Here is a 118,017-nt window from a genome sequence, read left to right as displayed (position 1 = left end):
TTTAGTCAAGAGCAGTTAAGCCAGGGACTTCCCTAGTGGTGCAGTGGTTAAGAATCCGCCTGCCAATGCAGGGGACATGGGTTCAAGTCCTGGTCCGGGAAGATCCCACATGCCACGGAGCAACTAAGCCATGTGCGCCGCAACTACCGAGCCTGCGCCCTAGAGCCCATGAGCCACAACTACTGAGCCCGCGTGGTGCAACTACTGAAGCCCGCGCGCCTAGAGCCCATGCTCCGCAACGAGAAGCCACCGCAATGAGAAGCCTGCGCACTGCAACGAAGAGTAGCCCCTGCTCGCCACAACTAGAGAAAGCGCACACGCAGCAACGAAGACCCAACACAGCCATAAATAAGTAAATAAATAAATATTAAGAGCAGCTAAGCCTCAAGGCCCTCCCAGAGGTCTGAATGTCACAGGCTTCTGGAAAACGTAATTTTAAAACAAGAAAAAGCATGACAGAAATGAAAAGCTGGTTTGATAGTTCCCTGGAATCCTCACTGGCCACAGGTAGTAGGTCAAACTGACATTTTGCAAAGTGAATGCAAAAGAAAGGTCTGCCGTTCAAGCCCCCTTGGGATAAGGTCCCAAATCACTGCTCCAGTCTCACCTGCCATTCCTCTTCTTCCTCCTCATTCTCGAGTCAAACTTGCCTATTTGAAGCCAAGCGTACACAACTCCCTGTGACCTCTGTCCATCATGTTCCTCCCTTTCTCCATTTCTATTTCTAAACTCTACTCACATCCGCATGTGCGTCTCAAATACTTTCCTTTCTAGGAAACTTCCCTAATCCTCCCAGTTGAAAGCTACCTTTCCTACCTCTAAATTACTCTAACGCTTACTGGACCACTTGTTCTAGGTCTTGGTAAATATCATTCCCATGTGTCTTCTCTTCCCTACTAGTTCCTATGCGCACCCAAGGGCTGGTTTGTCTTTTTTGCTGTTTGCAAAAAGCAAGCTCCACTCTAAAGCCTAGAGGGGACTTTAATGTAAAGTACATGATTTGGGGGCTCCACTGACACTAAAATGACATAAATTCAGATTAGTTTCCAATCTTTAACATTGCTTTTACATGTGTAAAAACACACTCACTCCAGTAGCTTATAGCTAAGAGTTACCAAAACAATCCTCAAGTCTTCCACTACAAAAATTGACAGTGTAGTCACACATGTATTAAATTGTTGAGCCACTGTATAAAGACTGCAGAATCTTACCCCTCCCCCAAATCCCTTTAAGATCTGTAAGAATAGAGCAAATTTCCATCTTCCGCAAAAAAAGCTAAGCTGACCTCAGGCAGTGTGTACCCACGCCCCTCCCCCACCAGCCAAGCTTTTCACACGTCATTCCTCCTTAGCTCACCTGTCTTGATAACAAACCATACCCTGTTCACCTGTCAGTCGAACCCTACATGTTTCAGCCTTCGTGCAAAGCCCATTTTTTTCTTCAGACCTTCCTGTCCGAAGCCATTTGGTCACACTCCCTGAACTTTATAGACTGGGAGGTAGTCCAGAGGGCAACACAAGGTCACACAGGAAACCAGTGGCAGAGCCAGAACTAGAATTCAGATCTCCTGGGACTCAGAGTAAGGCCTTCTCCTTTATACTACCCTCCTTTACTTAATTCATCTATTATTTGAATCTAACATTATTTTTACTGGCTTTCAGGGGTTCCAGAGCATTGAATTTCAAACATTATTTTTCAAAAGTCTACCTCATTACTCTCAGTCATCAAGAATGAGGATTAGAGTTAAATGCTCAAAGATCCTACATACTTGTGTATTTCCCCTCAATAACCACTAATATAAAAACACCAAAGAAACCAGTTCTTTAGTGTGTTTCAACACAGGCTTACAATCAAAGTCTTAAATTACAAATGTAAGCATACAACTAGGCTTTACCAAAGAGGAATGTGTTTATTTCACTTAAATTCTTAAAAATACTTTTTTGGCAGTTGTCACATAAAATGTCCTAATGTAAAAAAAATTTCATTAAAAAGAAAAGAAAAGCATGAAAAAACAGACCCAAAATGTTAAGATTTTATTTACAAAGCTTCTTTGTTGTACAGAAAGTAAAAATGCTGTTACAATCTCAGTGTAACTGGCAGCCACGGACCGTTGACTCACCAATCACAGCTATCCACGCTACAGCAAGAGTCTTACACGAAAACCTAACAATGCTTACAATTTTGTTGGGGTGAAGTCCCCAAGCTTGGTGGTGGATTTCCAAGAGGGACTAAATGGAGGAAGGCGGAATGTCACAGGAACTATTCTTTGGCTCTTTGGGTGGGTGGGTGTCCTGGGGTTTGTATCACAGCTACTTTTTTTTTTTTTTAAACAGCTACCAAATCCATGTGAGCAGTCCAACCAATACTGAACAGTTCTTTTTTTGCAGGTTATTTGGGGTCTTAATCGTCTTCTCCTTCATCATCTGTTTCTCTCTTCCTCTTTTCACCTTTCCCGCTTTCTTCCTCTTCTGTACAATAATAAAAATTCATTTTGAGACAACTGGAAAGGCATTTACTTTGCCTAATTATTGCTAACAGAGGTAACAACAATTAATTTTTTAACGGTTGGGAGATAAAAAATGATGTAAGCTTGGTCAAATCGACAGGTTGTTAATTAAGAAGTTTTAATTCTAAGAAGCATAAATAGTAGGCATGGAACCAAGAAGGGTAAAATGCACAGCAACACCTCAAATCACAGCAAAGTTAACTCAGTTTTCTCAAGTTAAGTTGCTGTCTAACCAAATGTTTCGTATTTTTCTTACACTTGTTGGTCCCCCAAATGACATTAGCAGTTATTAAAATAAATAGCAAGGACTCTGGAGCTCCTTAAGCCTATTTCCTCATTTGTAAAATGGGGACAATGGCACTGACTCCATAGGGTTATTCTGAGGATTAAATGAAATAGCACGAAGTATTTAGCCTAGAACATGGCAAGACTCAAACTGTTGCAAGTTTATATTAACTAAAAAGAGATTTCTTAGACTCCTTAACTATTTGAGACACAGAGACCTACACATCGTTCTGTTTTTTTCAACTAGTAAAAACTCATTGCTACTTTAACGAAATTAGCTAAATCTGCACTAAATTGTGTTCCAAAAAGCTCCCTGAAGGCAGAGACCAGGTCCTAATCATTGCTGTATCCAAAGTAATTTTAGTCCTGTGACTTGCACAGAGAGAAGATGCTGCTGAGAAAGTATGAACCAACAGAAAGCACAGCAAACAACCCAGTACTCTGAAACTTATACAAGCGTTAGAATCTACTTTCTAATAAATAAACAGATGTTTCACTGGTTTTGGTTGTGGTGGGGAAAGGAATAACACCAATAAAACTAGAAAAGTGCTATTTATCTACCCTGCAAAGATTAAAACCCAATTAAGATTTTTTTTAATGAAAAATTCCAAACACAGAAATCTCATGCCTAACAGTAACACAAACGATGGGGTCTAAAAACACAACATGTGGGGACTGAGGCCGGGGCCGCCTATCCTCATACAGGCACTACTAACTGCTGTAGAGCAGGTGGGTGAACCAGTACACACACACTAATGGGGCTTTACAAGTGCTTCTGAAGACCACCAGGGCCAAACGCATTTTATTTTCTTCTCAGTGATTTCAAATTCTAAATTAATGGACATTCCCCTTGATCTTTAACTGATAGGGACCAAAGTGCATGCATTAACCCACCTTCATCCTCATCCTCATCTTCCTCCTCATCGTCTTCATCTTCATCAACTTCTCCATCATGTCCAAATTCTTCTTCCTAAAGAATGGTAAATAGCATATCATTATTAGATTAATTCTGCCAAGTTAAGTACGAAGAAAAACAAGAATTGTCAATTAAATTTAACAGTTCATTCAAAGAGAAAACTGTAACGTTACTTTTATCTACTTTAATATACTGAGAACTGCTGGTTTTTCTTAAATTAATAAGCTTAATTAAAAATTTTCTGGGGCTTCCCTGGTGGCGCAGTGGTTGAGAATCTGCCTGCCAATGCAGGGGACACGGGTTCGAGACCTGGTCTGGGAAGATCCCACATGCCGCGGAGCAACTAGGCCCGTGAGCCGCAACTACTGAGCCTGCACGTCTGGAGCCTGTGCTCCGCAACAAGAGAGGCCGCGACAGTGAGAGGCCTGCGCACCGCGATGAAGAGTGGCCCCCGCTTGCCGCAACTACAGAAAGCCCTCGCACAGAAACGAAGACCCAACACAGCCAAAAATAAATAAATAAAGGAGTTCCTTTAAAAAAAAAATTTTTTTAAAAATCGCTTTTCAGAAGTAAGCGTTAATTAAAGACTAATTAAAGACATCTTTAATTAGTATACAACTTACAATGGATAACTCCAGAAATAATTTTAAAAACTTCAAAGCAGGTTTGGACAAAGATTTCCATATTCCCTTTCTTATAAAAAGCTTCTTGCAGAAACTTAATTTCATTAGATACCTATGAGATTATACAAATGCTCAGCCTTACGTTTGTACTACAAAAGAACTTTTTTTTTTTTGATGATGTCTCATTTTCTTGGCCTGTATTCACAAGTCCCCTTTAGGGTCAAAGTCACTCCTTTCTCCTATCCTTCTATGGTATTCAGCTCCTCAGAGATAACTGTTATTACTGCCTGTCCCATAAATTAGACTACCTGCCTCTTTCAGAGCAGGACCACATTTTTCTTCAACTTTTCATCCTCAACTCTTTAACACAGCAAGTACATAATGCATTTACTGCATTAAGCTGGATATACAAGAAGTTCAGACTTGGTAAACATACCCTTCACTTCAATACAACAAAGGGGAGGACATCCCATCAGTTCTCAATGTTTCCAGTTTTCTCACCCTACTGAATGAATACTCAACTTGTTGCTGCCTCCCAAAGTTAAAGGGTCAAAACTTACTCTGCAGAGCCAAGCACTGTCTAGTTAGCATTCAGTAAGTATTCTATTTAGTATTTACTAAAAGGGGGACAAGAGCTAAATTAATCAGACTGCTATTAGTCTATTTACAAGTATACTAATTTCTTCAGAAGACTTTTCTTTTTTAAACAATCCACACTTTTATTTTAATTACAAATGGGAAGCAGGGCAGCAAGAGGTGCACTGACCTCCCCACTGACTTCATCTTCATCCTCCTCCCCTTCTACATCTTCGTCTTCATCTTCATCCTCTTCATCATCAAACTCTTCTTCCTCACCATCCTCCTCCTCCTCCTTGTCCTCATCTTCTCCTTCTGAAAACAGTCCAAAAGGAATACATCAAATACCCTGTGTGTCTCACAAGGTACACCTACTCAGGTGGTGGGGAGCTTTGGGTTGGTCCACAGGACAAATGCTGGGCCACACCAATGTCAAGGAAAACCACGAACTACAGTCACCTTCTTTCTTGCAAGTTGCTGAGGTTCAGTCCCTGTGACCTGAGCCCCATAAAATCCAGAGGCCAGGAGTCCTGGCGGACCAAGTGTACACTACAATACTTACCGATGAAATGATACAATGCCTAGGATTTGCTTCAAAATAAGGAAGGGGAGAAGTGGGTAGGAGTGTGTGTGTGTGTGTAAAATAATATCAGGTGTGAACAGATCATGGCTGAAACTCAGTAATGGGAACATGAAAGTTAAAGTTAGTTTTACTGTTATTTCTACCTTTGTCTATGTCTGAAATTCTCCATAGTAAAAAGTCACACACACACACAAAAAAAACAAAAAAGACCCACCAACCTCCTTCTCTGGGGTAAGGGTACCACCACAAGCCAGCTGTGCAAATCAGGAGCCTGGGAAACACCCATAATAACCCCATGATGGGGATGGGGGTGGGGGCAGTGGTGGTAGCCAGGCAGGCTGAAAGGCACCTGAGTCCTGTGTCTCTACTCCATTTGGTGCAGGCCTCTCGTCAACTAGTTCTTACCTCTCCAGGTCCTGGAGCTCGCTGTGCTCTCTCCTGCCTCTGGACCCCACATGCTCTTCCCTTTCTTTTCTGTGTGGCTAACACTGGCTCAGCCTTTGAGTCTCAGTTAAACATCACTTCCTCAGGCCAACTTCCCAGACCCCCAGTCTCAGCTCCTATGCTCTCACACACCTGGTGCTTCTCCATTACCACACACTTTGCTCACTTGTGATTATTTAGTTATGGTTACTTAACATTTCTCTTCTTAGTAGACAGTAAGCTCCAAGGGACAGGAACCATGTTTGTTTTTTTTTTAAAACTATTTTTAGATAGTTTTAAAAGCCTGGCACATAGGAAATTCTCAAATACTTGTTGCCTGACTGATCTTGCTCTCAAGAACTGCCTTCCACTCTCCAAGGAATTTTCTTTACAGGCTCCTGCCCATGGGTGGCTGCTCAACCCATTTAAGGTGGACTTAAATATGGACAACCAGACTGGTTTTTAAGAAAAACTGAGAACCAGCAATGAAGGGACTAAGTGATGTAAACATTTGGAACAAGATGAAACATCCTATTCAGCGTCCACTTTACCATCTAACATCCCATCTCTTTTTGCCTTGTCTCAAACCTGCTGCAAAACAAAACTGTAAAATGCTTCCAAAGTACTACCCCACTAATTGCAACCGAGGTGCCTGATGATGTTCTCTACTTTTCTTAACCATTTCTGTCTTAGAAACTTTCATCTTTAAAGAGATATCAAAAATAATGCTTCAAATACAGTAATGCTGCAAATTCCAGCAACATCAGGAATTCTAGGAGAGTAAGTTTTCTTCATGCTGATTGATGTGATCACACTAATAGCTCTGCTTCCTCTAAGCCACTCAGGTGAGAAACCATTTATCCTAAGAGTGACTCAGAGTAAACAAGTCACTGTGCAAGGAAAGCACAAGCTAATCAGGAGGGATAGTTTGGGTAGAAAATATACAAAGATTCTTAAAGATAACAGGATGTAAAAAACCTTGATCAAATGTCGAAAATAAAAAGTATATTCTAATTCCATGTTATAGCTAGAAATTATTTCCTTTATTAATGAAAAATGGAATCCAACTCATAGTGCTTTCAAATCATTACCTTTTAAAACTCTATAGTCATATATCGAAGCAGGAAAGATATTTATATTTGAATGTAAAAAACATGTACCAAGTACCTACCAAGTGCTAGGCCCTGTGAATAAAGAGATAAGAAGATAATCATAGGGACTTCCCTGGTGGTCCAGTGGTTAAGAACCCGCCTTCCAATGTGGGGGACGAGGGTTCGATCCCTGGTCAGGGAACTAAGATCCCATGTGCCGCGGGACAACTAAGCCACAGCTAGAGAGCCGGCATGCTGCAACGAAAGATCCTGCATGTCGCAACTAAGACCCGGCGCACCCAAATAATTAATTAAAAAAAAAAAAAAAAAAAAAGAAGGTAATCATAGCATAGTTGGAAGGGAAAAGAATAGCAGAGTGACAACTGTTACGAAAGAGGTAAACAAGGGGATGCTCTGGCACATACAAGGACCTAGGTCTCCAGCATCATAAAATGCTTCCCAGAAGTGTTGACAAAGCTGAGTTGATAAGGATAAGTAGGCAGTAGCCAAGAAAGGGAAACAGCTAGGAGAAAGGCAGGAGACCTGAGGCAATGGTCCTTTTAGTAAACCATAAACCACAAGTACTTCAAAAAACGGATTGAAGCAGTCTATGATCTCTAGGCTCCAAAACAAGACTAATTAGCTAACAAACCATTTTCTATTTTGATCATTTGAAGACTTCAATGCCCTAAGAGGTCCAAATTTAACAGAACACCTACATGCATGGATATAAATTATTTTTCTCAATAGCAAGAGCATTCAGTGGTCTAATCAGGACCTTTGGAAAGCAGAAATTAAGTTCACTGCACATTGCTTTGTGCCCACTCACCTTCATCGTCCTCTTCTTCATCCACACCATCCACCTCGGCATCTGAGTCAGGGGCTTCACGATCCTCTCGGTCATAGCCATCCAGGTAGGTCAGCTGGGGAAGGAGCTTGAAGACGCTCTCTCGGTAGTCATTCAGGTTAGTAACCTCACAGTTAAACAGATCCAGGCTTTTCAGACATTCCAACTTTTTCTGAGGAAAAGGATCAAGAAACATACCTACTAAACCAAAGGAACATAAGCAACAAAACCCATCTCCTAAAGAGGTAAAATTCTAGGCTCTGAATTCAATTAGCTGCTACCTACTCAGCCTTGTACATAGGAAAACATTTCACGGCCTTTGCAACCTTTATATTAGGTCACTAGATTTTTAACTAGTCCTTCCCTTCTACCTCTATCCTCTCAGAGAACTGTTTTCTTTTGGCAGTATGAATAGTCTTAAGAAATATGAATTTGAAATATTTATTAAAACTGGATCTTTTTACAATATGAGACAAAACAGAGACTTTAACAAATCTGGTTCAAAACTAGGTTTTAATGTTTGAGTAATCAAATGACCAATAAGAACTTGCTGGGTTATCAAGCAGTAAGTCTTCAGTGCTCCGGGGTGGTAGAATAGGAAGGGAAAAAAAATTTTCAATCAAATCAATCAACATCAAGATCCTTGACGTTTCTACTTGGGGACATAGATGGGAAACACTCGAGAACAGAACCTAGTAAAGCACAAAGTGTGGTGATGTAGATATTTTCTGGGAAGACAGGACTCAGTGCAAGCTGGGGGAAAAGAAGGGGGACTCAGAGTTGAAACGTCAAAAGGAGAGAAACTTTACACTCTTTTCTTCTTTTTTAATTTTGGGGGAAAAGATTGACACTATTCCCAGAACTTTCTGATGTAAACTTCTTCTGATTTTACCATACCTTGAGGTTTTGTTGTAATACCTCTTTGTTTGAAACCTCAGTTTCATCCATCTAAAACAGTTAAGATCTAAAAACTTGGCCCAAGAAGTTTTCTGAGCAGCCAAAGCGAATAGGAAAATGTCCACGTATTCTACTCAGATCTTCATTTGTTATTACATCAGTGTACTAGTATTTCAATACAAGGTCTATTAAGTTTTGATTAAGGGTGAATTAAGAGATTGAGAGGGCAGAGTTAGTATTACAGGCAAGTAAGGAGACAGCAACAGAAAGTGACAATAGACCCTCAAAGGGAGCAGAAGAGGGGGCAAACCGATAAAGAGTAAACACAAAATGTGAAGTACTGTGAGGCCTGGTGCCTTTTAAAATAGGGGCTTGGGGGGCATATGGATATACAGCTTCATAAATTTAACTTTTAATGGTTCTGAGTCAAGAGAAAAGTTTGCCATTCTCTAAAAAATTACTGAGAGGATCTCTGTATGAAGCAAGTTGCAAAAAAATAAATGTTTATGTTTAAAGACTTCGATGCTTTATTGGGAAATCTATTTCAACATTCACAAGGACCTGGGAAGAAACAAAGATGAAACAAAACCTTGTCTGCAGGACTTGAGGTATCTGTGTAGTTCTTGGGAGTTACAAAATCATCTGAAAATCTCTGCTCTAAAGCAGACCTTGGCAAATGACAGCTGGCTGGCCCACTCCGGCCTGCCTCCCGTAGTTGTAAACCAAGTTTTACTGGAACACAGCCACACTCACTTGTTTATGTATTATGTATGGCTTCTTTTATGCTACAATGGCAAAGTGGAGTAGTTGTGACAGAGACTGCATGGCCTACAAAGCCTAGAAGATCTATTATCTGGCCCTTTAGAGGAAGGGGTTCCTGATCCCTGCACTCACAAATCTTCGTCTTCCTGATCAAAGAGGTTCCCACACTGGTTTTATTCTCACTGAACAGCCCTTGGGAACATGGAGCCAAGCATGGAACACAGACAGTGTTACAGCAACAGGCAAATGTACTCCTCAAAACACCAATGTACAGTGATCCAAGAGTTCTGTGGATCCAATAATGTGCTTATGTAAGTCAGTACACTGAGGTCTTAAGAAAGCTGTCTCCAGCCCTTCTGATCATAGGGAGGACTGCTTTTCTGTCATGTAGCTTTCAGATGAGGTTCCCTACTGGACAGCCCCTGACCCCTAGAAGCCCAGGTATGACTTCTTGACAAAGAGGGAAAAAAATGCTGAAATACCACCCCAGACAACTGTAGAACTCTTTTCTCTTCACAGAAAGGTTGACTCTATACCAGCTAAGATAGAACCACGAGTATATTTAGGCAGCTTTCCCAGAGGCTCAGTATAAATTCTTCACTCAAAGGAATGAGCCATTTACTGTTCAACATTATTTCCTAGGAATGGATGTGCAAAAATACATATAACTCCAGATCTTTAATGCTCAACAGTGCTCCAAGCCCGTTTTCTAATTCTATCAACTAGCCTAGTACACAGGGCCTCCAAGGCTTTCCTGTTTCTGCAACTCTGAATCTGTGACATTTTTTGCTACTTCTTCAGAAAGGACCCGTTATGAATAATTCGGACATGCCAAACAGTATGCTAGAAAACGAAGTGAAAGCAAATAAACAACAAAACCCCCAATAATTGTAGGACTCTAGAATTGTTTAAAGCAGTAAATTTGTGCTTTAAGGCCCAAAATACACTACACACAGATTATTCAGGATCCCAATGTAATGTGTAAATACTGCTTAAAAAACAACAACAACAAAAAACCACAACTCTATCATTTCAGAAATTTGGCCTAAAACTAATAGGCTAGCCATAATAAACATTAAACATTTTATTAACAATAATTTTGCTTGCCTTCTTAGAATTTAGAAGGGCTTTGGGGGATGGTTTGGATGGCCCAGGTCTCTTAAAAAAGGTGTCCAAGGAAGTTTGAATTGATGCCTTCTTTGTCTCTCGATTAATGTCCCTGTAGTAAGCAGAGGCATTCACAATCATTGCATTGACTGTAAGAACTGGGCTCAACGTAGATGGTGTTCAAAATGTATGTGGTTGATGAGGATGAGGATGGTGTTTTTCCCCACTGAAGTATACTTTCAGAAGTCAAAATGGACCCAACATTTCCCCCCTTCACCTTCTCTTACAGTTTTATTTATCCTGAAGTTATAATGTCAGGAGACCCACCTAGCGCCCCCAGGAATCTGAATAGAAAGTTCAGGAGAATGGCAGGAGCTCAGCCTTTCCCAGACAGCCCTGGGTGTGTGGCACTGTGGCTCTGTCACTCCCTAGCCAAGTGTGTGACTCTGGACAAGGGATTCAGCCTCTCCTAAGCCTCAGCTTCCTCATGTGTAAAATGAGGGCCATGCTATTTCTATCTATTTTATAGAAATGTTGAGGATTACTAATGAGATAACATACATAAAGCATCCACTACAGTGTATGGTACATAGAAGATCCTCCAAAAATGGTAAATATTATAATGATTATTTTTCTTATACTTCATTGCCCCAGGGGATTGAGACTTTCATAGCCACCAAAGGGCCCTAATAAACCACTGAGCAGGTCAGGAACAACTCCCACACAATGTTTGCTTCTGCTCTGCCTCTGAATGCTAGGACACTGACAAAAGCTTCTGATGAAACATCAAAGAAGACTAAGGCTGCCAGGAGAATTAGGCAATGGCCAGTGATTTAGCATGGAAAGGTACTGCCTGGTGCTCTGTTCTAAAGAGAAGGGGTTCCTGTGCTTACAATGACCCTAAATTGATAGCCTGTCATTAACACAAACAATAAAGGCTTAGAGTACCCCATGGGACTGGGAGACCATCAGCACTTAATTTAGTGCTCCTGTTGGAACTCCCAGCTTAGGTCAATTTGGGTATGGAATAAATTTATAGGTTAAAAAGAGAAGAACAGGTCCCAAGGGTAGTGGAAAGAATGATGGACTTGGATTTGAATCCCTACTCCCCATTTATTCTGCAGCTGCTGAGTAATTAAACTTGGTTTCCTCATTTCTAAAAGGAGGACATTCTCTCTTCTCTGCATTACATGAGGATACAATGGGCAAATGTTAACATCCTTGAATAAAGCAAACTGCAATAAATGTTTGCTTAAACATTGGAAACAGGGATTGATTTGGAGGAAAACAGAACTAGTGAAAAAGGAGGGAGCCCAAGTATCTGAGTGAACTGGTAACAGAAAAAAGGGGACAAAATTCATGGAGCAAAGGTGAACAACAGGCTCCCAACATTTATGAGAAATGAGCTAAATGTGGTCTACTTAATGAAACAGAAAAACAAAGGGACTCGGTAAACAGTGACTAAATCTACATTGGAGCAGAGCCTCAATTACTATTAGGAGGGAAAAGACCCTATAGTTTTAGCAGGAAATCCTCTTTATTAAAAGTCATAATTTAACTCTATCTTCTCTTGAAATATCAACAGCACATTTTGTACAAATGATATGAAGTGCAAATATTTTAATATATTGTGATATCAGAAAAGATAGAAATAGCAGAAGGATGCCTTATCCTCTCGGGTTCTGCTCTGCTGGATCCTGAAAGACAGCTCCTATCTGCTATATAGCCCCTCTCCCAATTAATGTTTGCAAGTTAAGTCAGATGGAAATACTGACTTTATGTATAACAGAAAAAAAAAAAAAAAAAAAAAAACCCAGAAAGCTGCCACAAACTTCTTTGGGTGATATGAAACAAGTTTGAGTTTCATTAGCCTTATTAAAATAGAATTCTACTTCTATGAAGAGAATGTCATATTTAGGGGAAAAAGTCATTTAACAATCTTGAAATCATAGGAATTTCCAGGTGGCAGCCAAAGAGAACAGGCTGTGGGGCTACCCCCTACCCTGCATTAACCCCTGCCTCCAGAAGCTCTTTTCTGGTCACTACAAGTTCCACTAGACTGGACCCCCATAAACACAGCTTCCCAACTTACAAAGCAAAGTAAGTGCATTACCTTATTTTATTCTCAGAACTCCTAAGTGAGGTAAATTAGGCAGGGATTATTATCCTTCCTGCTTCATAAGTGAGGAAACTGAGGCCCAGAGAGAAGAAGCAATTTGCCCAAGGTCACACAGCAAGTCTATAACCCAACTGGCACTTAACTTTCCATAGCTTGTCCCAGTATGTAAGACTGAGGAGAATTTGGGGGTTCCCATGCAAAACTTTAGGCAACAGTGATCCAGCTACAGCACAAGATCATCAATTAGAAGACCTAAAACTCACTGGAGCTGCCCTTGGCCTGTTCCATCTACAGATCAGATATGTCACCCAATATAAACAGCCTTTTCTGTAAAAGTATAATATAGAACAGTCTGGCCAGTCTGGGGAAACAATTTTAAGATAAATATTTAAGGCTATAGTTAATATATGACATTCAAAAAGGACAAAAAAGAAAAGAATTCCCCTTTGAAGGAAGCTACCACAATAATAAGGGAGGGGGAGCAAAGTCACAGGAACATGTATAACTAAAGAGGCCCTGATTCTTTAAAACTGGACTCTTTCTATAAGAAGTACTATAAAAAACCACCACTTTCTCAGTCAATTATTATTTCCAATTATTTCCCTCACAATAAAGAAATATGAAAATGAAAATGACCAATAAGTCCTGGTTTTCAAATTCTTGATTACTTACCAAAGGTTCCAGGGTGCTGATATCTTTCAGTTTATTTCCACTTAAGTTTAGATGTGTAAGATTTGGAAGTTTTTCTGCTAACATATCCAGACCTCCAAAGATTCTATTGTCACTGAGCTCAAGCTGTTAAGAGAAAATGCACACAGCACACAAATACACACAGAGAAACACATATCATTAAAGTGTCATAAATAACGAATAAAGTTCTCAAACACCAAGATCAAATGATCTCTATTTTTTATTAGGGCATGTGTGTTCATTTTGTTTGATTAAACCCAAATAAGTAGTTTACAGATCCCAGGAACACTTCTGGGAAGGAGAGACATGTTAGGATTAGAAGAGTTGTATTTTCTTAACCAGCTGCTAATTATAACAGTTTGCTGGCCCCTAACATCAGCAAATACATTTTCTAACCTAAAAAGTGGGTCAAAGCAAATTAGAATTCTTTGAGAAGTTGTAATACTCTATACCTGCCAGGAAGGGTAAATGGTCTGTGCATTCTAAGCAGCTATTCTGTGTGCCAAGCAAAGCTCACAATGCCCACTTGAAACCTAATCTGGTTCTGTTCAGTGCTGGCTCGCCATAGGGTTCTACATCTGGAAGCCACCAGGGAATGTTGCTCTGAAGGCTACAGGAATGGTACAAGCCCTTAAAGAAGCTCCATGACTTTGGAAAAAGGGACTGGGGCAACAGCTTCAGAGTTGACGAAACCAACTCCCCAGAGGACACTTCTTGCACAAACCTGGCACTAGCCCTTTTAAGAACCCACTCTAATTTCTTAGCTGCAGGTCAAGTAGCACAGCAAGTGGTATGCCAATGAAGGAATGAGCCTTCACCAAGGAATACTGGACTCTTAGAGTGAAAGAAATTGGAGCCTGGAAAAATAAGATGGTTGAGAGCATCTAATTCAAACTCTTCATTTTGCAGATGAAGAAAACTAAGGCCAGACAGCTAGTTTCAATTCTCTTTTAACTGCCAACAACAACAATGGTAACTGTATCTAACCCTTACATAGTACTTCAGGCACTGTTCAAAGCACTAGAAATCCATGAACTCATTTGATCTCACAATCACCCTATGGGGTAGGTAGAATTATTACCCCCATTTACAGATGACAAAAATGAACTATGAAGAGACTATATAAGTGCCCATAGATCACACAGCTGTTACATCGGTGAACCTATGATTTGAAGCCAGTCAGGCTAGCTTCAATGTGCTCCCCCCTATGCTATGTACCTAGAACAGCATGACAACTTATGTAATTTAGTCTGGCATGCAATGAAATGAAGTACATGATGCAGAATAGAGGAACTTTTAAAAATTTAAATATTCGTTGAAAGAATGAGTTTAAAAAACAGTAAGTCTGCTGCTTTGGTGTTATTAAGCATTTCGGAAGAGAAAAATGCAACATTTCAATACATTTTTTTCCTTCTGATGGGACAGTCCAGTAAAATATCTAAAATTTCTCTTGGCCGGTTAGAATATCGACATATGTAGTATTCACATCCTTTCAACATGAGTATCTTAGGGAGAAGAGATAACAAGGCAATCTGCCAAACATTTAGTGGCATATTTATTTTGAAATGAAATCAATGTATAAATTTAGCAAACCTGCAACATTTATACACCAAAATTTCTTTCAGAACCTGTTTCTTGTTAAAAAAAAAACAATCTGTGCTCTAGGGTAGGAAGAAAATCAGCTGTGAGAACACCCAATCTGTCTTTAAGTTTGGTTTACAGATATCTCTATTCCTCCCTCTCTGACCCTACAAGGTAAGTGATTAACAAGACTTCAGAAGGATTTGATACACTGATACACTGACTTTTTGAATAAGTGTGATGGTACACAGACCATAGTAATTCAGGAAAATGTACCAGGATGCTAGGAAAGTAGAACAGAACACAAAACACATAGTAGGGACCTGCTAGCATCAAGTTTATGTAGATACAGGCTAAAAAGCCATCAGTTTTTTATGGGCTTATCAGAGCTTCCAATGTCACAATAACCTATGCAAACATAAAAGGATTACACTTGAACCTCTAAAGGAAATGCCTGTCAGAAAAAAAGAAAAAAAATTTACAAATTTAAACATAACAGAATTCTTTCTGATAGGAGGGTCGCCCTGAAACTCATGAGGACTTCCTGTGCATTTATTACCTAAAAAAGGCAAATAAGTAAAAAGCACTTCTGGATTTTAATTCACGTACTTAACCAAAAAACAAGTCCCTCTCAGAATTCAAGCAAGCAAGCTACAGGAACAGCCTATCTGTCCTTTGCCTCAATTTGATTTCAGTTTTCTATGTGTATCTTTTTTAGATGAAGGTTCAACTTAAACTCCCTAATAAAGAGATTAGGTAAACAGTGGAGAATTCTGCAACACTGCCATGACCACAAACATTTTTGTATGTAATGGAAAAGATACTGGGTTAGCAAATAGGAAGATAAGGGTTCTAGCTTTGGTTCCAGTACTAACCACTTCTGTGGGTGGCTTTAGGCAAATTACTGTACCTTTCTGGGTCTACTGCTGTGCCTGTAAAACAAGGCTAGAAGATCTAAGTTTCTTCCAGTTCTGACATTCTGGGGCTTTGTGACAGGGCAACGTGCAAGGACATGAAAAAAACATTTTTCTTGAGGTTTTTTGTTTGTTGTTTTTTTTTTTGGGGGGTGGGAGTTGTTAGAGGGGACAGCGATTGGTTTATAATTAGACCAATAAAGCCCTAATAATGGGCCGTCAACTAGGATAGGGAAGTACAGCAGTTTTGTTAAAATGAACTCTTGCAGTCAATCACAACACATTTTAAACTTCCTAGTCATTAAGAATTACATAATGTGTTTGAAATAACAGACTACAAATTTGGAAGGTCTATACTTCAATTCTCCCTTAATCAACATAAAACACGAAGAGTGGGAGGCACCTGTGGTTCCTAAACCAGAGCATACTAAGAACAATACGAGTTAACATCATAGCAACAGATTCGTAAAAAGAAGTAATATTCACAAAATAATTATTCTTCATAACTACTATTTATTGAGCACCCAACATGTATTATTTCCAAACATCATAGCAATTCTGCAAGGTCAGGTGGTATTACAAGTTTACAGATGAGGAAACTGAGTCTTAGAGAGATTAAGTAACCTGAGTAAGATTTACCCATCAGGAAAATGTTAGAGCTGGAATTCAATCCCAGATCTGCCCAGTTCCAAAGGCCATATGCTTTCTGCTACACTAAATGCTTCCTTACAGATAGAATCATATATTTTTCCTTTCCGCAGAATGGTTTTCCCTTCTACTGTTAAAGAAAAAGCACTTACCTTTTTCAATTTAGGTAGTTTGGGGAGATTTGAAACTGAAATCAAGCCTACATTTATTAAACTGAGGAACTCTAAGTTCACAAATTCAGCTGTTAGGCCCTCAATTTTCCCATCATTTGATTTGCAATTGTCCAGGACAAGTTCTCGAACCTGTGGGTGACAAAGTGGGGAAGAAAAGCTTTAAAAAACATGCAGAAAACAAAACACAATGCAAAAACTCTAACCATAAATACCCACCAAACCACCCACATATAGTGGCAGCCTCAACTTAGACCTAGGTCACAGTTATAAATAAATGAAAAATGATTAAGCCTTTAGTAACAATATTCTAATAGATATCAAAGGTGGAATGTCACACCATGGTACAAATAAAGATTTAAACTCTTTACTTTCCAGAGACAGAAACTACAGTTCTTACAAGATAAGTGAAGAAACGATATCCCCCTTATTCCTTTTCCCAAGTCTGTTCCGCAAGGGGCAGCTTTAACTACAAATGCGGAGTGAAGATACCCCCCTCAACCCCTGCAACCCCTTTAGGCCGAGTCTTCCTCAAGGCCCAGGAGACTGACACAAGGAAAAGAGGAAAGCTTCACTTTTCCCATCAAGGTCACTAAGAGATTGTGGCTACAGGTTTCTGGACTATACATTTCTACTTTTGGTCTTATTAATCTTTACTAAGATTATCTTGACACTAGGAAAAGATCAAGATGCAAGAGGCCTTAATTCAAAACAAAGATCATTTTGTGTTACATGTAAGAAAGTATTTCTAGGGGAGAGAACTGTTAGACATTAGGTTCCTTTTTCAGGCCACAAAATCTCCTTATTTGGAGGTCCTGAAATTCAGGATTCAAATCCATCCAAAGGTATCACATCTGAAGATTGTGAATACTGATTATTTAATAAAGTCTACTGTGTGAATATCTACCATGATAATCCCTACTGCCATTCTTGCTCTGTGGTTGACTCTGAAACTTGCAAGTTTTAAACACGTTTTGATAAATTTACACTGATGCAAATTAGTTTTAACTGCCAAAGGCATTCTTGCAGTGAATCTAACACGTTTATTAGCATTAATCAAGCATGTATGAGAAGGAGATGCTAATAGTTCTAAAATGAAAATAGGGGCTAGTAGTTTCTTCATTCTCTTATACAAAATCCAAGGATACTACTCTAGCAATTGCTAACATTTATGGAGAATTTACTCATTTTTCTTTGTACCACCATACCCTCCCCTCAGTTACAGAGAAGGAAACTGATTTAGAGACACCCACACTGATTATGACACCCACAACACCACAACTTCTTGCTCGCTTCTTCACTACTTCTCACTACTCTACTTCCTCTTCAGAAGCCTTGCTTTCAGGATGCATACAAGCCCATTATATCTTTTGCTTCTTTCTTCCCTTCCTTCCACTTTTCTCTAGCTACCTCGGACATTCTTTCCTCTTCTGATGAAAATTAGCACATCTGAAAACTTAAGGTAGACTGAGGAGAGCTGGGCTCCAGAGACAGATGCTTAGGCTTGAATTCTGGCATTGCCACTCACAACCTGTGTGACCTTAGACAAGTCACTTAACCTATCTGTGTCTCAGTTTCCTCATCCGTGAAGTAGAACTGTTATAGAAAGTAGTGCTTGGGGCATAGTGAATACTGAGAAAGTAACCTCTGGGAAAGGGTGTAGGAGAATGACAAAGACCTTTACTATTTACTTTATTCCTATCTGTACTAAGTTTTCTACAAGCATGTATTTCTTTTGTATTAAAAAAAAAAAAGTAGGACTTCCCTTGGTGGCACAGTGGTTGGGAATCCGCCTGCCAATGCAGGGGACATGGGTTCGATCCCTGGTCCGGGAAGATCCCACATGCCACGGAGCAACTAAGCCCATGCGCCACAACTGCTGAGCCTGTGCTCTAAAGCCCGCGAGCCACAACTACTGAGCTTGCGTGCCACAACTACTGAAGCTCGTGCGCCTAGAGCCCGTGCCCCGCAACCAAAGAAGCCACTGCGGTGGGAAGCCCGCACACTGCAACAAAGAGTAGCCCCCCTTGCCGCAACTAGAGAAAGCCCACGCACAGCAACAAAACCCAATGCAGCCAAAAATAAATAAATAAAAGATAAATACATTTATTAAAAAAAGAGTAAAACCAGCAAATCATTTAAAAAAAAGGTCAAGTGTAATCACCCACCAACCTAAGTAGTATACTGCAATATAACTAAATGTTTCTATTTGATTTGGGGGGTTTTTATGACTGTATCTGACAGAGAATCCAAAAACGTTATACAGAATGACACCAATATGCCAAAAGCCAAGTAAGGAGGAATTTAGATAGCCATTCTGCCTCCCAGCCCATGGGTGTACCTCTTGGACATTTCTCTCAACTGGTAAAATTCCGCTTTAACTAGAGTCATCGAAGAGTTAGAACAAGTCTGCTGAACCAAATAGCCGAATAGGAAGCAAGGAGAAATTGGGAGGGAAAAAAAGATGTTAAAGTGGTCCAAATCTGCAAATCTAACTGTTGAGTATGAAAGATGATGGAGAGGAATTGAGGTTCTGATTTAAAGAAATGGGAACTATGTAGCTGGATGGAAATAGGAAGGAACAGCTTTGGGGATGGGGTGGGGGGGAGAGCAGGTATATAATGAATACCACGAAGAATAACAAGTTTAAAGTTCTCATGAGAAGTCCAGGTGAAAGTATCCCCAGGCAGCTGGACATGAGGGCCTGGAGTTCACGGGAGTTCTAGGTTTAAGTTCTGTATTTGGAAGTCATCAGGGCAGAGACAGTAGTGAAAAGATGGAATTCCTAGGAAGAGAACCAAGGATGGAACCCGGGGGATCCTGCAAAGGTGACTTGAGAAGAATCAGTAGTACCCAAAGGTGAAGCATTAGTTTCAAACACCTAGAAAGGTTTATGAAATAAGGCATAAGAAGTTACTGAGGGGGGAAAAAAAAAGGACTGAAAAAAATTAGATAACAATGTAACTGTCCATCAACAAAGGACTCATTTCCAGGATACAATGTATGATGAAAAAGGTACAAAATGTATAAAATGTTTTCATTTATGTCACATATCACACATTCACTTTCTTATATTCTTCTCAGGGAGAGAAAGTGACTGGCTGGGGGACTTTTCCATAACCTTATTTAACATTTCTATGATGAGATTAATTTATTAAAAAAAATAAAGGTTAAAAAAAAGGTCACTGCTAGGGACTTCCCTGGTGGTCCAGTGACTAAGGCTCCACACTCCCAATGCAGGGAGCCCAGGTTCCATCCCTGGTCAGGGAACTAGATCCCCCATGACACAACTAAGACCTAGCGGGGCCAAATAAAGAAATAAATATTAAAAATAAAATAAAATAATTTTTAAAAAAGGTCACTGCTAGCCTTGAAATTTCATCAAGCTTCATGATGGCAGGGTCATGTCTATTTTAGTTACCACCATACCCCAGTATGAGAAGGAGCCTTCACAACTGTTAAATGCAGAAAAAATGGCATTGGGGTTTGTGTCAGGATTGTAGGGGAATGAGCAGATGATGAAACAGAGGAAACCTGGGTATGAAGAGAACCTACTTTCTGATCATAAGCATAATCACATTAATGCAAAGCATATTGCTGTTTGTCACTTAATACTTTGGTATTTTTTTTTCAGTCTTTGTATATTTTAAATACAGCAAGATGAAACAATATTACTTAGCATATTTTAACAATTATAAATATTTTTAATGGCTAAAGAAATTAAAGTGTATGGATGCACCATAAATTACAATCCTCCCTATTGAACACGTTTCCAAGTTTATTATATATAATGCCATGCTATCTTTTTATGTGAAATTTCTTTTGTAATAAGGATTGTTTCCTCACAATCTATGGCTAGGTGAAAAAAAATATAAACGTTAAGAGTCTCTGAGTTTTGAGTTCTTTATTTAAAATGGCAACCAATCCCTCTCAACACTTTTTTGTGACCTTTCTTGACATATGGAAATTCTAGGTATTTGCATATAGTTATTAAAAATGAGATGTTATTCTACTCTTATTGAGGATGGGGCAGCTCTTTTATGGAGAAGAGATGGCTAGGATGGGTATAGGTGCAGGTAAGTTTATAAGTGGGAGAGTGAGAAGTCAGGGAACGCACACCTGAGACCTTTAATTTTCTCCATGAGTAGGAGGCAACAGAATTTATTGGGGTGAGTACAGGCAAGGGCTGGGCTGTATGGCACAGCAGTGAAATCATGTCCCTAGACTTTTCCAGGAAGGTTAAGCACGTAGTAAAGAAATGGGCTAACCCCAGAACAAAGTTCCAGAGGCACAGTAAGAAGACGAGCCACAAACAAGCACAGAGCACTGTGGGAAATTACTGCAGAAAGCAGAGACCAAAGGAGGGTCCACTTAGGGCTGTGCCCAAGGATGACAGGTCTGGAAAGCCTGCCATAAGCAGCCTTCTAGCCAGTCTAAAGTTCTAAACAGGACCCTGGTGAAAAGGTGTCTGCTCTCAGGCATTGTGTCAGCAGCATTTGAGATAACTAAGCCTCCCCTCTCCCCCAATTCCTTCTTGAGGGTGAAGGGATCCAGACTGCCTTACAAGGGAAGGTACATGGGGTGGGGGACATATAATGCCATGGCATCCCAATCTAGACCCAGAATAAATGGGAGGTTCTAATCAAGAAAAAGCAGCCCTATAATCATCAATTATAATTGTTATAAGAGGGGAAAAGAAGATAAGAGGATTAAAAATCATTGAGTTATCAATTTTTTTTAGTTAGAAAATACATGATTATTATAGTAAGCAAAATATGTGGAAATATGTCCAAAAATGTAGAAAGTAACTCCTGCCACCCTTGATAATTTCCATCTTTCTGAGTTAACCAGTCTTCAAACCTTCCACCCTACTATTATTTTAAAATAATGTTTGCAAAATGACGGTAGAATAGAACATTAGCAGTTCTCAAATGTGTTTGGATGGCAGAACTGTTGGTATGAAGGAAGGAAACACTCATACCCTACTGGTGGGGAGAACCATTCTAGAAAGCAATTTGACAGAGATTCACATTACAAAATGTTCATTTCAATACTACTTAAAACAGTAAAAAACCTTCTAACCACCTAATGGGGATGGTTAAATTATGACCTATGCGGATGTTAACAATGAGGCTGTAAAATAATAAATTGTGCCAGAGAAAGATAAAGATGTTTACTATATTTTAACAGATATTAGATGCATTAATAGCATGATCTGAGTTTAGAAAAAAAAATTCTCATGGACTATACACCATAATGTCTAGATGGTAGGATGGGTGTGTATGAGATTTCTGGGTTTTTAAATTTTTCCTTCTCTGTATCTACTATTTTTTTAGCTTATCTGTATCAAATTTTTCTTCAATGAAGACTGTATTCCTTATACAAGGAAAATAACCCAATTAGCTGCTATGCAACCAATTAGAATATCCCACGGAGCTCAAAATCACATCATAACAGACACAACAATAAATGCCAAAAGTTGAGGGGAAGGTTCTTCTCACATTATGTTGTCTTTTTTTTCCTTTTTTTTTTTTTTTTAAGGCCGCACCATGCGGCATGTGGGATCTTAGTTCCCCAGTCAGGGATCAAACCCGCGCCCCATGCATTGGGAGCGTGAAGTGTTAACCACTGGAATGCCAGGGAAGTCCCCTCACGTTAGTTATTTTAAAAATTAAATTTTTTTTTAGTAAATTGGGACTAAGGAAAAACTACTCTTATTTGTGGGATATGAAATGTCTCAGTCTAGCATACAGCCCACCAGTGTTCCACAGGGGCATTGATTGTAAACCACAAGAACTGCATGACTTTCTAACTTTGAACACAAGACTGGAACAGAGCTAACATCAAAGCTAGATACCCCTACATTCATAGTTAATGAGGTGCTCGTATCATTGGCATGTTTGGCATAATAGAAAGATTAGGGCCTCACATAAAGAACAGGTATTTTCTCCAATTCTGGAATATATCTAAATTACAAATTTAGATATAGATAACATCTATATCTCGCTACTGCATGTCTCTCCTCACATCTGACAACACTACCAATTTCTGTGGTATACATGGTACGTTCTAGTACTATACAATTTGCTCTCAGTGAAATAACTGACAACACAATATTTTGTATAAAATATTTCCTATCCTTGCCTATTATTTAAAAACAGTGATCACTGTTCTTTTTGAAGATTATTTTAAAATGCCATCTTAAGCCATTTTTTCCACTATGAGAACAAACCTCTTATATAAAGAGGTGTTTTGGACTTAGAAAAAACTGAATTATTATATTTCTTTACGAGTCGCCCCCTTAGGGAAATGAGCATACCGGTTTATAACAGGTGAAATGGAACCTATTATCTTGGTCTGTCTCACGTACTTCGGCTAAAGAACACAAGAAGTAAAGTGTTACCAGAGTCTTCTTCAAATCCCCAAATAAAATAAAAACAAAAAAGCCACACTCACAATAAAAGCCCATCTGGGAATTTCCCTGGTGGCTCAGTGTTTAAGAATCCACCTGCCAATGCAGGGGACACGGGTTCGAGCCCTGGTCCAGGAAGATCCCACATGCCACGGAGCAACTAAGCCCGTGTGCCACAACTACTGAGCCCGTGTGCCACAACTACTGAAGCCCGTGTGCCTAGAGCCCGTGCTCCACAGCAAGAGAAGCCACCGCAATGAGAAGCCCGCTACCGCAACAAAGAGTAGCCCTCGCTCGCAGCAACTAGAGAAAGCCCACGTGCAGCAACGAAAACCCAACACAGCCAAAAATAAATAAATTTATTAAAAAAATATTCCATTTCAGAAAAAAAAAGCCCATCTGGTCTTAAAACAAAAACACTTATGATCAAGCCTCCACTTACCCTCCTCAGTCTTAGATCTCACTTGATGACATCAAGGTCAACCAAGGAATACACTGTGTTGTGCATTTAAGAGCCTCCTGTCATTATACCAATACATTCAATAGAGACAGTGTTCTTCTTCTTTCCCCAAATGACAAGAGACTGCAGGATTCCAGAGGTCAAGGCTACTCTTTAACAGCTGGCTCCACAACAGACGTATGGAGCCATGTGACTAGCTGACTCAGAATCATCTTGGAACGTCTCATTTACCTTAAAGATGATGCTTTTGTGCAAAACATTTTTAAACTCTTATTTTAAAATTTCCTACAGCTTCCCCCCACCCCCCAAAACCTTCAGTTTAAGATCAGAGCTTTCCTCTCTTAAGAACCTAACTCTTACTCAGTCTCCCTGTCAGAGTCCCTAGGGGAGCCATTCTTTACCCCACTTTCCTGGCTGGCTCCCACGACACTCTCCTAAGGCCCCCTTACTTGCACAGTGCAACAGGCACCACTGGGTTCTGAGCTTCAGGAGGGAAGGGACTGCTCTCTGCCTTGTTCACACTGCTTTTCCAGGCCCTGCCATACTGTTGGTACTCAAATATTTATTTAATAAAACCAGTGGATTACGGACTTCCCTGGTGGCAGAGTGGTTAGGAATCCGCCTGCCAATGCAGGGGACACAGGTGCAAGCCCTGGTCTGGGAAGATCCCACATGCCGCAGAGCAACCAAGCCCGTGCGCCACAACTGCTGAAGCCCGCAGGCCTAGAGCCTGTGCTCCACAACGGGAGAGGGGCCCGCACACCGCAACAAAGAGTAGCCCCCCGCCCCCCACCCCACTGCAACTAGAGAAAACCCGCGTGCAGCAAGAAAGACCCAACACAGCCAAAAATAAATTCATTTTTTAAAAAGTCAAGATATTTTAAAAAAAGGTCATATATTAAAAAACAAAAAACAGTGGATTACAGTAGGAGAGTGCAGTCCAACACAGTAGCCACTAGTCACCTGTGGCTTTTGAGTTCCTGATATGTGAATACTGCAACTGACAAACTGACCTTTCAGTATAAGTTAAATAGCCACACGACTCTAGCCTGTTTTGGGCAAAAGGGCAAGGCTTAAGATGATTTCTTGAAAAATTAACGCTTGCACATATATATATTTTAAAAAAGCAATATATTAGTTATTTCATATACAAATTTCACATACAACTAGCCCAGCTGTATTTCCCAGAAGGAGCAACAGTGCTCTTAGCTGAGTGTTTTAAGAGTACTTTATGCACCCTCAAAGAATTCAAATTCCAGATTTTAAGGCACTTTGAAGACCCATGTGTAATTTTCTCTTGGAAAATTTGGCTAAATCTAATTCCTCCACATTCTCCTCATTTGAAACTACGCAGTAATAATTCAAACGTCTTAAATTAACAACTCCTCAAAATGAGATCACAACTCTACAAGTTTTACAGTATGAAGAAGCTTAACGGTTCAATATACTAGCACGTGGCCGACACAAAATGTCTGACTGATGGACGAAAGGGACCACTGAGGTCAAACCTCAACCTTAAAAACCCAGAGCACGAGTCGAGACGCCCACCCCCCCGAGGTCCTCCAGGGACAAGCGGGGAGGCCACGAGGTGCAGCGACCCGGCACCTCATTTGTGGAGACCTCAGGGATTCAAAACCTCATGCACACAAGGGAAAGCCGGTTGACGAATTCCCACAAGTTGGCAACTTGTTACCCATAGCTCCCTGACTGCACGAAACGCGCCCATCGCCAGCCTGGGGCGAGGTGGAAGGACTTCCCCTCGGCTGCCCCAGGGCCAAAAGACGCCACTCACCCGAAGAAGGGGTCTGGCAGAGGCACGGCCTCCCCGCGCGGGGGCCAGGAAACAGGGCCCCGCACCCGGCCACGGGAAGGCGCTCTAGTTCGCGGGGAGGGCCAGGGGAGAAAAGAAAGCCGATTCTTAAACGTCCACCCGCCGCTCACGCAGCCGCGGCGGGGGAGTGCCGGCCAGGGTCGGCGGCCCTGGAACACGTGCGAGGACAGAGGCCGCCCAGCCCGCGAGCCCAGCCGAGGCCCGCCCGTACCCCCGACGCTCGACCGGGGCGGAGGCGGCCGCCTGGCGTTGCCCTTTTAAGAAGGGGGGAGGGAGACGGCAGCGCGCCCAAGAGATGAGTCGGCGGCGGCCGGAGCGCGCGGCTCCATCCAGAGCGAGCCAAGCCCTGGCGAGGCGGGCACCGTACAAGCCGCAGGCTCGGCCCGGGGAGCAGCGGCCCACAGCCACCGCCGGTGCGGACGGGCAGGGTCCCGCTGCCCGAGCCAGCAGGCCGGCTCACGCGGCGGAGGGAGACGAGCGCTCGCCAACATGGCGCTGTGTCGGCCTGTGGCGCGCCCCGGCTGACGCGAGGAGCCGCCGCCGCCCGCCCACACCGAGGGGCCAGCCTCTCGGGCAGGGGCCCCCGGGCTCTGCCGCGGCGGCACGGGGGGAGGGAGAAGCCGCCTACGCCACACCGGCGGCCCCGGGCCGAGCAAGGCCCGCCCTGGGAGGCCGGGACTGGGGAAGGCCCGGGGGGCAAAAAGGGAGCTAGAGAAATGCGGGAGAAAGTTTTATTTTTAGGCTTGAAAAATGGCGGGAACCGCGTCCTTTTTTCAAACTTGGCCTGGGGAGGGGCGGCGGTTGCGCCACCGACGCCGCCCGAGCTCGCCCCTCCCCCGCTCCGCGCGCGCCAGGCCATGCCCGCCCAAGCCCCCCAGCGCCCGAGGGGACTTCCCGTCCCCCTCAGAGGCAAAGAGCCCCCTACTCGCCCCTCGGCCCCTGACCTAGCCGGGCCGGCGCCAACCGCGAGGCCTGGCCGGAAGAGCCCACCCCCCGCCCCGCCCGAGCCCCTTCCTCGGCCGGCCCGGGTCGCGCGGAGCCCGGCCTGGCCCGCAACGGGCCCAGCCCCGGCTGGCCGCGCGGCTTCTCGGCAGGCCGGGCCTCCGCCCGGCCGCGTATCCCGGGAGGCTGCAAACATGGCTCCCAGCGTTACACAACCCCCTCCTCCCTCCCTTGCCGCCGGCCACACGCACACGCGCTCCTCCGGGAAAGGACCCCGGCGGGCGAGGAGCTCAAAGTTTGCTTTTCCCACCCCACCGCCTTCCCCGGACGGCCGCGGGGGCCCGTGGGCGCCAAAGAGTTAATCCCCGCGCGCTCGCTCCCCCCTCCGCGCCCGCCCGCCTTCCCCGTCCGAGCCCGCGAGCTGCGCTCTTCCTCGCGCCGGGCCGGCGAACCCGCGGTCGGGGCCCCGCAGGTGGCCACCATTACATGCAAGTCATCGGGGGAGAGGGCGCCCGAAGGGGGCTCTGCTTACAGCTGCCGGGGTCCGGTTCCTCAGCTCCAGGTGGATCCTCCTCTTCATGTCCATGTTTCTCTCTTCCCCCCTCTCCAAACTTAACTTTCCGCGGCGGGGGCGGAGGGGGGAGAGGCGTCCCAGCCTGCGCAGCGAGGGCCGTCAGAAGGGGTCTGCTAGCAGCAGAGGCCGGCGGCGCGGTCCCAGGCGGTGGGCGGCGTGCGGGCAGGCGAGCGGAGCCCCCGGAGCCAAGTTACTCACGGGAGCGGAGAGAAACCATGGAGGGAAAAGGGGGCTGGAGCGCAGCGCTTGTCTCACTACCGCCGCCCCCGGCCGCGGCCCCGCACTGCGCTTAAACCGGCGACGCGTCGCGGGTGGCTGCTCGGCTCGACTCGGCCCCGCGCGGCGCCGCTCGGCTCGGCGGCCGCGGTGCACCAAGGACGGGGCGGGAAGAGGCGCGGCGGGAGGGGAGAGGCGCGGCAGGAGGGGCGGAGGCTGGGGGGAAAAAGCGCAGCGGGGTGGACGGGAGTGACTTACTCCCGCCTTCAGATCGCACGTGGGGGTGGCTGATGTAAGACCCGCCTCGGGAGCTTCCCCGCCCGCAGCTAAGCTGAGACCCCGGGGTCCCTCCTCGACGCGCCCGGAGGCGGGTCTCCAGCCCGCGCTTGGACGTTTGCCGGGAGGGCTGAGGGGGGGACTTTACAGCCCGGCTTCGGGGGTCCCTAAGGCCAAGTCCTTCTGCGGAGGCTCGGCCAGGCCAGCCCGACACCCGCGAAGGCGGGAGACTTGTAGAGAACGCGGGACGAGGGCTTTTGGGTGCACCTCCCGCTCCTCCGCACCGTGTGGGGCCAACAGCCCGAAACCCGCGTCTCCTTGACCGGGTGGGGCTGGAAGTGCTGCGAGGATCCTCGTCGGGGGGCAGAATCGCGGCGGGCCCGCGTTCTACCGCGTGGCACCGGGCGGAGTCGGCCTTCGTGGCCGGCGGGGACACGGCAGCCCCGGCCGCTTGCCCAAGCCACAGGGGAGCCGAGCGTCCCCAAGTCCGGGAGAATCTCCCTGGGTTTTCTAACATTTAAATATAGGCTAGCGAAGGCAGCAATTAGCATCTCTAATGGGGCCTCGGAGTTTACAGAGTTTCTTCGAAGACTTTTATCTCGTTTATTTTTAAGGGCACCCCAGTGAGGTGTGTGAATTCTCTATGGTCTCCATTTCGGGGATTGGCAGGTAGCCTTTGTAATGGGCTGGCTCAGAGAGCGCCCTGAGAGACAGGGTTAGAGCACTAAGTCGGCTTTGCAGAGCTCAGGGAAATAATGTAACGTTACATTCAGCTTAAAATAAGTAAATACGTCACGTGTCAAATCCGATACCATCTTAATTCTAGTATGGACAAGAGGCTCCAAGATTGAGAACAATTTATGAATAGAGAAAACCTTACAATTCTATGCATTAACCTAAGGTTTTCTTCAAGTTAAGAAAGACTGCACTCTTCCATTTCACCAAAGTTCATTTAGTGGCAAACAAAACTACCTATATCAATTTTTAAAATATCAGATGCATTAAAATGTCAAAGCAAAAAAGCTTTTAGGAGGATTATGGGAAAAGGCAAAAAAAACTTTCTAGTATGTTGTTTCCTGAGTCTTGTATTTAAAATGTTAGTCTCAGCAGTCATCTCTGTGACAGGGGAAAATGATGAGGGAAGTGCTCTTCAGGATGTCACACTAGGTCTGTAACTGTAAGGTTATGAGAACCACAGGGCCATGAGATGAAGGCTTTTACCAAAAAACTAGCAAATTAGTTCCATGAGCTAACAAGCAATGATTGAGCATCCACTTTTAGGGCTTAATACGTTCTTTCTAATTTAATGCTCAGACTACCCTGTGAAGTAGATTGTATTTTTGTCGTTTTACAGATGAGGAACTGAAGCTGTGTGGCCAACAAGAGGTGGAGCTAGGGTTTAAACCCAGATGGGTCTGACTCCAAGGCCTGTGTCTTTTCTGCTACACTATCAGTCTGTGTGGAATGAAGTCGTAGCATGGGGGTCTGCTTTGGAACAGTAGGTTGGGAACAATTGTAGAGAGGCTTTAATACCAAACAGAGGCTGCAGGCGCCATCTTGTAGGTAAAGGGGAGATGCTGAAGGAGACTGGGACGTGGTAGCTCTGTGCTAGAGAGAGTGGGAACCTGGTGGCTTGTGGGGGAGGTGATATCAATCCTTAGGGAGAAAGGGCAGAAGCTTGGAATCCTGTCCTCTCTTTATGACCAACTCAAGGGTATGAGGACTCACAAGATAAATGTGTGTTTTATAAGATTAAGCTACAAAGTAATTAATAAACATAGCCACAATGTGCAGCAAATAAAAAGAAAGCAAAAGAGCCAGAAGAGGGACTACAGACCCGGCACTGTCCCTTCTGACACAGCCGGTGCTGGCATGCACCTCTGTGAACAAAGAGCATGTGTTCCAGTGACATGCTTCTTTGTCAGGGGCTTCACTGCCAAAGGCATAAATAACACAGGCAGAACAGGGTGTGTCTCACTGCCCTGCCAACATCTTCCACTGGACTGTCGGTCCACAGGCCTGAAGGGGCTGTTGTCACACTGCCCTGGTTTTGAATATTGCTGTACTTAACATCATTCTGTGTATGCATCTGGGTGTGAGAAAGAAGTAGAATATTGAACTGTATCTAAGCTGCAATCATTATCATGATTTTGGATTTATGGATTTGAAGGACTGGAAGGGAATAAGGAAAAGCGAAAACATCTTAGTTTGTGAGGGAGTCTGAACTATGGGTAAATCTCTTTTACTTCCATTGATGTTAATGTTTACCTAATAAGTAATACAGATATCAAACAATGCCTGGTTTTGGCACTCCTTTGAGTCTTAAAACTGCTTGTTGATCAGAATGTGTGTATTCCAATAAGCTCCAAAATGTCTGAGGAGAACACTCGGAGCTAGTTTGTAACTCCTTGGATCTGCTCTCCACCCCACTGCCTCAGCAATGTCATCAGATGATCAGAGCCTTCCACAAACTTTGTGTCTGTGAACAGACTTCAACAAATCTGAAGATGAAACAGGCCCACTCAGGCATTTGCTTAACTGGCCTTGAAACCAGTTTTGCAGAATGGGCACCGTTTCTCTTTAGGAAAGACAGTATATGAAGGTGATGCATAAGATGGGGTGAAGAAATCATTACTCTTTAAATATTAAACACTTACATTCTTTCCCTCCTCTTCCATACACATTTGCATACACTGGTAAATCTGTCCTCTGAGTCTCCACAGTATGGTCTGTGTGCCTGTTATAGCAGCTAGGCAACACGTGGGAGTTGTTGAAGGATCTAAATTCTCAGCAAGACTGTGAGCTCATACAAATATTTCTGGATGATATGAATGGAGAGCAGGAGCCTGGGGCCATCTTTAGAACATAGGTGCCCTGCAAATGTGTTATGTTGAAATAATGTCACGTGTACTCAAAAATACTACCTAGAAACAGCTGAGACACTGAGACAAAGGGAGAGAGGAAGGCAAATAGTTGGGTGAAAATGGGTTAAGGAATAAGATCTTGTTAGTCACCAGATGGTAAAAAAAAAAAAAAAAAAAGAGGAGGGGAAAGTGTCAGGTGTGCAGGCAGCTGCAGGTCCAGTAAGGGGCCCCTGCCAAGACAGACAGATTCCGTTCTGCTCTCTGAAACAGCTGTAGGTGCGTGGCCTTCCTGGGGCAGCAAGGAAGAGCTATGACCACCAAGAGTCGGGTTTAACATTTATTAAACACTATCCTTATGCCAAGTACTATGCTTGGGACATTTGTGTACATTGCATCTCAGTTAATCCTGGCACCAACTCACTGGGACAAGACTATAATTCCCTTTTATTGTTTAGGAAACAGGCTTAGCAAAGCCAAGTGGAACTCACATAGCTAGTAAGAACCTGGATTTCTCTGTCATTAAAATCTCACTGTAATTCATTCTCATTACTTTGATCCACTAGTCTTCACAACTGCTTCTGAAAACTTTGATCCACTAGTCCTCACAACTGCTTCTGAAAAGCCTTTTTGTTTTCTCTGCTTTAAGAAGATTTACATGCTCAAGGAGGGAGTGGAGAGGAAGTTACAAAAAAAAAACCCTAAAGAAAATATTAAATTTTAAAATTAGATTCCTACTATTGAGATATATCCACCATTAAGGTGTATACCCTTGTGGCTTTTTTTTCCTATATTATACATATTTTTAAAAAAAACAATATTGGGGGGACTTGGCTGGCGGTCCAGGGGTTAAGACTCAGCACTTCCACTGCAGGGGGCGCGGGTTCCATCCCTGGTTGGGGAACTAAGACCCGCATGCCACGTGACGCGGCCACAAAATTTAAAAAGAAAACTATGTTTTCACGATTAAAAAAAAAACGATATTGGGATCAGATTGAAGATTTTTGCTTGAAACTTGTTTTTCCAGCTACCACTATGGTAAGTAATGAGTTCATACTCATGACAAATACGAGTGTTAACTTTGCTCAGTGTTTTTCCCTTTTTAGAGATGGACTCTAGTAATGTGGGAATCCACTCCATCACTTACAGGCTGTGTGCTTTGGGACAAACCACATAACCTCTAGGAGCCTCAGGCTGCTTATCTCGGGGCTGTTGTGAGGATTAGACATGATCCTGTGGGTGAAGCTCCTACCTGGCGCCGTGCCTGGCACTCTCTCTGTGCCCCAGTCACAGTCACTGCAAGGCAGAGTCCCTCCCTTCTAAGCAGAGGCCCAGAGCTTGCTAGCCTCCTCAGGGGTTGGCCAAGTTCTGCTGTGGCCATTAGTCTTCCACTTCTGCTCCATGCCCTTCATCTCCTGTAGTTACCTTGCCCTTTTGGCTGAGGGACGGGCTCACCTCAAACCAATGTAAGTTGTTTATTTATTTATTTTTATGTTTTCTTTTTGGCTGCACCGAGTGGCTGGCGGGATCTTAGTTCCCTGACCAGGGATTTCACCACAGTGAAAGCGCTGAGTCCTAACCACTGGACCACCAGGGAATTCTCTAATCAATGTAAGTTTTGACTTTCAAAAGGGGTGGACTCATTTTCTGTTTCATGCAGGCCTTGGTCTCTCTTGAGTAACTGAGAACATACTCCTGGAAAATATCTGTGTGGCCCCGCGGTGTTGGACATCCCTCTCCTCCATAATTAGCCAGCATCCCCACCATCTGGACTCACTCATACCTCACAGGGATTTCCTTGTCCACACAGAACTAAGATTGATCCAAGAGCCCTGCTCCTGCTGACCGAACTCTACCATCTGTTCTCAAGCTTGCTTTGCCAGCTCCTGCCCAGCCAGGGGCCCCTCAGTGGGCATGCAAGGTGGTTTGTGTGCACCCTAATTTGCTAGTCTTTTATTTTGGTAAAGGCCCAAAGTCCCAAATACCCTCACACTCTGCTTCTTCCTTGAAAAGCAGGGCAGCTGGCTTCCTGATTTCTTTATGTTTATTTATGCACGTACTACAGAAAACTTGGAAACTATACTTAACCAGAAAAAAAAAAAGAAAAAGAAGAAGAAGAAAGAAAAAGAAAAGAAAAATCTCAATTCAGAGCTAAACACTGCTCACGTTTTGGTGTCTATTCTTCCAGTCTTTTCTCTACACACATATGGCACTTTCTCAAGTCTCAGATTGCCAGAAGCATCATCTCATTAATAACAGCTTTTCAGGCAGGCAGGCAGGGAGGGGGGAACCACTACATTAAATATTCATATTGATTGTAAGAGACATTTTTACTTCAGAAATAGTAAGTGGTGGAAAAAAAGTATCATAGTACCTAGGAAATACTGTGTATATTACATTAAAAAATTTTTAAGTAGGATACTATAACCTGCTTTTTTCAGTTAACATATTATGAACATATTTCCATACCATTGAATAGTCTTTTACAATATATATTCCTTGAGGACATTCTTCTACAAAATGAAAATAGCTTTTCTTTTTCTGAATATAAAGACAATATATATTCATGTAGCAAATGCATAAAATGCACCAAAAGTATAAAGAAGAAAATACAAGCCAGCTAAAATCCTATTACCTAACAGCAACCACTGTTAACATTTTTGTTAACAGTGAGGTATTTCTATGAATGTAGATGTATAAGTAAAGTATATTATATAAGTGGAATACTACTATAAAGAGCGCTTTGTAACATGCTTTTATTTTTCACTTAGCAGTAGGTCACAGGAATTGCTCCAAGTCAATAAATCATTTCATCATTTTTAAAGTCTGCATCATATTTCATTGTACAGATGAAATTGTAGCACAATTTATTCACCTAGTCTTCTACTGATAGACATTTAGTTTACTTCCAGTTGTTCACCATTATACATAACATCTTTGTACAGTTATCTCCTTGAAATAAATGCCTAGAAGTACAACTCCTGAATCAGAGTACATATTTTTCAAATCGGATATACATGGCAAATTGCCCTTCAGACGCTGTTCCTCTTTTATGCTCCCATTAGCAGTGTGTAAGACTTCCCCTCAGTCTTGCCTAAACTGGGTATTATCTTTTAAAAATCTTTGTCAATCATTTTTCAACTAATGTCAAGGTTGAAAATCTAAGGGTGCCAAGACAATTCAATGTGAAAGAATAGTCTTTTAAACAAAATGTGCTTGGACTCATATAGCCATATGCAAAAGAAAGAAGTTGAACCTCTGCCTCACACCATATATAAAAATTAACTCAAAATGGACCATAGACTTAAATACAAGAGCTGGAACTATAAGACTCAGGAAACCTAGGAGTAAATCTTCATGACCTTGCATTAGGCAAAGCTTTCTTAGATATGACACCAAAAGCACAGCAAGCCAAAGAAGAAAGAGATAAATTGGACTTAATCAAAATTTAAAACTTTCATGCTTCAAATGATACCATCAAGAAAGTGAAAAGACAATGCATGGAATGAGGGAAAATATTTGTGAATCATATATCTAATAAGGGACTTGTATCCAGAATAGATAAAGAACTATTAGAGCTCAACAACAAAAAGACAAATAACCCAATTAAAAATGGGCAGAGAATTTGAATAGACATTTCTCCAAAGAAGATATACAAATGGCCAATAAGCACAAAAAGAAGCTTAATGTTATTAGGCATTCGGGAAATGAAAATCAAAACCACAATGAGATACCACTTCGCACTTACTAGGATGGCTATAATTAAAATGATGGACAACAAGTGTTGGTGAGGATGTGGAAAAATTGGAACGCTTGTGCATTGCTTGTGAGAATGTAAAATGGTGCAGCTGCTGTGGAAAACAGCTTGGCAGTTCCTCAAAAAGTTAAACATAGAGCCAGCAGTTTCACTGTTAGTTATATACCCAAGAGAATAAAAATATATGTCCATACGAAATTTGTACATGAATGTTTACAGCAGCATTATTCATAATTATCATAAACTGGAAACAACCGAAATGTCCATAAACTGGAAGTTTTGGTTGTTTATCCATAACAGAATAGATAAACAAAATGTAGTATATACATACAATGGAATACAGTTAACTGATACTTCAACATGGATGAACCTTAAAAATATTATGTTAGCTGAAAGAAGTCAGGCAAGATGACCACATAGTGTATGATTCCATTTATATGGAATGTCTAAAAAAAGCAAATCCATAGAGACAGAAAATAGATTAGTGGTCGCCAAGGGCTGGGAGTAATAGGGAGTGACTTCTAATGAGTATGGGGTTTCTTTTTGGGATAACAGGAATGCTCTGGAATTTGATAGTAGTGATGGTTGCACAACTCTCTGAACATACTAAAAACTACTGAATTGTACACTTTAGAAGTGAACTTTATGGTAACTGAGTTACATCTCAATAAAACTGTAAAAATTTTTTATCAATTAGGTAAGTTGACAATGATATCTCATTTTTACTTTAATTTGTACTTGTTTATATAACTAATGGGGCTGAATATTTTTTCAGGTATTTATAAAGTATTTGTTTTCCTTTATAAGTTACCTGTTTATGTCCTGTTGGTATTTTAAAATTATTTATTAATAAGTGCTCTGTATATATTAAGAATATTAACCCTTAGTCTGACATTCATGTTCAAACTATTTTCCCCACTTGTTGTTTGCTTTTAAAATTTTATTTATGTATGTATATATACATACACAAACACACATACTGGGGAGGGTGATAAAGAAAAATTTCAAATTTTTATTTAGGATAAAATTGATCTTTATGGTTATTGCTCTCATGTCATGAGAGCCTTCCCCACCCCAAGACTATATCAATATTCACCTATATTTTCATCTGATACTTCTGGTTTCATTTTTATGTGACGTCTGTAATCTATATAGATTAATATTTTAATGTATGCCTTGAAGTAAAGGTCTAATTTTCTTTATTTTTAATGGTTAGCTACTTGTCCCAATACCATGTGTTAAATAATCATCTTTCCCCCAATGAACATGAAATGTGGCCCTTAACACATACTAAGTTCTTACATATTCTTAAGTCTATTTCTGGACCTCCTTCTCTGTTCACTTATTTTTCTATCTCACCAGTACCCCTCTGGGACAGTTTAGTAAATGGAAAGCCAGTGGACAAATGACAGAAGACCAGAAGTTTATTCTCTGGAGACATGGGCTCAGAGCGGCACTGGACTCGGGGACACCAGGCCCAGGTGAGAGTGCATCTCCATTAACCATGTAGAAGTGGAGAACATACCTTTCAGAATGCACAGTGCCACCACTAGTCCTATGCTACCCTCCATATTATCTCCCTCCCTATTTATTATCATTCTTCCCCCGAAGAATGCACAGTTGATCCTTTTTTTTTGGCCTCACTATGCGGTGTGTGGGATCTTAGTTCCCTGACAGGGATTGAACCTGTGCCCCCTGCAGTGGAAGTGTGGAGTCTTAACCACTGGACAGCCAGGGAAATCCCCACACTTGACCCTTGAACAATGCAGGTTCGTACTGTGGGGGACCACTTATACGTGAATTTTTTTTCAATAAATACAAATTACAGTCCTATACAATATAAGGTTCATTGAATCCGTGCATGCAGATTGGATGTGGAGGGCCGACTGTAAAGTTATACATGGATTTTCAACTTCAGGGAGGATTGGCAACCCTGACCCTTGTGTTGTTCAAGAGTCAACTGTACCATCAGCCAAGATGTAAAATGATATCAGAAGGATCTCTGGTTAGTCATGATGGATTTAACTCATATGCTTATCTCCACATCCTCCCAAATCCTTAAAAGGATTTAAAGATAAAGTTGAGGAAATTTTCCCAGAAAGTAGAACAAAAAGATAATGAAATATACTAAAGGACAAATAAAATCAAAGGATCAGTCCAGGAGGTCCAATAACCGACTAATCAGAGTTCAAGAAAGAGAGAAAAAATAAAATGGAGGGAATTCAGTGGAAGTCTACATCCCAAATTGTAAGATACCCCTCCAACTCCCCTTTCCCCACTTAGTTCCAGAATGCTAATAACTAATCTCCAAAGGCAGGAGATTGGAGGGTTCTTTTCTGAGGAAAGTGACTGGTTTATTTTTTTTAAATATTTATTTATTTATTTATTTTTGGCTGCGTTGGGTCTTCGTTGCTGTGCGTGGGCTTTCTCTAGTTGTGGTGAGTGGGGGCTACTTTTCGTTGAGGTGCACGGGCTTCTCATTGCGGTGGCTTGTCTTGCTGCAGAGCACGGGCTCTAGGCGCGCGGGCTTCAGTAGTTGTGGCTCACTGGCTCTAGAGCGCAGGCTTAGTAGTTGTGGTGCATGAGCTTAGTTGCTCCGTGGCATGTGAGGTCTTCCCGGCCCAGGGATTGAACCCATGTCCCCTGCATTGGCAGGCAGATTCTTAACCACTGCGCCACGAGGGAAGTCCAAAGTGACTGGTTTAAGAGTGAACATCTAAGATAACCAAATTTCTTTTATTTTAGCTATAATTTCCAAGGGCTCTGTTTTGTCTTTATAATTATTCATTTTTCATAGCATCCTGTTTTTATTTCATTGATGTAACATCTCTTCTCTTTGAGAAGATAAAGTTTTATTCTGATATCTGAATTGTCTCCATTTTCTCCAAGTTCCTTTTTACTAACTCAGATTTCTGGCTCTAGTGTTAGAGTCTGTTAACCCAAAACAATAAAACAGCTGGTTATTTTACCAGCAAAACGAGTTTATTTGAGAGCAGCAAACAATTGCAACTCAGGACACACAACTATGGTGAACCACATGCAAGTCCAGTTAAGAAAAAGAAAGGAGACTCTTTTATAGAAGAGAAGGGGAAATTGGGAGAGGCTGTTAAAAACAAAAAGTCCATTGGAGGAAACTGGGACTTTGAAGTATAGTGGCCTTTCACTGGCTGAGCTGTTGCCCGGCAAGGAGAAATCTTTCTTCCTCCCAAGGTGGTATAGTAGTGTCACTTCTTGCTAGAGATGCAAGGTAGGTCTCTACCTGTCAGGATCTCTATGAATGTTGTGTGGTATGTACATGAGAGCTCCCCCTCTGGCCTCCCAGCTCCATTTTAGTGAGGTTTCCTTTTGTTAATTTTCACAAGTCTTTCCTGAGTATCTGACCATCCTTGTATGTCCATTCATATTTATGAGAGAGGGGCTAAAGAGATGACTGGAAACTCTGATGTACTGATAGGTCTTAGAGACTTGTGGGTATCACTCCATGGTGATCAGGAAGCAAGCAGGCATTTCCATTGAGAGACCTCCAAATGCCAGTATTTTCAGTACCTACGGCTGTAAAGGATGAAATTATCAAGCAATAATACAACACAATTCCTTTGGATTTCCAGGTTGAAATGGCCCATCAAGGCATATTATAATGAAAATCAGAAAACCAGAGATCCTGAAAGTGTCCTAAGAGAAAAAAGTCATAATGAAAGAATCAAAAATCAAAATGGTATGAGACTTAATAGACCACAGGGAACTAGAAGACAGTGGAGGAATTGATGCCTTCTGAGGAAATTCTGAGGAAAAGGATCCTCCTCTTAGAACGTAACACACAGCCAAACTGTCATTCAGGAGTGAGAGTAGAATAAAAATATTTTCAGACATTCAAGATCTCAAAATATTAACCCTCCACGCACCCTTTCTCAGGAAGCTACTGGAGAATACCCTCCCTTAAGGGCAGCTGTAGTGGGCCTCGAGGACAACCCAATACAGAGGGAAACAGAGGACAGGGGCTCCAGGAGGTATGCCGGAAAATAAACATGAAGATTACCTCCTGTGCAGCCACACTAAGAGGTGAGTGCAGCTTTGACAGAGAAATGAAAACAATAAAAAGAGGTCATTCTTAACTCCAGGAAAAATAAAAGGTTGTACAAGAAATATAATTACAATACGTTATATGGCTCATCTGTAAACATTATGTAGTCACATAACATAAATAACCAACACTGAAAGGAGGTGGGAAGTCATAGCTGCGTGGGAGTGAGGATCTGAGAGCTAAATCCTTATTTTTCATAGTAGGAAGTCAATAGTTAACGTTCAAAAAACATTGGATGTAATATAACCACATTATTTACATAAAAGAAGGCAAACACCAGAGACGACAGCTCAAAGAATTGAAGTTGCTGTCTCTGGAGAAGAGGGAGGAAAGTGGGAGGGGCCAGGCAGGAGAATGCTGTTTTGGTAACAAGCTCTGTAGTAGTCTTTTTTGCGTTTAAAACTCTCTCCTTCTCCAATAAAGATGTTAAAAACAAAAAACAAAAAAACCACACCAACTCTCTCCTTGTATTACTCTGAAACAAATGACATTTAAATTAAAAAGCTTGCAAGCTGGCAGAGCTGGCTCCTGACAGTGGGTGTGGATGCTGGGAAAAGGTGTTCTGCCTGCCTGGGATCTATTCTGAAGGGGCTGGAGGTCCCCAGAGCACAGAGGACAGACGGTGTGGGAGGGGCCAAGGACCTTCCCGCCTTTTCTGGGGCACTCTGCTCCTGGAGTGGAGGTGGGCGTGGTAGGGGCTCAAAATTGGGTTGGATTTTCTTCATACAGCTGCAACATGCACTTTATAAGGGTAGAGATGTTGCCAAGACTCTGGCATTACATTTCTGTCAGATTTTGTACAGTGTTGGGAGATTCCTAATTTCCCAATTTCTTCAAATGTGTTTTATTATTAGTTTTTTAACATCTTTATTGGAGTATAATTGCTTTACAATGGTGTGTTAGTTTCTGCTTTATAACAAAGTGAATCAGCTATACATATACATATATCCCCATATCTCCTCCCTCTTGCGTCTCCCTTCCACCCTCCCTATCCCACCCCTCTGATGTGTTTTAGAGAGAAGTTGAGAGAGGGCAGGGGGCCACTCAGAAGCCACTGTGTTTGGACATCTGGGTTCTTCTTTCTAGAGCAGGCTGAGCAGGTCGGCCTCCCTCTCACTCTCTTTTTCTCCTCTCTCTTTCTCTCTCTCTTAAATTGAGGAATAATTACAGTAAAATGCACAGATGTTAAGCATGTAGTTGGTGAGTTTTAACAAAGGTGTTCACCTGTGTAACCAACACCTCAATCAAGATAGAAAGCACTGCTATCGCATCCCCCTGTATCCCTTCCAGTGCCCCATCAGAGGCAACCCTTGTTCTAAATTATATTCCCAAGAGACGATTTTGCACGTTCTTGGACTTCATATGAATGAAATCATACACCTGTACTCTCGTGTGTCTGACTTCTTTCCCTCAACATATTTTTGAGATTCATCTGGGTTGTTGAATGCATCAGTAGCTTGTTTCTTTTTATTGAAGAGTATGATTCCAGTGTATGAATAACATTGCTATTTATTTATTCATTTTCTTAGCAAGTCTCTTCTTTCTCAAGACCAGCCTTGTTTCTGAGCTGGAGCAAGTCTTCTTTACATGACCCTTTTTACTAACACACTAATGAGGTTGTTTCCACTGAGTGGAGTTGAAAGATTAAAATTTAGGCTTTATGAAGGACCAGCATCATTATCATGTTATAAATGGAAATCGGATGTAATACATGCTCATTTAGGTTGAAGCTATTTGTGCACCAGGAGACCAATTAAAAGCCTGTGACAATAACCCAATGTGAGGTAACTGAAGTTTGCACCAGAGTTTTTGGTGTGAAAGGAGAAAGGGAGGAACAGATGGGATAAATATTTCACAGGAAAACTTGACAGGGCTTTGTGACAGATTAGGTGTATGGGATGAAGGGGCAGGATGAAACAAATGCTATTTCCAGGTGGACATCTGCCTGGTGGGTCCCTCTTCTCTTTCACCTTGGGCCAGTCACTCCCTCTGCAAGCTCTGTCCTGTTGGGAAGTTTAAGGAGCTCTGATTCAGTGGCTCAGCCTGCCTTCCATGCCCACTTGTACCTTTTATACACACCTCGGAGCTATTGAAAGGCATAGTGAAATTGCGGAAAGAACACTGAGTTTGGACTTGGTTAGTTTTTCATCCTTTCACTTGCTTAGGCTCCCTAAGTCTCGGTTTCCTCATAGGTGAAATGAAGGTGAGTAAATATCCCCACCCTATCAGATCGTTTTGAGAATCAGGGGAAGTGACTTCAAATTTCTTATGATGGTTCACAAGAAACTAATACGAGAAATCACCTGTAGGAGGGGGTAGGAGGGATGGGGGAAGAAGTGGGAGTGAAACTTTTAGTGAACACCTTTTTTTTTTTTAACCATGTCAGCATATTACCTTTTAAAAATAAAATCCTAAACAGAATCAAATAAGCTATCTCTACAAATGATTAGGCATTCTAGACTGCTGAAAAAGACAGAGCCTGGCTACCTCCTGTCTGTGAGAACCTTGAGGTCCATTAGCCCAGAAGTCCTATCACTCCAGGATAGCTGACAATAGCAAATTATTTCACCTTAATGACAAAAAGTGGGTTTTGTGTTGCAGTGAGAGGACTCTGCTCCAAGAGTAAAGAGATCTGGATCCTGGTCCTGGCTTTTCTGTGTCATTCAGGTGGGTTCCTCCTCTTCTCTGTGTCTTCTATTGAATGAAAGAGTAAGACTGCATGATTTTTGAGATGCTTCCAGCTCTGACTTGCTAGAATATAATGCTAACTTCTAAGCAACAGAGGGTCTCATGATGTGATATCTGTAAAGGATTTGCTGGTGACATTTTTGTATCTAAGACAGGAGCAGGGCAAAGAATCACGTGCTTCTCTTTTCACCTTTTATTTCCTTTGATACTGAAGTATCCAGAAGCAATGAGTCAAGTGGAGTGTGTTTTCCAGAAAAGAAAATTGAGCTGTGTTTCAGTAGAACCACTGGTGCAATCCCATTGCTGTTTGCTACTGACATTAGCCAAAGGGTGTATCAGTGGTATTTTATGTATACACGGCACTTTATATGGATAAAGTTATATCCACTTTATATGGATAAAGTAGATCCACTTTATATGGATAAAGTGGATCCACTTTATATGGATATCCACTTTATATGGATAAAGTTCCTATTCAATGAATAGGAACTCAAAGATCATATAGTTCAAATTCTAACAAGACTCAAACAATGGCCTTTGGTGCCAAGGAACTCATCTCCTCCTGAGGTGCTTCATTCCGTTTTCATCTTGCTCAAATCATTAGGAAACTGTTCCTTAGGTTGAGCTGAAATCTTGACTTCATGATCACTATTAGTGCCAGCTTAGCTCTCTGGGGCTACAAACTACACCTATGTTCTCTCTGGCCAAGGTTGCAAACTGCTGAAATGCAGGCCAGTATTAGACTATGTCTTGTTGGCTCTTAATAGTGTTTAAAAATATCTCAATTAGTTTTCGACATTAAAACATCATGAGTTTTTGTTTGTTTGTTTGTTTACATAAACTGTTTCTGACTCTTCTGGAAAGATCAAAAGATCTGTGCAGCTGCCTCCCCAATATGATTCTTCCCTTTTTAGTAAACAATTCAAAGCTTTGTTCCAGTCCCTATCCGCTCTGGCTCAGCCTATGTGCTGTTGGGAGAGGCTGATCCCACCCCTGGTTCTAGAACAGGGCATGCAAACTAGTCCTAATTCATCAGCATAGCCCTATGTTTTTGTCACCTTTGTTGATTCAGAAACAAGCACTGTTTCAAGACTGGAATCCTTGGAAACAGAATCCGAGATGGGGAGCTGCATGCAGAAGGCTTACTGAGGAGTGTCCTTAGGACACACACCTATGGGGACCTGAAGAAGACAAGGGTCGGGGTGGAGAGAAGCCGACCAGCAAAGTAGGTGCAATGTAGTTACAACCAAAGCCTCAGCTGATCCCAGGAACTCAGGAATGGGGATGGCCCTTCAGAGTTGTCCCAAACTGAAGTAAGGAGGCCAGACATTTGTATTCCCACATCAGCCAGTCACAGGCCTCAGGCTGCACCCTGGGAGGGGGTGTAAAACCTTGGGGGAAGTGGTTTCCTAAGGCTGAGAGCAAGACTATTCCCAGCAGCTGAGGGATGGATGTGTTCCCCCTGAAGAGGGGACCTGGGCCGAGCCCCATAGTATCTCCTACAGGCATAAGACTCAATCCAGATTAATAGAGATTTGCTAGGACTCCTGAGAAAGAGGCTTCCAGAATTGACCTGTATCTCTCTGGATATGGGCAAGGAGCTCTGGGACTTGTCCTTAGCCATCTCACATCAAGGTCAGCTTTGATAACACTGGTGCTCTGCTGAATCAAACCAACCCTGAAGCTTAAATTACCTGGACTCTTAGTGTGAGCTTCATCGTTAAGTCAGTTTTCTGGTTGTGTTTTAATTACTTACAAATGAACATACTTTGACACATTCTGCATTGCAGAGCTACATTCCCTGGCAATATCCCGCTGAATAGCAGCTGCCTCCCTTTAAGATGGGTCACTCGGTTTCCAGTTTACTAGTGCCCACTTGGCTTTTAGAGGTGGTAGCAGAGAGCTAAATCCTAATCTTCTAATAATATGAAGTCAATAGATAATGTCTAAAGTGGAAAAACCAAGACATAGAACAGAGCATGTGTCTGTAAATATGAGGTAAACATCAGAAGAAATAGCTAAAAGTGTTGGCAGTAGTTGCCTCTGGGGAGCTCTGTCAGGGTGGGATGGGACAAGACACTGCAACTGGTTTTTGTGGGAAGCTTTGAAGTGCTCTTTGATTTGAAACCTTGTGTATCCCCGGTTGATAATGCATGCCCTGGGGCATCTTGCCCTGCTCTGGGACTCTCCCATCTCCTAGTTCTCTTGCCTTCCTCTGGCCTTTCTTCTGGTTAGGGGGTTTCCTAAATGCTGGTTGATAATCATCTTAAGCTACCCTTTCTCTCTTTATTATCTTATGCATTCTATCCGCCCCTGGGAGACTTTGTTCCCTACTCCTGATCTCTCCTCTTTAGCTCCTGATCCATATTTCTTCCACAGGATCACCTTGGAATTCCCCTGCCCTATTTCCAACTTGCATGAGGAGGTAACCAAGGTCTCTCCTAGCTGTAACATGCTATGAGGTCTGAAAAATTATATGGAAACATTTAACAAGTCATAAGAATGGATCTCTTTCATTTACTTAATATTATTAGCCATTTTTTTCTTTTGTCATGTTGACTGAAAAAATGCACAACCTAAAAGTTGAGAATTATGTTTTATTTGGCTAACAAAACTGAGGATGAAAGCCCAGGACGAAACCTCTCAGATAGCTCTGAGAGACTGCTCTGAGGAGGTAAGGGAGGAGCCGGAATATATAGGAGTATTTGCAGCAAAGAGCAGGTAGTCAGAAATCCAAAAGATGACTGTTTTTCTTTTTAATTAATTAATTAATTAATTAATTAATTAATTAATTAATTAATTATTTTTGGACTGTTTTTTACTGTGGTAAAATTTATATAACATAAAGTTCACCATTTTAACCATTTAAAAATATACAATTCAGTAGCATTTAGTTATGAAACCACCACCACTACTTAGTTCCAGAACATTTTCATCACCCCGAGGGAAACCCCGTATCCATTAAGCAGTCACTCCACCTTCTGGCCTCCCCTCACCCTGGGCAGCTCCTTATCTGCCTTCTGTCTCTATAGATTTGCCTATTTTGGACATTTCATATAAGTTGAGTCATATAATTTGAAGTCTTTCAATACTATGAAAAAGCCAAGTAACATCTGAATATTATTATGAAAATAATTTTGATCTTATGGACCTCCTGGAAGAGTATCAGGATCCCCCAGAGGTCTGCAGAGCAGACTTTGAGAACTGCTGGTCTAGGTCATCCAAGGTGTGGGGCACCAGCCAGCTCCCCATTACAGCTTCTCTCCCAGCACAAGGTGATTGTCATGTCCCCACGTCCAACCTGAGGCCTCCACACCTCAGCTTCTCATTTCCCGTGAAAACTCGGTCGGCCACTTCCTGCAAAGTTGAGATTACAATGGATTCACATTCAAACTGCCCAGAGGAACCAAACAACCAAATGGGGACACATTTTTATAAGTTATAAATCTGAATGTGGTAAGAAACTATACCACAAACTGGTTTCCAGTAAAATTCTGATCACTTCCTGGCACTGTCATTACATTTTATAATCACAGTAATTATCTTTTACCTGTGATGAGAGCTGTCATGTACTTTTGAATATCAATCAGCAGCCATGCCATAAATTGCTAGCCCCTTTTTCCTCTGATGATCACAGCTTATTTTATTCTTCAAGTATTCTTCTCAGAGTAATCAGCACGCTTATTATACAGCATATTCAAATGTTAATGCGCACACTGAACTCACACTATTGTGAGACCCATTTGCTCAGGAGCTAAAATTATGTTGCCATTCTGCTTGGTGCTAGAGGTTCTGTGCTCGAAACCGGTTTCCCACATACAAGGAGCCCAGGTTATTTAATGAGAATGTGAGCTAGAATGAGGAGTTAACACTTAATATAGAACCTGGAAGCTAAATGGGGTCAGCACGTATGGGGCCTACACATTTTGAATTAGCTATCCATCACTGCGGAGACAATCAATATTTGAGCAGACTGGCTTTGGGGCATGTTTAACATCGTTTTTCCAGGGTCTCTACCAAACTCTGCCTCTGCAGGTTAAACTGCCCAAATCACTGCTCTGACAACTGGAAACATTTTCCTCATACTGGGCTGAAATCTGCTAGAGTTTTTGCTCGTTTTTTTTTTTTTAATTTCTTTCTATCTTTCACTCGTTTGTTTTTGCTCTGCCCTCTGGAGCCACGTAAAGCATGTCTGCTTTCCGTTCTGTGACTGCCCTTTAGAGATTTAGGACAGTGACCTTGTCCCCATGGTCTGCTCTTGTAAGGCTCAATTGTCCCAGGTCCTTATAGGACAGGTTACCAGTCCCTTTACCACTGTGGTCATTCAGCTTGTCAATGTTCACCCTTTAAAAAAAGAGTGAGGTGCTCAGAATCTGAAACAGTGATCAACGTGTGGTCTGGTCAGGGTGGAAATGAGCAGGTCTCTGCTGGATGTGAATTCTCATGTTGGGTATGATTCTATTAGTGCTTTCCAAGAGGATATTGCCTTTCTCGTTATCCATTACTGATTCCTAATTAGCTAAAACTACCAAGTCTTCTAAGCCATATATTGGTACTTAGGCAATTAGCAGGATCTGAGATTTGTCACCATTACATTGCATCCTGTTAAATTTGGCCCAATGGTTTGGCCTATCAAGACCCTTTTTTGTATCCTGAATCTATCCTTTCCATCCACAGGTGTAGTCAATCTATCAATATTGCTATCTGTATATAAATCAAAGTTAAAAAAGCCTGACAGAAAAGGCCTCAGGATGGAGTCCTTCACCTATTTCCAGAGACCTCAAATCAAAGTATTTGTTCAACCAGTTATAACCCTCCCTTCCCAGCCCCAATACACACACCTCCATCCTCCAACTGTTCCATCCTCTAACTCAAGCTGTCAGGGAGGGAAAACACCAAAGAATATTCCAGGTTACTAACTAGCCGGTTAAAGTGGCCTAGAAAAGAAACTGAGGAAAAGAAGGGAGGGAGAGGATAAGGCCTGGTGGAGAGCCCAACGTGGCAGGAGAGGTTCTTTGAAGTTACTTCCTCTAGGCCCACACTCCAGCACAGGTTGGGGAGGTATTAAGGTATGAGTCAAATGGAAGATAGTCCAGGGTTCTGCTGTGATGAGAGAGAGAGGAAATCAATAACCAGGAAATAGGACCAATGTTGGAAGCTAGAAGATAGTCAATTAGTATATCAACCTGGAGGGACTAGGCAGAAGAGAACAGAGACAGGTGTGGAGAACGAAGAAAAGAATAAGCATGGGAAACAGAATCTAGGCTTGCTAAGTGGGCTTCAGAGCTGTGCTGTTCAACATGGTAGCCACTAGCTACAGGTGGCTATTTTAATTTAAATTCATAAAAATTAAATTAAAAAATCAGTTCCTGGGACTTCCCTGGTGGCGCAGTGGTTAAGAATCCGCCTGCCGATGAAGGGGACATGGGCTCGAGCCTTGGTCTGGGAAGATCCCACATGCTGCAGAGCAACTAAGCCTGTGCGCCACAACTACTGAAGCCCGCGCACCTACAGCCCGTGCTCTGCAACAAGAGAAGCCACCGCAATGAGAAGCCCGTGCACCGCAACGAAGAGTAGCCACCGCTCTCCGAAACTAGAGAAAGCCTGCACAGAGCAACAGAGACCCAACGCAGCCAAAAATAAATAAATAAATAAATAAATAAATAACTTTTAAAATAACATTAAAAAAAATCAGTTCCTCCGTCACATTAGCCACATTTACAGTGTTCCATTGTCACATGTGACTAGTGGCTACCATATTGGATCATACAGAAGAACATTCCCATCATTGTGGAAAGTTCTATTGGACAGCTCTGCTCTAGAACATTCTAGGTGTACTTCTAAAAAAGGGCCAAACCAGGTAGGATATCATTTTAATGTGCTTATTTTTCCTTTGCTTTCTTCAAGACCCAGCTCATATATCAATGCTTCTGGGAATTCGCCACATGTGTGGTCTGTGACGGTATGCTATAGGCAGCCAAGCATTCTGAGCTATGCAGTTCTTTGTGGTAATGTGTGGATCTAGATAGGACTTAGTATGGAGATCCTGGCATAGCTATTTGTCAATCCTCAACCAAAATGTGGCCTTTTTCCATCTGGGGAAGGCATCCTCCTTGACAAAGCAATTAGCTTTGGGGCAGGAGGGAAAGGAGGGAAACACTGGCCTAGCCAGCCAGATCTGCTGAATCCACCTCTGTAGCTGTAAAAATAATTTGTAATAAAAGCTTTTGACCTCCTGTCCATAAACATTACATAGGCCACCTCGGCCAGGCCATCAGGAAATGGAAGTCAGGGTGTGATTTGCTTGATACAAGATATCTTGTCATCTTACCTGTGGACCCTCACTAAATTTTCAGTCTGCTGTCTTTCTCTTTCAATTTTCTGTGCTGGAGCTCTTAGAATTTCTCATAATAAGATCTGTCATTTCTACCTTCTAGATCTCTCTAGAATCTGTCCTTTCCTTTAATACCCTCAGTGAATTTATCTTCTCTCTCCTTTCCCACCCAGCCCCCATATTGTCACCTAAATGCTCTAAGAACATTACCTGATTATGGCATTCTCCTCCCTAAAACCCCTTAGTGGCTCCCCATGACATCATAAAAGCCTCTCCTTGGGCCCCCAGCTACCTCTCTGGTTTCAGGTCTTTCCATTCCCTGGTGTATAGCACACATTCCAGCTTCTCTGTTACTGTGCCCAGAACCAAGATGCCTTTTCACATCCCTGTGCATTTGTATACTCGCACCTCCCTCTATCTGAAATGCATCCCCCACCACCTTTAATCCCCCTGGAGAATTTCTACACCCTTGTTAAGGTAACATTTAAATCTTATCTCTTCTGAGAAGCCCAGCCTGAGCCCTCAGACAGACTTAAGTGATCCGTCAACTGTGCCCAAATGCTGTGTGGGCTTTGGTCATAACCCAGTCTGTATATGACACTCATGAGTCTGTTTCTCCCACTAAACTGTGAGGTCTCAAGGGCAGGCAGCACATCTGACTCATCTCTTACCCACTGTGGCAAGCACAGGACCTGACTCACAACAAACACTTACTAAATGCCTGTTAGAATGAACAATAATCTGTGCCATAATGAGGTTCTGCTATGAGGGTCCTCTGTGTGGAGCTGCCGTGCTCCTTAGGGTTCACCCTTGCTGATAGAGGCCTAGGGCCAAGTGGCACTGGTAGCTGAGGATGTGCAGAAAAGCAAAAGGCCTGCAGCTGCTCCCACTGAAAGCCTCCCTGTATGCGTGCAGCTCATTCCCTCTCAGACTTTGCGACTCGCACAAGCCCATTCCTTGTCTTTCATGAAAAAAACACAGGACCCCTTGGAGAATGTTCCTGTAGGGACCCATCTGTGGGTAATTCTATGGGGGAGAATTATGGGCAAGGGGGAGAAACATCTTAATAGAATGGAGAGGGATGAAACATTGCTACTCTTGCTTAGCATGGGGATGTCGCTGGAGGGGAATGTAGGAGCTGGTAGCAACACTTCTTATGTTTTAGAAAGTACAGCATACCCTGTGGTTACCAAAACCTTCCACTTTTATAATCTTTTTGAGCCTGTTATCCACCTTGAGGGGCAGGCAAGACAGAGCTGGGGTTATTTGTAGATAAGGAAACTAATATCCAGAGAGGTGAAGTGACTTGCCCAAGGTCATGTTTTGAGCAAAGGCCCACAAAAATGAAGTGACTTTCCCAGGGTTGTGAAGTAATAATCAGAACTATAACATATGGGGTTACTTGTAAAAATTTCTGTGGGTTTTAAACTATTTATTTATTTATTTTTGGCTGCGTTGGGTCTTCGTTGCTGCACATAGGCTTTCTCTAGTTGAGGCAAGCGGGGGCTACTCTTCGTTGCGGTGCGCGGGCTTCTCTTGCTGCAGAGCACGGGCTCTAGGAGCGTGGGCTTCAGTAGTTGTGGTACGCAGGCTCAATAGTTGTGGCTCACGGGCTTAGTTGCTCCGCGGCACGTGGGATCTTCCCAGACCAGGAAGAACCTGTGTTCCCCTGCATTGGCAGGTGGATTCTTAACCACTGCGCCACCAGGGAAGTCCCTCTGTGGGGTTTTCTTTAATAAAATTTTTGAAATCAGAAACATTTTCTAGTAAATTGAGTCCACACAGGGCTTTCAGATATCTCTTGGGAAATTTGACTAGATGACATTAAAGATTTCTTCCAGCAGTGAAATTCTATGAAATTTAGTGTTTACTGTGTCCCAGGTTCACTTAACTCCATAAAGTACAATTACCAGTTTGCAAGTAATTTACAAAACAAATAGCTCTCCTGCCCAGTCAAGCATGGCTGTCTGACTTAGTAGAAAGTCTCAAGCCCATTACTTACTTATTGTATCACCTACTCATCAATCTATTCTTTCCACTCCTACTCCCTATACTGTAGCAACTCTATTACTTGATCAATTGTTCACTTCCTCTGTCAGAGATAACTAGGATTTAGAGCTAAAGGCATAATTTCTATATAAGACTAGAAAGCAGAACTGTTGTGTCTTATTGAGATCTTAATTTAATTCCCATTAAAGGGGAATTGAATTGACTGGATTAGTGAAGTTTCATTCTACTCATTCCTCCTCAGAGAGATGACTGAATCCATGTGGGTATCATATTTGGTAGTAGGATATGGGAATGGAGTTTTCCATAGATCAGGGTAGGAGTAGGATTTTCTAGAAAGGAAAATCTATCTTGGTTGGATGGACCAAGTTATTTAAATTCTGCCTGATAATTCTGTTCAGTCTCTTTGCATGAGCACAAAGTATTGTACACCCATCTGAACTGGGTAGAAACAGAAGTTAATAGCAGCTCTGTGGAAATAGATACCCTACTTATCTTCTGATCCAGGAGTCCAGGCTCTATCTGCTGCACCACACACTCTTCAGGGTGATAATTGCTCCTATTAGTGTTTCCTGAGAAGTGAAGCATAGTATCCAATTTTAATAATGAAGGCTATGGCAGTAATAACATGTAACATCCTATTTTATTTTCATCAAGAAGACCAAGCCCATCAGATAGAAGGATTATGGGTAATTCTGGGTATTGCTGGCATCTCTGAAGATGGCAGTTCTGTCTGGGTTTGTTTTAATTTCTCTCTTGATTACCAAGAACATTCTGACACTTAAGAATAGATGTGCTTGTTGCTGACGGGGAGGGGAGGGCTCATTACAAAGCGCTGGGGCAGACCTGCACCCTCTTTTCTTCCAGTGGAACATCAGACTTTGCTACATGACTCCCACACAGGTATCTATCACAGCTGAGCAACTCTGGCTTCCCTAAAATGAGATGAGAATGCTAACAGTAAAGGGTGACAATACAGAACATAAAGAAGCACAAAGGAAGTCTTCATCCTCACATTGAACTTGCCCAGGACATATGCTGATGAAATCAGATCTGATCACATCCTGAGCTCCATCTGTTAAAGGTGCTCACAGACACTTAGGAGAATTCCAGGGAAGAAAGACCTGACAATACATTTTCTGCCTGCTAAAGTAACTCCTTCTCTTCTCTCTGGCTAAAAATACAACCAAAGTGTCACTAAAACACACACACACACACACACACACACACACACCACGCACAAACCCAAAATACAAGAAAGCCTAACATTTGTTGAACAGATTGTGACAGAATATCAATTAGCTAAGTGTTTGGTATGCAAACATCCCCGATGTGAACTCACCCAGAGAAGGACTTGCAGGGAGGAGGAACGGAGAGTGTCAGAGAATTAGGGAGCAAGGCAGGCTGCCTCCAAGGGAAAGTGCTGGAACCAAAGCTCAAGACCTAGTTGACAGGTGAGAATGGTGCAATTGCCTTTTACGTCCACCTAGTGGCAGAGTTCTAGCCAGAGTCATCTCTACCTCAACTGGTTCAGATGACGACCATTTACTTGAACGTATAATATAACATTCAGCACTGGCACGGAACCATTTGGAAGGCTGCAATTCTTCAGCAGTGTTCACTTTTGGGCAGGGACTCATCTAGGTTATGCTAACTCTAAACTTCAAGCCCAGGGGATAGAATCTGCTGGAAGCAGGGAGTTGAAGTTTCCAAATTAATAAGACTAAAGCATCATGTTAGGTTCTAGTACATATTCTATGCCAGAGTAGCTAAAACTCCAAGGAGTGAATAAAGAGCAAAAATAGGAGAGGTTAGCGTTCAAATAGAGACCCTGTGGAGAGTAGCTGATATGAATAACAGTGGGTCAGTGGCAGGCCAGGGAATGAATCGAGTCTTTTGCTCTGTCCCTTTTGAATTATAAAACGGTTCCTGCAAAGGGCAGTTTGGCTTTAGATAATTTGGACATGATCTAGAAATTCTGTGAAATGAAAAGAATCCACTGATTAATTACATAGGCCAGCATTTCCCAAGATGTGATATGCATTCATTCCACTTGGGGCAGTGCAGATAATTTCAGATGAAACATCTTTTACTTTAATAGTTCAGTATTTATTTTAATGTACCTTAGAAGAATTATAATTTGTTATACCACAAACCTGTGATTTCACAGGTGATATTGTTGGTTTTCCACTTACATTGGTGATATAAAATTTCCATTTTAAATACTTTTAGGAAAAATAAGTTTATTTGAAGGAAAACATTAAGTAAATAATAATACAGAAGATGTTATTACAAGAATATGGCAAAAATTATGAAGAGAGAATGTAACAATTGGAAAGTTTGGGAAATACTTCATCAAACCAGGAGATAAGGTAGATTGACTTGTAGACAGAAGAGTTCAGAATAGCAGGCAGGTAAAGGAAAATGATAGAACTCTCAGAGGGTCTGGATTCCGGTTCCAGCTGCCACTAGGCCTGTGTGACATTGGCCCCCTCTGGATCTCCTTATCTATAAAATAACTCTCATGCCTTGCTTATTTTTATTTAGCAGTTCTATTTCACTTATTGTTATTGAGATTATGAACAATCATAATGACAGCCAGAGCAGTAAGGTCTGCTATGTGCCAGATTCTTTCCAATAGTCATCATTCTTAATTCTCATAATAGTCATGAAAGGTAGGTGTTATAATACCCATTCCATATATGAGGGAATTGAGGGTGGAAGATCCTGGCCACACAGAACCTGATTTGAATGAACTTAGATCTGACTCTGGAGCCTGTGTTTGTTCCTCTGAGCCTGGTTGTATCATAGTAGTTAATTCCTATTCACCCTCAAAATTAAGCTCGAGATCACCTATTCCAGTAAGACTGCTTTGACCTCATCTCTTCATCTTGGTTAGATGTCCCTCCTCTGTGTTCCCTTAACTTTCTATGTATGCTGTTTTTCCTATTTGCCTTTATATTCCCAGCACCCTACACACTTTGGGACACAGATTAGATAGTCAACAAATTGCAGAAAGAGGGAGAGGATGAGGGAGAGGGAAATGAGAAAGAAAGGAGGGAGAGAGGATCAAAAAAGAATATATATTGCTGCCTTATTTTATTAAATATGAAAGAAGTAGAATTGAGAGGCAGGAGAGCAAGGTGGTTAAGATATTGCCTCCTAGATCCAAACCACCCAGCTTTGCCACTTACCAGGTGTTTGACTTAGGGCCCAGGTTCAATACCTGTGCTTCAGTTTCTTCATCTACAAAATAGGGATATTAGTAATAGCTACCTTAAAAGCTGTTGTAAAGACTAAATGAACTATCATATATAAAGTACTTAGAAGACCGCCTGGAATATGATAAGCAGGTGCTCAATAAATATTGGCTATTATTATTATTTCTGTGAAATTAATAAAAGGGGAAAAGCTTAACACTATTGTAAAGTGAAAAAAACACATAATACTATTACACACATAGAGCCTCATCATTTTTCCAATTCTACTTGTTGACCAATGCAGAGTCATTCCAAGGCAGTTATGAATAAAGAGGATTATAGCTAGAGGATACACAATATAATATCTTTATCTTTTCACTTCTATGACAGCAGAATTAAACACTCCACCTCTACTCTTAGAACATTTGGAAATATTGATGTTAAAATTATCATACTGTATTATATTCTAAATTCAGATTTACTTATTGTCTATCACCCTCAATTAGACTGAGTTCCTTGGAGGAAATGACTCCTGTTTGATTCTTCTCTATGTCTCCAATTCTTAGTAAAGGGGCTGGCAAGAAATAAATGTTCAGTAAATGTTTGCTGAATGAACATTATAGAAAAGATGTGTACATGTGAACAATAAAATAAATATTATGTGATATTTATCATACAAGAGGCTCAGATCAAGTGACACTATAGCTCAAAAAGGAGAGATCACCTCTATGTAGGAAAAGGTAGTAGAAAAGAATGGTTAAATCTGTGAACCTTAGAGTCAGGCTGCTTTGGTTTTGAGCTCTAACTATGGTGCCTATGAGCTTATGTGACCTTGGGATGTAACCTAACTTCTTTAAACCTTAATTTCCTTATCAGTGAAATGGGGATAATATTAGTTAGAAGAACTAAATGAGATAATGTTTGTAACATGTCAGGTACCTATTATGTGTTTGTAGAGTAGCTAGTATATCATCATCATCATCATCACCAAAGGCTTTGTGATGCGGGCACTCACCATCTGGATGGGCAGACACAAGTGAAGAGTACTGAACAGCAAGGAGGTGTGAATAAAGGTACTGTGGGTGTTAGAAAGAATCAAAGCCAAACAGGGAGGGCAAGTGGCACTATTTAATTGGAACATTGGGTATTTTCAGGAAAGTAATGGGGGATAAGATTGGGAAGTTAGCTTTAAATGCCAGACTGACAAATTTAGTCTTTATTCTACACATAATACTGAGACTTTACGGGATTCTAAACAGGGTAGAGACCAGTTCTGAGCCAGTTTTATGGGGAATGTTCTGGCTGTTTGTGCAGGACAATCTGGGGAAGGTGAGGGGAGACAGAAGCAAATAAACCACTTAGGAAGCTTCTCCAATACTTCCAATGAGAAGTTGAGGTCCCCCTCTGGGATGGTGGTATGGGAAAGGAAAAGAGGGAATGAGCATGTGGGATATTGGGAAGAATAAACTCAGAACTGTGTCCAGCTGGATGTGAGAAGCAAAGAGAGGAGGTGGAGGCAGAGGCAAAGACAATTCTGAATTGGATTGCCAATTAGAACTGGATGGCCAGGAACAAGGTGCTGCTCTTCTATAGTAGAATAGTTAAGAATGGCAGAAATAAAGTGTAGGAGAGACTGGTTTTAGGGGGAAGATATATTTGCTTTTTGCTATGCTAAGTTTAAGGTGCAGTGGGATATTCAGGTAAAGAATGATATTCAAGAGACACTTGCAAATGTGATCTTACAACTCAGACTGGTAATTATTTAGAAGATATCTGCATAAAGGTAATAGCTAAAGGTATAGAGTTGGATTGTCTGTCTAAGTGTGAGAGAGAAAAGACACAGAGGAGTCATCCTTGGGAAGTACTTCTCATAGCTAGAGGAGTAAAAGAGAAGTGTGTGGGGGGCTTCCCTCGTGGTTGAGAATCTGCCTGCCAATGAAGGGGACACGGGTTCGAGCCCTGGTCTGGGAAGATCCCACATGCCGCGGAGCAACTAGGCCCGTGAGCCACAACTACTGAGCCTGCGCGTCTGGAGCCTGTGCTCCGCAACAAGAGAGGCCGCGACAGTGAGAGGCCCGCGCAACGCGATGAAGAGTGGCCCCCGCTCGCCGCAACTAGAGAAAGCCCTCGCACAGAAACAAAGACCCAACACGCCAAAAATAAATAAATAAATAAATAAATTTTTTTAAAAAAGAGAGAGAAGTGTGTGGAGGAGGAAGAGGGGGAGGAAGGAGGGATGAAGAACACATTACCATAGAAGCCAAGAACACAGCAACGTAAGTGCTCAGAGGAATCGTGAGCTACAGTGAAGTCACAGAGAGAGCGAAGTGAGAAGGGACCACTGGACTTGGCCATTAGGAAATCATTGCTGACTTATGAGAGAACAATATGTGGAAGAGAAAACTAGATTGTGGATGCAAAGGAAAGAAGAAGTTATGTGGGGAAAGGAAGCAGTTGACTTGAGAGTACACTGTTAGTTCCGGAAGTTCAGGAATGTGAGGACAGAGATGTGATGGGGGCTCAAGGTGGGAGCAGACTTGTTCTTCCCCAGATAAATGACCACACATCAATGTTTATTCAGAGATGCTTATTGTCTATTCATTAAGAAATAGAAAGCAATATTGGTGGAGGAGGCCGGAGGAGGGACTTTGGAACAAACTAAATTGAAAGTCAGGTTACAGCCGTTCTAAAGTCATAGACCGTGTTATCTGTATGTGTACAGTAGCATCTGTTTCAGCAGAGACAGAACTTATTTATCATGCATCAACAGGCTGTGAGAGAGAGGGAAACCAGAAACTCTCCTTCTCCACTAAGGAAAACAAAGCATGATCAACTCCTTGAAAAGAATTTAAAAGGTTTGAAAAAGTATTTTAGCAAGGAAAGAACACCAAGAAAAAAAAGTGTATGATAGCTTCCCTTTCTTGACTTTTCCACCCAAATGCACTCCAGGACAATGCCCAGGTGCATCATTAGAACACTTCTAATAATACTATTAACACTACCCGAGTTTATGGCATGTCTATCTACACAGTGCTTTTCATTTTATAGAAAGCTCTCATGATCTCTTTTATCCTCCCAGAATCCCTGGGAGCTATTACTTTTTCTCTGTTTTATAAGGGAAGAAACTGAGAATCAGTAAGAATTGAGCGATTTTCCCCCAAATTACACAGCCAGGAAATGGTAGAGTCCCAAATCCCTTGCTCTTTTTTTTTTTTTTTTTTTTTTCCTTGCTCTTTTTTTCTACACGTTTTCAAATTCCATTCACACGGTCTTCACAGCATAACACTCCATGTATGGGATGATAAACCAAAGAGTAGCAAAGTGATCGCCCTCTTTTCTATAATTCTATCAATATGGCCTAAAACTACATCAGTTTTGGGGCACTTTTATTAGGTCAAGTTTCTCACTGAATAGTATCCAGTGCTCCCTTTTCACCCCCATCATAAAGAGCCCCAGGGCAGAAGTTCTTAGCAATGTGTTTCCCTCCCTCCCACATCTGCCCAGTTCAACCAGGCCTCTGAAATGCATGAACAAGGCCTCAATACTCACTTAAATGTGCTCCAGATGGGTCAGGAGGCAGGAAAGCAATTCTCTCCCTCAATATCTAGTTTGGTCTAGTAGGAAGAAGGCCAGAATTGGAGGCTGCAGGCTCAGGTTTCATACTCAAACTACCAGTCTAGCTCTGTGACCCTAGTAAAATCACTTTACACTCTGAGCACCAGTGCCTTGATCTGAAAAATGAGGATACTAATAGCTATTTTATAAGTTTGCTGCAAAGATTCAGGGAAGCACTTGTGAAAGTGGCCCTGTGATGGGTTTGACATTCTGATATTCTGCTGTAACTGTCTTGAAATTCTTAATAGTCTTTGAAGGAGGAGCTCTGTATTTTCATTTTGGACTGGGCCCTGCAAACTATGTTGCTGGTCCTGCCTGTATGTCCTTGGCCAAGTCACTTAACATTTCTGGGCTCCAGTCCATAATTAATTAAATTCTTAGGAAAGAAATTGTTAGGAAAATTCTCAATCCTCCTTCTATCTACCTATTAGCAAAATTTGACACGGTTGATCACTCCCTCCTCCTTGAAACATTTTTTCCTCTTGACTTCCAGAACACTACACTTTCCTCGCTATTCTCTGCCTCACTGGCTGCTCCTTTGCTGTTTTTTCCCTAATCTATTTGCATGTCCAAAACTAAACTCCTGATCATCTCCTGCAAGCCTGCTCCTCCCAGTCTTCTTTGTCTGTTAATGGTACCTCCATCTTTCCAGTTGCTCAGACCAAAACCCTTGTCATAGTCTTTGATTCATTATCACTCACTGCATATCCAGTCTGTAAGCTACTCCAGAGTCTGACCACTTCTTCATCACTCCCATCACAGTTCAAGCCTTAATCATCTGGATTCTGCAGGATCCTTCTAACTGGTCTCCCTGCTTCCACCTCCTCCCCTGTCTCCATGGTCTGTTCCTTATGTAGGATAATCCTTGAAAAATATGCCAGGGACTTCCTTGGAGGTCCAGTGGTTAAGACTTCATGCTTCCACTGCAGCGGGCGCAGGTTTGATCCCTGGTTGGGGAACTAAGATCCCGCATGCCAAGCAGCATGGCCAAAAATTAAAAAAAAAAAAAAAAGTCAGATGGCATCAATCCTCTGTTCAAAACCATCCCATGACTATCCATCTCAATCAGAGTAGACACCCCTACAAGGGGCAATAAGCTACCTCTCTGAACCCACCTCCTACCACTTCCTCACCTCAGGCCATTTGCCAGTGCCTCTCTGCCTACAGTGCCCTCCCAGATGGCAGCCTGACTGGCCCCTCACCTCCTTCAGTCCTGAACAACTGTCACCCTGTTTAAAATAGCAACCACCATCAACTTTCCCCCCTTGTTCCTTATCCTATCATTCCATGCTCACTTTTCTTTCTTCTTTTCGAAAAATTAATTAATTTATTTATTTTTGGCTGCATTGGGTCTTCATTGCTGCGCGGTCTTTCTCTAGTTGCGGTGAGCGGGGGCTACTCTTTGTTGTGGTGTGTGGGCTTCTCATTGCGGTGGCTTCTCTTGTTGCGGAGCACGGGCTGTAGGCACGTGGGTTTCAGTAGTTGTGGCACGTGGGCTCAGTAGTTGTGGCTCGCGGGCTCTAGAGCACAGGCTCAGTAGTTGTGGCGCACGGGCTTAGCTGCTCCGCGGCATGTGGGATCTTCCCGGACCAGGGCTCAAACCCGTGTCTCCTGCATTGGCAGGCGGATTCTTAACCACTGCGCCACCAGGGAAATCCTAACTGCTATATCTTCAGCACAGAGGTCAGTGCCAGTGAATGACAGTAGAAAGAGCTCTGGAACAGATGATGGTATTACTAAGTAACAGCAGCATCAGCCCCTCTGAGTGTATAAAGTACTTTCACAGGCTGCACACCCATGAGGCTGGCCCTGCATACAGGAGTGAGGGCGTTTATGGGGACTGCTCTGGGCTAAGCCTCCTCCTAGATTATACTGTGGGGATAGAAAGGTGAACCAGGAGTGGTAACCACCCTCAAAGGGTTTGTGGCCTAGAGAGAGGTATCATGTATATATGCAAATAACTCTAGAACAAGGCAGCTTTTGTTAAAAATATCCGGCCTTTAATGCCTAACATCTCACATACTGCTAACGACTCTAGACTTCACTACAGAGGGAAAGGATAATGAACTATGGCTTGTAAATTTACTGACTGGCTATTTTTGTCCCAGACAAGTTCCTGCTGTGGCCTGCTTATCACACCAGAGACACCTTGCCTGACTTCCAATCTAGTTTGCCCCAAACTCCCTCCACCTGCCCCCTCCACCCAATATTGCTCCCTAATTACTGTTAACTTGAGATCCCACCCTCATATAGTCCCTCCACATTCTGCTCTTAGATATCAGAACATGGGGTGGAAACAGCTTAGGCAGGCTGCAACAGGGTGTAAAGGGTCTAAATATTATCTCCCTCCAATAAAGATGTGCATATCTCTATGGGCCTACAGTACACAGAACTCAGGGACTAACATCTGTCCACCTTCGTCCACCTTTGTAGTCTGACAGCCTTGCTCAGTACATGGCACAGAGGAGGCATTCAGTAAGGTTTGCTGAATCGTTGAACTGGGTCTTATAAGCTTTAAGGATAATTGTATTTAAGAAGTAATTCTGCATCTTCTGTAAGGTGTCCTAGAAGTATTCTAAAAGGTTATCTTATTTCATTATCATAAGAAATAACCTGATCAGTAAGAATTAAAACATATCAAATAAAGTGACTAATTTAAAATGCCAGTTTAAATTATAAAACACTCTTGTTTTATAATTTTCAAAGCTACTTTAGTTTGTATTTGAGTTTTTAAAACCCTGTATCTGAAAATCCAAAAATTATCATGAGATAAATTGCAAGTTACACTTTCCATTCCCTATAAGACTTCTCGGAATAGGGACTCCCTGGAGTTATCTGAACTTTTAGGTAGAGATTAATTTACGAGAAAGACTGGGAAACCGAGAAACTTAAAGCTAGAGCTTAGGATCTAGTAATTAAATACCACATTAAGTTTTGGTGGTAAGCCCTTGAGTGCTTGTTATATAGTTCTCAATATTTTTCAGTGTGTTTGAAAAACTTTCTTCTCTCATATGTTCACATCACACATACATTTTCATACCCAGGCAAGATCAAGCATAACAAGATGACCCATCTTATAATCAGTAAGATGTGGTGCCACCAGTAAGTAAGAAAATTTGGGGCAGGTAAATCTTTCCCCTCCTTGGTTCTCAATTTCTCTGTGTATAAAATAGGGGGAGGGACTAGATGGTTTAGGAGGAGATGCTAATGCCTTAAGAGTCTATGGAAGTAGAGGGCATCTATTCACATTATAAAAGTTTTCTCTTTATAAAGGATTCCCTTCAGGTTTTCTCTGAGTTTCTTTAGTGCATTTAAACTGTGACTTGACTTACCAAAATCTTGTCACTGTATTTTTATTACTAATAACAGCAGCTAACCCTTACTAAGCAGGTTGAATATGCTAGGCACCATGTATTCAATATGACAGGCACATATGAAATGCATTATTTGATTCAGTCATCCCAATAACCTCATGAGGTACATACCAATATTGTCCCATATTGTAGGTAGGTAAACTGGCTCCAAGACTAAGTGGCCTAAGGTGACTGAATTAGGGAATGTGGCAACACTGGAATTCAAACTCTCTTCACTTCAGTATCTGACTCCAGATACAGTGTTAACCCTGTATCTCACAGACCTTTTGCCTGTAATAGGAGGTGGTCAGTGTCCCTTTCCTTGGTGAACAATCCTGATCCTCTGTGCCTCTTTGCCTTCACAAATCGGGTGACCGATTGAAGATGGGTTATTCCCTTGGTTTCAACTTAATTTCTGTGACATAATGTGCTGATATTTTCATTAAGAAATGCTTTTTGACCTTCCCTGGATGAGTCACAGTGGATATCACTAGTTATCTTGAGTCACTTGTGAATGATCAGGTGAGCAGAAGAGGGTTCAAATTTGCTTTGAATTCCTCATTTAGTTCTTTATGTCTATTATCTACGTCTAACAGCAAGACTTTCCATTACTTTGCATCAGGTTAAGATGAAAAAATGCCACATGCAGGAAAACAATATAAGATTAATTTCGCATCTTCATAATTTTCACATTCATAATATTCACTTTCACGAGAACTGTGTGAGGTGGGCAAGTCAGGAATTATTCACCCACTTTGCAAATGAGGAAGGATAGTCACGAAAAGGGGAAGTGATTTGTTCAAGGACATCGAGCTGGTTAGGTGCTAGACTTGGTGTTCTTCATATACTATGCCACCTCTGTATGTAAAAAGGAACATCGGACTCAGGCACTTCTTAGTAGAGCCAAATGACTGCCATACCGGAGGCTGTGACGTACTAGCCTGTGGCTGCAGGGCTGCTTGTATAACTAGCCACTGTGGTGGAGGAGGACATAGCACCAGCTGTGCCCCCTGCTCACACCTGTGCAGTATGATAAAGAAAGTAGAAGTAGCCAGCAGCTGTGGTCCAGCCAGATAAAACTTTTAGGCAGGAAATCAAGTGTCAAGTGAACTCGGATATGTGTGTGTTTTTAACTGTTAGTTACTTTTGACATTTTAAAAAAGGGTTCTTGTGGAAGTCAGACCAAACAGCAGGAAGGTATTGCAGCAAGATGGATTTGGGAAAGGACCAGTCTCACTTGATGCTCCATCAGACACCTGATCCTCATCAAGAAGAGAACCATGTTCCAGGTAATGAAAGAGACCTTAAGAGGTAGTGGCTGTTGGGAAGGATTGGACTATGATTATTTTCCTCTTTTTATGGCTCTGGCAAAAAAGGTGCATAATTGGATACGTTCATATATTAGAATGGAAGAATTGGGGCTATATAACTTTCTGAGGTGCCTTCTAGCACTAAGATTCTAATAAGCCAGAGAAACACAAGGAAATAATAAATAAATTATTAATAATATATATAAATGAAAGATAACGAAAATACCCAATACCAGATAGTTGTGGTAAAACAAATACAACCATATACTTCTTTGGTAGCATAAATATAGTGAAACTTTTGGAAAGGGATCTGGCAATAAGTAGCAAGAACTATAATAGTGTTTATTCTTTTGACTCACTAATCTTAGTTTTTGGATCTATCCTAAAGCAGCATTTTTGCTGCCTTTGCAGAACCCTAGGCCTTGAGGCAGTGATTTAAAACTTTTTAATGCCATGGATCCCTTTGGCATTCTGATGAACCTCTAGACCCCTTCTTAGACTAAGAAGTCTAAATACATAAAATTCAATACATAGGATTATAAAGGAAGCAATTATATTAAGATAAGTTATCAAAATAAAAAACTATGATATAATAATATGTGTGCTTATTTATAGATGCATTAAATAACAAGATCCAGTGGTGGATCTAATTACCACTGTATCAAATCAAATAAATGATATTTTAAGGTATCTGCAATAACTGTAACGTTATATGAAGAAAATCTGTAATTTCTTTTTGTGACAAAATCACACACTGCTAAAGCTACCGTGGTTTGTTACCTACGTTCATAATTGAAGGAAATGGTCATTTAAATTAAAGATTGGTAAAAATAAAAGTATAATTTTCCCCCGTCCAAGTTCACCATTAAGGACTTCTGTCCTAAAAACAAAAGGTGCCATGGTCCAAGGGGCATTTTCTCTTTTAGGGGGTCCCGGTGCAAATTTGAAATCATTCTATAGTCTCTAAGAAGTTCTACATCAAAGACCCAATGTTAACTTTTCACAAACTTGGATGGCAACAGAACCTTTCTTGATAATAACTTTAATATTCCAAAGAACTTGGAGAAACATCATCCAAAGGAAAAATATACAAAAGAAAAAAAGCTGTGTACATGAAATATTTATTATAATTTGATCTACAATGGCAAAAAAAATAACTGGCAAAAACCTAAATGTTCAATACGAGTGGAATGAGTGGATAAATGAGAATACATCAACTTGATTAAGTGTCATGTAGCTGCTAAAGTTATAATTATGAGGACGAGATGATGGAATATATTTTTGATGTATCAGGTTAATAAATGATAAAACTGTGGTATGCCATCATTACAACTTTAATATAGGGACTAGATGAATGCGAGGAATAAAATGAAAACAGGTTATAGGATGGCAGAACATGGCTGATTTTTTTCTTTTATGTTTGTACAATATGTACACTATTTTGAAAAAATTAATAGGTTGGTAGCACACTTATGTACAAATACTGACCTTTTCATTTAAAAAATGTTGACCGAATGTTTGCTCCCAGGCATTCTTCAGAGGCACAAGAATAAATAAGATATAGTTCTTGTCCTCAAAAGGCTAGGAGAAAAACTTACACACCCAGTAAAGGGATTCTACCATTTTTCTATAGGACTCTTTTCCTGTTAATGCCACAATTCATCACTATCTCCCATAACTTTCATTTTGATCCTACAGAAGTCATTGGAACTCGGAATTTAAGAAACAGAGAGCAACTCAGAAAAAGAAAAGCTGAAGCACAAGAAAAGCAAACTTCACAATGGCAATTTGGGTATGGTATTGCTGCAAGGGGAAAGGAACTGATATTTATCTAGCATATGCTACTTGTCAAGTGGTGCTGAGCACTTTAACACACTATATTTCATCTTTCCAAAAATCCCATAAATTAGGAGCTGTTATCCTTATTTTACAAAAAAAAAGAAAAAAAGAAAAAAAAAAGAAACCAAGTCTCTGAAGGTTAAATCTCTTGCCTAAAGTCACCCATCTAGTAAAGTGATGGGAACAGAATCTTATTTATGGTCTCTTTTAATTACAGTACCAGGCGATCAAATTATGTATATTGTAGAGAGGCCTGGTGTTCAACCACCCTAGTAATATAACCATAGAAGTATCTTTTGGGAGCGGGAGACAGCATTGAGAAGACCCCCAAGCTTGTTCTCCAAGCTTTCTATTAGTGAAATTCTTCTTGAATGAGTGTAGTTAACTCTCCATGGAGTAAACCAAAGCACTGTCTGTAAATGAGTGATGGAAGAGTTTGAGAGTTCCTAACTGTCCAAAGTCAGTTGTATGTAATCTCAGGAAGGGAGTACATGAACATGACTATAAATTAGGCAGCATCTAACTGCACCATTTAGACTATAACTGTGAAAACAGAGGTATTGCCTGCTTGGAAATAGAAAAGGGGAGCCCAAGGAGCCAAAGTACAGCATCCATCGGAGCCAGGGTTTCTCAACGCTGGTGTTGTTAATGCTGTGGGTAGGAGACTTCTTTGTGTGGGAGGCTGTCCTGTGCATTGAAGATGTTTAGCAGCATCACTGGCCTCTAGAAATCCACAGGACTCTCCCCTCCCCATCGTGACAACCAAAAATGTCTCCAGACCTTGTTAAATGTCTCCTGGGGTCAGGGGAGAGGAGGTAAAATGCTCCCAGTTGAGAACCACTGATCTAAGCACTCTTCTTCTTTAAAATTTTTTTGATTAAGATTTAGGTGTGTATTTCTTCTTTTACTGTAAAAATGTTTCCTTCAATGGCAAAAATAACATAGGTATACATTTTTCACAGGGCCGGGCTCTGCTTTGTGGAAAAAACCCCCAAAAAACATAGGTATACATTTTTCTAGGCATCATTTTTTTAAAAAACTTACAGTACAGATGTTTTAAGTACCTATTCCCACTGTGGACTGAGTTATCGTCTGTTCTGCAGCAACACATGTTTCTACAACACCAGTTAGCTCACATATGATTGGTAAATAGGAGAATGATGTCAGTATAATGTGGAAGTTGTGTTAGTTCATAATTTTTCCTACTCAAAAGAAGCCAGAATAGTGGGAATAGAGTTAAAACCTTCACAGGAAAGGAAAAAGCCTTCAGCTTGGCTGCTGTATAGACAGGATCCTTTTCAGCCTGCATCCGGGGCTTCTTCCCCAGAGAAGGACATTGGTAGCTTTGCAAAGATCTCCACATATAGCAGGTTGCACTTCCTCCTGTGCTCAACTTAGCGGCAGCCCTGCTGGCTCAGAGCACCCTTATTTGCATGATCTCAGCACTGAAAGCCTGCATTTACACTGTTGCTTTTGTGCATTTTTACCATCCCCGAGGCAGCCTCCAGCCATAGTAAGCTGCCTGTCTGGACTATCCAAGTTATCTCTCCCCTGTCCCAATTACTGTTTATGCTAGTGTTAAAAAGTTGCATAGGATTTGAATCATTTGCCCCAACTTTATTTTTTCCCCATAAGCACTGTCACTTTTAGTGCATGATTTTGCAGAAAGTGAGGTTTTTCAGGAATGCATATATGTTATAGCAGAAACTTCTGTACTCAAGTCCTCTGGCAGGTGACTCTGTTGAAGAACACCCAATTAGTTCCCCTAATTCCTTACTCACCAAGCAATCTTCTGATCATTACTTGCCTTCCCAAGTACTTGCTACAGAGAGAGTGTATTCGTTTGTTAGCCCAAGCATTGTGACTTTGCATTTCTCACTGTTCATTTAAAAATTGGTCTTGAGGTTTACGTATCAATCTCTTTGAGCTGGTTGATGAGCTCTGACCCTAGAAATGGAGCTGGTTTCAGTATACTCATAGAATTGGGCTTCTGTGCTCATTGGTTTGGGGGGAGGCAAGGCTGAAGAAGTCACTGGAGTAGGTGGAACCTTGGTGAGCCTCTTGGCAGCTGGCCGGCCTTGCTGTTGTGACACATATCTATACTACTGAGGGCTGTCCTCACTACAACATTCTACACAGTGAAACCTTAGTTCCAGAGAGAAGCAGTAGAGTGTAATAGTTAAGAGCCCGGCTGCTAAAGCCAGATGGCTAGATGACTAGATTTGAAGAGTGGCTCCCTCACTTCTTAGCCATTTCACCTTGGACAAGTTATTCAACCTCTCTGTGCTTCAGTTTTCTCATCTGCAAAATGGAGATAATAATAGTATCTACCTCATAAGTTGATGTGAAGACTATATGAGATAACAGAATAAGTAAATTACTTAAAACAGTGCCTGGCATATAGGAAGCACCATATATATATATATATATATATATATATATATATATATATATTTCCGATATTAATATAAGAGTACTAGTTTCTATCTGGATGATTCATTCATATAAGTTATTACATGCAATTCTTAGAACAACCACATGAGGTTGGGCAGATACTATTTACTCCATTTTACCTGTGAAGAAACCAAGGCATAGAGAGTTTAAGTGACTTGCCCATGATCACATAGCTGATAAGTGACAGAGTACAGATTAAATTTTAAGCCACACAGATATATTTGTATCTTTTGGGAAACTACCAGGAAGAACATGGAACATTACTCAGATTTCCCTCATACAGAGATCTACATAACAAATTATTTAGGATTTAATTTCTAGGATAATAATGTTGCCTGAAGAATTCACATACATCATCTTTTTAAAATCTGACAATAAGGACTTTATAATTTATCTTGTTACCTTGGTTACTTGGAATTAAACTTCCAAATGCTGAGGTACCATATCATTTTTACCTTCTATATTATTTTTAATATTTATTTTAAACTGTACTATTACAATATGTACCTTTTTTATATTGATTTCAAACTGGTTTTGATGAGACAACCTTTAAAAAAATTTAATTATGGAAAATTTCAAACACACAAAAGTAGAATAGGGTATACATTTTTTAAGTGTACAAGGAACTGCGAGCACTGCATAGGTGTAAAAAACACTGGTCTTATCTCCAAAGACTGTCTTGTTTACTGAAAGAAATAGGGTTTCTCCAGAAATAACTACAGGATGAGGCAGCCTATGTTCTTTACCTTAAGCATAATCCTCATAATAAATCCTATAGGAGTGGTAAGCAGGGAGAGCATTTCAGCCCTGTGGTCTGTTGGAGAAGGCTCCACGGGGCAGGTAGCATAAAACAGAATTTCAATAGGTTTAGAAAAATGATGAAATGCTTATTTATAGTATCTTTTTCTTCCCCCAAGTCTGTCTATATTAGCCATCTGTATTTGGTTATATTTGCAGTACCTAACAATTTGTCATTGGTTGCAATACCCATGCATATCCTTTCATCTTCTAGATCTTTAGCTATTGGTTCAGAGTAGGTATAATATGGCCACTCATGCCTTTCCACCAAGCTGCTTTACCTCAAGGAAGTGTTTTTGCAGCTTTGGAGCTTTGGACCCAGCTTTGGCCACTTAGCCTGCTTTACACAAGACACTGTATTAGATAAGCAAGCCATATACATCATTCACCTGCAGGCTGCGCAGATGAGGAGCAGGCCTGCATTGCAGATCTAGGAACACAATCATATCAGTTTACCCAAGGTATAGAGAAATGAATTCACATAGACTAAACCCAAAGAGACTAGTATATAAACAAGAATGCCAGTCTATTAATTTATAACATCAACGATACATTTTCCATAACCAAACTTTAAGTATGTGCTCTCAAACGCGTGCACACACACACACACACAAACGCTACACTCACCAAGAAGGTTCCTGTTGAGCAAGGCATCAAAGACAAAAAGTCCTGAGGATCATTTCCTCTCCTGACAATTGAGAGCATCTAGAACTGCTTCTTCATTTTACAAACAAGGAGACTGAGGCCCAGAGAGAGATTAAGTGACTTGTTCAAGGTCGTGCAACAAGGCAATGGGAGTCCTGGGACTGTTATTACCAAATGTATATTTGAATTCTGGAGCCCTGTTGCTGACACTAATTCTGATTTCTCTATAGAGAGAAAAAACACAAGCGGCAGAGAACAGGAAAAAGAAGTGAAAGAGGCAGAAAGAGACAACAAAATACAGAAACGAAGGTGGAGCCTCTGTCACAATTAGAAAAGGAAATGATGGAGAAAGCACCAGCACCTACAGAGAAAGAAACTGAACCACCCAGGAGTGTGACCGAAGCTCTCCTTCCGGTAGCCTCCATGCAAAGAGTTGTGCCCAAGAAACATTTTTCTGAAATAGGTCAAGAAAGCATTATCAATCAGGAAAATTCTTCTGAATACCAAGAAACAGCAGTACAAAACCACCCTTCTGAAATACGCCAAGATATGGCTGAATCTGAAGACCTCTCTCCTAAAATGTGCCAAGAAATAGCTGTATTTCAAGACCATCCTTCCAAAATGTACCATGATATGGCTCAACCTGAAGACCTCTCTCTTAAAATGTGCCAAGAAACTGCTGCAGCCAAAGCCCTTTCTTCTAAAACATCTGAAGATATAGCTGACCTGGAAGGATGCCCTCTTGAAGCATACCCCAAACCAGATGTGCCTAAAGGCTACACTCTTGAAACATACCAAAAAAGAGCTGAACCTGAGGAACACAATTCTGAACTAGGTCATGGAATAGCTGAGACTGAAAACTTTGTTCCTAAAACACAAGAAATAGCTGTGCCTAAAGAGCTTTCTATAAAAACATACCAAGAAACAGTTGAAACTGAACACTTTTCTCATAAAACATATAAAGAAGTTGCTGTGTCTAAAGCCCCCTCTCATAAAACAATCCAAGAAACACCTGCTCCTGAAAAATATTCACCTGAAATACACCAAGAAACACCTGGGTCTGAAGAATATTCACCTGAAATATACCAAGAAACAGCTGGGCCTGAAGACTATGCACCTGAAATATACCAAGAAACACCTGGGCCTGAAGACCTCTCTACTAAGACATATAAAGATAAGGATGTGCCTGAAGAATGCTTTCCAGAACTGTACCAAGAAAGAGGTGGGCCCCAAGGCCAGGATCCTAAAGCACACCAGGAAGATGCTAAGGATGTTTATATTTTTCCTTGAGGTAGGGTCTTTTTTATTGGGGTCAAGCTAGTGACATGCCACTTATTTGTGTTCTCTGTTCATAATCAGAGCACCAGATAGGTTTATCTCCCTTGGAGCGGTGATTTATTGCTTTCTTTGACAATCCTGGGTTATCCCAGTTATCTCAATGGGTATCATCAATGTCTTTGGCTAGTTTCAAGTGAAAAATGTTTTTCATTCAACCAATATCTGTTTGGTATATTACCATATAATTAAAAGAAAATCATTCAAACTATAAGTGTGTATAGTGGGTACTTGTACATACTATCCATTTTGGGAAGCTTTAGCCAGTGAAGAAAAATGAACCCCATATAGAGTGAATTATGTGCAAAATATTTTAAAGGACAATTACATTCAGATTAACAAAAAAACTTGGTGAATAAAGGTTTTTCTAGAAAATTAAAATTTCCTGGCAAACTAAAGGTAAGTAAATTCATGGTACAAGCTACCGAGGGGGATACAAAGACATAAAATATGATCCTGGTAATAGGGAGCTTGTTCTTGTAGGACTTACCAGGCTTACCCCAAACCCTTTCTATTTAAACATTTGCTCCTGAAAAGCTTTCTCCTCTGCATAGCATTTAAGAAATAATGTGACCTTTCTTCAGTTTGACTTGTCTCAGGGACATAACTGAGAGCCTTGATTCTCTTTGTGCACTACTGTACACAGTATAAGAAATGGGCTGTCTAGCAGACAATAGCTATCCCCAGGGAATTGTGTTCTAAAGAAATCCCTTTGGTAGCTTATTTTCTCTTTCTCCTAAAATATGAGTGCAACAAAAACCTGGGGTTACTGTATTCCAAGTAATACAGGTTTTGAGGAAATACCTTTTAAAAAATTACAGTGAAAGCAGACATATGAAGCACTACTTGTACTGACAGGAGTCCCCTGATGGAGAAGCAGCTCTAATCAACACAGTGCCCAATTCTAAGAGTTTCATTTTAAACCCAGCAAGGTTAAGATGGGCAATTAATTAATGCTTATTTTGTTCTGGGCTTTGTCTTACCAAACAAGTGGAAATATCTACCTTTTTGCTGATTGTGAAATTGTCATAGTAATAAATTATAAATGTTTATTATAATAAATTAAAGCAATATATAAGTGACTGTAGAGTAAAAGTCCCCTATAATACCATCTCCTATCTCTGATCCCCAAGGTTAAGTTTTTGTTTTGTTTTAACAAATGAGATGGTATCAATCCAATACATTCCATTTTATAACCTGCTTTTTTTTCACATACAATATATATTGTGGCCATCTTAATGACATCTTTTGTAACAATTGTACAGTATTATACGTACAATAATTTATTCAACCAATCCCTATAATGATGAACACTTAGATTACTGCCAGGTTTTACTGTTACAGCAATGTTCAATGAACATCATTGGAAGTAACATTTATTTAACTAACATTTATTTGGCACTTTCTATCTGCCAGACACTGTATTAAACATTTCATGTGAATCACTTTATTCAGTGTTAAAAACCCTAGTGGATGAATAATATTATCCTCATTTTATAGATAAGGAAACTAAGGAACTGGAAGCTTAAGTTGGTCTGATTACTTCCTTTGGACAAATCCCTAGAAGTTGAATTGCTGGGCCAAAGGGTAGCAGCATTTAAAGTCTGGATACATTCTGTCAGACTAGCCTCCAAAAATGTTGTAGCAATACACAGAAACCAAGAATTTATGTATGTGCCTGTTGCCCATGCCCTTGACAACACTGCATATGATTGTTTTAAAAATCTATGCCTATTATGCTAGGTTAAAAAAAAACCAAACTAATTGTTTTAATTCCCACTTTTTTATGACTAATGCTGCTAGGCATATTTTTATGATTATTATGAATTCAGTATTTTTCTTTTGAGAATTGCCTGTTTGAATCCTTGTTCCATTTTATATTTGGGATATCTACCTTTTTGATTGATTTTAAAAATCTCTTTAAATAATAGTTATTAAATCTTTACCTACATATAAGTTGTAAATATTTTTCTAGTTGTTTGTGATTTGACTTTTTTTGTAGTAGTTTGGCATTCTATATGACAAAATTTTAATGTTAGTTTTTAGTTATTCAAACCTGTCATGATTTTTTTTTAATAAATTTATTTATTTAATTTATTTATTTTTGGCTGCGTTGGGTCTTTGTTGCTGCGTGTGGTCTTTCTCTAGTTATGGTGAGCTGGGGCTACTCTTCGTGGCAGTGCGCGGGCTTCTCACTGCGGTGGCCTCTCCCGTTGCGGAGCACGGGCTCCAGGCGCACGGGCTTCAGCAGTTGTGGCACGTGGGCTTAGCTGCTCCATGGCATGTGGGATCTTCCCGGACCAGGGATCAAACACGTGTCCCCTGCATTGGCAGGCGGATTCCCAACCACTGTGCCACCAGGGAAGCCCACGATTTTAATTCTTAATGATTCAAACCTGTCAGTCTTTTCCCTTATGGCTTCTGGTCTGTGGTCTGCTTAGAAAGGCCTTTATAATCTTAAGATTAAAGGAATATTCTATTGTTTCTACAACATTTACTGTATCTTAATGTTTAAATCTTTAATTCATCTGAGATTTGTTTTTGTGCAAAGTGTGAGGTAGAGTTTTTTTTCTCCAAGTGGATAGCCAATCATCCCAATACCATTTATTAAATGTATTTTCATATTTTATTTTATTTTACAGAAATGAAGGAAAAACCCAAAGCAGAAGAACCAGAGATACCAGCAATTCCAAATGTTCCTCAAGAGATTCACCCAGGAAATGAAATCTGTAGTTCTTTTGTTATAACCATGTTCAACTATCATAGTTGTCCAACAAAATTCACATCTTACTACATTATATGTGTGATTTTTCTCAACATATGGTAGAAATCTCTACAATATTCATTAATATTTTAACAGTGGTTTTTCCCCCATATATAGGCCATATCTGAAAGAGAGAACTGATGTGATTTTTCAGGCTCTACCACATAGACAACATCCTGCTAGTGTGTGTGTGTCTGTGTGCACGCCCATGTGTGTGCACGCATGTGTAAGTGTAGGTATATTAGGGAGAGGATAGTGGTGGGAACAGACTTAATAATTTTTCCTGCCCTTAAGAATTAGTCAAATAAATGTTTGTTTTCAGGGGAAAATTACTGAGCCCTCCCTTTTCCCATTTTTAAGTCTGAACAATTAAAATTTGAGGAAGTATATAGTTTTCTTATAAACTTTGTTCAATTACTAATGTAACAATAGCATCAAAATCTTATTCAGGCTTCAGATGGCTTTTAACAATTTAACAATTTTAACAATTCTTATTCTGGGACTCCTTCAAAGATATTTTGGAGTGATGAATGTAGTTGTGTATTTGAATTTTGATTTTCTACTTTTACTTTTTATACATTGTAATTGTGCAAAATGTACATTAAATCATTATCACGTGTTTGTGTGAACAGCATCATGGTAAGCACTGTGAGGGTTAGAAGACCTATAAGACATAGTCCTTGCCTACTAGGAGTTTAATCTAGTCTCGTGGGGGAATAAAACAGAAAACAAATAATTACAAAAGAAAGTAGTAATGCTAGTGCCATTTGAATTAGAAGATACAACAGAGGGAATGCTCACTTTTTTGCTGGAGTGACCTGAAAAAATTACACATGAGTGGAGCCTTGAAAGATGGAGAGGATTTGTAATATAGGTGAGGATAGCAGCATTATTGTATGTGACACAGAGAAGGGTGAATTAAAGACATGTTCAAGAGAACTGCATGCAATCTACAGTTAATGCAGGGTCCATGTGGAATAGCAGGCTAGCAGGCTGAAAATTATTGTATTATTGGAGTGTATGGAATTTTGCTTGCCTAACTAAGAAGTATATTATTTACTTAGGTAATGGGGAACTAAGTAAGACTTTTGAACAAAGAGATGCAGTTTTAGTATTTCAAGAATATTTATCTGGTGATAATGGTCAGGATTAACTGAAAATGACGAGAGACTGGGGGCAGAAGTAGAAACTATTCTGGGCAGGAAGACGTCTGAAAATCTTCCCCCGTAAGATGTTACGGAAAAAACCGAACGAACTTTTTGGCCAACCCAATATTTTTGAGGGGAAGAGGTTTGTTTTCAGTTTTCCTTCTGTTATTACAGAGGACTCAAAATAAAGGAGATTTCTGCAAATGGTTCAGCAAGGGCACAACTATGCAAGCTCTCCATATAGGCACTGTGCTAGGTACTAGGCTAGAGTGAAGAACAAGACAGGATCCCAGTCTCTCAAGCATTCATGGTGTAGAACAGTGGTTCTCAACCCTCACCACATATTAGAACCACTGGGGAAGATTTCAAAATCACAGTTGCCCAGGCACCTCCCCAGGGATTCTGATTCACCTATCTAGGGTGACATCCAGACATATTTATTTTTTACATTGTTTTTTGCTCTAAATAATTTTTGAGGAATAATTTTAGAATTATATAAAAGTTGTAAAGATAGTACAGAAGTTCCTATATAGCTCTCACCCAGTTTACCCTAATGTTAATATCTCATATAACCACGGTCCATTTATCAAAACTTAAGAAACTAAGATTGTTACATTACCATTAACTAAACTACAGATATTATTTGGATTTCATTAGTTTTTCTGCTAATGTCTTTTTTCTGCTTCTGGATCCAATCTAGGCTACAACATTGCATTTAGAGCAGTGGTCCCCAACCTTTTTGGCACCAGGGATGGGTTTCATGGAAGACAATTTTTCCACGGATGGTGGGGGATGATGGTTCAGGAGGTAATGGGAGCAATGGGGAGCGATGGGGAGCTGCAGATGAAGCTTTGCTTGCTCGCCTTCCCACTGCTCACCTCCTGCTGTGCGGCCTGGTTCCCAACAGGCTGAGGACCAGTACCGGTCCATGGCCTGGGGGTTGGGGACCCCTGATTTAGAGTATTTTAATGGCTCTCCAGATGATTCTAATGTGCAGCTAGGGTTGAGGACCACTGGTATGGTGGGAGGTTACAATGCTATTTCCCTCCTATTTGCCACACCCTCTCCCACAATAAAATTTTCGCCCTCAGCCTATGTTAATTGAACAATGATTACTCATATCCCATTGTATTACTCAAGTAACAGTAAATATTGAGGACAGCACACCATATGATAGTCCCTTACATCTGGATGGCACTTCAGAACTTGTACTTTCAAATACACTTTTTAAAATTTGATCTGCACAAGAATCTTTGAAATAGGCTGGGCAGTGATTATCATTCCTATTTTACAGATGAGGGAATAACTGCAGAGAGGATGGGTACTCACCCAAAGTCTCATCTAACTTCCTCAGTGTTCTTTGTGATGGTTTTCAATCTTTGGAAATCTTGTCTCAATTTTACCTGCCAGGGTGGGTCAAGATTAGAGAAAAAAGAGTAAACTGAAACGTCAAGTTCTAAAAGTGTTTCATTAAGATGAACCTTACGAGATTTGCATATGTACAATGTACAGGGGCACAAAGGTGAAGGAGATAAGGAAGTAGATGATATGAAGAAATATAGTACATTAGAGGAAGAGGGGTCTTCTCTTTCTACCTTTTAGGACCCTTTCTGCTTGCCTTCTTATCCCACTCCCTATATAGACATACAAACTCTGCTTTCTCACTATTCTCATTCAAACACCAGTGTGTATCTAAAAATGTTCCAGTTTTCTTCTTGGCTTAGAGCCTTGATGTCATAGAATTAAAGTTTTGCAAGAATCCATCTAGCCCTACTTTGTGCTACCCTCCACTCGTGGGTAGAATGGTTGTTCTTTAAAATCCATGAATCTTATGATATTAAATCTAATATGATGTGTGAGAAGATCCAAAGCTTTAATTGATATTCAAAGGGATCCTTCACTCAAATGAAAGATTAAGAATCATTACACTGAGAAGTGTTTCTCAAAGTGTAGACAGATGACCACCTGCTTTGAATCATTTGGGTTTTTTTAAGGCAGATTCCTAGGTCCTACCTCCAGAGAAAGGGTTGTCTCATAAACTACAAATAATCGTATATAATGGTTATTTATATAATCATATATCCTCTAGACAGGATAATAGAAACTGCAAATCATATAATGAAAGGGCTACATATTTAAGTTCCTGTTTTCCATAAAGAGAAATTTTTCCTTTAAATGAAGTAGCAATCTACTTCATCAGTGTCTCCAATTCTGCTTTGCATTTCAGAACTTGTCACACTTGGTAATATATTTTTGGTGTGATTATCATTATATACGATATCTAAAGCCAGGAGGGAAAATACCTCATTTTCTACAGGAGTCTGTCCACAAATTAAGCAAGACTATCACTTTTAGCAACACCCCCATCTAATGGCAATTTGCAGCTATTACGGCCTCAGTTTTACAACGTGTATAGAGCTCAGTGGTTCTCAAACTTGTTCTTGTTTCATCAGCGGCCCAGAATTGTTCCCTCCTCGAAAAAGAATAATGGTATTCTTTTCCAAATTTTCACGTGGAAAAAACTATCAGAGAACACGTAGGTATATGAATTTTATCAATTTTTAAAGTTTTTGTTTTAAAACCTACAATCTTCTCTATTTTTGTCATGATTTTAAATACACTGACACGCTACTGTTGGTTAAATTTAAACATGTTTTACCTGCAGAAATTCTCTCACAAATAACCTGCAATAACTTGAAATGCATACCCTTTTGAACACTTCCTTTTCTCATGTATAAATTAAAATGTTTGCTGAATTTCGCAAAATGTCAAAACATAAAACAAAAACCCATAATCTCTTTAAATCTTTGGCTCCTTCTGATGGTTACTTTCTGCTAGTGGTCTATTAGTTCATGACAAATGAACAGGTTTAGGAACAGCTTTTCATGGTTGTTGAAGCTTTTCAATCTGTGGAGTTTTATGGTTTTGAATAATTTATTTTGCAGGCAGTATGTTCCCCCTCCCCCCATGAAGCAACAGGATAAAATGCTCAGAAGTAGAATTATATATTCGGAGAAACTTGATAAATACACAGGAGAGAGATGACGTTACAAGTAAGTGGGTAAAAGGCTAGGCTAGCGGTGCAGGGATAACTGGTCATCGCATGGGATGAAAACTGACTCTTGTTGGCCCTCAACTTTTTAGAGCTGCCCAGAAACGACTACAATCCCCTCAATGTGTATGGCATGTTGACTCAGTTTCATTCTCGCTTCATTTCTCGTGAGGTATGGAGCATAAGCACTTCTTACCCGTTAATTTGGTGTGGGGCTAACCATCCATTAGATTTGAAATAAGGTTTACTTGGGGTTCCTTTCTGAGAAAACATCGTTTTTCTTGTGGAAAAACGGGAGCATACAGAGAAGTATAAATGACCATCTGTGTATTCCCACCATTCAAGAAGAATTAGCATTTAATAACATCCAATCATCTTGCTATGTGATAATTGTATATACATATTCTTTTTATTTAAAAATTAGCGTCATGCACTGGATATGTAGGTTGCTTATTATTTCGAGAGAGACATCTTTATGCATAAATCTTCATCGACGTGCCCCCCTTGAAAAGGGTGGTAACTTGGAGCTTCTGACTGCCCTGAAAGGGCGGGCAACTGCAAGGGGTCCGCGCGACACAGCAGACACACGTCCAGAAGCGGAAGGAGGGATCCAGGTCCTAACCGCCACCTAGCGGCGGCCTCCGGCGCCGCCCGCCGCCCGCCGCACTTCTCCCGCACTGCGCAGGCGCCGTGCATGGAGACCGGAAGCGGAAGGCTTGAACGCGTTGGGTGGGCACCTGTGAGACCACTAGCCATGCGCGACTTGGAGGAGCCCGGCCCTCGACCCACAGCGACCTCGTGCGGGTGCATGAAGCCGGCTCTGGAGACAGGTAACTTCTAAGAGGCTGAAGGTTCCGCACTCCGAAGAGCCCTAAGTGCAGGGAGCCGACTTAACTGCAGGGAGGGACGGCAAATGCGAGACCTAGAATGGACGTGGGTCGCTTTTCCTGATTATTGGAAGGCACGGGTCATGTGCTTAGGAGACCACGTGATGTGTCTTAAGCGGGCGGGATGACGTCATCTCTCCTGTTCTGTTCTTGGTAGCTAAGGTGGCCTGGTCTTGGCAGAACAGCCACGTGCAGTGTAGTGGCCTTTGTCTTGGGGAGTTCTCACCCATAAAGGAGAGATAGGATATATACAGCAGGTGTTATGCCGATTCGGAATTAATGCCACAAGAGAGAAGCAACCTGTGCTGTAGGAAGTGTAGGAAATAGTTTTAAACTGGGCATTGAAAGATGGCATGAGTTTGTTTCTCTTTATTTTCACCCCTATTTTTAGGGCAAAATATATTAACTTTAGAAATCCGATGAAGCAAATGGAAAAAAAAGATTAAAGTAGTCGGCCATTACCCAGAGAAAACCACTGTTAATATCTTGGTGTCTACTTTCCATAATAGTTTCAGTGCCTACACACTAGAAACATGAGGTGATATGCGACACCATTGTCTTATAACTTCAAAAAAAAACTTAAGGACTTCCTTGGTGGTGCAGTGGTTAAGAATCCGCCTGCCAGTGCAGGGGACATGGGTTCGAGCCCTGGTCCTGGAAGATTGCTACGTGTTGCAGAGCAACTAAGCCCATGTTGCGGAGCAACTAAGCCCACCACAACTACTGAGCCTGCGAGCCACAACTACTGAAGCCCTCGCGCCTAGAGCCCGTGCTCTGCAGCGAGAGAAGCCACCTCAATGAGAAGCCTGTGCACTGCAATGAAGAGTAGCCCCCGCTCGCAGCAGCGAAGACCCAGCGTAGCCAGAAGTAAATAAATAAATTAAAAAAAAAAACAAAACTTTGGTTTGAATCCCAGCTCTACATTTATTAAAAACAAAACAAAACTTAAGGTTCATGAAAATCTTTCCATGGCAATTAATAATGTTAATTTTGAGAAGTTGCACACTATTTTGTTTTATAGATGTGCTCTTATTTAACCAGTTCCCTATTGTTGGGCATTTAGGTTATTGCCGGTTTTCATTGTTCTAAATGAAAGTTTTGAAACTAAAATCTTTGTATATGTTCTAAATGTTTAACTTGAATTTCTGAAAAGTATTGTTGGGCTTCCCTGGTGGCGCAGTGGTTAAGAATCTGCCTGCCAATGCAGGGGACATGGGTTCGAGCCCTGGTCTGGGAAGGTCCCACATGACGCGGAGCGACTAGGCCCGTGCGCCACAACTACTGAGCTTGCGCGTCTGGAACCTGTGCTCCGCAATGGGAGAGGCCGCGACAGTGAGAGGCCCGCGCACCGCGATGAAGAGTGGCCCCCGCTTGCCACAACTGGAGAAAGCCCTCGCACAGAAACGAAGACCCAACACAGCCATTAAAAAAAAAAAAAAAAGATATTGTTATGTGGTCAACGGTTGTGCCTGTTAAAAAAAAAAAATTGTTGCATACTGCCAGATTACAGGTCTGATAGGTTTTTATAAAAAAATTAATTATTTATTTTTTTGGCTGCTTTGGGTCTTCGTTGTTGCATGTGGGCTTTCTCTAGTTGTGGCGAGTGGGCTACTCTTTGTTGCGGTGCGTGGACTTCTCATTGCGATGGCTTCTCTTGTTGCAGAGCACAGGCTCTAGGCACGCGGGCTTCAGTAGTTGTGGCACGCAGGCTCAGTAGTTGTGGCACATGGGCTTAGTTGCTCTGCGGCATGTGGGATCTTCCCGGACCAGGGCTGGAGCCCGTGCCCCTGCATTGGCAGGCGGATTCTTAATCACTGAGCCACCAGGGAAGCCCCAGGTCTGATATTTTGACAGGCAGGAGAGAGCAGGGCTCAGAGGTCTACAGAGCATGGGATCCGGGAGCTGTAAGTCAGAAATGTTGGATGGGGGACTTCCCTGGTGGTCCATTGGTTAAGACTCTGTGGTGCCAGTGCAGGGGGCCAGGGTTCGATCCCTGGTCAGGGAACTAGATCCCACATGCATGCCGCGGCTAAGATCCCGCATGTGGCAACAAAGATCCCACATGCCACAAGTAAGACCCGGCACAGCCAAATAATAAATAAATAAATAAACAAATATTTTTTTTAAAGTGTTGGATGGAATAGGGAGGTATTGGAACTGTTGATTGGATTCAGTTTGTAGAGAACCTTGAATAGCAGGCTAAGAAATATGACTTCTGGGCTTCCCTGGCGGCGCAGTGGTTAAGAATCACCTGCCAATGCAGGGGACATGGGTTCGAGCCCTGGTTCGGGAAGATCCCACATGCCGCGGAGCAAGTAAGCCCGTGCGCCACAGCTACTGAAGCCCACACACCTAGAGCCCACGAGCCACAACTACTGAAGCCCACACACCTAGAGCCTGTGCTCCCCAACAAGAGAAGCCACCGCAATGAGAAGCACGCACACCGCAAGGAAGAGTAGCCCCCGCTCGCCGCAACTAGAGAAAAGCCCGTGTGCAGCAACGAAGACCCAACCCAGCCAAAAATAAATAAATAAATAAATTTAAGTAAATAAATAATAAAAATTTTAAAAAAGAAATATGACATCTGTTAATAGTGGGAAACAAAAAGTTTAGAGAGTAGCGAGGCATAAGGAACTCAGAATCCAGAGGACTGGTGTAGTGTGTTTTGAGGAGGGGAGGGACTGGCAGAGGGAAGACAGATTATAACAAGGGTAATTTAATAGTCTGGGCAAGAGGGGAAAAGGACCTGGACATTTCTGTCTGCACAAGACTTGTTGATAAGACTTGTGTACAGAAAGCCTCTGCATTAATAACTTGTTGGGTTTTTAAAATTATATGGTTAGTACAGTTGTAATATTGTTAAATTGAGGGAAAATCCTGTGTAAGGGCTTTAAAAATCTCTCCTTGCTCAGCACCTTCTGTTGTACTAGGTACTTTACATATTTTAGTCATCTTTCCAAGATAGGATGATTATCCTTGTTTTATAGCTGAGAAAACTGGATTTAGAGAGGTAAGCAGTTTTGCCCAAGGGCACACAGCTAGTGTTACGGGCCCTGTGTTGTTTTTGTCCTTTTTCTCTTTTCATATCAGCCATAGGCCCCAGGGAAACTTCTCCCTCTTTCTGTGTGGTTCTCATGCCAGTACTACTCTGGCATACCTGTGCTCTCCCTATTCTGCATGTATGTAAGGCAGTTTGATTTAATTGTTGATTTACTTGTCCACTCTGTCAATGTACTGCACACCTTGATGGTGAGAACTGGTTCTTGTTTATGCCTGTTCCCAGGCACTCAGCACAGTGCTTACCAAATGGTAGGTGCTTAATGTTTTCTTTTTGTTTGTTTTTTGAGATATGAGGCAAGAGGAAGAAGATCAGAATTCCCTTGGGTGGACGTTCTCAGGCCTCCACTTCAAGGAGAGCATTCAAACAGAATTTATATTTGGAAATTTAATATCCCAAGAACCGGGGCACAGAGGATAAATAAGGTCCAGACGTATTAGAATATGGTTAAAAAAGTTCCGACGTTTATTAGATGGATATTTTATATGTTGAGAGTGGTCTCAAACATTTGAGAGTGACATAGCTGAGGGACTCCTTCCAATGTAGCTTGTTCAGTTCATTGCTTACCCAGTATTATCTTGCTTATGTTCTTATAGAGGTGAACAAACAGGGTTGGAATAAATCTAATTGGTTACAACTTATATTTATCATAGCATATGTATAACCTGTGAAAAACAGGTATAGACTGATTCAATGAAGGGATAGCTCAAGTTAGTTATAAACTTGTAGACCCTCAATCAGATAGTCAAAGGCAAAAGTCTTTGATCATTACTGCAGATATGACATTTCCCATGATATTGAAGCATATTGTGAGTTTCTATCAATCAACTGTTAACTCCACTGTGATACGAGTTCTTGTTTTGTATTTTTTCCCCCAAACTTAGCACAATGTCTGGCAATTGTAGACACTTGGAAAGTGTTTGTTAAATAAAACAGAACATAACTGACTAGGGTAGGAGCCCTTTTTGGCCATTTTTCTTCATGATATTTTTATGAACACCAGAGAATTGTTTGACTTTAGTTCCTTCATCTTTAAAATGTTTACTATATCAATTCCACAGAGCATAGGTGAAGGTTTAAAAAAAAGAGTGCCTGTGAACGTAGTTGGAAAAAAACTTAAAGTCATCAAAAACATACGCAGTGTCGATGGATCTTAGAATCATAATATTGAGAGAGAGAAAGCAAGTCTGAGAAGATACCAGTTTTTATAGAACTCAAAGACAAAATAAATGAAACGTTGTTTAAGCATGCATATGCATGTGATAAAATCATATTTAAGAAATGAATGATAAAGACCACATTCAAGCTCTTGTTTATCTCAGGGGAAAGGTAGTGAGAGCGGCAACATAAAAAGATGCAAGTTGTTGGTAAAGCACTAGTTTTTGGGCTGGGTGGTGGTACACAGGATTTCATTTTAACATTATGCTTTATTATATATATGTTGCATGTAATATTTTATATGTATCACGTAATTTAGTTTTTATAAGGGAAGAGTCATGAAAGGTGCTATGAAGGACAGGCCTATAGTCTCACTGCCCACCTGTGCTGATAGGATAGATTTAATGGAAACCGGAAATAAAATGAGGTTCTAGAATGTCTTTATATCATCTCTTAAAAGAAGCTAATACAGCTTTCATGAAATGTGAAAAAATTTATCTATAAATTCAAAATGCTAGTTGCAGATACCTTCTACTTTAAACCTATATTGATGTTGCCTGGCCAGTTTTTTCTTCTTTTGAGTTACTGGTTTAAAACATTTTAAAAATGATTTGTGATTATTGTAAAATTTTCAAATATTATAGAAATTACAGAGTTAAATATAAAAATAATCCAACAATCCCTCCACCAGTTTTTTTTTTTTTTAACTCACAGTTCCATCTTTATTACTTCTAACAAAAGATACTAGAATGATACTTTTGTCTCTTCCTTGGTATTTGTCTACTGTATTAACTTCGACCATCCCAATAGAAGAATGTGCCAATAAATCATTGATGACTTTTTACTGTTGTCTGTATGGTGCAATGATACCAATATCAGAGGGATTACAACCAGCCTAAACAGAAAAGAACACAATTTAAAGTCTCCACCAGTTTTAACCAATGTTAAAATTTTGGTGAATATCCTTCTAGATAGCTTTCTAGACATATGTACATGATTAGTTAGGTAAATACATAAAATTTTCATAAATAGGATTATGTTATACACATTCTTCTTTCACTTTTTCACTTTCCATTTTAATCAGTTTAGACTTACATAATCCTTTTCTCCATGTAGCATGAATTTTTAAAGTACCTATCCTCTTGTAGGCAAGTACTAGACAATGAGAACATAGCAGTCAGTAAGACAGAAAAACTCCTGCCCACATGGAGTTTACATTCTAGTGGGGCAGAGAGCTGCTGGAGCAAGCCTAACCTGAAATCTAGACTGCCTCTAGATATTTTAGTACTGTGATCCCATACACTCCCTTTATTGCTTAATTAAACTAGTTTCGTGTGTTCTGTTGTTTTCAACTGAAAGCATTTTTACCTATATACAGTCTCTGTCTCCTTATCGTTCATTATTCTTTGCCTTGTATTTTCACACTCCAGCCAATCAAAATGGCTTGTTCCCTGCTTATGCTATAAAATTTCTCATTTAACTTTGTGCAGCTTATTCCCTCTGTTTGAAATACCCTCTTAGCCCTAACCAAGGTCACATAACATAGTAATGGTAGCATAGAATTTGAATTATAGTCATAGTAGTTCTTCTAAAAATGAATTTTTCCTTTCATTCTTTCTTTCTTAGACCAATACTCTTTCTAGTTTATTATCTAAAGGGATGTATTGATAACAATGATATATGTAATGATAAGGATATTTATATATATTTTTGAATGCTGTAAGAATCTTATTTTATAGTTGCATAACATCTAATAGATTTTAAAACTATGAAATCGATGCATTAAAGAAAACACGTCTTCCTACATCTTTGCTTGACCTTTTCATTAATGATTTCTTATCTAATTTTCTTCTGTAGGGAATCTTTTAACTGAGCCAATTGGTTACTTGGAATCCTGTTTCTCGGCCAAGAATGGTACTCCAAGGCAGCCATCCATTTGTAGCCATTCACGGGCTTGTTTGAGGATTAGAAAAAGCATCTTTAATAATCCTGAACATTCCTTGATGGGCTTAGAACAGTTTTCTCATGTTTGGTAAGTTGTTTTATAGTTAGAAATGGTACTTTGGACCATAACTTGCCCTTGAGTAAAGTACTCCAGTTGGAGGCAACCCTGGAGACTGCCATCCAGACCACCCTTGTCTGCTGCATGGGATTTTTGTACTATATTCATGCATGTGATTGTCTGCATAACTTGGACACCCTCGGGGAAGCTTGGGATCCACTGCGGGGCACATTCCATTTACAGTTGGTTCCAGTTTTGTTGAATGACTTCTGTTGAGCTGAAATCTGTAGACCTTCTCGATTCTGTCCATGGGTCATTATTCTGTCCTCTAGACCACGGGTTAGCAAGCTATGGCCTGTGGACCAAACCCATCCCATCTTCTGTTTTTGTAAGTAAGTTTATGGGAACATAACCACGTGCATTCATTTATGTGTTGGTCGTGGCTGCTTTTGTGTTACAACAGCAGAGTTGAATTATTTATAGCAGAGACTGGTTGACCTGCAAACCCTAAAATATTTACTGCCTGGTCCTTTACGGAAAAAGTTTGTGGACCCTGCTCTAGACCCATGAAGTATTGTTTATTCAGGTACTTGACAAAAGCCTGTTAAGGTCCTAGCATGTGCCAGTCATTGTGTTACGGGCAGTGGATATAGAGATAAGACTGCCTTCTTTCAAAAAACGGGAATGATATTATTCTTTTTTCCCCCACTGATTACATTTTAGTACCATTAGAAGCATTCTTTCTGTTTTAATTTGTGGGGATTAAAGTTTTTTTTCTCCCTCAAATCATTATGATAGATTAACTATGTTCTTTTCTTACTCAATGGTTTGGTTTATTTTCAATAGGATTTTGTTTGTTTTTCACAAAAATGGTCATTTGAGCTGTAAGGCAAAAGTGCAGCCTCCTAGGCTGAATGGTATGAAGACTGGCGTTTTCTCTACGAGGAGCCCACATCGTCCCAATGCGATAGGACTGACCCTAGCCAAACTGGAAAAGGTAGAAGGTAATTTGTACTTTTACCATTTTTTCCTTAACCAAAAGAAGTCTTATAAAATCAACATAGTATTCAGCACTGGCTGTTAATTGAGACAAGTACCAATGGTGTTAGCCCCTGTGAACCACCAGACATTGAAGAAAATGAAACAATTAAAAGAATGTCAGCGTTGAAGCACTTTGGAATAAGCTCTCATAGGATGCTCAGAGTTAGTTTATGTCATTATATTTATCAGAAGTTATTAAATTATTTAAAAGTAACTCTTAAGATTTTATAATCATTAAATTAGTAACCAAATTTTTCCTGACTTGGAATGCAGTAAATATAAAATGATCTAAAAATAATTGGACACTCTCAAAATTTAATGCACAGTAACTGGTTGCACATGCACATATGGTCAGCACATCTGACCACAGGGTGGTGGATCATTTCTTCCTTGCAGCCCTGAGGAAATGAACGTGCATCGTGGCTGCAGTGCCGCTGTCCCCTGTGATGTGAGGCAGAGGGTCTGGGATGAATACACCATAGGTTGAACATCTGTCAGATTGTGGGAGAACCTGTGTAGAATACCAGATTAGATTTAACTACATGTTCATATATAAACACATTACTGAGCCGTTCATTTTTGAAAGCCTCCCATTCTTGAATCCTTTGGACCTGATCAGCACATTTGGGTGTGCTGGGTAACACACAACTTGGGTAGCAGTACTGGAACGTTTTATGATCGTTTGTGCAACCCACACGTATTTTCTGAGCGCTGAATATGTGCCAACCATTGTTCTAGGTGCTGGGGATATAGTGGCAAGCAGATTAGATAAAAATCCCAGCCCTACAGAGGATCTTAGCATTTTAATGGGGAAGATCAAATCAGAAAGGTGAAAGGCAAACACAGTAGCACTGTAGACACTCTTATAAATAAGCGTTATGAGGATGACTAGAGTTTGTGTGGTGCTTTGCAGTTTATAAAGGGTGTTCACGTATGGTATCTCACAGTGGCTTGTGGGCTTGGTAAGGTAGCAGTCTCCGTGTTATGGATGAGGGCACTGAGGCTCTTTGATGTTTGATAATTTACCCAATAGCATCCAGCCAGGGGGTTGTCTGACTTCAAATCCCACGAACTCTCACCTGTACCCCAGTGCTTTTCTTTCTTTTGCAGACATTATTAGGCATAATCTATCACTTAGAAAGTCCAAAATCTTCTTTCCAAAGTTCCAGGTTCATTCACAATAAGCATGTTTTAGAAATCAGAGTCCTTTGTTAGTCATGTTTTTCTCAAATGGAGATAGGATCAAATGTGATCACATGCAGTTTTTGATTCTCACTGGGCCAGTTTTCCAAGGATCAAGTTAGTAGACTTTGCCCCAGTAGAAGGAACTGAACAGCAGCTGTATAAGTGGAACAACAGGGGACCTTTCCTTAATATTTGGTAATGGTGACTTATGTTCTGTTTAATTTTTTTTTTTTTTTTTTGGCTGCGTTGGGTCTTTGTTGCTGTGCGCGGGCTTTCTGTAGTTGCAATGAGCAGGGTTCCTCATTGCCTCTCGTGTTGTGGAGCATGGGCTCTAGGCACACAGCCTTCAGTAGTTGCAGCACGTGGGATCAGCAGTTGCGGCACGTGGGCTCTAGAGCGTGTGGGCTTCAGTAGTTGTGGCGTATGGGCTCTAGGGCATGTGGGCTTCAGTAGTTGTGGCGCACAGGCTCAGTATTTGTGGCTCGTGGGTTCTAGAGCGTAGGCTCAGTAGTTGTGGCACACAGGCTTAGTTGCTCAGCAGCATGTGGGATCTTCCCGGACCAGGGATCAAACCCGTGTCCCCTGCATTGGCAGGCGGGTTCTTAACCACTGCACCACAGGGAAGTGCCCTGTTTATTCAGTGGAGTATTCAATTTCTATTGCTGTGTAACAAATTACCATGCACTATCAGTTTAAACAGCACACATTTATTATGTGTTTAAAACATTATAATGTTTCTATAGGTTAGGAGTATGGGCACAGCTTAGCTGGGTCCTCGCTTAAGGGTCTCACCAAGCTGCAGTGAAGCGGAATGAATTCTTTTCTGGAGGTTTGACTGTAGAAGAATCCATTTCCAAGCCCACTCTGGTCATAGGCAGAGTTCGCTTCCTTGCAGTTGTGGTTCTGAGGGTCCTGGCCTCTTGCTGGTTGTTGGCTGGTGGCTGCCCCCAGCTCCTAGAGGTGGCCCCCAGCGCCTAGAGACCTCTCGCAGTGCCTTGCCACACGGGCTTTCCCAGCAAGGCTGCTTGCTTCTTCAAGCCCACAGGGAAAGTCTCTCAAGTGAATCTGCCAGCAAACACAGGAGTCTTAGATAACATAACGTAGTCACTGAAGTGATATCAAGTCATACTCAAGAAGAGGGGATTATACACCAGGAGGTGACATCATGGGGCCACCTTAGACTCTGTTTGACACATTGGAAACCATCATCAGTCCCACAGAGATATATTGAGGACTCTGATGTGTCTGGAACAGAGTTAGAAGCCCTCAGTGATGCAAAGGTGAGATGGCCCCACCTAGTGCTCGAGGACCTACTCACTGTCTAGGGGGAGAGACTCTAAGCAGGTCGTTGCTAGACCGTGTGACAAGGGCTCCAGGAGAGGTTTGGGCACAGGTACCTCTGCGGAACCCAGAGGAAAGAATGCTTATGTCTGGAAGAGCCAGAAAGGCTCTGTAAAGGAGGTGTTACGTGAGAGCCTTGAAGAGCAAGTAGGAGTTTGACAGATAAAGAGAATGGGTTTCTAGGTAGAAAGAAAACTGTATCTTGGCACCAGGTATAAGAGGGCCTGGTGCGTAAGAGAATTGTGAGTAAGCTTGGTGGGGTTTAAGCAGACGGTGTTGATTCTCCAGTTGTTTGCACTGTTCTTCATTGTTAATATTTCTAAGAGGGTGTTTTTCACATTATAGGTGGAGCCATATACCTTTCTGGAATTGACATGATTCATGGCACACCTGTACTAGACATAAAGCCCTACATAGCTGATTATGACTCGCCACAAAATTTGATTGAGCCTTTAGGGGACTTTAATTTACAGAATAACCAATGTAAACCAAAAACCGTGTCCCAGTGTGATGGCAAGACTGATAGCTGTGACCAGCAACAGCTCTCAGGGTACGAGGAACCACAGCTCTACAGTTGCACTAAGGAGAAACCTAAATGTCCTGAAGATAGAACTTCAGGAGAAAACAACGCAAAACACGACAACTCAGCAAAAATCCAGCAAAGCTCACCTGAGCCCAGGGAGAGAGCAGCACATTTGGGTGAAGAATCAGAAAGTGGTCCGAGTCCTAGGGTAGCAGAAGAGCAAAGTGGCCCATGTTGCCTGGAGAAGAGCTTTTCAGAGGAACAAGCAGACAGCAGGCTGAGGAGAGGGGAAGCAGCAGTGGTCCCACAAGGACACAGCACGGAGGTGCCGCCCGAGGCTCTTCCCTGCCCTTCCAGGGCGGCTGGTGCAGCCCACCGCAGTGCGGTCCCCGCCTGGGTGAGAGAGGCTCCCGTGGCCACCCTGGGAGTCCGTTTTACTCCTCACGCGGAGATGGACCTTGAGCACCTCAGCTCAGGTGAACCAGGTACTTTCCATTTCTTGTTTCTGAATGAGAGATGAGCTTTTACTAGGAGATTTAGGCAAACTTGCTATTTCTGAGGGCAGTTTTATATAGAGTATTTGTGATTATGACTTGTAAAGAAATGTAGAAGTATAAAATCATACTTGGGCAACGTCATCATCTGATGGCTTTCAATCAACAACTGTTTGTTCAGCACAGTGAGTGCCGGACACTCAGTCAAGTGTTCACTGAGAACGGCTGCTGCCCGGGAATTGGGCCTCTTGTTTGCGTGTGGCAGTAGCTCTTGGAGTTCTCAAACAGCGTTCGGAAGCTAAACTGTGCTTGCTCTGTACCTATGTAGATTGAGTTTTTTCATCTGTTTCACTATCTGAGTAGAGAAATGTCTCATCTTGTTTTACCTGTTGGGTGATGGATAGCTCGACCTCTGTCACAGAGCCCAGGAGTAAGAAGGAAAGAGTGTCTTAGCATAGAAATTGTCCCCATAAAGTCCCAGCACTAGAGGCATGCACTTCACTGCAGAAGAGAGAAGCCACAGGGCTTTTAACTTGGAGCCTGTGTACTCTAATACATGGTTGTTAACCAACGTTGTTATCTGGTTTTTCCAGCCCACAAGCAGATTCCAAGCAGCTGTCCAGAGTGAAGGAGAGGCCCATTAAAAAGTGGGTGCGGTGATTCCTGTAAGAAGTAGCCAGTTAGTTGCCAAGGAGATGTCAGATTTCACCTGCCCCTGGCTGGTTGTGCTACTCCTCCTTTCCTAAGGCTTTATGTTTAAACAGAACATTTGATTTTTAAATCAATCTCTTTATTTTTAAAGTTTTGTTTATGAAAGTTGTTTAATCACTGTGTACAGTTCATGGGAAGAGGAAGGTCAGTTTTTTTTTTTTTTTTTTTTGTGGGGAGTGGGGTGCGTCCCTCACGGCTTGTGGGATCTTAGTTCACCGACCAGGGATTGAACCCTCGCCCTCAGCAGCGAAAGCGTGGAGTCGTCGCCACCGGACCGCCAGGGGAATCCCCAAGTTGTGTTCTTCTTATTGCATTGCAGGTATTGGTCAGGCTTCATTTAAATATTTTCAGTCAGCGGAGGAAGCAAGGTGTGCCATCGAGGCTGTGCTGTCAGCCGACCCTCGGTCTGTTTATCGACGGAAAGTCTGCCAGGATCGTCTTTTCTACTTTACAGTAGACATAGCACATGTCACGTGCTGGTTCGGTGATGGTTTTGCAGAGGTCTTAAGGATCAAGCCGGCTTCTGACCTGTTCAGATGAGTGACCTGTGGGGTCCTTGGTGTCTCTGGGATCGTGAGTAGCCTCCATCGCGTCTTTAAGGCAGCCTGATTGACTTCAGTATGGCTGTTGGATTTTCTGTACAAGCTAATGATGTGCCTTCTTTGCAGAAAGACGCAACACTTTGTGATCTCACTGCTTTGGTTGATTTGGGTTGTTCAGAATATTTATTTGAAAAACATGTGTTTTAATAAACTAAGAGATACAGAATTTGGAGAAATCGCCATAGCATGATCGTTTTTGATCAGTTAATACTGAAGAATCCAAAGGTGATGCTTTATCAGTGTTTTCTGAAAGAAGTCAATTCTTCTTGGCACCTGATAAAACTGGGCAGAAGCTGGGGGGATGTGTTGAACAATTCACGTTGATTTTTTTGTCTGAAAAAGCCTGACCTCTCTGTTTTATTCTAAATCAAACTGAGTTATGATATCTTAAGAAACTAACAAATCAAAACCAAGTAGTTATAAAGACCTTTAGAGATTAAACCCCTGTGTTTCAGAGACTTTGCCACACACACACGCACACACGCACACACATGTATGTGTAATATTTAATCCTGATTCCAAAGTTAGAGACTCTAAGATTCCTTTGGATGCCTTTGTGTCAGAAAAGAAAGTCACTCTGAGAAGTCCAAGAAAATAACTTAATTACTGGTTTATTTCTTATTTATTCTATGACTGTTTACTGAGAACTATTGTGAGTTAGGCTTTGGTGATAGAATGAGATGAACAGGATGCAATTCTTGTTGTAGGTCATAGTTGTGGAGGAAGAAGACACAAACACATTGTTGTATTACAGTTAGATAGAGTAATTAAGTCCGTACATGATTCCTGTATAAGCACCACACGGGAAGCAGTTTTAAGAATGTATTGCCTATAGGTTGACTTTAAAGATGTGATCCCAGATAACTGAAGATTTATGATCAGTGTGACCAAATTAGACACCTGTCAACATGACGTAGGCTTTCCTAATCGCAACTGTAAATCTTAATAGCTGCTTGATCATGGTTTTGAAATGAGCCCTGCTGCCTGTGGGTGCTTGCACAGAGTCATTTGTGGCTGATGACACTGCACTTCTGAAACAAACTGGGTTTTATTTGAGGTTACTTAGAACCTCTTGGGGAAGTATATTTAAATCGACTTTTAAAAGCTTTTTATTTCTGGATAATTACAGATTCATAGGAAGTTGCAAAAAATAGGGCAAAGGTCCCGTGTACCCTTTACCTAGCTTCTTCCCATGGTAACATCTTACATAACTGTGGTATGATGTTAAAACTAGGAAGTTGACATTGGTACAATCCACCCTTTATTTGGATTTTGAATTCTTTTCTCTTAAAATTACTTTGAGACTGAGTCAGGTCTTGAAGCACAAAATGTTGATATTTAATATGGAAAAAATAACTCTTAGGACCATACCAACTGGCCTTCTAGCAAGAGGACTGTTCTGTTGTTTGGGGTTTTAATATACATTCTCAGGATTTTAGAACTAAAATCCTAAATATAATCCAGCTTAGTTCTCTGCCAGCTCATCAGTCTTTTCATTATACCCAGTGTTTGGCCCTCTCCCCCTGCTTAAACCCCTCGGTGATGACCCTTCACCCCTGCCCTGTGTAGCTCATTATTAAAGTGTTCTTCCTTTATATGAGATCAGATCTGTTCTCTGATAACTCCACCCTCTGGCCAGGCCACATAGGGTAAAGCTGATCAGGCTCCCATGTTTTCTTCAGCTGTTTCTCATGTAACGTGTTCTTGAGCCTCACCCCACCCTCAATCCTTGAGTACCCCATGTGAGCTTTTGTCTCTAGGCAAGTAAGTGTCATATTGTGAGGAAATTTGTATCCCTGGGTTACGAACTTCCATCCCTCAGCAAGAGAAATCATTTGAAGTAAATCTACTATTCCTTTTCATCTTGGAAACTTTTTCAAAAGAAAGGGACACAAATGACATCCACCTTAGAATTTAGCCTTTGCTTTTTGGTGCCTGTTTGGGGAGCCCTGATAGCTGATTATTTTCACTAGCTTGGAGATAAACTCCAGGAGTTCAAGCTGTTTAGGTAATTCTGGCTTTCGGCCCACCTGCCCCAGCTTTCCAGAACAGTAACTTCCACAAGAAACACTGATACTTGTCAGTCGCATATAGGAAGAGATTAGAAGGATGAGTGCCATTTATTACATTTTAAAATTGTAGCCTGGCTTAAGGAGGGGGATGGATTATTCCAGCATGTGGAGGCTGTGCACAACCAGATAGACTCATTAGCTAAACCTATGAGCCATGTGTTTGTCAAGCTCTTGTTGGTAGTTTTCTTTTTATGATACAGTCCCAAAGGAGGCAGATGAGGACTCAGTAATAATGAAATGTGTATCAGTTACTGAACTTTTAGCACATCCTGGGCACTGGGCTACATGCTCTCCCTATATTGACCAGAGGTTAAGCGACGTGTTCAGGCTCACACAGCTGGTCAGCCAAGCATCGAGGATTTCAGCCCACCCGCCTGGTCCCAGAGTTGGCTGCCTTTTTAGCTTGGCGCTCCTGCCTCCCCCAGTGCAGGTGCAGACGCTCAGCCAACCATGCTGCTTTATTTGAAGCAGCTCCCTATGCTTCATAAGCACAGGATGCTTCACTTAGAGTGATGCTGATGGAAATCTAATCACTAAACGAAGAACAGGGAGAGGAATAAGGGCAGAGATGTCCATTCCCACTAGATCTGCTTGGAACCTCCTGGGAAGCAGCATGGGAGATGTGGAGAGCACTGAGGCTGGCCTCAGAAAGTTCAAGCACTCTTTCTGCTCTGCCCTGTGCTTGCTGTGTGCCCGTGGGCGAGTCACTGAGCCCATCTCCACCTCCCTGACCTTACGGAGTTATTGTTACAAGCATAATGCTTGGGAAAGTATTTTCTAAACTCTTCCATGGTCTGTAACTTAGGTCATATTTTTATTGTGCCTTTCATCATCAACACCCTTTCTCTGTCACTCTGCTTTGGCTTACCTGGCTGGACAAGCAGACTCAGGAGAATCAAGGGGTCCCTAAAATCCAATGTATGGAAGGTCTTGTTTTATTATTATCATTACAGAATTTTTTTTTTTAAAAGAACTTCTTTTAGCAAGTTATAGGACGTTTTGCTAAGGGAGCTGTCACAAAGTGCCGCACCTTAAGGACCCAGTTGACATTTTGCCACCTGCCCCCCTGGCTTTCCCTCCTGAGGTTGCACATGTACCAGGAACCGCCTTCACTGCCCATGCACACAGTCCCCAGCTCAGTCCCTTTCTCACGCACGATCCTCTTTAATACCCTTTCTCTCTCACCTTCTTTCCTGATTCCAGCCCAGATATTTCAGGGTAGTCTGCGTTTCTTTTATTTATTTAGCTTTTTTTTTTTTTTGCATTTCTTTTACAAGAAAATAGAATTAATCATGATGTGAAATTATTAAGGTAAGTTCTACCTCTGTGACAGAGAAGAGGCAAGTTGTAAGGATTAAAAAAGCTCAATGAAATATAATAGGGATTTTTGGTCATTGTTAAAAATAAGGTTCCTCATCTGGGTAGCCACCAAACGACTCTCCAGCATCCTCTCTGATCTGCTCTCTGCCCCCTCTCTGCCTCTGTGGGTTCCAGGAAGTGGGACTCACAGAGGACTCAAGGTTTAGGTCAGTGCATGTGACTGTGAGTGACAAGCACAAGAAAAGCCTTTCCAGTACCCACAGTGACGGCAGGGGGTGGGGCAAAAACTCAGCGGTACCCTCTCTGTTTTCTGATGGAGGGGGCTACTTGGCCTACAAACTCAAGCCACACAGGCCAATCAACTTTGAGTCAATGTATGTTTATGTTGTGCTGACAAAAACGGTAGGGTTGGATGTAATACAGGGTTTCCTACTTTTTCTACCTTGTAGATAACTTGAGAAGTCTATTCAGTTTCTTCACTAATTCTTCATGCAGTTCAAGATGTGTAAAACTTTTTAATTCAGTGTTAGCTAATTTTATTTTTAAAAATCACCACATGCTAAACACTGAAGAAGTCTAATAATTCTTCACAGTGGTATAGACGTTATAGTTTACAAAGCCATTTAAAATATGTTGACTCATTTGGTATCTTAGCAACATTTTGGGTGGATTTTGCTTCTGGGCACTAAGCTGGGAACCTAACCGCTATTTAGAACAGGGCTTAGCAGACTATAGTCTGAAGGCCAAGTTTGGCCCACAGCCTGTTTTTGTATCACCTAGGAGCTAAGATTGGTCTTTATATTTTTAAAAGATTGTAAACAAAAGCAAACAGCCCCCAAAGCTGAACCAGTGACAGAATATGGCATGCAAAGCTGAAGATTTTACCATCTGGCCCTTTACAGAAGAAGTTTATGGACCCTGATTTAGAACATTATTTCTCTGAAAAGGTGTTATGAGTTCCAGAAAGCTTATTTACAAAATAGGTTTTTGGGTTATTGCATGCTTTTAAGTCATGGACTCTCTACGTTTTGAAAGGATTTAGTCATGTAGCCATGTGAGAAAACTCACCAATACAACATAAATAGTAAAGTATGTGTTATAATGTTCTATTCATACATGTCAAATGAGGGTATACAAATCCATGTTTATACATATGTAGAAAACTTCTAGAAGGATAAATACAAGTATGCTAACAATGGTTGCTTGGGGGCGGGGGCATGTTCTCTGGGGGCTTATTGGGGAAGGGAACTTTTCAGTTTATTCTCTTCAGTATGCTGTGGATTTTTTTCTAATCATGAGCACATGTTATTTTTATAGGTGGAACATAAGGAGAGTTAAATGTCCTAACTTAAATAAGTTCGATTTATGTAAATATGTAACTTTGTCCTCGCGCCCCCCCCCCCCAAATCTGGTAAATATAGTTAGAGACATTTTTTCCTGGAGCATCACATGTGGATCACAGAAACAGAAATCACCCAGGTCACACATCAGCTGTGGAGCTGAGCCAGTTTGGAGCAGGTAAACTGACTGGGCCTGGGCAGCTTGTTCCCGAGGATGCACTGACTTTTTCTGTTCTTCCCAGACAGGGTTTTGGATAAGGCATTGGGCCTCCAGGCAGAAGACAGGCGCCTGTGCAGGATGGTGTTGCTGGTAGAGGGCTGAGCTGCTGAGAGCGCCTTAGCTCCGTACTCACCAAACCTGTGCAGTTCGTCCAGGCCAGACAAAGGGATGGGTCTCTGCTTGCAGGATCATTTCACTCGTCAGCTCCTCCCACTGGTTCTCTGTCTGCTTGCATTTAGTGAGCTCACAGGCCATTTGACTGCTGGGGATCGCTCTCCCTGGATCCCCAGGGCTGGCCCTTACCCACTGTCACAATGGGAACTCTGAGCTCAGTCAGCAGGAAAGGAGAGGCTCAGAGCTGGGGATCGGCTATTCCCACTGGGTCAGGGGACTGTGCTGAGATGGAAGTGGGGCAGACTAGGAAGAAGCGCAGGCTGGCACGGTCGCAGGTGGCAGAGCTGAGCCTGCGTTGGTGGTGGAGTAGGGCTGTCAACAGATTGGAGGCTCAGGCTCTGCCTGGGTTGGGGAGGAGTAGAGTTCAGAGAACTGGCAGAGTCAAGGCAGGACCGAGTCCCAGAGGGGTTAGGCTGGTTATCCAGGGACCTCAGGGACTTCAGGTCAGGGACCCCCTCATATCGGAGCTGGAGATTTCTCTTCCTTAGTTCTTTGCCCAATATCCTATCTTTGCCAAGATAAAAGGTCACATTCAAAGATACCTTCAATCTAGGAGGACAACACGAGTAAGCAGTGCTCACAAATGACAAGGCAAGGAGAAATCAAGTGACATAAAATGGATTGATTAGTGAAGCCATGCACAAAATATCCGCTGGGTCCTCAGGTGGGAGGAGCTTGGTCATCAGAGCTTGCCCTCTCTTTTCCTCTTGGGAATCCTACTACCACACAAACAAGCCTGAGTTAGCCTGCTTGAGATCATGGCTGAGTCTCAGCTGACACTGAACCAGTCCCCAGACATATAAGTGAAGCCATCCTGTATCATCCAGCTGTATCTGAGTTGGCCTAGATGGCCCAGCCAACACAAAGAATCATGAGGGGAAAAAAATGTTTATTTTAAGCCACTAATTTTGGGATGATTTGCTATAAAACAAAAGCTAGCTTATACATTTAGCTACCACACTCTTGAGAGGAGCAGTGGAAAGTGAGTTTATATAACAGGAGGGGTTAACATGACAAAATCCTTAAATGATAAAGGGGTTTTAGGGCAGGATGGATTTTTGTGATGAAAGTCATGAAAAAATAGTAATAAATAATAGCTAACATTTATTAAGCACTTCAGGTTAGGTACGGAGCTAAGAGTTTTAATTAACATGGATTATCTCATTATGAGGAAAGATACTGTTATTTCCATTGTACAGTTGAGAAGCTGAGGATCAAGGACATTAAATTACTCTACAAGGTCTCATGGTTAGAAAGGGGGAAGACTTAGGATGTAAATCCTGAGTCTGTCAAACTGCAGAACCAACATTTTTTTTATATTTTGAAACTTAAAAAAAAATTATTTATTGGTTGTGCTGGGTCTTCGTTGCTTCAGGCAGGCTCCTTAGTTGCAGCTCGCAGGCTCCTTAGTTGTGGCATGCGAACTGTTAGTTGCGGCATGCATGTGGGATCTAGTTCCCTGACAGGGATTGAACCCGGGCCCTCTGCATTGGGAGCACGGAGTCTCATCCACTGCGCCACCAGGGAAGTCCCAGAACCAACATTCTTAAACACTAATAACTCTAGGGTTTCCGGCCTAGGAGAATCTACAAATGGCTATTCCATAAATTCAAATGGAAGAGCCATGAAGTGGAACTAAAACTGAGTTGACCAGGGAACTGAGGGGTGACTGAGTTCCCCTCAAATCACATCTCTGATTTCTGGATAAACATGGAGTGAACCCATGCAATTGTTTCTGTTGCTTGCTAAAATCCCAATAAATTACAGCAAAAAGAGCAAATTAAACCCAAAGCAGGAATCAATGAAACAGAAAATTTTAAATAAATCAGTAAAACCGAAAGCTGGTTATTTCAGATTAACTTGATAAACTTCTGGCCAGACTGATTAGAAAAAAAGAAAAAACCAATTAACAGTATCAGGAAAGAGAGGTGACACCTCTATTAATTATACTGATATTTAAAAGGAATATTATGAACAACTTTGTGTCAATAAATTTTAAAAACGTAGATGAAATGAATAAAAAATATGAATATACAAATTACGAGAAGTCACTGAAGAAGAAATAAATAACTTGAAGAGCTTTTATTAAAGAAATTGGAATTGTAGTTAAAAACCTTCTCTCACAGAAAACTTCAGGTGCAGATGACTTCCCTGGTGAATTCTATCAAACAAGGAAGAAAAAAGAATTCTAAATAAACTCTTAAAATATTGAAAAGGAGGGAATACTTTCCAACTCATTTTATGAATGCAACATTACCATGATACCAAAACCAGACAAAAATATTACAAGAAAGAAAACTACAGACCAATATCTCTTATTTGCAAAAATTCTAAAGAAAATTTTAGGAAGTTTAATCCAACAACATATTAAAGGATAATATATCATGACCAAGTATGATTTATACCAGGAATGTGGAGTTGGTTTCACATTAAATAAATCAACGTAATTCACCATATTTACAAACTGAAAAAGAAAAACACTATGTTCATTTCAGTAGATGCTGAGAAAGCATTTGACCAAATATAATACCCATTCCTGGTAAAAAAAAAAAACAACTCAGAAAACCAGGAATAAAAGGGAACTTCCTCAATCTGATAAAGGCCATCTACAAAAAAACCTACAGCCAGCATCATATTTAGTGATGAAAGACTGAATACTTTCCAACCTAAGATCAAGAACAAGACAAGGATGTCTACACATACCACTTCTATTCAATATTGTACTGGAGGTACTAGCTAATGCAGTAAGGCAAGAAAAATAAAAAGCACATGGACTGGAAAGGGAGACATATAATTTTCCTTATTTACAGATGACATGTCTATGTAGAAAATCCTCAAGAGTCAACAGAAAAAGCCACTGGAACTAATAAGTTTAACAAAGGTATGGAATATAAGGTCAAAAAACAAAAATTTTATCTCTATATATTAACAATGAACAATTGGAAACTTAAAAATAGCATTCATGTAAAAATATGAAATAGGGATAAAATTTATCAAGATATGTGTAGTAGCTGTACAAGGAAAATTAACATTGCCAAGGGAAGTTGAAGAAGGTCTAAGTACATGGAGAGATCTACAGTGTTGTGAATTGAAGGGCATGGTATTATTAAGATGTCAACTCTCCTCAAATTGATTTATAGATTTAAGGAAATGGAGTAGGTGGACTCTCTGAGGCAAGGAGCACTTCAATGGGAAAATCCTGAGGCTGGCTCTGCATCTCTACCTCCAGTATGAGCCTCAGTCCATGAGCAAGCTGCTCTTTAAGGCTTGGCCATTGCAGATTTTGGGCAACCAATACTCCTCAGGGCGGGGAGGGAGATTCCTTGGTCACTGGACCCCTTGACCGCTCAGACAGCCATTTAGTTTCTGTGCATCTTCCAGCTCACAGGCTCTCAGAACATCTTCCAGTTGTGGCTCAGGAGCTGCAGTCGTCTTGAACTTCTTCCCTGGACTTTTTGGCCTTTGAAGGAATCCCTAAATTAATCTCCAACATCCTTTTCCTAAAGTGGAAAGGAGATGCTCGCCTCCAGACCCTCTCCTCCGTGGTCTCTGCCTCTGGGGTACTGCTCCTCTGTGACTGGAGGCTGTTGGGACATGACTCCACTCTCACCCCTTGGGTCATGTCCTGCCATTGTTTGACTTGGAGTGACTCTGGACTGCCTCTCTTGTCCCCCATACATTCTCACTCTGCCACAGTTTGTCCATGATGATGGGTGTGAGGAGCTAAAAAGTTTGTCTGGTCTCCTCAGACTGAAGGTCCTGTGTGAATGATAACCAACATTTCAGGGCTGTCTGGCCTTCCTTGTTTACAGCTGAGGAACTGAGAGAGGACTATCCAAGATGGGGACTGAACTTTTGTGATCAGCTTATCTCCTGACCTGCCTAAGGGTTTCTTTCAAAGAGCTAAGCAACCTTGGTTTAGCCATCCCTGAAACATGGGTGGCTGAGAGAGGAAGGTGGACTGAGGAAGGGGCCATGATTGAGTCTCTACCAGCTAAACGGTTTTATGGATTCAAGGAGCTTGAGAGGTAAGCTCTACCTTTGCTGTACCCCAAACCATATAATCTGGGCTTCTAGTGCTTGTCTGATGCCTAGATCAAGGAAGGAAAGCTTCCAAAAGGTATTCAGGCAGTGTTCCTGATTCATTGAAGGTGCCGAATTTCCAGTTTCCAAGTGGCCATAAGACTCCCCAGGAGGGGGCAGTGTATAGGTGGCAACAAGCCATGAACCACACACTCCTACAGGGCTCCTGCTGGAGACATCTACCCAAGTTCTTGTCCAAATGAATCTTTAGGGTGTTTTCCAGTTGCCTCTGGTCTAGGTTCTCTGTTGAGCTCCCTGAGTGACATACCAGGTCACTTTCTGTCTCCTCAGAGTCAGACCCTAGACTCCTCACAGGATAGCTTTCTAAATACCTGGGTTATTTGGGGGCTCTTCCTCAGGCTATGCACCAGACTCTTTGTGGGTCACTTTGCCTGTCCCTTCACATGGAAATTTCCTGATTGCCTCAACATCATGTGGCCTAGATTCTTCCTTGCTACTTTGGCCCCTACCACAGAGGTCTGTGAAGGTTCATGTTTGCCCTTTGGCCAAGAATTCCCTGCTAGTTTGCCCTGAGGCTGTATCTGTGCCAGGTGGGCCCAGTGTTGGATGAAGCTCTTTCAAAGGTGGTGCTCCAGCTGCCGCCAGATCTCATTGATAATAGGAAATTCTCTAGCAAGGATGGAGCCTGGTACTTAGGACAGAGAGGCCATGTTGCACTGAGGAACATTGGGAGCTAGAGGATGAAAGGTTTCCTGAGCTCTTTGGACCCGAAAGAGTTCCAGCTGCTTCTGGAATAAGTGCCAGTCTTGGGGTTGAATTTCTTTTGGGATGAGAGACTGTACTTCATCCTTGGGTTCAGAGAAGGACACTCCACAGGCCCTATCTGGGGTGACAGAATGGGAGAGAGGTTGAAGGTGGGCCTGAGTTAGGGGCTGGGATTGGGGCAGGGTTCAAGATCAGAGGGGGCTGGGGCTGGGGCTGCAATGGGGATATTTTAGCCTGAATATGGACTGGGCCCATTAGGGAATCCACTGAATAAGGCAAAGGGAGACGCTAGTGGGGGTCAGCCACCCAAGACCAGGACAGTAGCCCCAGGGACTCACTATGCAGAGAGGGGACACCCTGAAAGAGCTGGCTCCACTTCTGCTGCAAAGAGTCCCCTCAAGTTTTGGGGTTTGGGAACTGCCGAGGACTGCAGCTGCTCTGGTTTGTCTATGATGCTCCACAAGGCTTGGGAGCCTGTGGTGTCCTGTGTGTCTGCAAGAGACTAAAGTAGTCCCATCCCTGGTGTGATTCCATCCTTCGCGGCTGCTCTCCGGAACAGTAGTCGTTTATCTCCGTCCGCCTTCTCTCCCACCTAAGTGCATGCCACCAACCCATGGAAGATTCAATGGACATGGACATGAGCCCCCTGAGGCCCCAGAACTATCTTTTCGGTTGTGAACTAAAGGCTGACAAAGATTATCACTTTGAAGTGGATAATGATGAAAATGAGTACCAGTTATCTTTAAGAACGCTCAGTTTAGGGGCTGGCGCAAAGGATGAATTGCACATTGTTGGAGCAGAGGCGATGAATTATGAAGGCAGTCCAATTTAAGTAACACTGGCAACTTCAAAAATGTCTGTACAGCCAATGGTTTCCCTTGGGGGCTTTGAAATAACACCACCTGTGGTCTGACGGTTGAAGTGTGGTTCAGGGCCTGTGCATTATTAGTGGACAGCACTTAGTAGCTGTGGAGGAAGATGCAGAGTCAGAAGATGAAGAGGAGGAGGATGTGACTCTCCTAAGTATATCTGGAAAGTGTTCTGCCCCTGGAAGTGGTAGCAAGTTTCCACAGAAAAAAGTAAAACTTGCTGCTGATGAAGATGACGATGATGATGCAGATGACTATGATGATGACTTTGATGATGAGGAAGCTGAAGAAAAAGCTCCAGTAAAGAAATTTGTACAAGATACTCCAGCCAAAAATGCACAAAAATCAAACCAGAATGGAAAAGACTCAAAACCATCAGCACCAAGATCAAAAGCTCAAGAATCCTTCAAAAAACAGGAAAAGACTGCTAAAACACGGAAAGGACCTAGCTCTGTAGAAGACATTAAAGGAAAAATGCAAGCAAGTATAGAAAAAGGTGGTTCCCTTCCCAAAGTGGAAGCCAAGTTCATCAATTATGTGAAGAATTGTTTCCGGATGGCTATTCAAGATCTCTGGCAGTGGAGGAAGTCTCTTTAAGAAAATAGTTTAAGGACTTCCCTGGTGGTACAGTGATTAAGAATCTGCCTGCCAATGCAGGGGACACGGGTTCGAGCCCTGGTCTGGGAAGATCCCACATGCTGTGGAGCAACTGAGCCCGTGCGCCACAACTATTGAGCCTGTGCTCTAGAGCCCGCAAGCCATAACTACTGAGCCTGCATGCCACAACTACTGAAGCCCGTGTGCCTAGAGCCCATGCTCCGCAACAAGAGAAGCCATCACAATGAGAAACGCACACACCGCAATGAAGAGTAGCCCATGCTCACAGCAACTAGAGAAAGCCCGCGCACAGCAACAAAGACCCAACGCAGCCATAAATAGATAGATAGATAGATAGAAAGAAAGAAAGAAAATAGTTGATATCTGGCTGTCCTTTTTATAATGAAGAGTGAGAACTTTCCCTACCATGTCTGATAAATATTGTCCAGGTTCCATTGCCAAGAATGTGTTGTCCAAAATGCATGTTTAGTTTTAAAAGATGGAACTCCACCCTTTGCTTGGTTTTAAGTATGTCTAGAATGTTATGATAGGACATAGTAGTAGTGGTGGTCAGACAAATGGAAATGGTGGGGAGACAAAAATATACATGTGAAATAAACTCAGTATTTTAATAAAGTAAAAAAAAAAAAGTAGTTCCAGAAGATTTCATTGGTAGTCTGCCTCAGTTGCTTGGGAAGTGTCCCTCCTCCTTTTCCCTCTGCTCCATAATTTGGAAATGCACTCTTTTTGTGACTTGTATCTCCTGGAGCTCCTGGAGATCAGGGCTGAGGAAGAGAAGCTACCTCCTCAGTGCACCTGCTTGCCAAGTCCCCCAGAGACAGGCCTCTGAGGGAGGGGAGGGCTCAGGCGGAGGAGCTGTGGAAGGCAAAGGGACACAGAGGAAGCAGCAGCTTCCTCAACCTCCCCAGACATCAGAAGATCAGCTTCTACAGTCACTCTATCATGATCCTCCCAGCAGGGATCTTGCTGCAAAGTGTTATCATCAAGAAGCTTGCCCAGATGGCTGCAAAAGACAGGATGTACAAGCTGCAGCTGGGAGCAGAATGAGGCTAGGAGGGCCCAGCAAGCCTGGCAGGAGTCACGTTCCCTACGTCACTGACTTCAAGATGCTTCTTTTTTTCTTCAAGGAGGGTGCTTCTTTCAAATTCCCTTCCCTATAAGATTACCCTCTCATGTCAACCTCGGCTGTACGGGGGCCCTGCAGTCACAGAGGCCGTACTAGGAAGAGGGGGAAGGAAAGAAGAAGAGCTTCATCAATACCTGCTTTTCCAAAGAGCAAACAGGTCCCATGTCACGTGTACTCCTTTCTGGCAAACTCTCCAAGCTGGGAAAGCAGGAGACTTGGTTACATGCGGTGAAGGTAGGAGCAAAGGATCTTATAGGAGGCTGAGCAAAACTGTCCTCTGGGGGAGGCTCTTGGGAGACTAGACTCCAAAAGCCCCAAGCATTAGTACACAAGGTCAAACAGTGACAACAATAGACAGGCTCAAGTATGGAATAGCATTTTACACTTTATCCCATCTGATCCTCATAACCACGCTGTGAGGGATGAAGGTTAGGTGTATCTCAAGGAGGAATCTGAGCCTTAGGAAAATTAAACAATTTGTCCCAAATCAGGACCCAAAAGGTCTGCCTCCAGATATCCTTTCCACTGTGTCTCACACTGCCACCTAGTGGGCAAGACCCACAGGCCCATTCCACCATTCTTCCATTCCCATGGATGGACCTAGCAGGGAACTGGAGAAGTGTTCTTGGTTCTGACTCCTTCCTATGACTCTCCCTGCTGAGAGCTTTGTTTTCTAAGAGGGATGAGCTCTAGCAGCTGACATCCTTAGAGACTGTGGATGTGGACCTGGGTCTTACGGAAAGGAGAGATTAAGGTTAACCCTTGAGAGCTCTGGACTGAATAGGCAGAACCTTACCTACCAAATGCTCCCTCTTTGTTCCTCTTCTTCCCTGCATTGATGCTGCAAAACAAAAAAGGAATGAGGGGCTTGGCCTCAATTTTTATTCTCCTCTCTTTAGGCAGATCATAATTCACAAATAAATCTTTCTACTTTGCATTAACAGAGTTCTAATTTACTTCTCTTTTATTCATTTATAAAGTGGATAAAAATATTTTTTATTTTCTTGAAAACCTTACGGAAAGGTCTTCTGTGTGGGATCCACAGTTGATTTTCTTCAGTTAGTAGATTGACCTCTCCTGAGGAAGGGGACAAAATCTCAGATAGGATTTGCTCCAGAAGGTGAGGTTCTGCTCCATGAGGACAGCACTGGGGCTCCAGCATCTGATTAGAAACTTCAGAGGCTCAGCATTGCTATTCAGATCAGCCCTAACACAGAGGAAAGGCTTGGCCAAGACACCTGGATGGGGGGTGGGGCTGGGGAATGACTGATGAACCAGTGTTGAGGACTCCTTCTTTAGTTTTTCTGAACTCTCTTAATGATCCAATCCATGGCCCCTGAATTGCGTGATTGGGTTTTTTTCCCAGACCCCACTACAACACCAAACAGATGGTCTGTGGATATTGGATAAAGGCCCTAGACGCTATACTTTAGCCCCTCCCTGCCCACAAAGATGATATTCTCTTCTTTCCTCAGAGTTCCCATCTCAGTTGTCTCTCTGGGCCAACATAACTTAATTTAGAAAACTGGGAAGAGGGACAGGGAAAAAAACTCAGTTACTGCTGGGGGCTCATCTTCAGTTTCTCTAGGGTGGTGGTTGGGGGGCTGGGGGGACAAAGAGTGTAGGTGAACTATAGCCTCTAAGCCTAGCAGGTCCCTCGACGCTTTCTAAATCCCTCTACCCTTCTCTGGGCCTTTTTTATTCTCTACTCCATCTTTTCATCATATCACATATATATCTTATGCTATTTCCTGTTTCTTCCGCCTAAAACCTAGATATTAACTGGGTCCTTCTTTACCCCTGGGAGATCTCAACTTGAATCTCACCAGTTCCACAGCTTTTGAAACTCTGAAGTTCTCCTGTAATTTTTTGTTCATTTCCAGGGATTTACGCTGAAGTCTTTAACTCCAGCTTCTCCGCATAATCTGTTTTTGCCTTGCATCAACACAGACATACAACTCATCCCTGTCCCCTTCAACATTTCCAGAAAAATCCATTTTCATATAAAAGAATTAGTAAGCAATGCAGCCTTTTTAAAAGATAGTGTGGGAGTGACCCAAGGGAGAGAGGCCCATGGCATACACCATGGTAAACAACTTAAAAGTCTTCTCTGATCAATTCCTTTTCTCCCAAAGTCCCTTTTGTGTTGCTGTGCACCTAAAGGCTTTCAACTCTCCTTCATTCACCCCTGCAGTGTCCCACCCTGCTGGTCCTGGTTCCTCTCTCCTCTCTCCCAGGCGCCTCCCCTTTCCCCAGCATTATAATGCTTCTCCTTTATTACACAGAGCAATTCCCCTCTCCTAAAGCCCTGCCCCAACCTGCACATTCAAACCCATCCTGGTTTGAAGAGTAGGAGAGGCCTTCTCTTTAAGCTATTCCAACTTTTAAAGAGAGCAGTTGGAGTTATATATGAAAATATACTTTATTAATTTTGAATCATGCCTATGGTGACTTCTTCTATGAAGGATTTCTTAATTTTTCTATCTACTTTTTATATTTCTACCAAACTCTCTATTGAAATCTCAGTATTTTTTTTTCATTTGAGATCAGGCATTTCATGTAACTATTCAAATTTTCTATTTTTTTACAGCTTTACTGAGGTACAGTTGCTTAAAATGTACAATTTGATGAGTTTTGACGTATACATATACCAGTGAAACCACCACAACAATCAAGAAGTTGAGAAAATCAACCAATTTTCTATAAAACAAGTAAGTTCCAGTCAAGAAGTCCAACTGATAAGCCATAGTGTATATTCCCATACTGGTAGATTCATATGAGATTGAGCAGGTGTGACCCTGCAGAGGCCAGAGGTGCAGAGATGGGAAGCACAGAGTTATACAGTGGACATTGGGACTGACGGTTAGTGGGGCCACTGCTGCTTCCACCCCTTGGTTCCCAGGCCATCCATCCTTCCTGCTGGGGCACACACACCTATAGGGGGTCTCTGATTTAACAAATGCACTGCATCCTGAAGAATGGCACTCTATTCTTACAGAGTGCCTAGTACATTGGTTGTGCCTTTAGAAGGGCATTTCAGCATTCTGTGAGGCTGGCCGCCTCCAGGTGCATTATGTGATATCAAGCTGTGCATCCCACGACCATGGGCTATTCGCATACCTTGTTTACTGGTCATATGCTGTGCTTGGTGGGATTCCATGCCTATGGATTGGGCAAGTCTCATGACCATAGGGGGTCAAAAGTAATAGGATGAAGATAATGGGAATCGTCTTGAGAAAATAGAGGGTGTCAGTGTACAATAATAGGCAAGATGAGTGGTAAAGCAAAGGGAAAGAAAAAGGATTCTGTAGAACCAGAAAGTTAATTTTGTTCTGTCATCTTGGAAAGAAGCTAACTACTTCCAAAGTCTGCAAATTTTGGAAAATTCCTAAGAATCCTCAATCTGAGGTCTAATGGAATGGATGGCTTGTAGTCCAGAGAACGTGATGTATGTCTTTTCAGCTGGCAAACACGTATCCAAGGATTAACACTTTGGAGTTTCATGCTATGTCAATTGTTAATAGTGGCTGATGAGACCCTTTCTATTGAGGCTCAAGGGCAGTTTTCCTCTGATGCTTTTCCCAGATATCAAACCCCCATATTTCAGATCATGAAGAGGCTACGTAGGTGTGTGTTTTGGAAATTGCTAAAAACAAAGCCAAAAAAAAAAAAAAAGTTTCAGCTACTACCTTTCCTTCTTGTATGCCCGTTTCTTCCACAAATCTCCCCAAGGCGGGGAGTGGGGGCGAGCCATTTCTTAATCATATCTGTCTTCCTTCTTCTTCTCCAGAGATCCGCAAAGGGCGGGTGCAGGTAAATATTTAGAAAAAGGCATTGAATCGCATGGCATCGTGCCCGCCTTACTAGCAGTGGGCTCGCTCTCAGCCAGCCGCTGCTCGTTCTTTCCGCGTGTCCAGCCTGGTGGACCTGTGCCGTGGCATGCACCGCCTCAGTCCTGAGAGCCTGGCCACATTCCAGGGCAGGACTCACTGCTTGAGGAAGCCAGAGGAACGCCTGCAGCAGATGAGCACGTCCCCAGCCAGGGTGCGAACGGTAGTGAAATCACTGCCGCTTCCTGTGAGGGGTCAAGTGCCATGACCCTAACAGGAAGATGCTCGTGGCTACGTTAGTAGAAACAGATTTTCCAGAATGCAGAGCCCTTGCATCTTACTCTATCCAGGGTCATCACCGTTGGAGGGTCGCTTTTTTTCTCTTCCTTTGACTTCCAACATCGTGAGACCGCATTTGTAAGGAAAGGTTTTCTTGTAGCCTCACTTGCTCAACAGTGGAATGGGACGCCATGGGGAGTTTGAGTTCCCTGCCTGGGGTGCTGGATACCATCTTGGCAGAGATGTGTGGAGGTGGGGAAGAGGACTCCCAGCCCCCAAGATGCTATGAGTCTCTGGTGCCCATTGTCCCTAGGATACTGCCAGAGGTATGCAGTCTGATGCAGATTTTGCAATGCAGCTTTGAGGTTAGTGATGCAAGTTCATTGAGTAGAAAGTGTGGCTGGTGAGATGGACCCCAGGCTGCTGCTTGGGCTCCAAGGGCCTGACTCACGCCTCACAGCCCCTGCCAGCGTTTCAGAAGGAAGCAATGTTGTCTCTCGTTCCTCTTCCTCCGCTCATCCCGTCAAGGTGGGCGGCTGGTCTTCAGCCCTCCTCTCCTTGATTCCACACAACCCCCCTGGGAAACCTCAGCCACACCCCTGGCTTCAACCCCTGCCTCTGTGATGATAAATGCTAATGCTGTGTCTCCAGCCTTGACCTCATCCCTTAGCGAACAGACCCACGTAACCAGCAATTTATTGGACATCTTCATATCGTCTGTCCTACATCTCAAACTCGATGTGTCCCAAACTAAGATGTTTTCTCCTGCCTTCAAACCTGAAAACCCTCACCGAGCCAGCCACCGCATACAGGAAGCTTCCTCCACTTCCCTCTCAATACCACTTCTCCCTTGTGTCCACAGCCTACGTGTTCCGCCCTACAGTGCCTCTTTTTATCAGCCTTTTTTATTCCAGTTCTGTTGCCACTGATTTCATTATCTCTTTCCTGGGCTTTATTGCGTGGCCTCGTGGCTGGTCCCTTTGTCCCAGCTCTCTCTTTTCTAAGCACCACACTCTATGTTTGGTGGGTCTGTAAATGGACAAAACAACTTTAGAAAACTAGCACTGTCTATTCAAGTAGATATATGCATACCCTATGACCCAACAATTCCACTCCTAGATATGTACACAACAGATGGATAAAAGCACCCATAAAAGCACCAAAAGTCATGTGCAAGAAAGTTTATAGCCCCAAACTGGAAACTAAATGATGCCCATTAATAATTGTGATACCTTCATACAACGGGATATTAGCATAAAGATAACTAACAAACTACTTTTATGTATAGCAACATGGATGAGTCTTGAAAACATTGCTTTGAGTGAAAGAAGCCAAATGCAAGAAAATAGGGGAAAATAATTTATGGTGTTAAAATCAGGATAGTGCTTTCTCTTGTGATTGGGTAGTTCCTGAAAGGGGTCCAAAAGGGATTTCTGGAGTTTTTAGTAATGATTTCTTTCTTTAGCTGGGTGTTATTTACATAGGTGTGGTCAGTTTGTGAAAATGTTTGCACTTTTCTATATGTATGCTATCCTTCAATAAAAAGTTTAGTAACACCCTCCCACCCACCTACACACCAAAACAAAATTCCTTCCATGTTCCTCATAACCAGCAGAAACATTTCCAAACCTTGGCAGTACATTCAGTGTTCTCTGTGGTATGACCCAGGGCATCTCCTTCCTGTCTATGGCATGTGTGCCATCTACACTAGGTCATGCCCCGTTCTCCTTGCACATCTCTGTGCCCTTGCTTTTGTAGTTCCTTCAGCCTGGAATTCCTCTCTCTCCTATGCTGCAAATGCCATCTCTGCGAGGCCTCCCTTGATTTCTCAGGCCAAACAGATCTCTCCTGGGCTTGCATTCCCATGGTGTGCTGCTTTTCCCTCTCTCAGGGCCCTTAGCTCTCTCTGCTTACATGTGTTTCCTTGACTGGTGGTAAACCTCCGAGGTAGTAGGAACAGTGTCTCCTTCACCTTTGTAAAATTTCCTGGAGTCAGTGCTGTGCTTGCTACAGTGCTTGAGCTAACGAATATTGAATGCGTGCTCTGAGTTAAGCCTCACTGCCAGAAAGCCAAGACATCCAGCTTGCCTCCAAAAAGCTTTTGCCAAGAGCCAAGTCCCTTTGCAAGTAAGCACATCCTGCCATCCTTTATTGGCTGCTGACAGCCGAGCAGATGTAAATGTGTTGTGCAGCATTGTGGGCATGTCCTATTAGACTCGGTGAGACTGAGCAGCCCCACTAACATGAATGAGCCATGCAAATATGTGGTTAATGACGATGTCGCTCCGTGTCCATTCTTAATCCCAGATAATTAGTAGATACATAATTGGTGGAAGAATGGGAGGTGCTGATGGATGTCCCGTCACTTGGGTGAAGCTAATGATCCTCTATGGACTAAGACCCACCTTCTGTAAGTGTTGATGGCTCCTATTTGAAATGCTCCCTTTGAAAGGGCCTAGATCCAAGAAGAGGTGTCAGGAACTCCAGAGTGGGGCACTAGCATCAGTACTAATTACCTGGGTTTCTTCCATGGAACGTTGGTGGATGGGCCCCACTGCCGCCAGCCTAGTGCAGGCAGCTCAGAGTTCTGTACTGCCCCTGACCTGGTGGGTAATCTTGAGTAGGTCCTTTCTCCTTTCTTGGTTTTGCTGTTTGTCTAATGGCAAAGGGTGGAAGGAATGGGGTGGACATGCTGACTCAAGAACCCATTGTAGACGAGAGTCTCCCTACTCTGCTCCTTCTTGGCTATGTCAGAGGCATGGTTAGTTGGCCTGGATGTCAGGGTGCTGTGAAGGGGACGTTCTGGGGGTGAAAGCAGACATCTAAGATGTGTGCTGACAGTATCTTACTGTGTGCATGGTGACCCTGGAGTTGCATATCCTGACAACCCTGGGTTCAACAACTTTTACGTGTAACATTTAACAAACAATTCACGCTCAAAAGAATGGAACTTAAAGGAAGCTCTGCCACGGAACTGGGTGTAGAGGAATGAGCACTCGACTAGAAGTCAGGAGGCTAGTTTTGAGGCTGTTACCATAGGTGGTTAGATCACAATCTCTCTGAGCTTCAGTTAGTAAGAAATTTATATAGATGTGGATCTAAGACTTCTGAATCCAAGTCCAGTGATCTTTAAAAAAAGTTTTTGGTGAAATATATCATCCATATAAAAGAAGGAATTGATGCAATACACATCATCATCATCATCATCAAATGAGCATCCTTGAAGCCACCACCCAGCTTAAGAGATCAGAATATTGTCATAGACCCCTTAGGTTCCTCTCCCCTTTTGCTTCCTAATTCCTCCCCGTCCAGGATAATCACTAACATAATTTTGTGCTAATCATCCCCATGTATTTCTTTAGTTACACCGTGGTGGTATAGAGGACTGACATTCAGCCAGTTGCTCAGGTACAGTATTTCCCATTGTTTACAGCTGGTGTCTGTTTTGGTTGGCTGGGCGTCCACTCTGATCGGTTGGTGCCTGGCTGAATAGTCAGCAAATATTTCTAATATCACTCCTATATGTATAGATCCCTAAACAAGAAAGGTATTGTTTAGTTTCATCCATTTAACACTTTCTATGACTGAAATAATAAGGCATATATTCCTCTGTGACTTTTTTTATGTTCAATATTTTGTTTTTGAGATTCACCCATGTTGATGTTTGTAGCTGTAGTACATTCATTTTCACTTCCAAGTAGTATTGCATTGTATGAAAGACCACTATTTATGCACTCTGATGTTGATAGACATTTGTGGGTTTTTTTTCAGTTATTTACAATTATGAACACACTGTTGTGAAAATTCTTGCACATATCTTCTGGTGTACAATGGCAAGATGTGCTGCATCTATGTTTATGTTCTCTTTTTCCATAATTAATTGTATTTATTTGAGCCTTCTCTCTCAATCTCTTTCCCTTTTGATTAATCTCATCAGAAGTTTGTCTATTTTATTAAGCTTTTCAAAAATACAGATTTTACTTTATTGATATCTCTATATTGTATTTTTACACTTTATTAATTCTTTCTCTTATCTTTATTATCTTCTTCTTTCTTTGGATTTATTATTGTTATGAGTTCTAATTTCTTATGTTAGATTGCTTAGCTAATTAATTTTGAAAATGGTCTTTTTAAGGTAAATATTAAGGCTATAATTTTCCCTCTAAATAGCACGTTAGCTCTATCCCTCAGCTTTGATATGCCATATTTTATTTATGGTTTGATCTTAAATATCTTACTATTTCTATTAAGACTTCTTCTTTGAGTTGTTTAGAATTGTTTTAAATTTTCCAAACATGTAGCGTTCTTTAGTTTTCTTTTTTTTATCTTTAGTTATTTTTGTTGTTGTTGTTGTTGTTAAGTGCATGATCAGAGTTTACGGTCTGACATCAATCTTTTGAGGCTTGTTTTATGGGTTAGCGCCTGGTCAATACTTATAGATGTTCCATGTGTGCTAACAAAGAATGTTTTCTCCTATTCCTGGGTTCCCTATTCCTTGAATGACCTTAGGCTTGTTAACTGAGCTGTTCAAATATTCCCTATGCTTATTGATATTTTTGTTTGTTTGATCTATTATTATTGAGAGAGATGTGTTTACTGTGATGGTGTATTTTATTTTATTATTTATTTATTTATTATTGAAGTATAGTTGAATTACAATGTTGTGTTAATTACTGCTGTACAGCAAAGTGACTCAGTTATACACACACACACACACACACACACACACACACACACACACACACATATATATATATATACATACGTTTTAATATTCTTTTCCATTATGGTTTATCACAGGACATTGAGTATAGTTCCCTGTGCTATACAGTAGGACAGTGTTGTTTATCCATTCTATAAAAACAAGTTTGCATCTGCTAATTCCAAACTCCCTATCCAACCCAACCCTCTCCCACCCCCTCCCTGCTTGGCAATCACCAGTCTATTCTCTATGTCCCTGATTCTATTTGTTTCATAGATAGTTTCATTTGTGTCATATTTTAGATTCCACATATACATGATATCATATGGTATTTGTCTTTCTCTTCCTGACTTACTTCGCTTAGTATGATAACCTCTAGTTGCATCCGTGTTGCTTCAAATAGCATCATTTCTTTGTTTTTTATGGCTGAGTAACATTCCATTGTGTGTGTGTGTGTGTGTGTGTGTGTCCATTCTTCTGTCGATGGACATTTAGGTTGTTTCCATGTCTTGGCTATTGTGAATAGTGCTGCTATGAACATTGGAGTGCATGTATCTTTTTGAGTTATAGTTTTGTCTGGATATATACCCAGGAATGGGATTGCTGGATCATATGGTAATTCTATTTTTAGTTTTCTGAGGAACTGCCATACTGTTTTCCACAGTGGCTGCACCAACTGACATTCCCACCAACAGTGTAGGAGGGTTCTGATGGTGTATTTTAATTCTGCCAACTTTTGTTCTGTATATATTTTTTTTATATTGGAGTGTAGTTGCTTTGCACTGCTGTGTCAGTTTCTGCTGTACAGCAAAGTGAATCAGCCATATGTATACATATATCCCCTCTTTTTTGGATTTCCTTCCCATTTAGGTCACCACAGAGCACCGAGTAGAGTTCCCTGTTCTATACAGTAGGTTCTCATTAGTTATCTATTTTATACATACTAGTGTATATATGTCAATCACAATCTCCCAATTCATCCCACCCCTGCCCTTTCCCCCTTGGTATCCATACGTTTGTTCTCTATGTCTGTGTCTCTATTTCTGCTTTGCAAATAAGATAATCTATACCATTTTTCTAGATTCCACATATATGCATTAATATATGATATTTGTTTTTCTCTTTCTGACTTACTTCACTCTGTACGACAGTCTCTAGGTCCATCCACGTCTCTGCAAATGACAAAATTTCGTTCCTTTTTATGGCTGAGTAACATTCCATTGTATATATGTACCACATCTTCTTTATCCATTCATCTGTCGATGGACATTTAGGTTGCTTCCATGTCCTGGCTATTGTAAATAGAGCTGCAATGAACATTGGGGTGCATGTATCTTTTTAAATTATGGTTTTCTCTGGGTAAATGCCCAGTAGTGGAATTGCTGGGTCATATGATAGTTCTATTTTTAGTTTTTTAAGGAACCTCCATACGATTCTCCATAGTGGCTGTATCAATTTACATTCCCACCAACAGTGTAAGAGGGTTCCCTTTTCTACACACCCTCTCCAGCATTTATGGTTTGTAGATTTTTTTGATGATGGCCATTCTGACTGGTGTGAGGTGATACCTCATTGTAGTTTTGATTTGCATTTCTCTAATAATTAGTGATGTTGAGCATCTTTTCATGTGCCTCTTGGCCATCTGTATGTCTTCTTTGGAGAAATGTCTATTTATGTCTTCTGCCCATTTTTGGATTGGGTTGTTGTTTTTTTTGACATTGAGCTGCATGAGCTGTTTGTGTAATTTGGAGATTAATCCCTTGTCAGTTGCTTCATTTGCAAATATTTTGTCCCATTCTGAGGGTTGTCTTTTTGTCTTGTTTATGGTTTCCTTTGCTGTGCAAAAACTTTTAAGTTTCATTAGGTCCCATTTGTTTATTTTTGTTTTTATTTTCATTACTCTAGGAGGTGGGTCAAAAAAGATCTTGCTGTGATTTATGTCAAAGAGTGTTCTGCCTATGTTTTCCTCTAAGAGTTTTATAGTGTCTGGCCTTACATTTAGGTCTTTAATCCATTTTGAGTTTATTTTTGTGTATGGTGTTAGGGAGTGTTCTAATTTCATTCTTTTACATGTAGCTGTCCAGTTTTCCCATCACCATTTATTGAAGAGGCTGTCTTTTCTCCATTGTATATCCTTGCCTCCTTTGTCATAGATTAGTTGACCATAGGTGCGTGGGTTTATCTCTGGGCTTTCTATGCTGTTCCATTGATCTATATTTCTGTTTTTGTGCTAGTACCATACTGTCTTGATTACTGTAGCTTTGTAGTATACTCTGAAGTCAGGGAGCCTGATTCCTCCAGCTCCGTTTTTCTTTCTCAAGATTGCTTTGGCTATTCGGCATCTTTTGTGTTTCCATACACATTGTAAAATTTTTTAATTCTAATTCTGTGAAAAACGCCATTGGTAATTTGATAGGGATTGCATTGTATCTGTAGATTGGTTTGGGTATTATAGTCATTTTCACAATATTGATTCCTCCAATCCAAGAACATGTAAATCTCTCCAACTCTGTGTGTCGTCTTTGATTTCTTTCATCAGTATCTTATAGTTTTCTGGATACAGAAAACTTTCTTTTGCCTCCGTAGGTGGGTTTATTCCTAGGTATTTTGCTCTTTTTGTTGCAGTGGTAAATGGGGTTGTTTCCTTAATTTCTCTTTCTGATCTTTCATTGCTAGTATATAGGAATGCAAAAGATTTCTGTGTATTAATTTTGTATACTGCAACCTTACTGAATTCATTGATTAGCTCTAGTAGTTTTCTGGTGACATCTTTAGGATTTACTATGTATAGTATCATGTCATCTGCAAACAGTGACAGTTTTACTTCTTCTTTTGCAATTTGGATTCCTTGCTCTATATATTTTAAAGCTAAGTTGTTAGGTGCAGACAAGTTTAGAATGTTATTATGTTCTTGGTGAACTGAAAGTGTTGTAAAGTGACCCACATTATCTCTAGTGAGGTTTGGTTTGTTCGTTTGTTTGTTTGTGTTGGGCCATAAAAGATTTTGTCTGATATTATCACAGCTACACAGGGTTTATTTTATTAACCTGATTTTTTTTTTTTTTTGGTCTCTCACCGTGGCTTATGGGATCTTAGTTCCCCTACCAGGGATTGAACCCGGGGCCACGGCAGTGAAAGCGTGGAGTCCTAACCACTGGACCACCAGGGAACTCCCTAACCTGATTTATTTTTATGTCAAAACTTAATACTTTTAAATAATTGTAGATTCACTTTTAAGAAATACAGAATTCCCTGGTTGGGGAACTAAGATCCCACAAGGTGTGCGGCACAGCCAAAAAAAAAAAAAAAAAAGACAAAGAAAAAAGAAATAAGAGAGATCCTATGTACCCTTTACTCAATTTCCCCCAATAGTAACATCTTATAAAACAATAGTATAATAACACAACTAGGATAGCAACGTTCATATACTCAAGATACAGAACATGTCTATCACCACAAGGATCTCTCATGTTTCCTTTTATATTCACACCCACTTCACTCCCAACTGCACCCTCTCCTTAATGCTTGTCAATCTCTGAGCTGTTGTTCTCCATTACTATAATTTTTTCATTTCAAGAATGTTATATAAATGGAATCGTACAGCATGTTACCTATTGGAATTGGCTTTTTTCACTCAGCGTAATTCTCTGGAGGTTATTCCAAGTTGTTGTGTGTATTGGTAATTTATTCCTTTGTATTGCTAAGTATTATTCCACAATACAGGTGTACCAAAGTTTAACTATTTACCCATTGGAAGACATCTGGTTTTTTTTCAGAAGTTTCGGTATTACGAATAAGCTGCTATAAACATTCACATACAGGTTTTAGTGTGAACGTAGTCTTTATTCCTCTGGGATAAATGCCCAGGAGTGCAATTGCTGAGTCACATGGTTGTTACATGTTTAGCTTTATAAGAAACTGCCAAACTGTTTTCTAGAGTGGCAGTACTATTTTACATTCCTGTCAGCATTTTATGAATGATCCAGTTTCTTTGACTCCTTGCCAGGATTTGGTGTTTTTTTTTTATTATAGTCGTTGTGATAGGTATGCAGTGATATTTCATTGTGGTTTTAATTTGCATTTCCCTAATGGCTAATGATGTTGAACATCTTTTCATGTGTTTATTTTCCATCTGTGTATTATCCTCTTTGGTGCAATATCTCTTTTGTCCATTTTCTAGTTGGATTGTTTGTTTTCTTACTGTTGAGTTTGAGAGTTGTCTATATATTCTACATATGAATCTTTTGTCAAATATGTGATTTGAAAATATTTTCTTCTGGTTTGTGGCTTGTCTTTTCTTCCTTTTAACAGGATCTTTCTTAGACAAATGTTTTTAACTTTAACAAAGTCCTATTTAGCAATTTTTTTTCTTTTATGCATTGTGCTTTGATGTCAAGTCTAAGAACTTTTTGCTTGCCTAGTCCTACATCCCAAAGATTTTCTCCCATGTTTTTTTTTCTAAAAGTTCTGTAGTTTTACATTTTATGTTTAAGTCCATTATCCATTTAAAGTTAATTTTTGCATAAAGTATGAGATTTAGGTTGAGGGTTTTTTTTGTTTTTTTGTGTGGTTTTTTTTTTGTTTTTTGACTGTGGGTGTCCAGTTGCTCCAGCACCATTTGTTGAAAAGGGTATCTTTCCTCTGTTGGATTGCTTTTGCACCTTTGTCAAAAATCAGTTGGTTACTTATGTGTGGGTCTATTTTGGGGTTCTCTATTCTTTCTTATGGATCTGTGTGTCTGCCCCTCTACCAATACCATACAGTCTTGATTACTGTAGTATATAAGAAGTCTCGTAATGGGGTAAATGACTCCCCTCACTGCAATGGACTAAATGTTTGTGTCCCTTGAAAATTCAGATGTTGAAATCCTAATTCCCAATGTGAAAGTATTAGGAGATAGAGCCTTTGGGAGGTAATTAGGTCATGAGGGTAGAGCCCTCATGAATGAAATTAGTGTCCTTATAAAAGGACCCCAGGGAACGCTCTTGTCCTCTTTCCGCCATGTGAGAATATGAAAAGTCAGAAGTCTGCATCTGGAAGAGGGCTCTCACCAGAACTTGGCCATGCTGGCACCCTGATCTCAGATTTCTAGTTTCTAGAATTGTGAGAAATAAATTTTTATTGTTTATAAGCCCCCAAGTCTATGATATTTTGTTATAGCAGGTCAAACTGACTAAAATATACTTTATTCTTTATTCAAAATTGTTTTAACTACTCTAGTTCCATTGCCTTTACATAAGTTTTAGAGTAATCTTGTCTGCATCAACAAAAACTCTTGCTGGGATTTTGATAGGAATTACATTAAACCTGTATAGCACTTTGGGGAGAATTGACATCTTCATACGTTGAGCTTACCAACCATGAATATGGTCTGCTTCTCTGTTTATTTAGACTTTCTTGGATTTCTTTCATCAGTATTTTATACTTTTCAGCATGCAAGTTCTGTACATGTTTTGTTAGATTTACCACCTAAGTTTTTTTTTGAGTGACTGTAAATGGTATTGTATTTTTAATTTTGATGTACATAATTTCATTGTTAGTACATAGAAGTATAATTTTTTGGTATGTTTGTCTTGTAGCCTGTAGACCTTGCTGGACTCACTTAATAGTTCTAGGAGTTTATTTTTCTTTCTTTTTTTCTGTAGAGTCTTTGGGATTTTCAATGTAGATAATCATGTCATCTGAAAATAGGGACAGTTTTATTTCTTCTTTTCCATTCTGTATGCCTCTTATTTTCTTGTCTTTTTTTTTTTTGTACTGGCTAGAACTTCCAGTACTATGTTGAATAAGAGTGATGAGAGTGTACATCCTTGCCTTGAGCTTATCTTTGGGAAAAATATTCAGTCTTAAGTATAATGTTAGCTGTAGATTTTTGGTAGATATTCCTTGTCTAGTTGAGGAAGATCCCCTCTGTTTCTATATTTTTAAGAGTTTTTGTCATGAATAGGTGTTAATTTTTCAAATTCTTTTTATGCATTGATGGATATGATTATGTGATTTTTTTCTTCTTTAGCCTGTCAATATGGTGGATTACAACGATTAATTTTTGACTATTGAACTAGCCTCACATCTCTGAAATAAACTCTGGTTTGTCATGTTGTATAATTATTTTCAAATATTGCTGAATTCTATTCACTAATATTTTATTAAAGACTTTTCTGTCTATATTTATGAGGAATGCTGGTTTATGGTTGTTGTTGTTTCGTGTGACCTTTATCTGATTTTGTCATCAGAGTAATACTAGCTTCATAAAATGAATTAAACATATTCCTTCCTGTTCTATTTTTTGTAAGAGATTGTGTCATTGGTTTTAATTCTTTAAAATATTGGTAGTATTTTCCAGGGAAATCATCTGGGCCTGGACATTTCTTTTTGGGAGTTTTAAAAAATTATGAATTTGATTTCCTTCATACTTATAAGGCTATTCAAATTATCTACTTCATAATGGGTAAGTTGTGGTATTTTTTGTTTTGTGAGGAATTGGTCTATTTTATGTAAGTTGTCAGATTTATGTGTTTTTAGCTGTTCATAGAATTCCCTTATTATCCTTTGGTGTCTGTAGGGTAAATAATGATATCTTCCGTTTCATTCCTGATACTGGTGATTTGTGTCTTCTCTCTTTTTTCCTTGATCAGTTTTGCTAGAGTTTTGTTCATTTTATTCATCCTTTCAAAGAACCAGCTCCTTATTTCCTTGATTTCCTCTATTGTTTTTCTGTTTTCAGTTTCAATGATTTCAGCTCTTTATTATTCCCTCTCTCCCTCCCTGCCTTCCTTCATTCCTTCCTTCCACTATGATTGACCTACAACAGTATGTTAGTTCCAGGCATATAGCATAGTGATTCGATATTTCTATATATTACAAAATGATGACCATGATAAGACTAGTTACCATCTGTCACCATACAGAGTTACAATATTATTGACTATATTTTTTCTGTTTTCTTGAGGTGGAAGCTTAGGTCATTGATTTGAGATTTTTCCTTTCTTCTAATGTATGCCTTTAGTGATATAACTTTCCCTCTTAGCACTTCTTTTGCTATTTCCCACAAGTTTTGACATGTTGTATTTTCATTTTCATTCACTTCCATTGTTAAATTTTTTTTTCTCTGATACTTTCTGTTTTACCCATGGACTATTTAGAAATGTGCTGTGTAGTTTCCAAGTGTTTGGAGATCTTCTTGTTATCTCTCTCAGAGAACTTTGGAGAGCTAACTCTGTATGAGATCAATTCTCTTAAACTTATTGAGGTTTGTTTTTATGGCCCAGGAGATGGTCTATTCTGGTACATCTTCCATAGGCATTTGAAAAGCATGTGTATTCTGCTGTTATTGGGTGGAGTGTTGTACAAATGTTGACTACATCCTCTTGTATGATGGTAGCACTGAGTTGTTCTATATCTTTGCCAATTTTCTGTCTACTTGTTCTATCAATTATTGAGAGAGGGTTGTTGAAGTCTCCAATTATAATTGTGAATTTGTTTCTTTCTCATTTCAGTTTTATCAGTTTTGCTTCACATATTTTGTAGCTCGGTTGTTTGGTGCATACACATTTAGGATTGCTAAGTGTTGTTGGTGGGTCTACCCTTTTGTCTTTAGGTAAAGTCCTTCTCTGTTCCTAGGAAATTTCTTTGTTCTGAAGTCTACTTTATCTGATATTAATATAGCCCTCCTGTTTTCTTTTGATTAATGTTGTTATGATATATATTTTTGATCTTTTTACTTTCAACTTGCCTATATTGCTATATTAGAAGTAAGTTTCTGATAGATAGCTATATTAACTTCCTATAGCTGCTAAACCAAATTACCACAAACTTGGTGACCTAAAACACCACATATTTATTCTCTCCCAGTTCTGGAGGTCAGAAGTCCAAAATCAGTTTCACTGGGTTAAAATCAAGGTGTTGGCAGGGCTAGCTCCTTCTTGAGGCTCCAGGAGAGAATCTGTTCTTTGTCTCTTCCACCTTCTAGAGGCTGCTAGTATTCCTTGGCGCATTCCTTGGCTGAAATCAAGGTGTTGGCAAGGCTAGCTCCTTCTTGAGGCTCCAGGAGAGAATCTGTTCTTTGTCTCTTCCAACTTCTAGAGGCTGCTAGTATTCCTTGGCTCATGGCCACATCATTCTGATCTCATGCTCTTGTTGTCACATCTCCTATTTCTGTGTTAAATCTCCCTCTCCCCCTCTCTTATAAGGACCTTGGTGATTACATTTAGGACCTACCTGGACAATCCAGGATAATCTCCCCATTTCAAGATTCTTAACTTAATCACATTAAAGACCCTTTTGCCGTAAGGTAATATTCGCAGGTTCCAGGGATTAGGACCTGGGTGTCTTTGCGGACCGTCATTCAGTTTACCACAACAGCATGTAATTGGGTCCATGCTCCCCACTTGGCCGTTGTTGGTGTGGGTGTGGGTGGGTCACAGTTTTTCTGTGGTGTTTGACTGGAGTAGATTTCTGTCTTGCTGGGCTGCCCTTTTCCTGCTTGTTTGGCTGAGGAGAGCAGGCTTTTGGGAGGCATTGTTGTCTGTGCCCTTTGGTGTTCTCAGGTTGCCAGTTTCTTCAGCTTCAAGTCTGGGATGTAAGGCAAAAAGGAAATGCATTAAAAAAAAAAAGGAGCAAACAAAAAGAAATGAAAAACAAACAAAAAAGAAATAGAAAACGCATTTTATTCACCCTTATCCCGAGTATATATACCTTTGGAAATCCCAACTTTTGTATAGTCTCCTTGTACATTCTCAACCTAAAACAGGCCCTGGATTTTTTTTTTCTTTGGCCGCGTTGGGTCTTCGTTGCTGCGCACGGGCTTTCTCTAGTTGCGGTGCGCGGGCTTCTTATTGCGGTGGCTTCTCTTGTTGCGGAGCATGGGCTCTAGGCACGCAGGCTCAGTAGTTGTGGCTCGCGGGCTCAGTAGTTGTGGTGCATGGGCTTAGTTGCTCCGTGGCATGTGGGGTCTTCCCGGACCAGGG

General features: G+C 41.4%; 3 protein-coding genes and 1 pseudogene across 7 annotated transcripts; 3 read left to right on the top strand and 1 right to left on the bottom strand.

Moving 5' to 3' along the window:
• Nucleotides 1–2,018: 2,018 nt before the first annotated feature.
• ANP32B (acidic nuclear phosphoprotein 32 family member B) lies at nucleotides 2,019–27,326 on the bottom strand. 2 transcript variants are annotated; one of them, XM_036855355.1, is made up of 7 exons: nucleotides 26,916–27,326; nucleotides 16,721–16,870; nucleotides 13,408–13,530; nucleotides 7,833–8,022; nucleotides 5,097–5,221; nucleotides 3,686–3,761; nucleotides 2,019–2,468 (listed from the first exon to the last, which is right to left on the bottom strand). In XM_036855355.1, the coding sequence occupies exons 1-7, from the start codon at nucleotides 26,967–26,969 to the stop codon at nucleotides 2,401–2,403; spliced, it is 786 nt and encodes a 261-aa protein (XP_036711250.1). In that variant the 5' UTR covers nucleotides 26,970–27,326; the 3' UTR covers nucleotides 2,019–2,400. The 2 variants fall into 2 exon arrangements, 1 of the variants encoding a protein (XP_036711250.1); XR_005020307.1 differs by lacking the exons at nucleotides 2,019–2,468; nucleotides 3,686–3,761; nucleotides 5,097–5,221; ... (1 more) ...; nucleotides 13,408–13,530; nucleotides 26,916–27,326 and adding an exon at nucleotides 25,403–26,436 and having other exon boundaries at nucleotides 16,738–16,870.
• Nucleotides 27,327–27,399: 73 nt separating this feature from the next.
• On the top strand, nucleotides 27,400–71,315 carry HEMGN (hemogen). 4 transcript variants are annotated; one of them, XM_036855352.1, is made up of 7 exons: nucleotides 27,400–29,008; nucleotides 35,446–35,548; nucleotides 40,750–40,815; nucleotides 60,509–60,634; nucleotides 62,354–62,447; nucleotides 66,622–67,682; nucleotides 70,369–71,315. In XM_036855352.1, the coding sequence occupies exons 2-6, from the start codon at nucleotides 35,473–35,475 to the stop codon at nucleotides 67,679–67,681; spliced, it is 1,422 nt and encodes a 473-aa protein (XP_036711247.1). In that variant the 5' UTR covers nucleotides 27,400–29,008; nucleotides 35,446–35,472; the 3' UTR covers nucleotide 67,682; nucleotides 70,369–71,315. The 4 variants fall into 4 exon arrangements, with proteins under 4 accessions (XP_036711247.1, XP_036711246.1, XP_036711248.1 ...); XM_036855351.1 differs by lacking the exon at nucleotides 27,400–29,008 and adding an exon at nucleotides 31,879–31,921 and having other exon boundaries at nucleotides 35,430–35,548; XM_036855353.1 differs by lacking the exon at nucleotides 27,400–29,008 and adding an exon at nucleotides 41,909–42,061 and having other exon boundaries at nucleotides 35,527–35,548.
• Nucleotides 71,316–75,390: 4,075 nt separating this feature from the next.
• TRMO (tRNA methyltransferase O) lies at nucleotides 75,391–87,976 on the top strand. The gene is made up of 5 exons (XM_036856820.1): nucleotides 75,391–75,520; nucleotides 81,651–81,825; nucleotides 82,642–82,799; nucleotides 85,708–86,370; nucleotides 87,410–87,976. Exons 1-5 carry the CDS (start codon nucleotides 75,445–75,447, stop codon nucleotides 87,628–87,630), a joined length of 1,293 nt encoding a protein of 430 aa, XP_036712715.1. The 5' UTR covers nucleotides 75,391–75,444; the 3' UTR covers nucleotides 87,631–87,976.
• Nucleotides 87,977–97,899: 9,923 nt separating this feature from the next.
• LOC118897526 lies at nucleotides 97,900–99,140 on the top strand (annotated as a pseudogene).
• The last annotated feature ends 18,877 nt before the right edge of the window (nucleotides 99,141–118,017 follow it).

This window comes from Balaenoptera musculus, chromosome 6, assembly GCF_009873245.2.
Source record: "Balaenoptera musculus isolate JJ_BM4_2016_0621 chromosome 6, mBalMus1.pri.v3, whole genome shotgun sequence".
NCBI classification, from domain to species: Eukaryota; Metazoa; Chordata; class Mammalia; order Artiodactyla; family Balaenopteridae; genus Balaenoptera; species Balaenoptera musculus.
Note: the sequence above shows the minus strand (reverse complement) of the source record. Positions and strands in the feature narration are given on the sequence as shown.

Excerpts from the sequence above, each read along its gene's own strand:
- HEMGN (XM_036855352.1), top strand. The coding sequence starts at position 35,473 with ATGACAGAAGACCAGAAGTTTATTCTCTGGAGACATGGGCTCAGAGCG. Across the intron at positions 60,635-62,353 it reads AGAAGAGAACCATGTTCCAG|AAGTCATTGGAACTCGGAAT; the intron begins GTAATGAAAGAG and ends TTGATCCTACAG. Across the intron at positions 62,448-66,621 it reads ACTTCACAATGGCAATTTGG|AGAGAAAAAACACAAGCGGC; the intron begins GTATGGTATTGC and ends ATTTCTCTATAG.
- ANP32B (XM_036855355.1), bottom strand. The coding sequence starts at position 26,969 with ATGGACATGAAGAGGAGGATCCACCTGGAGCTGAGGAACCGGACCCCG. Across the intron at positions 13,531-16,720 it reads AACTACCTAAATTGAAAAAG|CTTGAGCTCAGTGACAATAG; the intron begins GTAAGTGCTTTT and ends TTCTCTTAACAG. Across the intron at positions 2,469-3,685 it reads AGATGAGGATGAGGATGAAG|AAGAGGAAGAAAGCGGGAAA; the intron begins GTGGGTTAATGC and ends ATTATTGTACAG.
- TRMO (XM_036856820.1), top strand. The coding sequence starts at position 75,445 with ATGCGCGACTTGGAGGAGCCCGGCCCTCGACCCACAGCGACCTCGTGC. Across the intron at positions 81,826-82,641 it reads GAACAGTTTTCTCATGTTTG|GATTTTGTTTGTTTTTCACA; the intron begins GTAAGTTGTTTT and ends TATTTTCAATAG. Across the intron at positions 86,371-87,409 it reads CCTCAGCTCAGGTGAACCAG|GTATTGGTCAGGCTTCATTT; the intron begins GTACTTTCCATT and ends ATTGCATTGCAG.